Consider the following 136464-nt stretch of genomic DNA (forward strand, 5'->3'; position numbering starts at 1 on the left):
TTACAAAGACGCAGTCCAATGAACAGAACACAAAAGTCCAAAAATGTAAAGCTTTTCAAAATAAATAAACAGAAAATAATTAAAGGGTGAAACGTGAACGTTTGAACCGGAGAATCAACAGGAAGTGACAGAAATGAATGTGATGGTCAGCAGGAACGTGATAAAACATCCATCCTTTAAACTGGAACCCGGAGAGCAAACCGGGACTTCAGAATGTTCTGAAGTGACCCAAAGTCCACCTCCTCACTTTGTTTCCAGAGTCCTCAGCCTCATCTTCATCAGTGAACTCAGTGACCCTCAGAGTGAATCACCTCAGATCGGATCATTTCGATCAAATGTTTTCTGCATCCTTTCACCTTTTTGTATGAGAGACTGACAAATGAGGAATAAATGATGAACAGCCCACCAGCCCACCAGCCCACCAGCCCACCAGCTCACCAGCTCACCGGCCCACCAGCCCACCGATCCACCAGCCCACCAGCTCACCGGCCCACCAGCTCACCAGCCCACCAGCCCACCAGCCCACCAGCTCACCGGCCCACCAGCTCACCAGCCCACCAGCCCACCAGCCCACCAGTCCACCAGCTCACCAGCTCACCGGCCCACCAGCCCACCGATCCACCAGCCCACCAGCTCACCGGCCCACCAGCCCACCAGCTCACCGGTCCACCAGCTCACCAGCCCACCAGTCCACCAGCCCACCAGCTCACCGGTCCACCAGCTCACCAGCCCACTGATCCACCGATCCACAACTCGCATGTTTGTGTTTTCTTGTGATTTTTGTTTGTGCTGTTGCTTCTGATTTGTGCCTGGCGTGAACTTTGCCTTTGTTGTGTTTGTTGCAGGAGGTTTCCAGCTGCTGGCTCTGTTAAACTGAGTGCTGATGAGACCAATTAAAGCAGCAGCTGTAATCAAATTAAGGGCGACATGTCGCTGGTGCGTGCAGCAGCTCAGGCCGCCTGTAAGCGATAGCAGTAATTCAGCCGGCAGACGGCTGCAGCTCCCTGCCGGTTTTGTTGTTCATTGTTTTCGCTGCTCTATTGTTTACTGCTGTCAACGGCAACAATAGTCTGGCCACGCGTCTGACCCCCCCACGGTCTCCACCTACAGCTCTCTGTGGCCCACTAATTATTCATAAATGCACATTTATGCAAATAGCCCTGATAGATTAACCTAATTCACTGCTGTAAACAACTCCTGGGTCAGGATTACATTTTTTAAATTAGACTGGAGTCTGTGTCTGGAAGTCTGGACCATATACTCTTATCTGAGGTCTGACCCCCCCACCACCACCACAGCAGCACCAGCACCAGCACCTCCACCCTCATTTACATTCTGTAATCTCAGCCTTGAAAGTGCAGGAGGCCAAGCCAGACAAACAGTAGCATCCAGGGGAAGCTGCAGTCTGCCTGCTGCCATCAGCGCTAATGGCTAATGATTAAAACCTTAATACAGTATGGAGACTGAGCGTGTCTGGACCGAACGCCGCCGAGCCGTCAGGTGTCACGCTGCCTGAGGCCAACACGTGCCGCTGTGCTCTGTAAGCTACATGATTTATGCTAATTTGAACGTGCGCCCAAATGGACAGTCCTGAGTCACACAGGTTCTCTTTACTACCTGAACGTTAGCTATTTCCTGTCTCCTCTCAAGCTGTGACGAGTGGGTCACAAGGAGGACCAGGGAGGAATATACAAACTGACGGAGACAATTCTGTGTCTGTACACGATGTTTGTTCACGTCTGCTTTCTAATCAGTGCACAGTTTCACCGTCTGGTGCAGACGAAGACACTTTCCCGAGCTGACACCTTCGACCTTTGACTCCGACCCTGAAACCCTCCAGACCCTTCATCCACACCGCCTCCCCCCTTCTCCCTCTCTCTGACCCTAATCCTGACGCCCGCAGGGTCCTGAGGCCCTTTTGAATGGCGTCATGACAGCAGGAAGTGTGTGTTAGAAACGATGAAAGAGTTTCAGCTTTGAATTAACCACAAGCTACCTGCTGCAGTCACACCTGCTCGCCACTCCAGACGAACTCCAGATGAGGTCACACCTCTGATGGAGCAGGCGCGAAATGATCATCTTATTGTAGATAAGAACCTGCAGTATCCTGCTTCACTCATTCAACATGAGCGTCATCCTCTTCCCCACAGGTGCTGGTGGCTCCATGACTGACACTATCTAGCTCTTAGCATAGCATTCGCTGTAATGTTAGCTACCTGGAAGTAATGAAACCGAATCTGCAACAATAAATAAAATGTGTTGTTGTGTTGTTTTAAGACACATATGTCAAACTGGTCCACAGGAGGGCCGGTGTGGCGGCAGGTTTTTGTGCCAACCAACCAAGAGCACACCGTTTGACCAATCAGCTGTCTGAAGACGGAGATCAGTTGATTAAATGAGTCAAGTCTGGTGTGCTGCTGCTTGGTTGGAAAGAAAACCTGCAGCCACAGCGGCCCTCCTGTGGACCGGTTTGACATGCCTGCTTTAAGAGGTAATGCTTTAAAATAAAAGATAATTGTTCATTTAGGATGAACATGAGCGCCCCCCCCCCCCCCCCTCCTGCAGCTGGGCCCCAGAAAGTTTTCCCTCATTATGGACGGCCCTGGTTGGACTGCAGTCGACTTTGTGCAGGTACTGATGTCACTTCCTGAGTGACTGCTGTTACTGTCAGCATGTGCTGAGGTACAAACCGTACTGACTGTAGTCAGCCTCCTCTGAGGTCAGGTCACCAGCCCACCGGCTTCACACCCCCACCCTCCATCTCGCCGCTTTCCATCTCTCCCTCTCTCCTCCATCTGTCACTCCTTTTTCTTTCAGCGCTCTCCCCCTCCCCCTCCTCTTCCTCCTGCGCCTCCTCCTCCCCCAGCCTCCATTCACACTGTGATAATTAGTCAGAAATCACAAGTCAAAAGAAGGAGGGAATTCCACAACAACCTGTGAGGCCTTCATCACCTTCATCAGTCCGCAGTCTTCTTCCCTGCTGTGTGCCATTTACACAGGAGGAAGATCCACAAAACCGCGGTTCATGGTTTGGATTCAAACGGGGCGTCTCCATGATGAACATGGACTTCCTGCTGCGTTTGGGTCCACAGAGCATGCTCAGTACCACCATGTGAGGCAGGTAACACTTTGGACGACACCATCATGCGAGTGTGTTTGTGTGTGTGTGTGTGCATGTGTGCGTGTGTGTCAGGATTAGCACAAACGAGGCTAAGAACAGATTGGAGGAGAAATGAGGAGAGAATCAGACGAAAATCGGTTTAAAACATGTCAAATATTCAATAAATTACAATGAAAGATTTGAACAGTTTGACTGAATGAAGTTCAGTGTGTTGACCCTTTAATAATCACCACTGACGTTATGAACTGCAACAAAGTACGTGTACTCGACTACTGTATGCAGCTCAACGTACTTTATTTGAGTTTTTCCACTTTTACTTCACTGCGCTCATCCTGCAGTTTCAGTTATTTTACTGGTAAACATTTTACATTCAAGATGTCATCAGTTTATCATATGAAGCATTTTTCAACTTGTGTGACATCAGTGTAATAATACAATAAAATACTGCAGTAGTACAACAGGTGGCATTTTATTCTGCATTACCTTTAAGTGATACTTTAAATACAATTTGTTGTAATACTTATGTACTTTTACTTAAGGTTTTCCAACCCAGGACTTTCACTTGTGACAGAATGTTTTTGTATTGCAGTATTTCTACTTTAGGTTCCTTGGGAAGCTGCCACATGTTGAACATGCAGAAACTTCAAACGGTTTTACAGTTTAAGGAAATGTCAGTGTTTCAGGATGTCAGCTGAACATGTTCAGAACAAGTTCTCCTGCTACTCAGGACCACCAGCATCATCACCATCACACCCAGCAGGACTGTCCCTGTTTCCTCGAGACTCGGTCCTCTCAGTAATCCCAGAGCTGCTAATCTGCTGTAAAGTCTGTAGGTGCAGCGTTTTACTGCAGTCTGACAAATCCCCCTCAGACCCAGCACGACTCAGAGGAGGACGAGGACGAGGTGAGGGAGGTCATTTTGTTGATTACTGATGTTAAAAAAACATATGGCTCAGTGTTTTGCTTGCTTGAATAATCCACAAACAAAAAAGAAGTTTTATCAGCGAACTGCACTTTTGTGTTTTTCCTCTGAGCCAGCATGCAGCAGCTGTGACCTCACACTCACTCAACTTTTAAGACCACAATAATAATCATAATCATAATAACACAACACATAATCTCTTCCTTATCTTCATCACTTAACAAAGTGTTGTCAGCTTTGTGTAGTAAAAATACTGCAGTGCTGATAGATAGATAGATAGATAGATAGATAGATAGATAGATAGATAGATAGATAGATAGATATTTATTGATCCTGAGGGAAATTCAAGATTCAAAAATTCAAGCTTCAGGATGATCTCTTTATTTCAGGGGGAGTTTTCTCAAAAAGACAGCCTGCCTGTCTGCTTGCCGGTCTGTCTGTCTGCCTGCCTGCCTGCCTGCCTGTCTGTCTGTCCATCAGCCTACCTGTCTGCCTGCCTGCCTGTCTGCCTGCCTGTCTGTCTGTCTGTCAGACTGTCTGTCTGCTCGTCAGCCTGTCTGTCCATCAACCTGCCTGCCTGCCTGCCTGCCTGTCTGTCTGCAGGCTCCGTGACACGCTGCCTGTCACTAACACCCAAATTAAGCAAATTGCAGCAGAAAGAGAAAAACAATCATTGCTGGAGCGCTCAGATTAGATCAGACAGGTTCTCCTTCATCTCTTCATATTCGCTGCTTATCTCATTGTAGCCTCCAATCCAAGTTAGCAGGGATTATCTCCATTGGAAAGGGCATTAAGAGGCGGATAACCTCAGCTTGGAGGCAGTTAATCTAGCAGCATGTTAATGAGTCTTGTAGTGGATTGCTTAAATTAAAAGCAAATATCAACAGTCATTTGGCTAAAGGAGGCCCCTCGAGCGCCTGGCCTCAATCATAATGCATTAAGTGATTTGAGTCGCCGGGTCGTTGCAGTAATCATGTAATGTGAGTGAAAAACAATAAAATTAACAGGTTATCAGGAAATGAAGGCGCTGAGGGGAGGAAGAGTTTCTGTGAGGATACGAACTGAAGGGTTTAAAGGAAGCAGCAACACTCTGGCTTGAACTCGAGTCAGCACCGTTTTAATGTCTCTTTAACGTGTAGAGGAGTGGAGTATGAAGTAGCACAAAGTGTTCGTACTCGTACATACTCAAGTGCTTGAGTAAATGTATAACTGACTGCACACAAAGCTGTATACAGTGCAGAGTCACTTCCTGCATGTTATTTCCCAGAATCCTTTGTGTGAGTGGACCTTTGACCTTTAAAGTGGGCTGAAATGAAGTGAAAGTTTGATTTGATGAAGTTTGTGTTGAATCAGCTTTGCAGTCACTCCAATCGCAGGGCAGCAGATTGGTTTCACTGCGTTCATTTTAAAGCTCCCCCAGCAGGGGACTCGCATGTCTGCTGGCCAGAGACTCGCCCCACTCGACAGAGACCAGAGACTCGAGACCACAGACTCGTTCCAGCTGACAGAGACCAGAGACTCGTTCCAGCTGACAGAGACTGGAGACTCGCCCCACTCGACAGAGACCAGAGACTCGAGACCACAGACTCGTTCCAGCTGACAGAGACCAGAGACTCGTTCCAGCTGACAGAGACTGGAGACTCGCCCCACTCGACAGAGACCAGAGACTCGAGACCACAGACTCGTTCCAGCTGACAGAGACAAGAGACTCGTTCCAGCTGACAGAGACCAGAGACTCGCCCCACTCGACAGAGACCACAGGCTCGTGCCAGCAGACAGAGACCAGAGACTCGTTCCAGCTGACAGAGACCAGAGACTCGTTCCAGCTGACAGAGACCAGAGACTCGCCCCACTCGACAGAGACCAGAGACTCGAGACCACAGACTCGTTCCAGCTGACAGAGACAAGAGACTTGTTCCAGCTGACAGAGACCAGAGACTCGCCCCACTCGACAGAGACCACAGGCTCGTGCCAGCAGACAGAGACTGGAGACTCGCCCCACTCGACAGAGACCAGAGACTCGCCCCACTCGACAGAGACCACAGACTCGCCCCACTCGACAGAGACCACAGACTCACCCCACTCGACAGAGACCAGAGACTCGTTCCAGCTGACAGAGACCGGAGAGTCGCCCCACTCGACAGAGACCAGAGACTCGTTCCAGCTGACAGAGACCAGAGACTCGTTCCAGCTGACAGAGACCAGAGACTCGCCCCACTCGACAGAGACCAGAGACTCGAGACCACAGACTCGTTCCAGCTGACAGAGACCAGAGACTCGTTCCAGCTGACAGAGACCAGAGACTCGCCCCACTCGACAGAGACCAGAGACTCGAGACCACAGACTCGTTCCAGCTGACAGAGACAAGAGACTCGTTCCAGCTGACAGAGACCAGAGACTCGCCCCACTCGACAGAGACCACAGGCTCGTGCCAGCAGACAGAGACCAGAGACTCGTTCCAGCTGACAGAGACCAGAGACTCGTTCCAGCTGACAGAGACCAGAGACTCGCCCCACTCGACAGAGACCAGAGACTCGAGACCACAGACTCGTTCCAGCTGACAGAGACAAGAGACTTGTTCCAGCTGACAGAGACCAGAGACTCGCCCCACTCGACAGAGACCACAGGCTCGTGCCAGCAGACAGAGACTGGAGACTCGCCCCACTCGACAGAGACCAGAGACTCGCCCCACTCGACAGAGACCACAGACTCGCCCCACTCGACAGAGACCACAGACTCACCCCACTCGACAGAGACCAGAGACTCGTTCCAGCTGACAGAGACCGGAGAGTCGCCCCACTCGACAGAGACCAGAGACTCGTTCCAGCTGACAGAGACCAGAGACTCGTTCCAGCTGACAGAGACCAGAGACTCGCCCCACTCGACAGAGACCAGAGACTCGAGACCACAGACTCGTTCCAGCTGACAGAGACAAGAGACTCGTTCCAGCTGACAGAGACCAGAGACTCGCCCCACTCGACAGAGACCAGAGACTCGTTCCAGCTGACAGAGACCAGAGACTCGTTCCAGCTGACAGAGACCAGAGACTCGCCCCACTCGACAGAGACCACAGACTCGCTCCCTCACAGCTCAGACACCATGTGTCACATCGCCTGTCCTGTCTGCAGCCTCAGTGTGTGAGCTTCTGCAGCTCCAACCTGACAGGTGGACAGGACATCCTGCAGCAGACCAGTCACTACAGCAGGGATCAATTCACCTGTTGTCCTAATCATCCAATCAGGACGTGCTGAGACTTTGACTCCTTTTATCTGTAATGAAAGTGCTTGTGTGTGTGTGTGTGTGTGTGTGTGTGGTGACTCTGTGGACTGTATATGATTAAAGCTGCCTCTATAGGATCCATTAATGTGTCCAAAGTGAGGGCTTAGTGCTGCTCTATGAATTGTTTTCTGTCTCTTATATGAGCTTGTTGAGGAGAAACTGCAGCTGTCAACATCTGGACTGATGCTAAACTCACGCACACATGTGCATTAACACTGTGGCTTTTTATAACTCGCTGCTGTTTGTTGTGGATGAAGTCAAACTGATCAGAGCTCAGATCCAGCCCAACACGTGACCGCTGCTGACATCATGTAAAGCTCCTGTGATGTCATCGTGCAGATCAATAACTTGTCATTGAAACATGTGCTGGATAACCTCCCCCTTCCGTCCACTGATTCACATTCCATTCAGCCAGCTTCGCTTCACTTTCCCTCAGTTCACAGAGCAAAGGCCTCAAGTTTCAAATGCTTTTCAGGTTGTTCAACAGCGACTCCTCTCAGCTCCACTTGACATGACCCTTGACTCAGACTGACTCAGCCCGACTCGACTGGTACTGACTCGACTCGGACTGACTGGACATGTGCATGACCTGACCTGACTCGACTCCGACAGACCTGACTCGACACAACCTGACCTGACTGGACTCAACTCGACGTTCGGGCACTGTGAGCGTCCTGCTCACCTGGAGACGATTACCTTACCGACATCAGAGTGAGAGGTTTTCTCTTCTGGGAAGCTCTTTGAACATGGTGGTAAAACCACATCAGACCTGATGAGACAGGACAGGAGGAAGTGAGACTCGTCGCCACTTCATTGTCAGTGAAGAACACTTGCTGTCCCTGCAGTCTGTGTGCTCACACTGTGGCAGGATTCACAGGACAAAGTCCTGATGTCCTGCGTCCTCTCTGCAGTTTTTCATTTGGACACGGCTGCATTATAACAATCCAATTTTCATTCCTAGCATGGCTCCTTCCTGGATGAGGGCTGAGGGGGATAAGTGAGTAAAACCACTTTGTTTCATTACATAATGTTGGAGGGGAGCTTGCTGCAACAGCAAATATAATAATATTAATGGGATAATTTAATGCAATTTTCTTTATTTGATGCACTCTGACTCCAACGGCTAATCTGAAGGCATTGTTTAAAATAGATTGAAAAATGAAAGAAGTACCAACAGCTAATCCTCCAGGGAGGTCAGCCAGACTGCTGCTAACAAGTACATTTACTCAACTACTAGAGCGGAGTACAAATATCGGAGTACTGTAGATGGTCCTGCGCTGCGGGTCGTAATGCAGCCCGAGGAGGACGTTTCCTGACCTGTCCTGTGTGTCCTCCTTTGTGCTCCTGATAAACTCAGCTGCTCTCTAAGTCAAGACTTTCTGTCTCACAGCCATCAAACCTTTCTAAACTTTTGCATTTATTAATCATTTCAAATCTTCCTGTTCTGCCTTTGATCGTTCCAGACCGGGAAGATTTTTGGAAATGTTTCAAAGCTTTACTTTCCCCTCCAGACAGACTTTGAAAGTCTGACTCAAAGTGTTGTTTAATTCAGGGTTTCTTGTTTAAACTCGTAAAGAACCTGAAGGTAGAAAACAATCCTCCTTCAGCTCTGAAAGTGTCCTGCAGGTTTCTGGTCATTTCTGTGTCTAATGGCTTGTTTTCAGCAGAGTTAAGCCCTCAGAACAAGAACACGCTGAATAATAATAAAAATAATGGATAAAAACACTTTAATCTGCCTCTTAATGTAGCCACAGTTGTCTAATCCAGATCTTATTTGTTCTCTGGCCTGCAGTGTATTTTCCTGCGGGATGAGATGGTGTTTAATCGACTTTGGGAGAATTAGTTATTCCTTATTACCGCCGTGGTTTTTACAGGACTTTCCTGGAAAATCCCATTCAACACACATTTAATTTCATTTCTGTGGCTCAATCATGTTGAGGGCAATGTAAATAATCCAATAACATTAATCATCATTTCTTTTCCTTTTTTCCTCCAAAAATAGACCAGCGGCAGGCGGATTGGACGGGCGGAGACGCCGTCTTTCACTCTCCTTTATTGGTTTTTAGAAGCTCTGATGGTTTTAAAACAAGTCATCATGACTCCAATTACTCAGCAGAGCCAAGAGAACTTTTCTGCTGTTTTAGGTTCTGCATAAAATATTTTCATCAGGAACGAGCTCACACTGTCTGGAACTGTTTTAAACAACTCACAAAGTCAAGATTCACTGCTTTAAAAAGCAAATTGTGACTTACTTTCAACATTTTGATTAACCAAATGATAAATCAGTTTGAGATGGTTGTTTCAACACGTCACAGCTCAACAAACAAAAATGTGAACACATTTAAACGAGCACCGAAGTCAACACGACATCCATGGGACAAAATGTAAAATAAGATAAAATAAATGAGTCAGATTCTCATCTTTTTAATGTGATTTGTCTTAATTTTCTGTCTCAGAGAAGGCTCCCTTTGAGGACATTTTGAGGTGTTTGGCTCTTTCGGCTTTTCCGTGACAGTGCGAACGCTGTGTCCCGTGTGCAGCTGCTGCAGATTGCAGATGAAAATCAGAGCTGATAAGATGCAGAGATGATAAGAAATAAATAAGATGCAGCCTAATAAGGCTCAGAAATAAGGCAGCTCAGTCCAGATGTCCCCGCAGCGTCTTCTAATCCACACTGAAGCTCCGTCTTACGAGATCAAAGTGGAATCTTCTATCAATTATTATCCTAACATACTGAATTATATCCCCAGAAATCCTTCAAATTATTTCCTAATAATCCTCCTGATGTGATCACATGACCCACATAAAGCAGACACATCGCCACAGTCACATGACCTGCTCCTTCATGCTCAGCTCAGCGTTTTCTCATCAACGGCCTGTTGATCTGAAACCTTCAGGCAAAAGAGCGAGACGGCACAACAATTTCATGTCCTTCAGGCCGGGAGACGTCATCTCCCCCCGCCGAGCGACCGAGCAGGTCGATTTCCGGGAAGTTCGGGATGACGTGTGATGGGAAGTTCGGGCGACACGTCGCTGAGCTCTAAGAGGGGTTTAGCTCATTGGTAGAGCATTTGACTGCAGATCAAGAGGTCCCCGCTTCAATTGTCTTTTGGGGGAAGCCGTGATCGGAGGGTCACCGGTTCGATTCCCCCACCGGACAGGCAGGAAAAATTTGGGTGTGGTGGAGTGATTAATGTGAAAAATGATGGTTTTTACAGGACTTTCCCGGGGTTGAGTCCCTTGAGCAAGGCACTCTACCCAGTATGCTCCCCGCGCGCTTGATGCTGCCCACTGCTCCTGTGTGTGTTTCACTGCATGTAATTTGCCGGGTGTTGCATGTGTGTGTTCAACTAAGGATGGGTCAAATGCAGAAGACGAATTCAGTGTGTGTGTGTAAAAATAAATATACTGTCAATAAAGCTGATTCTTCTTCTGAAGAAGGATCCTGTTTGTGTGTTGTGATCCCGTGTGCCACAGTTTTTCACTCATTTTGTCCTTGTCCATTCACACGTTGATGCTTTAGCCCTGATGTGCTGTGCAAACAGTTTGAACTTTGATCAGGTTCACTGAGCAGAAGAAGCAGCAGGCTGAGAACTTCCATCTGCATGTTTTGATGTTCTGTCAGCATATTCTGTGTGTCGATTAACAACTTAGTTGGATTAGTGTCTCAAACTGACGTAATTGTCTCTAAATGTCATTTGTATGTAAATCTGCAGGACGATTAGGATCCACTCAGCTCTGCTTTTGTTCTGTCGACCATCAGTGTGATGAAAATAAAAAGGCAGCAGAAAGATTACAGAACCATTAAGGTCCCTGCTGCGACCCATTAACTGATAAAAAGCTATTAGAGGCTTATAGATTAAATCACATATATGGAGCAGAGTGATGATGAAGGCTCAGCAAGAAGAGGAGGAGGAGGAGGAGGAGATGTCATGTGTAACATAAAAGTCACAGCTTTGATCTCCTCGGATCAATTACTGAATTATCAATACATTTGATCACTTTCTGATCGCTGATTTCTGCAGTAGGAAACAGAAGTGTTTCTGAGCACAACGTGTTTGAATACAATTTAAAGAATAGAATTTAAATGTGCTGGCATCATCTTCGTCCCTGCTAAAACAAAACTTTAGCTAAACTAAAACTATGGCAGCAGGAGGCTGCAGTGCATTCTGGGAGTATTTTTCCAGATAAGCCTGCAGTACATATGTGGCTGTGACGAGATGTTCGACCGAACTTAGCTTGAGCCGCCTTCCCGATTCAGACTAACAAAACACAGTAACAAGCAAAACGTGATATTATTTTAAACTTTATTGGCAGCTGTGTTGCTTCACAGGCTCCTCAGCAGCTTATCGGCTCATTAAAATGAGCTCCAGCTGCAACACCAAACTGATGAACGCGTTGGCTCTTCCTGCTTGATGAGTACTGCCACTTTTGGTACCTTGAGTGTATTTTGTTGCTAGTACTTTTGTACTCTTACTGGAGTATTTTTGCACTGTGGTATTGTTTACTTCAGTAAAAGTCTTCTTCCACTTTTGCTTGTTGAAACAGATTGTTTGAGTGCAACAGTTTGCTCTTCTTCCACCCTGCTGAGCTGATCGATACTGCGAATGAACACACACACACACACACACACACACACACACACACACACACACTAACCATATGGTGTGTCTCTCCAGTGAATGAAGCAGCTTCCTCCCACCAGATTCCCCACACACCCACATCCCACACACCGCAGCGTCTGATTGGCTGCTGCTGCAGGTTAATGAGGTAATGATTGGCAGTGACTTCACAGCAGCTGCTGCTGCCACACACGCACACACACACACAGGAGGGAAAATGTGCTGCTCTGATTGTTATTGATGAGTCTGCAGTCCTGCCAGCGCCCCCTAAAGGCTGCACTGATCAGTGCAGCGGACGTAAACCTGTCAGGCTCGTCCTGAAGGGGGCGCTAGAGGAGAGCTCCTCAGGGTGCATCACAAGGAGAGCAGGAATAAAGCAAACAACACATTACTTTATTATGTTCATTTTACTCTCAAATTTCATAAATCAGGAAAGAAAAATACAAAAGTTGAAAAACGGTTTTGTCTATGCCATGTAATAATTCAAAAACTGGAAGAGAGAAAACTTGGACTGATGTTTTGTTTCATTTAGTTTTTTGATTTTTTTTCTTTATTTCGTTCTTGCTCCATTTTAAACTTTAAATTTTATTTACTTTCCATAAAATAAAATTCATTTGTGCTCTCGTGTTTTCGGCCACGTTACCACTTCCGGTCTCCCTGACGTCATCACAGGGCGCCATGTTGTTCCCTGTTGAGTTTGGCATCAGAGAGTAGAAAACAAGTGACGGAGCAGCTTCTGGCGGGTTCGGTTCGGTACGTCCTCACGCACTTAGCCTGCATGCTAAGCTGTTAGCAGGACAGCCTGTCTCAGCTCGAGTTCAGGTCCCGGTGCAGCTGATCTGATTGCTAGCTCACGGGCGACACGGACACTGTTCCTCACACTTAGCAGACCTGTAGACCAGGAACGCGGATCGTATGTTCAGCCGCTTCGCAGTCTCGCTCACAAACTTCTTCGTGACTGAATTGATGTCATCTGACCAGCAGAAACGATCTTTGGAAATCTTCTTCATAGAAACGGCTGAAGTTTAGGAGATTCGCTTAAACTTTTGTCAGCTGTTCGGGTATCGTGATTTGGTGAAACAGATCTTTTGATTTTATGCCCAGACAGCCGATGAAAGGTTTTAAATGAAGTGAAATACTGTGAAGTTGTTGTTTAGTCAGAGATCTTTTGAGTTTTAGTAATGAAACGGCTGAAATGTCTGTGAGAGTCCTGATCAGACCGTAATGAGACTCTGTGCTGTAGATCCCCACAGGATGAGTCGAGATGAAGAGACCAAAGCTAGCCGGAGTCTTCCTCTCTGTGGGCTGCCTGCTCGCCTACCTGATGTTTGTCAAGTATCACTACAGCACCTCAAACCCCGAAGCCTTCAGACTTCCTCCCTACCGCGGGCCCGTCTCGGACCAGCTCGGAGACGGCAGGCCCTCGTCTGCTGCTGCCGGACGGGACTTCCAGTTCGGCATCATGTTTGATGCTGGGAGCACTGGGACCAGAATCCACATCTTCAGCTTCCAGATGGAGAACAGAGGTCAGATGGGAGCTGTTTACATCCAGCTGCAGTAAACAGCTCTACACCAAACTCCATTCAAATATTGATCAGCTTAATGATAGGTTGGGGCATCCAAGACGTTTCTTGAATCAATAGGTCTTTGTCTTTTCTGTGATCGTTTTTATTGGGCGGTTAACCACAGAGCAGTTTCCTGAGTCCATGACAACATGTGAAGTTGTGTTTGTGCCGAGCTGGGCGAACACTACGTGTTTGTTATCCCAGGAGTGAAGGCTGTCAGCTTCAGCGATCTGTTCAGGGCCACGTGGACCTTAAAGCTGAGGACCACGCGTCTCTGTTAAGCTACTGCGCGGTTAAGGCTGCTTGGCGTCTGTCAGACTCTGTGATCAATACCACAATCGGTTTGACGCTCAGAGTCAGGAACAGCCGGTGGAGCTGCAGACTGGTGGCTGTGGATGGACAACACGCCACATTATTACTTTAAGTGTCCAGAGGGATGTTCTAATTGGCCTTTACTGTGTACACTTTAGATTTGTATTGTCTTACTGAACTCGTGTGACCCACTGTGTGTCCTTGGATGCACCCGCTAGATCCTCTCTAACCTTTCTCGGTCTGTTACAGTAGATACACGCCTCAGTAACAACATCCACGCACGTTTGACATCACATTTCAGGAAGTGCACGTGAACGGTGGTTGGCCTGTTCGCCTCAGAGTTAGCTGGCCAATGACCCTCGGTTGTGAGCGAGTCCAACCTCTGTACTGGGCCGACCCAGACCAAGAAGATAAATGTGAACTGCGACCGGATGTCCGGGCTCCTTCGGACTGAGATCCTGCGAGAGCTCCGTTACTCCGAGCCCAGCGCTGCCACACTTTAGCTGTGACCTAAATAAAGTGTACTTCTGTGAACTGAAGGTCTCTCTGGTCAGTTCTTGGGTTCCAGTTAAAGAACCGGGCTGACAGAGACATCAGACGGGCGTGTTGATGTTTTGTGGACGCTCGCTCAGTGTTACTTCACTGGACCGAGTTAGCGCATGCACTTTTCACCTCCCGTCTGTGGAACAAATCAGCTGAAGTCATATTTCAGATCCAGGAGGCTGGATCAGATATTTGGAAGTTAAACCTTTATAATCGATGCTAAATGGATTCATATGGAGCCTTTCAGATTAAACGGTAAAGGTTTAAACAGCAGGCCTCACTGAATTGCTTTTAGTGTATTTAAAATCCACACGCTGGCCCCAAACATTAATTACCAGATGTGAATCCCGGCAGACGAGAGGAGCTTTCAGCCCGTAAGTCCTGCTCTGCTGCCGAGCTGCCAGAGTCAAAATGGACACAAACTCATTAGTGCGTTTTAGAGGTTTTGGGTTTATTAGGCTTAGAGAAAGTTTCCTGCACAGCTCGGCCAAATGCCTTCGTTATCGCATTTAACCGCTAAGCTAAATCACGCAGGCTGAGTGCTGTTTTGGCTCCTTTGTTAGCATCCGAGCTAACCGGACTAATGGCAGCACCTGTTAGTTATACAGACTGGGATTGTCATTAAGAGCTTAATGACAGCTTAAATGTAGGCACAGGTCCAGGGTCAGTCTGTTAGAAAGATAAAGCAAAATTCAATTAAATGTGCTTGTAAAACACTGAATCTTATTGCCTTTAATCATTTCAGACACGTGGACACACAGACTGTTGTCTTTATTGTCCTTTTAAGTCAAAGATTTATGCTGTTTTGTGTTTGTGCTGTTTCTGCAGAGGCTCCCAAACTGGCCCATGAGACGTTCAGGGCCATCAAACCTGGACTGTCTGCATATGCTGATGATCCAGAGAAGGTACAGATGCTAAAGGACAGCACACATCAGAAAACAGAAGTGAATGTTCCAGTGATGCTTCAATCAGCTTCCTCTGAGTGGAGGACAGCAGCGCACCACCAGGTTTAACGGCTCCTCTTTTCGCGTCCTTTCTGTCTCCTCCGCGTGTTCAGTGTACTGCAGGAATCTCGGAGCTTCTGGAGTTGGCAAAGTCCAGCATCCCTCGGTCCATGTGGTCCGTCACCCCTGTGGTCCTGAAGGCCACCGCCGGCCTCCGCCTGCTGCCTGGAGAGAAGGCCACAGACCTGCTGGACAGGGTGAGACACACGCTCACGATGTCCAGTTTGGACGGAGGGTAGACGTCGAGTCTGAGCTCTTTCCTTTTTGTCCAGGTGAGGGCGCTGTTTCTGGAGTCTCCATTCCTCTCCAGAGACGACAGCGTGTCCATCATGGACGGCACTGATGAAGGTAGGAGGTCTTTAAAGCGGCTGTCATGTGTGTGATGCTTTGTTCATGTGTGTGTAAACCGTCAGCTTGTTTTCAGCTGAAACCACCCAGAAGTCAACACTTTGCTGTTTTCAGTGGATCAGCGTTAAAGCACCACGTCAACCGGCCCAACGCTCCCTTACCGGCTTCCTGTGGACTGTGGAGAGCTCTCGTAAGCTCTCGTGCTGAACAGGAGCCTCATCTCTTTCTACGTTTATTAGATTACGGAGAATCTCCGCATCTCCTCATCGTTTCATCTGTTTAAGCACCTCAAAAGCTTCTCCTGCCTGTTTTTCACTGCACAGAAAATCTCTCTGATTTCCCCAACGCAAACCGCCAATATGGAGGCTTAAACAATATGGAGGATTAGAAGTTAGATGACACCAGAGACAGACCCCCTCTTGTAACAGCCAGCAGCTGAGGTACCATCGTTTGTCCCGTAAACGTACTGCTGTGGTCTGAGGAGGAAACCCGAGGACTCTCTGACCTTAACTGTCTGTAAGATCAGGTGCTGCGTTCAAACGGCGCCTCGCTCAGTGTGTCCTGTCTGTCCGACCGCTCAGGCTCACATCACGAGGGCGGAGGACGCGGGTCTGTGACGGCCTCGCCGCCGTTGTTTCCTGTGTCATTTGACACCATTCAACATCAGGTGACATCGTGTGGGGTCTGTGCTGGAAGGAGGTTGGGGTGACGTAAGGTGGCGTTCAAAAGTCTCCTAAACTTTTATTCTTCATTCTTTCCTCCAAATCCAAAACTCATAAAATGTGGACTGCATTGAATGACACCCAGAAAGCTCAAAATGCGTGTTGTGACCCTTGTGGGCCCTTGAATGTGGCGTGCTGTTTATTCGCCATCCGGTCTTTTTTTAACCTCGCTGCGTCACGGACTGCAGGCAGAAAAGATTTCAGATTTGAAGTTGCTTCATGGCGCTGGTTCACTGAAGCACTTTTCCGTCATGGAGGAATGTTTGACAGGTGAAGACTTCAGAGCGACTTGGTCCAGCTGGATCCAGCTGTGGAGCCAGATGTTTGGAGCCATCACCCAGCCCTCCTGGTCCCGTGGCTCCCGGTCTTGTCCCGGCTGTGAACTTTGTGTGCCTCATCGTGAGCTGCTCTAATGCCTCTGTGCTTGGATTTCTATCATGAAGGCTTCACATGTAGGTTGTGTGTTTGAAACGCTCGCTCTGTATGGACACGACGTTCGCGCACACGTAATCCAATCCTTTTAAAGTAGTTCATACAAGCAATTATGGCCATGTGGGATAATGTCCCACTTAATCTTGAAGGGGGAGGGAGGGAGGCCGATTATCTCCCCCCTCTCAGCGTATTTCTGAGGCTGAAATGTTTTCTCCTTCCCTCTGAGTGGGATCAGCTCGTTACTCCGCTCGCCCATGAATGTCTTTGGATGATTACTGAATTAACGTCTTATCCTGGTCCACTTTCCTCCCGTCAGCGAGGCACTAATGGACAGATTCCTCCTCGGCGGTCCTTTCAGGAGTCTAACCGGCTTGCATCAGCCTTATTATCGCGCAGATATTTTGCCGATCTTGGCCGGGATGCTCATCCCTCTCTGAGATTAGCGTCCGCCTGCGCTGAGTGGAGGCGACTTATTGTTAATGCTGGTCTGTGAGTGGTTAGCGGGGGGGCGCAGGGTGCTAAGTGCCGGCGTTTAGCTTCCCGACCTAAAGCCGAGTCTCTCTCCCTACTTGTTTGTTTTGTTTGAAAATTGCTTCTTAGCGTCTCTGCGTAAGAGTTTTACAGTAAAGCTCCTATGATACAGTTTTTATCAGGCCCCTTAATCACCCACTCCTGCATGCGGACCAGGTCAGGGGTCGCCGGTAAAAGGCACTAATGCATGCGGCTCAGTGCAGATATTCTGCCACGGACTCTAAAGTCCATCCTCAGAGAGCTCGCAACACGCCGCCTCCTCGCCACACCTCCCTGTGCACAGGAAGTGGACGCAGCGTCAGGAAATCAAATCAGTAAACCCAAATAACGTTCAGAAGCTTTCAACGTCACCTGAGTTTCTCTGTGTGACATCAGTGAGGTTCATCACACACACTGTGTGTGTATACAGTGTGTGTGTGTGTATACAGTGTGTGTGTGTGTGTGTGTGTTCATTCTGTTGTGTTTGTTTCCATTCAGGGATTTCAGCCTGGATCACCATCAACTTCCTCACTGGTGAGAAGTCTGTTTGTTTGGATCAGCTGCTCTGCATGAGGTCCACACACACAACACAACGTATAAAACAACACACACACACACACACACACACACACATGAACATAGTAAGAAGACGTGACACACATGACACACAGCGTCACGTCAGACCGCCTCCCATCAGGTGGGTCCTCAAACTCAAACCTGCCTGGCTCGCTGCTCATCGCTCACCTGTGTGACTGTGGGAGCAGGAAGTGTGTGTGTGTGTGTGTGTGTGTGTGTGTATGTAAAACCAGATTAATGTGAACAAGAAATAGTGATTACCTGTTATTGGATTATCCTGCAGATCTCTCTCTGTTTTTCCTAATCTTCCTCTTCCTCTCCCCCCAACTCTCTGTCTCTCCCTCTGTGTCTCTGTGTCTCTGTCTCTCTGTGTCTCTGTCTCTCTGTGTCTCTCCCTCTGTGTCTCTCTGTGTCTCTGTCTCTGTGTCTCTCTGTGTCTCTGTCTCTCTGTGTCTCTCCCTCTGTGTCTCTGTCTCTCTGTGTCTCTGTCTCTGTGTCTCTGTCTCTCTGTGTCTCTCTCTCCCTCTGTGTCTCTCTGTGTCTCTGTCTCTCTGTGTCTCTCCCTCTGTCTCCCTCCAGGTGATCTTCATCGTTCCGGGTCACCCACAGTGGGGATGTTGGATTTGGGGGGCGGATCCACTCAGATCACCTTCAGTCCTCAGGATGAGGTGAGGATAAGCGACATGCACTCTCTCTCTATCTCTCCCTCTGTCTCTCTCTCTGTGTCTGTCTGTCTGTCTGTGTGTCTCTCTGAAGAATGAAGGCGACTGTCAAACTACCAGGGTGGCTCCATCTTAGTCTTTAATCTGTAAATGCCAGCCTAATCCCAAATAAACAGCCTCCCATGAGGAGGGGAGGTGGAGGAGGTGGAGGGTGTGTTTGTGATGTAGGTCAGGCTGTGTGGAGGAGAGGAGAGCAGCTCACTCCATGAGATCTCCCATGAGATCACCGCAGAGATCTCTTCCTCCTCCTCTTTCTTCTTCTGCTGGCTGCAGTGCAGCTCATAAGCCCCTCCCCCTCCATGTTAGCAGATGGGACACGAGCCAGACTGAAAACTCAAAGGACGAATGTAAATAAATTTTTCATAAAGATGGTTTCTGCTGTGTTAGGTAGTTCTTATCACACGTGTACATTTTTCTGATCAGTTTGGTTTTAATTAGATATTTGATGTTATAAAAAGGGGCTGAAACGTCCCGACTGACGGCTGAGTGACATCTTGATATCAGCTCTGATGATTTTGTATTTCTCTGTGCAGAAAACCATCCAGACCTCACCCATCGACTCCATCAGGTCTTTCCAGGTGTTCAACAACACACACACGGTCTACACTCACAGGTATACACACGCTCAGTCCACTCTTTGCAGTGACTCAGTTCCAGCCTATACGACTCACTCATTGATCAGTAACTGATTTCCTGTCTCTGATCTGTGAATCCGTCTGTTCTGTCTGTAGTTATCTGGGTCTCGGTCTGATGTCGGCTCGACTTGCCGTCTTAGGAGGCGTCGACGCCTCGCCCCGTGCGTACTTTTATCCTTCCCTCTTCTTCTTGTTTGTCGGTTATCATCTCAGGCCCCCTCAGATGAATAAGCCACCATCTAATCTGTTCATAACACACAGAGAGATGAATTCCTTCTGCCAGCTGCTGCGATTTAGCTGCTGTCTGTCTGTCTGTCTGTCTGTCTGTCTGTCTGTTACTGACACTATGATAAACTGAACTGCATATCTGAGGTACTTTTACTTTCTACCGTGTACAAATAATATTCTCTTTGCTTGTGTGTGTGTGAGAGCAGTAGGGGGCAGCACAGAGCTCGTCAGCCCCTGCCTGGCTCCGGAGTACTCGGGCAGGTGGGAGCACGCTGATGTTGTCTACACTGTGAGGGGTCAGAAGGCAGGTGAGCTCCGTGTGGGTCAGTTACCCATCATGCAGCGGGAGCGCATAGGAACCTTGCAGCTGTGTGTGTTTCAGGGGAGCCGGCGTACGAGGCGTGTCTGAGCAGAGTGGAGAAGCTCCTGTACAGGAAGGTGCTGAAGGCGTCTGAAGCAGCAGACGTGGACTTCTACGCCTTCTCCTTCTACTACGACCGAGCCGTCGACCTCGGAGTCATCGGTAGGAAGCGAACGCTCCTCGTCCGGCAGCCGCTCTGTCCTCACGTCTCTCATGTCCCTCAGAGTCTCCCGTTGAGTTCGATAGCTCTTTGATTTTATGCTCTGATCTAAAATGGGACATTTGAGATTTGGGCTCAGGGCAGAATTTGATTTTGATGTTTCATTTTTTCTGGTTTATGTGAAGTCGGTCTGCGTGTTGCCGTCTCGACAGACGTAACCAGAGTGCCGATGCTGATGGAAACGGAGAGCGAGAGCTCCTGTTTCCGAGCCTATGTTGAGGCAACAAACGCGTCACTCTGAAAGTGAACCACGTGACGACAGATGAGATAAGCAGGATCTTCCAGTTTTGTACAGACGCCGTTAGAAAGAGATGACTTTGATCGTGTTAGACAGTTGAAGCAGCATACACAGTTTAAATGAACAATGTACAGTAAACATGCACAGCAGCGATGTCTGTTCAAACACCACACACACTCAGTGAAGCACACACAGTTGTATGGCGGCTCCAAACCAGACTGTGACGGCTGAGCTGAAAACTGGATCATCAGCTCGTCTGTCGATTCTGAAAGGAAAATCAAATCAGCGAACGACACACGGACCGTAAAGCTGCGCAGGTTGAATGGGCTCGCTTTAGTAACCACGGCAACATGCTCATGGGTACTGTAGTGTTACAGACACATTTGTCATAAGTGTAGAAAGTAAGTTCATGAGCAGGTGGTGTTGACATGGATGCTGGTGTCCAGGTGAACTCACCTGGACATCAGACAGCACTTCACTAAAGCTACATGACACACAGACCGACGCACCCTCACTGATCTGATCTGAGACCTGCTTTCTGGTTCCAGATGAGCAGAGGGGAGGGGCCATTCTGGTGTCAGATTACATCCTCGCAGCTAAAAGAGGTAAGACGGCGCCATCCGGCTGTGGACACCTGAACTGCACCTCACCTTTTTAAAGCTCTGTGATTGGAAGGCTGAGTGATGAATCAGAATCAGATTTCCTTTATTGATCCCAAAAGGGAAATTGTTTTTCGTACAGACATTGCACTTGCAGTATTCCCGACCAAGAAAGAAAAGTGCAAGATATAAAAATATGATAAACAAAACAAGATAAATATAAATCTAAAATCTAAAAGTACAGGTATTTACATGTGTAAAAGCAATATATACATCGTATATAATCAGTCGGGCAGCATGTTGGTTTATCTGTCCAGTCATATGGTGATGATATGATGACTTCCTGCTTCCTGCTGATGTCTGTGGTGTCGTTCCAGTTTGCAGCAGTCTGTCTGTCAGTCCCCTGCAGAGTCCGTTCTTCTGTCTGGACCTGGTCTACATCTCCGTCCTGTTGCAGGAGCTCGGATTCCCGCCACACAAACAGCTGAAGGTGAGGACCGCCACAGCCTGAGCCACAGTCTGGAACGGGTCAGGTGTCTAATCGGGGTCTGTTCTGTCCCCTCTGTGTGTTGCAGCTGGCCAGGACCATCAACCAGGTGGAAACCAGTTGGGCTCTGGGAGCAACTTTTCACTACATTGAGTCCCTGAAGAGACACTGAAGCTTTTATTGTGAAAAACTTGATGACACAAACATCCTGAATGTTCTGAGGAGGTCCTGGACCTCCTGAAGACCTCATACACCCCAAACCCTGACCTTCACACAGACCTGTCAGTATGATGTCATGTCTGACCGGCCAATCGGACGCTCCGCTGGTCCTCCAGCTTCCCACGCCGCACTTTGCTTCATACTTGAGCTCTGACGGACGAGTAGCGTTTGTTTTTCTGAACAAAGTGACCTCACAGAAACACTCGACCTCAGAAAGCGACAGCAGTGAAGCCTCCAGTCTTCACATCCTTGATTGCTTTCTTCTACTTTGTTAAAAAGGCTTTAAACTTTTTATACAGAATCTATTTGTACTGATATTGAATGTTTGTTTGAGATTTCTGTCGAGGAAAATCCTCAAACGCACCCAGAGAAACACCAGCAGATGTTTGTAAGTGACTCGTCTGAGTCGCTCCTGAGCAGCCAGGTGAAGGCTCAGGTGTCATTCATTCACCTGTTCCCTCCTGCCTTCACTGAGCATCTGTTTCCTCCTGAAGAGAACCAGTTGGTCAGACTCCAGATTCAACCAAATCCAGTTCTAAACGTGTGACCAAAACATCTTTCAGGTCTCATTTACACCCCTACAGATTTCCTTTCAGCCTTTGTAGTCTGAGTGAACGTTTCTGAACTGCCAGTCAAAATAAAGACTGTCGGTCCTTTGAAGTCTGCAGTCGACTCATTTAAGGATGAACGTCGAGACCACATTCAAATTTCAACAACTAAAATGATTTAATAACCGCAGGGGCAAGCCGAAACAGATCAGAAGGTCTGGATACCCTCGTGGACCTCCTTTAAGACAGATCGCAGTGTTGGAAGCAGCTGACGACAAACAATTTGGACACAAAGGTTTTATTCATGTAAACGTTCCCCAATGAAACAAGCTAATTAAACAGGTGAACAAACGCCTGTCGGCCACCTGAAGCCGTTTCACGGCAGCGGCAGCAGAGTCACTTTAAGCCCAGCAGACAATAGCTCTGATAGCTTCAAAGGCAGGCAGTGAGCGAGCTGTGGAAGAACGGGAGGGGGCGGGGTCTATATAACAGGTGGGGTCTGCACGGGGGGCGGGGCCTGTACGAGGGGTGGGGTCTATATAACAGGTGGGGTCTGCACAGGGGGTGGGGCCTGTACGAGGGGCGGGGTCTGTATGAGGGGTGGAGTCTGCACAGGGGGTGGGGCCTATGCGAGGGGCGGGGTCTCAGAGGAAGGCGTCGCACCACTCCCTCAGACACTGAGCGCAGGACCCCGCCTGACGGGAGTTGGCACCACAGGCGTCTTTGAGCCACTCGGTGAACATCTCGGTGTCTTTCTTCAGGAGCAGGAACTGACCGAGCACCACGTAGGCCTGAAAACAGAAACGTGACTCTGTGAACAACACGTCTCAATAGTTTAAAATGTGTACATTCGACTGATTTAATTCAGGTGAGCGAAACTGAAAAGATGTTCGACGGATCAATCGACAGTCAAACCAATCATTTCTCCCTCCGCTGGTCTTCACACGGTGTTTACTGAATAACAGATTTGTTTTAAATCTGTGCTGACATTGACGCTTTGCTAAAAGATTTCGATTTTAACGCTACGATTGTAAACGTTCAGTCGTCGCTGCAGATTTTCATTGCTGGTTTACATTCAGGAGTTTGTTTGGACAGTGACGGGTCGCTGCAGCCTGAAGGGGGCGCTGCGGAGGAGCAGTTTGAAAGGCGTGTTTCGTCCACCTTGTCGAAGCCTTGTTGCTCCAGCTTCTTCCCCAGGATGTCTCCGATCCCAGACAGAGCCGTCACTGGCTTGTCTCCCATCGGCTCGCCGACGAAGTCCCGGTGCTTCTGAGATGTGGTCGACATCCTGCTGGAACACAGTTTGAACCAATCAGTATGCTGCATTGGACTTGTACCTGCAGGTCGTTTGCATGAGTACAGTACTGCAGTAAAATGCTCCACCAGTGGTCACATGACTCATTTTCCAGTGACAGCAGCTCATGACTTTAACTGACTAAATGTTTCTGAATGACTGGTTTTTGTAGGAAGTGACCCTCCATGTTTGGGATTTATTTGGTTTAAATCTACAAAATGGAACAAACACGGCACAGGTGCTGGAGTCTCACAGTGAAACCAGTAGAACCAGTGGAACCAGCAGCTCTAATGGAAGAGAGCTGCAGACTAATACTGGACTTTCAGAAGGAGCTTTCAGAAACAGTTCAGAAGGAGCCTTTACCTGCTGGTCTGGGCCTTCTGAAGGCTTCACGTGCGGGAGCTTCAGGCGGGGTCAGACAGACAGACGGACCCTACACTCAGACACAGTTTAAACTTCATCAGCGAGAGAAACGGAACTCGAGGCGCAGTTTTTAGTACATTAAATACCACGTGACAGTTGGCTGCAGCAGCAGGAAGAGCCTCTGCGCACTTCGACTCACCTGAGCTCAGAAAAAACACGAACCCCACGAGGACCCCGCGAGCAAAAGTTTTCCTTCTTCTCACTGGAGGCGTTTTATTCTGAAACCCGGAAATACCCGTCGAATTGCATGACGCTCGGGACCTGACGTCAGGACGCAGACAGTCAAAGATAGTTTGTTATGAAGATGAGTCACTCAGTTAAAAATGAATGAAATGATCACTGCTGCAGTGGGGAATCGAATTTGAGGGATTCGATTCTGCGTTTTTCTTACTGTGTTGATGTACAGAACTTGGATTAACTTTCATTCCTGCCGCAGCACTCTGAATTAACTCTGTTTTTATGAGATACAATTTTTAACCCTCTTTTCAAATTATTAATGTATTTACTAATCCATGTTGTCACCCCACCCCCCCTCACTAAACCCTCTCTGAGCACAGTCCTCCTCCTCACCAGAGTCCAAATAAGAGACAACATGTAACTCCCCTCCAGTTTAATCACAAGCACAAGTGTTCTTTGTTTACAGGCTTTTATTTGGTACCCAACATGCAGTTGCCACATGTCGATATGCCATTGTATCATCAGTCCGTCAAGCCGTGAGGACTAAACAATTAAAATTCACAAAAACACAAGTAGAGTTAAAACAATACAAAACATTGTCACAGAGAATAACCGTTCAACCACTTAATTTGTAAGTTATTACATTACCGAAATGCAAATGGGCCTTCACGTTACTCACATTCAAATGAGCTAACAAATAAGCATATTCAAACCTTACATACATAACGTAAACAAACACACAATTAGCGTGCATTGTTGGCTCAAGGGGAGGTAGGAAGAAAAGTCTTTCAGTCCTTGTTAACCACATCTTCTGACTGCAGCAATGTGACGACAACGAACATCTTCACTGATGCCAGTAGAGTCTCCTTCTCAAGGTGAGTCCCCCGAGGGCAGGTAGTAATAACCTGACCCCCCGCGGAGACAAACAACATTAGACATGCAGTATGTTATTAATTACAGTCATGTTCATAACAAAGAAATGTTTTTAACCAAACATTAATTGTTGTTTTTAAACTCAAAACTACTTATAAACTAAACTTAAACTGACTCTGACAGCAGTTACACTACAGGAGGTACAATCGTTGACATGCTCGTCTGTGTTGGTTTCACTCAATAATTTTTCTCTCAAAGCAATATGAGCAGCAGTTACTGTACTGTCACATGTTTAGTTCTGGGTTGTGTTCTTGAAATTCGTTCCTCGAGCTTTGTGGTAGATGATGAGCTATATTAGCTCTGGGTTTGCCCCTCAGTCCAGAAACAGATACACGCTGTGCTACTGATGAAGCCTGAGGAAAACACCTGCAGACACAGCTCGTAAAACTCACTGACAAATTAGTTTGAATTACGTTGTACAAACTGAGTGAGAATATACGTCACTTCCGGCCGCCATCTTTGTCAAGTGGTGTGAAAAGCAGCATCAGAGTGAGATGTCTTTCGATCGTTTCGATGTCTTTGTTAGAGATGCCAGAAATGACCCCGCCCCCTTCTCCCAGGCCCCGCCCCCTGTAGCTTCCCAGCTGTCAAAGTTTTCGGAGTGGGCGGGGCTGCGGGTTGTCTTCCTGCTCCACTATCTGCCAGGTGTTCTTCACTCTCTGCAGGGTCATCTTCATCGATCAGTGCGCTCTCCGTCCGCCTTCTCCCGGTTGCTTTTGTGGAAACATGGCGGCGCCTCTGACCGATCAGGAGAAGCGGAAACAGATCAGCGTTCGGGGCATCGCCGGCCTCGGAGATGTGGCGGAAATCAAGCGGAGTTTTAACCGACACCTTCACTTCACCCTGGTGAAGGACCGGAACGTAGCGACTCCCCGGGACTACTACTTCGCCCTGGCACACACAGTCCGGGACCACCTGGTGGGCCGCTGGATCCGCACCCAGCAGTACTACTATGAGAAAGACCCCAAGGTAGAAGAACTCTACTGAAAAAATGTGTCACTTTTAAGTTGACCAGATTATCTTCAAACGTAAAGGTGGTGAGGACATGACCCACTTAGTGCGCGGATGATCAGTCACCAGACATGAAGTCGGCGTTACTTTTTGCTTTGACAACTTAAGAGTGAAAACTTTATCTCTTGCAGCGGAAAGGCTGCTGCGGGTCGTGTGCAGCACTGCAGCTCAGTTATTAAATTCAGTAAAGTATCAAATACAGTAAAGTTTCGTGTATTACTGACATACGGATATTAGCTGAGGATCATATTAATCTTAAAAATATCTTGTTTTGTCAAATGCACGAACTTACTGATCATCAAGGCTACAGGTCTCAGGTCTCAGGTGAGCCTGACTCTGTTCAGTCACCTGCCAGCTTCATGTGCTGTTTGTTTAGTTTGCCTCCATCCTCTCCTTGCAGCATTTGGTCTTGTAAGTAAGTGCACCAGACTCCATTCAAATTTCAACAAATTTTAATATCCCCTGATTATCAACCAAAGTGTGTCATGTATGAAAAGAACCACAACTCTGCATATTTTCTGACTCATTGCTCTTCAGTTCAGCTGAGGAACCATGACTGTTTGGTGTCTTGTAGAACCTGAATGGACATGTAGGTAATCTGTTTCAGATGTTGTTCGGGCTGCGAGGTTCCACACAGAACCATACTGGATGTGTTTTCTGGTCCAATATGAAGTGTGTCACTGTGTCCAGTCATCAGGACAACAGGACTGTTGTCTGTTTGGATGAATCCTTCGATCCTGTGACTGGCTGCTCACAGCTGTACAAAACATCCACACGTTACAGATGTGGCACAGCCGACGCCTGAGGAGGGCGAGCAGGAGGGCCGTGGCTGAAGGTTCAGCTCCGCACAGGAAGAGGATGTTGAAAGGGGAGTCTGAGAAGTGTGGGAAATCAGTTCCCGGAGACACAGAGGCACACAACCACAGCAGGTCACTTTAAAATGACAAACGTAAGATACAGAAACGTTAAAGCAGCGCAGCCTGTGAGGAGGAAGTGATCTTTAGTTTTGCCCCGACTCGTCCTGAGCGTCCACACTCTGTCTCCTGATCAGACCTTCACGTGAACAAAGAGACTTCCTGCCCTGCAGCTTGTTGGTTTGACCTCATGGCCCCGTTAGCCCCTCAGCTCCTCCACGTCTTTGTGTCGCAGCTCATTCAGGTGTTTTCTAAGCTGAGGTTAGGAGGCGCTGCACACGCTGGATCTGATCCGAACTCACCTGAACACATCGGATCGGATCTCATCTCATCTGAGAGCCGTCACAGATGAGTGTCAGTTAATGATGGAGTAATGGTGCTGTTGTGATATTGATCCTGATTGGTTAGTGATCAGAAGACGTGTGCTGAGAGATGACAGGTTTGGAGTTGTGTGTGTGTGTGTTGTAAATGGTCGAGAGCAGACAGACAGGTTGACCGTGTGCTGCTGTCTGTCTGCAGAGGGTTTATTATCTGTCTCTGGAGTTCTACATGGGCAGAACGCTGCAGAACACCATGATCAACCTGGGCCTGCAGAACGCCTGCGATGAGGCTGTCTACCAGGTAACAACACACCTGTCTGTCCACCTGTCTGTCCACCTGCCTGTCCACCTTAACTGTCTGTCTGGTGAAACTGTGTGTGTGTGTGTGTAGCTGGGTTTGGACATGGAGGACCTGGAGGAGATTGAGGAGGATGCTGGTCTGGGAAATGGTGGACTGGGACGACTGGCAGGTCTGCTCTTACTTATTTGTATTTCTGTGATAGTGACACACACACACACACACACACACACACACACACCGTGTCTCTAAACGCATCCCACCTCTGCTGCAGCGTGTTTCCTGGACTCCATGGCGACTCTCGGCCTGGCGGCGTATGGCTACGGTATTCGTTATGAGTTCGGCATCTTCAACCAGAAGATCAGCAACGGATGGCAGGTACACACACATACACACACAGCAGGTGTTCAAGAGGGGTGTGTTTGGTTCACGCGCTGCTCTGCCCCCTCAGGTGGAGGAGGCAGATGATTGGCTGAGGTACGGGAACCCCTGGGAGAAGGCGAGACCCGAGTACATGTTGCCGGTTCACTTCTACGGCCGAGTGGAGACGACGGAGAGTGGTGTGAAGTGGGTCGACACACAGGTGAGAGTACCTGTACGCAGTCATCTGTGTACTTTTACCTCAGTAAAGGACTCTGTAAGATGTGTGTGTGTGTCCGTAGGTGGTGTTGGCGATGCCCTATGACACTCCAGTTCCTGGTTACCATAACAACACTGTGAACACGATGCGGCTGTGGTCGGCTAAAGCTCCGAACGACTTCAAACTGCAGAACTGTACGTCCTCCTCATCATCATCTTCATCACGTGTTTCCTCATGATTTAAACAATGTGCAAACAGAACAGAGCAGTGAAACACACTGCAGCGACTGACAGGACATTAGTGACCCCTGGGGGCAGCTATGAGGAACTACGGCAGGCAGACAGGCAGACAGACAGACAGACAGACAGACAGACAGGCAGACAGACAGGCAGACAGACAGGCAGACAGACAGACAGGCAGACAGACAGGTAGCTGACATGGTTTTAAATAAGAGCAGACAGACGACAGGTGTTTCCTGTCCATCAGATCGTTGTGTTCGTTGTGTTCATGTTAATGTCTGCGGCGTCTTCCTGACTGACTGTGTGTCTCCGTCTGTGTCCACAGTTAATGTTGGTGATTACGTCGAAGCTGTTCTGGACAGAAACCTGGCAGAAAACATCTCCAGAGTCCTCTACCCTAATGACAATGTGAGTACTGCCCTGGGGTACTTGTACTTCACCTGAGTATTTCTGTTACTCCACTGGGGAGCAGATCTTACTCAGTTTATCTGGTGGCTGCAGTTTAGTTTTGAGGAGGGAAGCGACAGAAGCTTTGAGAAACGTTTTGCTTCCTCTTCTGCTGGTAGTTTTTCGAGGGGAAGGAGCTGCGTCTGAAGCAGGAGTACTTCGTGGTCGCAGCCACGCTGCAGGACATCATCCGCAGGTTCAAATCCTCCAAGTTTGGCTGCAGGGACCCCGTGAGGACTTCCTTCGACTCGTTTCCCAACAAGGTGACGACCAAGTGCACTTACCGGAACACTCGAGTGACGTCTTGTGTAGTCGCAGTGGCTCTAAACGCGTCTTCCTCTGGTGGTGCCGCCAGGTGGCCATCCAGCTGAACGACACCCACCCAGCGCTGGCCATCCCCGAGCTGATGAGGATCCTGGTGGACGTGGAGAAGCTAGACTGGGACAAGGTGCGGCCGCAGACTCACGTCTCCGACAGGAAGCGGAGCGGTTTGACCTGCAATGTTGTTCAGTTTTCAGCCCGATTTCCTTCCTGTGAGACGACATGAAAAGCAGAAACATCACGAACGACAGGCTGTCAGCGTCCACAGTGGACGGACAGGAAGTCTAACTCAGTACATGCACTCCAGTACTGTACTTTAATATTTTCTATTTCAGGCCACATTCTGCTGTACTACATTTACTGTGTACTTCACTACTTTCATCTGAGAGCTTCAGTTCACAGACTGAACCAGTCAGGTACTTTTACTGAAGTGAACGATCTGAGTACTTCATATGTGTGTGTCTCCAGGCGTGGGACATCACCTGCCGTACCTGCGCATACACCAACCACACGGTGCTGCCCGAGGCGTTGGAGCGCTGGCCCGTGTTCCTGTTCGAACAGCTGCTGCCTCGACACCTGCTCATCATCTACGACATCAACCAGAGACACCTGGACGTAAGGCTCCGCTGGGTGAATCAAGGTGGACCTTTGTGTATTTGTCTGTGTATAACTAAACATTCTGAAGTATTTTTACTGCGTCTCTCAGAGGGTGGCGGCCATGTTCCCCGGCGACGTCGACCGTCTGCGTCGGATGTCTCTGATCGAGGAGGGAGAGCCGAAGAGGATCAACATGGCTCACCTGTGTGTGGTCGGGTCTCACGCCGTCAACGGAGTCGCTCAGATTCATTCAGACATCGTCAGGACCACCGTGTGAGTGCAGGAGCCAGCCAATCAGAGCCGAGGGTCACGGTATGAACGGGAAGTCGTATGCGCACGTTCACTAACAATCTGAGCGTCTGTTTGCAGCTTTAGAGATTTCCATGAGGTGAATCCTGAGAAGTTTCAGAATAAAACCAACGGCATCACTCCTCGCCGCTGGCTGCTGCTGTGTAACCCCGCCCTCGCTGACATCATCGCTGAGGTAAACCCCCCTGAGGCCATCGACGGCTTAACACGAGTGTGGACTCATTGTGTGGTCGATAATACGTCACAAATACTCATCCGAAGTTTTCCAGTTTTAACACGCAGGTGAAAACCAGTCAAGTTTGATTTGTAGGAACTGACGAGTAATCGATCCAGTCAATGTTTGAGTCCAGTTTGAGTCCAGTTTGAATCCAGTTTGAATCCATTTTGAATCCAGTTTGGGTCCAGTTTGAATCCAGTTTGAATCCAGTTTGAATCCATTTTGAATCCAGTTTGAATCCAGTTTGGGTCCAGTTTGAATCCAGTTTGAATCCAGTTTGAATCCAGTTTGAATCCAGTTTGAATCCAGTTTGAATCCACTTTGAGTCCAGTTTGGGTCCAGTTTGAATCCAGAGTTCAGTCACTGAATTCTTCCTGCAGAGGATCGGAGACGACTTCCTTGCTGACCTGCAGCAGCTGAAGAAAATCCTGCAGTTTGTCGATGACGAGGCCTTCATCAGAGATGTGTCCAGAGTCAAACAGGTACAAACGGACACACCTGTCTCTCTGTCCGTCAGTCTGTCTGTCCCTCTGATCAGTTTCTCTCTCTCTCTGAACAGGAGAACAAGCTGAAGTTCGCCTCCTACCTGCAGCAGCACCACCAGGTGAAGGTGAACCCAGACTCCATCTTTGACGTGCAGGTGAAGAGGATCCACGAGTACAAGAGGCAGCTGCTCACCTGTCTGCACGCCATCACGCTCTACAACCGTAAGATCTGCCGGCTGGTCCTGTCACTCACTTTAACAGTGTTTCTGTACTTTTGCTGAGGTGAGGTTTCAGTGGTTTGATAGCAGTAGCACAGTAGCAGTATACAGTACAGACTGTGGTAACTGTATGACTTACTGTTCATTCAGAACACTTTGAGGATTTTTGTCTTTTTTAAACAGTTCAGAAGTAAATTTAACAACAGCTCAATTCTGTCCCGACTGCGACCTCATGTTTGGTATAAAAATTCATTCAGAAGCTGATCTCACTTTCTAAATGGGACACTTTCTAAACATGGAGCTGGTGGCGCGACTGTGCTGCCCCCTGCTGGTGGATGTGTAAACTGCACTTTGTTCTCAGTTGTTTGTTTGTTTGTTTGTTTGTTTGTTGTCAGGAATCAAACTGGAGCCAAACAGAGAGTTTGTCCCCCGGACGGTGATGATCGGAGGAAAGGTCTCAGTGCTCATGTACAAAGATTTAACTGAGTTTATCAGAGTGAACACGTGACGGCAGCTGAGTGTCTCCTCCTTCTGCTCCTCTTCCTCTTCCTCTTCCTCCTCCTCCTCCTTCTGCTCCTCCTCCTCTTCCTCCTCCTGCAGGCGGCTCCTGGTTACCACATGGCCAAACTCATCATCAAACTGATCACCTCAGTGGGTCATGTGATCAACAATGACCTGGCGGTCGGAGACAAACTGAAGGTGATCTTCCTGGAAAACTACAGAGTGTCTCTGGCTGAGAGAGGTGAGAGGTGGTGGAGGAGGTGGAGGTGGAGGTTTGTTTGACGTTTGTTTGACGTTTGTTTTCCGTACCCAGTGATCCCGGCTGCAGACCTCTCGGAGCAGATCTCCACAGCAGGAACGGAAGCTTCTGGAACGGGAAACATGAAGTTCATGTTGAACGGAGCGCTGACCATCGGCACCATGGACGGAGCCACGGTGGAGATGGCCGAGGAGGCCGGACAGGAAAACCTCTTCATCTTCGGCATGAGAGTGATGGACGTGGATAAGATGGACAGGCAGGGGTGAGGATGTCTGACATCACTTCCAGTCTTCACATGGATACCTGGTGATGCATTTGAGAGCAGTTTGGTTCCTTTAAAATGTCAGAAAAGGTGAAAAATGTCCAACGCTCAGAAAGAAACTGGATGAGCAAAGAAATCTAAACTGTTCTGTGGTCAGTTTGTATCTGAACTCATCAAAGATCATCTGTGAGGCTGGAAGAGGCTTCACTCTGTGCAATCAGAGAGTTTCTGTACTGCAGCAGAGTGAGACATCTATAGAGAATAGATGATCTCCAGTCAGTTTCATCAACTTTAGAGACTCTGATGGCTCCGGGTTGGTTCTGATCATACCAATGAGTGCTAAACATTTGATCGCGTATTGATTTGTAACTGCTTCACACACACAAACTCGTGATGAGGCAGCAGCTTCACAGCGTGTGCGGCTTTATTCGAAATGACAGAAAGTGTTTTGGATGCTTTTCTGTGAAGGTCAGCGTGTCCTTGAATGCATCACAAGGGCCATAGAGAAATCAGCTGAACCCCGCGCTCACTGCACAAAAATGTGGGACGAGCTGACGTCATTTCCTGTTTACCTCCCGCAGCTACAACGCCGCAGAGTTCTACGAGCGTCTGCCGGAGCTGAAACTGGCTGTGGATCAGATCCAGAGCGGCTTCTTCAGTCCCACTCAGCCCCAACTCTTCAGAGACCTGACCGACATGCTGATGACGCACGACAGGTAGAAACCACCTGCTGTCACGTCCGTTTGGCTGCGTCTTCTCTCAGTGTTTACAGGAAGCGTTTCCTCGTCGCTGTTGCAGGTTTAAGGTGTTTGCTGATTTCGAGGCCTACGTCAGGTGTCAGGAGAGAGTCAGCGAGCTGTACAAGGTAACGAAGCACAAAGGAAACGTTCACCAAATGTTCTCCTCATGACAGTCAGACGTCCCAAACAGGCATGAGATGTGTGGCCGTCGTGGTCGTCATTCAGGCTTACGTTCCGACCACCAGTCTGAATTATTTAGAATTCCGGATCGTGTTTTTAGTCAGTTTGGTGGACAGGTGTAATACTTTACAGGACAGGAAGCTATAGGATATTTTCTTTGCTAACGATGTTTCCTGCTTCCCTTCAGAACCCCGGAGAGTGGACCAGGATGGTGATCCGCAACATCGCCGCCTCGGGAAAGTTCTCCAGCGACCGCACCATCTCCCAGTACGCCCGCGAGATCTGGGGAGTCGAACCATCTGACGTGAAGATCCCTCCGCCGAACGAGCCGCCGTTCGAGTCCCGGATCTGAAGAGTTGAACCGCAGCGTCGAGTAGGTGATCGATGTCGACGGCTGGGACGGAGTCTTTGAACACACTCGGTCAGACCAGTTTGTTTGTTAACAATCACTGAAATAATTGCACACTTTTGAGCAAACGGTTTCGCCTTCTGTCCGTGTAGTGTAGTAGTCCGTGATGCTGGACCGAAAAGTTTAGCTTTGACTTTCAGCGAAGATATAAATGGCGATATTCACTTTTACTGCGATGCCTTACACTCAAACCCAGTGAGTTCCACCATTTCTTTAGTTCGACTGACTTGAACTTCAGATGGAGCAAAACTCCAACTGTCCTCCTCCGTTGACTTTACGCCTCGTCGTTTGTTCTGTTGACTTCGGGTGATTGATGCACACTGGATCTCAGTCTACCACTGAGTACACAGCAGAGAAGTACTTCCCATTGACTGGCAGTACTTTCCTACCTTGAAATGTCCCTTAACTTCCTTTGACTTTCAGCAGAACTAAAAATGAATTCCTTTGACTTGCTGTTTATTTACCTTTTCATTTTATTCCGACTTTCAGATGAAGATCGTTTTGGCTCCACTGTGAATGAGGCACGGCTCCATTGTTATTGATGTCCATTAAATTTGGGTTTTGTTACACAGCAGAACAGCTGATGGCCGGCGTCCAGTTGTTTTTCTTGAGGGCTTCCAGTTTGAAGTTACAACTGGGATGCTGAGGTGAACACAACCAAAAGGCCTCGGTGTGACATGACGGGTGTCTTATGGGTAATGTAGTCCACTGAGACTCTTGTCTGTCTGAGTGTCCCGCGTGTCTCACAGCACTCGTCTGGTGCTGAAAATGAACTTTAGTTGCGTAACATGAAGTCTCGTATTTCTACACTCGGTCACTTTCTGTTTGAGTTTTTCTCAAAACAAACAAACCAAACTCAGCTACATAAAACAAGAAATATTTAATTCATAATTCAAGTCATGACAGGCCTTAAAACTGAGGAGACATTTTTAAAAACAAACCAGTCACACATGATCCAGAAAAGCAAAACCGCAAAAAATGAGCTCACACAGAATCAAGCCGACAGCTCGTAACGCCATAAAAGCAGAGATGTTTCTCGTCCAGTCTGGTTTGAGCGCCGTCTTCCTCTTCGCTCTACAGTACGTAAAAACACTCGGCCAACATCAGGCCGAAGACCCGCTGAAGCCGCGTTGGTGACGGGGAATGTGGAAAGAAAAAGGAATGACGTGTTGGCGTCCAGTTCATGCGACAATCTTCAGAAAACAGTGCGTGTGCGTGTGTGTGTGTGCGCGACACTGAGCGTGTTTTCAGCCTGACTCGTCCATCTGTTGATGAGCCGCGCCGAGGAAATCACTGCAACGACAGCAACACAACAACAAGAGACGAGTCAGTGGAGCTCAGGCGAACTCAGCGACACATGACTGGAAACATGACTTCCTGTAACGTCTGACCCACTGACTCGTGGGTAATGCGGTCCCTTCAGCGATGAGAACATTAAGCTCCAGCTGACTGACAGGAGGTTCGCTTTCCTTTGAACCTCCATGTTTGAGCCGTGACTCGCAGCAGAGCTCTGAGCTTCTGTGCTTTTTGCTCTTACCTGAGGATGTTTGGCAGCTCTGGGCTCCTGTAGATGAACTTGTGCTTGTAGGCCAGAGAGGAGGGGAAGGGAACAAACTGAACCTTGTGCCCGCTGAGGCTCTTTGACTGGGAGGCCATGTTGTAGAGCTGCAGGAGGAGGAGGAGGAGGAGTTTTAATCCGTCTTATGACAGCAAACCCACTTTTATGGATCGATAGACGGAAATACTTTATAGATCCCCTTGTGTCATGGCAGCATCAACAGGAACAGAAGAAAAATATCTCGGTTAAGTTTGTCGAGTTTTACCTTCTTGCCCAGATGGAAAGGGACGACGCCGTCGTCCTCTGCGTGGAGGATCAGCACGGGACAGGAGATGTGGTTCACACTGGGCAGACACAAACACAGGGCTCAGCGTTACGTTCAGGGACCTCAGACACGACTGCTGCCTCACAAACAGCACGCTGAGTCACTGCGGGTTCAGACGTCAGCAGCCGTAACGAGGATGCCAACGGTCCTCGGATCAGGGTGCCGTGGACTTCGTCCTGAACCCGAGCCGCTCAGAGGCCGCTAATCAGCCGGCCAACTCTTGTTTCAACATTTAAATTCCCACCAGCTTTACAGAAAACACTCTTTGGTGCTCGACGGCTGTAAAGTGGCTTTGTTCTCTGCAAAGAAGGTTTTTCTGCTAAAGGTTCCAGAGCGTCTACAAAATCTTTCTGACTTCTTGACAAATTTTCATTTTCACAGTGTGACTGAGATCTAAAAAACGCTCTGGTTTCTCAGTGAGAACGATACGAAGAGGTTCCTGAGGTCTTTAAAAAAAGCTGAAACGTTCAGAGGTCAAAGGTCGCCGCCACGGGTTACGTACTTCTCATCGCTGGCAAAGCGGATATTGTTGGCTGTGATGGCGTCCAGGAAGAACCAGTCGAAGCCGGGCAGGTATCTGTACACCTGAAGCAAACGCATACACACGCACACACACACACAGTGAGTCCAGGCCACCACACCTCCACCTGCTGCGTGTGTGGAGCGTGTGTGTTACCATGGAGAATGGGTGACTCTTGGCCTCCTCTCTGATGTTGGTGAACGGCGACTCTAAGATCAGAGCGTCTGGAGGACTTCCTGAACAAGAAGGAGCAAGCAAACACCAACAATCATATCAGACAGTGAACACATCACGTCAACGTGGACAAGCAGGCAGAATGAGGCCGCTTCACTGCAGCTGATCTCAGACCTGCTCGCTGGGGATTGGACAGATTTATGGCCAGAGAGTCAACAGGTCGTTCAGGTAATCACTCAATCACAAGTCTGAGGGTCAATACGTACAGTGACACACACCTCTGTGTGTGTGTGTGTGTGTGTGCGTGTGCGAGTCACACCTTTGTCACACAGCCGTCTGACCAGGTTGGTGGCAACTCTGAAAAACAAAACAGATGAAATGAAAAGCTCACTGAAACTGTGTTTACATGTGTGTGTGTTTACGTGTGTGTGAGTGTGTGTGTGTGCGTGTGCGTGCGCGTGCGCGTTACCCTGTCCCCAGAGAGTGTCCCCAGATATAAAGTGGTGTTTTGGCATCCAGACGCTGTTTCAGCCAATCATACATGAAGAGAGCATCTGATGTCATCCCACCCTCTGATGGCGAGCCGTCCGAGTCCCCCCAGCCTGCACACACACACACACACACACACACACACACACACGTGTGTACTGACAGCACTGACGGCGACAGCTCTGTCGGTTCGTGACTGAAGCGTCTTCTCACCTCTGTAATCAAACGTGACCACATGGTAACCGACTGAACTGAGGACCTGAAGGAGGACAGACAGGAGGGTTCAGTCAGCTGCCCCCTGGTGGTCAGAGGGAGTACAGCTGTAACACACACATTCACGCTTCAGTAACCAGAACACGGTGCAAATACAGGATTCTGAAATGAGTACTTCAGTGGTAGTACTTTCAGTACTCAGTTAAAACCTGCAGGACTTTTCCTCGTCACTCGTGTCGCTGATCTGAATCTGCACGTTAAAGCCGTCCGACACGTCAAGTGAAGTCAAAAGTTCAACTTGAACCTGACGTGTGGTGAGGCTGAAGTACAGAGTAGGAGAAAACAGAAATACTTTGAGGTATTTGTACAGTACTTGAGTACAGGATTACCTTGTACAGCTGAACTCTGTGGTCTCCTCCTCTGCAGAGAAACAAACCGGTCAAAGGTCAAACAGGACCGTGACAGACTGACAGGCTTGTGTGTGTGTGTGTGTGTGTGTGTGGTCACCTGGTCCCTGCATTTCCATGGAGATAGAGGATGACGGGGTGGGCGGAGCTAAGCATGGAGTCATACCAGTCGCCTCGTTTCCCCTGAGCTTCTCTCCACATCAGAGCAGGAACTGTGTGCCTGACACACAAACTCGTTACCCATGATGCACCTGTGGCACCACACCTTCACGAAACACCTGAATGATCGTTGCTGTCACGCTAAGCCGCATCGACATCCGCACAACATGGTGACACCAAACATATTTACTGATACGTTATGAATATTTTCAAAATAAAAGTACTGTGTGTGGTTGAACAGGACTGAAACGTTTCAGGACAGATTTGAAAAACCTGCACAGGTGAGCAGCTTTCTGCTCTGTCCTTCCTTCCTTCAGCAGTTTGTTGAAGTCTCTAAATGAGCCAATCAGCAAGCAGAAGCTCCAGCTGTCAGTAACAGACAGTAAGAAGAGCAGGACTCCACCTGACCTCCACTGAAGCTGAAATACTAACCAAGTACAAGTACCTCAAGGAACCTGAGTGAACACGTTCGTGTGTGCGCGCGTGTGTGTTACCAGACTCCGATCTTCTGTCCGGTCTCGGGCTCCAGGTAGAAGTTGTGTGTGTGGTTGAGTCCCTGGTCCAGGGGTCTCTTCAGGTCGATGAAGTAGGGCATCCTCACTGCGGGTCAGAGGTCAGAGGTCACATGACTGCTGACAAGACACTCTTGTTACACCAGCTGTCCGTCACAGCGTGTCCCTGCCCACTTCCTGTCTCGGGTGTCACAGCAGTAACATCAGCCTGTCTGACCTTTGACCCCACTGATACTGAAGTACTCTCTCTGCTGTACTACTGCGTACAGTATACTGCGAGAGCAGGACCTCAGCAGTCCAAACCTCAAACGGGACGAAAGAAGACGTCCGACCGTTTCTGTCTGCTCACCGAAGTTGAGGAAGACGAGTTTGGCCTGGATGGACGGACACAGTTTGATGATGAAGGGGACGGAGACGTAGACGACCAGCAGCCACATCGCGACCCTCCTCAGCTTCCCCGCCAGACCCAACCTGAGGAGGACAGACCACAGAGACACTGACAGGCTGTGTGTGATACTGGAACCCACACATTCACTGGGTTCACACACTCACACGCTGACAGACAGTGTGTGTGTGTGTGTGTGTATGTGTGTGTGTGCGTGCGTGTGTGTGTGTGTGTGCGTGTTGTGTGTAAAGTGAGCTGGAGAAGCTGCTGTGCGTGTGGATGTTAATTATTCACAGTGAAGCTCGTCTGGTCCTCCAGCTGAACGCAGACGAGCTTCTTGTTACCGACGGCCGAATGTTTTTGTTCCTGCGTTCGTTTACGTCGTCGTCGTCTTCGTGTGTCGGTGCTGCTCTGACTATCGGTAAACTTCAGCAGGATTCTTCAGTGGTCAAAGTACTCAGAGATATGATACACTGCAGTGTAAAAAACTACTCAGTTTGAGTACAGTTGAGTATTGCGTACTAACAGCAGTACATTTGAAGTACTGATACCAACAGGAAGTGAGAAAATCTCTCACCATGACTGAGGGGAACATCTGGCTCTGTTTGTGTCACAGTTTGTGCTGTGAACAAGCTGATGACTGTCATGTCAACAAACAAACAAACAAACAAAGTGTTGCGTTCACTGTCAGGAAAAAAAACACAACACCAGAAGATCCTCTGTGACAAACATTAAAATCAAAAGGGCTCATCTCCTGGAGGACAGGAAGAGACCTGCTCCGGCCCCGCTGTTTTGTCTTTCAACTTCCTGTCTACAAAGGAAGTGGGAATGCGTCACGTAGTTTGACATCTGCTGCTTGCGATCAGCTTCAGCCGTGAGTGAGCGACCTCAACCTGCAGTAACTAACTTTGTGCTCAGCAGTGAACACAACATGAACTCCGAGCTGATGCGTTGGACACATTTGGACGAGATCTTTCAGATGGAGTCAGGTCCAAGATTCACTGTCTCCCAGCTCCGTCTCCATTTGGCACTGGATCTTTGTGTGGAAACAAGCGCGGACTGTGCGGGTCAGAGACAGTCAGTAAACTCCTCAGGATGAAGACACGGGACGTCCTCGTTGTTTCTCCGTGAGGCCGCCTCATCGCCTCTGCTGCGTGTCCTTCAGACCTGATCCTGACCCGGCAGGAAGCTGAGGAACTTCAGGGAGATTAATCCTCTGCAACACACACACATCACGTGTGTGTGTGTGTTGTGGCTGGTGGTGCGTTCAGGTGCAGGAAGCTCGGCAGCAGCTGACGGCGAGCTTGCAGTATTATTAGCTGATGTCACACTGCATGCTGCAACCTGAAGGTCACACAGAGGTGAAGCCACCGCAGAGAGGTGTGTGTGTGTGTGTGTGTGTGTGTGAGAGAGGGGGGACTACACGACACACCAAACTCCTTCAGTCACACGTAACTGACAGCGAGGGCTGCAGCCAGCTGGATGAAGCAAGTATGGCAGACGTGAACCTTCAGACCTGCAGGTGTGAAAAGGCCCTCGTGTGTCCGGGCTTTCAGACTGGACTGCAGCTTCTTCTCCAGTCGTCACCTCAGCCAGGCGACTTCACGACAGACTCGGAGGACGACTGAGTAACTGACCAAACAACACAACAGCTCAGCACACGTACTGCAGTAACCTGCGTACAGATACACAACACAGACGTCGGAAACACGCCGCGTCATGACTACAGCCGGACGACTGCAGTCAAACAAATGACTGGGATTTCTGGAAAACCAAAACCCGATGAAGCGACTGAAAAGTCCTAAAACGTTGAGATGTTTCACTCGGCTCGAGCTGTGGCAACTCTGGAATGCAAGCAGATTTATCAAGTACTGCATTTAAGTACACATGTGAAGTAGCTGTACTGTGCTGATAAGAAGAAAAGCAGCATTTCACAAGCTGTGACTTTTAGACGCTGACTCAGACGAGCGGACAGCAGACTTCTGCTTTGACTGAAGAAGTGACGACAGGAGTCAAACCCGTGACCTGAAGCACACAGCCGCATCAGCAGTGAGGTCACTTCCTGTCCAGGCTCAAATACTGCAGACCTGAATATCAGACTGTCAGCTGCGAAGTTGCTCTTATTTAGTTTTACTTTTTTGTCTCTTTAAAGGAGGTCAGAGGTGGACGAAGTACTCAGATGTTTACTTAAGTAAAAGTACATTCTGTCAAACTGTGTATGAAAGACTTCCAGACTGAAAACAATTTCAGGAAGGTGAAGCTGAAGCCACAAACTCATAAATGAAAGTATATTTCTATTTTGTCTTTTGTTGTTTAATGTCTTTATGTATGAACATCCGGATGATTTCCTGCTTTGTGTGCAGGTTGAGTTTGCTGGTTGGGTGAACGAGGACGTGTCGGTGTGTCCTCATTCAGCAGGCTGAGCTGCCTGACCTTCTGTTGGCCTGGAAGCTAATATGCTACAAGCTAATGAGGATTAGACAGAAGCCGAGTGAAGCCAACAGCAGAACTCTGCGTGTCCAAACAAATACAATGGGATCAATTTACAAACCAGACTGAGAGGCAGCCTAAAACGTCCATTTTCTACTGCACTGAAGAAGAAGTGAGACAGAACTACGGCAAGTAAAGTGGGTCAAAGCTGAAGCAGGAAATGAGTGTGCAGGAGTTGGTGAATTTGCTTAAACTGTTAAAGTCCTGTCTGATCACCTGACCTCTGCTGTAACCTCCACAGACTCCGGGGTCATCAGCAACAAAATAAAAGAATAAAACACCTGAACAGGAAGGAGGCGCTGAGCTACCAAAATAAGAGTCTGGTAGGTCAGATGAACTCGAGTATCACAGGTTTGTTTCTCACAGAATCTACACTACATACGCTCCATACTACATACAAATACTACATACTAATTTTCACAGTACACTGTTGTAGTAGTTAGCATTCACAAATTTTAACGTGCTAACTGTAAACAATACGACAAGATGTGAAAATACTGTTGCCTTGAATTTCCCTTGGGATCAATAAAGTATCTATCTATCTGTCTATCTATCTATCTCAACAGTGAAAATCCTGCTGGTTCTTCTCCAGTATCTGTAAGTCACAGCTGGTTAGCATAGCTTAGCATAAAGGTAACAACCGCCAGTTTGTGTCATCTGGACAAAACCTGACGTGTGCACCAGTTTACTGGGCCACTTGCCACATTACTGAGACTCTTTTCATATCGTTTTGTTTTGAGAGCATAAGACTAAAAATCAGAATTCGCGCACGCCGAGATGAGCATGAATCTGTCAGGGCCCCCTGGTGGACAAACTCTGTCATGAACGCTCTGTTTGGCTGTACAGTGAGGTAAGACAGTCTTTAGACCTGTCTGAGTCTCTCTGTGACCTCCAGCAGGGCCAACAGATCCTGTCAGCTGGTGTCTCTGAGTCGATCTGAGGGCGCTCTGCAGCTTCCAGGCCAACCAGCTCAATAAACCCAGTGAAACCAGCCAGACCAGTCCGCTGGAGTGTGGCAAACGTGACGTTTAAATCAACCTTCACAAACCTCCAGCTTCTATCAGGTTGTTGTGGTGGAGCAGTTTGATGAGAAAATGTTTAAAAACTATCAATATGTTTTATAATAAAATGATCTCAAATAAATGTATGTAAATATAATTACATTTCTGTATGTATTTATTTAATAATTAATCGTAAACTGCTGCTTTTTAATCACTTCCACCACTTAATCGTTTCTTATTTTATGTCAGAATCAGAATCAGCTTTATTTGCCAAGTATGTGTGACCATACAAGGAATTTGACTCCGGATTTTTCTCTGTCCTGTGCACCATACAAAATACAAAATAGCAATAATAATAATAAAATAAAATGTCCATATCCATGTCCATAAAAGGGGAGAAATTGTCTTCAAAGACAGACAGACTGGAAGTCCAGGAGACCACACACCTGTCCCCCTCCCGGTCCCGGTCTTACCTCCTGAACGGTTTCCCCATACTCTCCTCCACTCCCGGGCCCTGCCGGCCGCCCGCTGCGGGCCCCGCTGCTCCCCTGCCGGGACGCTGCTTCAGGTCCGGGTCGCTGTCCAGCAGGGTGTTGGTGGTCCCGCTGTCATGCTCCGCAGTCAGCGAGTTATTCCGCTTTCGCATCACTGGAAACGTTCAAAAACAACAGTTAAACAGAAGACCGCCGGCTGAATGACGCGCCGTTTACTGCGGGCCTGTCGGCGGGGAGGAGGCCGTTAGCTATACGGGCGATGGAGCGGTGACAGCCGGTGAGGACGGAGCTGAGTCCCCGCTCGAGCTCTCTGACTGCACTGAGATCCGCAGAGAGCCCCTGATTAGCACCGAGCTACCGCAGCCAATCAGAGGACAGAAACACAACCACGTGGTCTAACTGTGCTGCGTCCAAGGCCCTGGGGAGCGCCGGAGCAACGACTACCTAAATAAAACTAGCACATGGTGCCTTCACGGGAGACTCGTAAACGTACTTTACAAACAGGCTTTGAACTCTCACGAGCAGGCGTTTTTTAAGGATAAATAACAACAAAATTGAACTAAGAACAGTGAGAATAATATAACTTGTGTTAAATAATCTGTGGACAATTGATTAACCGTTTATCGGTCCTCTGTTTTCCCCAGTGCAGCAGACCAGCAGATCATTTTACTCATACTAACTAAACTAAATGTGACTAAATGAAAGTCTTGGATTCAAAGCTCAGTGCGGTTCAGTTTCAAAGGCTTCTCAATGGAAGGAAGTGAAAGCAACATGTCAGTGGTTTCTAGCTCTTTCAACATTCAAGTATCGACTTTTAAACTTGGCTCGTTTTGTTCTGGCTCCTGTACAGCCTTCGGTATGCGTATCTATGAATACTTATCGGTGCTGGTGTCGAAACACAAACGCCCCAAAAATAGATATTTACCATTTCAGAGACACATTCTCTTTCCAAGTAATTTGAATGCAGCACTAGACGCAGCGACGAAGTAAGCAATGAAGCTAATCTGCTTAAACGATTAGATAAACTATAATATTCCACTTTTCTACAGTTTTATACCAGCACATAAGGTCGGTACATTCGAGTCGTATCAGCCCCTGGAGGATCGTCAGTGAAAGCAGTCTGACGGGTTTAAATTTAACCTGCTGCTGCGGAGGCTGCGCTGCTTGCTAACCGGAAGTCAGACCGTTGGTATCACTAAAACGGTGATGTTACAGCGATGAACTACGCGTTTCCAATGAAAACTATCAGAATAATTAAAATACACTTCCCCACCTCTCAGTCTGGTGGATATAAAAGGCTCCACGGCATAACTACCTCAAATAAAAAAGTTAAAAGTATTCGGGGCGACAGCTCGTTTCGCCGGTTGGATGTTTGTCCCAACGCGGCCGCCGGAGTGTCACGTGATCATAATACGTCGCTCCGATTTTACCGCGAAATTGAAGCGACCTGCAAAGCAAAGAGTGTGGAGTTTTTCCGGGGTAAGAGGTTTATTTCGTTTTTTCCCCGTCGTGTTAGTCCTTTAAGGGTGTCGGGATGTTTTGTGAGAAAGCCATCGAGTTAATCAGAGAACTCCACCGCATGAGCGACGGACAGCTGCCCGCTTTTAACGTGAGTAGCCCAAACGTTGTCTGTTGTTGGGAAGCAGTGTAACCGCCAGTGAGTCGAGCAGTCAGTTGTTCTGTCTCGTTCGCAGGAGGATGGACTCCGGCAGGTTCTGCAGGAGATGGAGGCGCTTTATGAACAGAACCAGAGCGACGTGTGAGTCCTGACAAGTTGAAAACCCTGCGCAGTGTTTAGATATTTTCAGGACGCGAGCTGAAAACTAAATCTGTCGCAGTTTGTTCATTTAACCACATTTCATGTGCCTTTCTGGTGTCTGATTTTAATGAAGTAACCTGGAGTTTAACCCTCCGTACAAGAAGAAATAAAACTTTCAGTTTGTCTGTACTTTAATGACTTTAATGCTGTCTGTCTCTCCCTCCCTGTCTGTCTCACTCTCTCTTTGTCTGTCACTCTCTCTCCCTCTCCATCTGTCTGTCTCTCCCTCCCCGCCTCCCTGTCTCCCTCCCTCTCTCTCTCTGTCTGTCTCTCCCTCCCCGCCTCCCTCTCTGTCTGCCTGTTTCTCTCTCCCTGTCTGTCTGTCCTCTCTGTCTGGCTGTCTCCCCTCCCCGTCTCCCTCTCTCTCTCCCCTCCCCGTCTCCCTCTCTGTCTGTCTGTCTCTCTCCCCTCCCCGTCTCCCTCTCTCTCTGTCTGTCTGTCTCTCTCCCCTCCCGTCTCCCTCTCTGTCTGTCTCTCTCTCTCTCTCTCTCTCTCTCTCCCTCCCCCTCCCCGCCTCCCTCTCTGTCTGTCTGTTTCTCTCTCCCTGTCTGTCTGTCCTCTCTGTCTGGCTGTCTCCCCTCCCCGTCTCCCTCTCTCTCTGTCTGTCTGTCTCTCTCTCTCTCTCTCTCCCCTCCCGTCTCCCTCTCTGTCTGTCTGTCTCTCTCCCCTCCCCGTCTCCCTCTCTCTCTGTCTGTCTGTCTCTCTCCCCTCCCCGTCTCCCTCTCTCCCTCCCTGTCTGTCTCTCTCCCCTCCCCGTCTCCCTCTCTCCCTCCCTGTCTGTCTGTCTCTCAGTAACGAGGCGAAGTCTGGAGGTCGATCTGACTTGATTCCCTCCATTAAGCTGCGTCACTGCTGCCTGCTGAGGAACCAGCGCTGTGTCATCGCCTACCTGTAACCACCTGACACCTTGACGTCATGTGACTCAGGCATGTTGCTTCATTGGTTCACTACAGATGAAATGTTCTCGTCCTGTCAGGTACGACCGCCTGCTGAGGATCAGAGCTCTGCGCTGGGAATATGGCAGCGTGCTGCCCGCCAACATCCGCTTCCACCTGTGTGCAGAGGAGGTGAGTGTGACATCACTTCCTGTTGAATCAGTGGTCAGTCCGACATGACGTCACAGGTGTGACACACACCTGTAGTTCACTTCATTTCCTGTTCACGCACACATCATCAGGAGGTCTTTGATGTCCCTGCTGAGTGTGTTTGTCACGAAGAGCTGATGGAGATGCAGAGTTTTGGTCCTGACGTGTGACGCGTGTGTGTGACGCGTGTGTGTGACGCGTGTGTGTGACGCGTGTGTGACGCGTGTGTGTGACGCGTGCGTGTGACGCGTGCGTGTGACGCGTGTGTGTGAGCAGGTGCAGTGGTTCGGACAGTATAAGAAGTCTCTTGCCTCCTTCATGCGCTCTTTGGGTGGAGGCGACGGTCTGGACGTCACTCAGGACATGAAGCCTCCGAAGAGTCTTTACATCGAGGTGAGCCTCTATGAGTACACATGAATCACCTGTCTCTGAGGTACTTGTACTCGAGTATTTTCTCCTCCTGAGACATCAGTCGCAGTACCGTGTCATCCTTCCTGTGAAAACCTTCGATGGCTGCAGCTTCACTTCTGAATGTGTTTGTAATCATGTGGAGGTTCAGACTGACGGAGGATTTTGTGTTTAACTTTGATCACATGACGCTGACATCATCACGCCGTCCAGGTGAGGTGTTTAAAGGACCACGGCGAGTTCGAGATCGACGACGGGACTGTGATCCTGCTGAAGAAGAACAGTCAGGTCAGAACAGGAAGTTGCTTCTTCCTCTAGTCCTCTTGCAGGACCCCGCTCTGTTGTTTGTTTGAATTTCTTTGTTACATCCTGTCCGTCTGTACTCATTTCTGTCAACATATTGAGTTGATCGTGCTGAATCATCCAAGCTGCTCGTTAGTCTCACAGGAAGTGGTCATATTAATGTCAGTCTCTGTCCACAGCACTTCCTGCCGCGGTGGAAATGTGAGCAGCTGATTCGTCAGGGCGTTCTGGAGCACGTCATGTCCTGATGTCATCATGTCCCACAGCTGATTCATCTGCTCACTAATCAGGAAAGCTCAAAAGTCCTGTTGCCCCTGAACACAACAGTTTATAATATACAGTAAATAAAACTTTTTTTAAAAAAAAAAAAATGTTTTGGCTCCTTTGGGGAGCATCCATCTGTATTTTCAAAAATCAGATTCAGGTTTGGATCAATTCTGAGGATGAGACATTCAGACCCGATCAGAAAAATCAGCTGAAGACAGGAAACGACTGCGTTAATCTAAAGCTTATAAAACAAGGTCTGCAAAGTAACTCAAGGTAAACGTAATTAAACAATCTCAGTTACTACGCTGCCTTCAGGTTCCGCCAGTCGAGTCAACCAAATTTTTTAGCCAACGAGGTAAAACACAGAGGAGCTTTTCAGCAGCTGCACTCGGTTCAGTTCTGCTGGTTTGACTTCAAATGAGAACCAAACATGAGGATAAAAACATAATTTAATGTGGTTTTCATGTCACATTATCGTACATGGAGGTCTGTCTGTCTGTCCGCCCGTCCCACCCACAAATAGGTGTGATTTGGTTTGTTGTATTTGAACGGAAGCCGAGCGGAGGAAGAGGTCTCACTCTGAGGGAAAAACTACAGACAAGAAACTGAACAAGATCAAGAGAGCAGAGAAACAGACTCGACCTTCACAAAATAAAAGTCTCACATTAAAAATCAGATGTATAAAACAAAGGAAGATAATATCCTCATGGCTGAAATACTTCACACTGGTGGGGTGTGTGTGTGTGTGTACTGGTCAGACTGGATTTCCTTAAGTTTTCTAGAAGTTCAGTTTGTGTAAAGCAGCTTCATGGAGGACAGCAAACATTCACCTGTTGAGGAGAAGCCATTACAGGTGATGACTCATGTAAAAGGCCCCACCCACACACACACCTTTACCTGTGAGTCAAACCTCACATCGACCTGCTCACAATCCAAGCTCCCACCACTGACAAAAAACTCACAATTATTTAAAAGTAATTTGGTGGAAATAAGAACATACTTTGTTTTGCCACTTTAAAATAAATGATAACAAGAAACTGCAGAGGCCCCAGAGACTCAAAGGACTAAACACATATATTTAGTGCACACAAATTACAAAATAATTAAAAAAGTGAGGACATCATAATTTTCATTTGTAATGCAGGATGTAAGTGTGGTAGCAGCCAACCCAGAGCTCAGGCTGACTGCAATAAACTGCCTGCGCTCTGAATGGCCGATCAGTCAGACTCCGTCCTGCTTTTACTCTGAAGGGCTGCAAGTCCACACGTGAAGTCTGCCGTAAATTTTTGTTTCTAATCTCTTTGTTCAGACTGGTTAAATTAGTCGACTTCTCCGAGTGCAGCTAACACCTTCCTCCTGCTAGCTGTCAGTCTAAGCTCGTCTCAACAAGTGCTGAAGCTGCTTTAGTGAAACCGGTCTCGGACCACCAACGGTTCTCGATCAGCAGCTACGTGGCAAACGACACTTGGACGATCTCCCTCAGCAGCTTGTTGAGCGCGTTGACTTTCTCCTCCAACAAGAAGTTCTTCTTCTCTGCTTTTTTCTGCCGCTGCTCAGTGACCTGCAGAGCCTTCATCAGCTCAGAGTTCTCCACGTAGAGATCCTTCAACAACATGCTGGACTTTGTGTTCTTCGCCAGCTGCATACGAGACAGAGTCAACATGTCACGCTACAGCAAGACTGTGGCCAAAAGCACATGGACAGCAAGTGGACAAGGACTGACCTGTTCTTTGAGCTGCTGGACTTTCTCCTGCAGGACCATCCGGACTCCCTTCAGTTTGGTCTCCAGCTCCTCCATCCTCTGCTGCAGGGAAGACATCGCCTTCTCGTACTGATCCTGAACACAACAAACACACACTCAGACACCGACATGTTCGAGCTGTAAATCAATCAGCACGTCCTCCTCTTCAGTCTGCGGAGTAGAACGTCTCCTCTGTGGATTATTTAAGATTTATGGTGGTTTAAAAACAGCTGCAAACCAAAACAGTCACAGTTTTGTGCTTTTAAAAATGCAGTGAAAAAAGTCATCACGTGCGACAAATAAGCGACGTTTAACACTCCACAGTGAAGTGAATCCAAGTCTGCCAGTGTGGAGCTGAGATGTTAAGCTGTTAGCATGTTGCTAACAGTCTCTGCTGCTGTGACCTTAGACCTTGATGTGTTCACCTGCTTCGTGCTGATCTGGGAGCTGCTCTGCTGAGCCTGAAGTCTCAGCATCTCCTCCAGCTGCTGACTCCTCCTTTGCTCCTCCACCAGGTGGGCCTGCAGGAGCTCCACCTGCTGCCTGCAGCTGTCGCCCGACTGCTCCTGCAGCTCCTGCAGCTGCCTGACGTGCTGCGCCTGAACCAGACTGAGGGTGGTGTCAGCCCGAGCCGCCTGCACACCAGGAGTTTTATTATAAAGCTCTGATTTCAGCGCTCAGTATGACATGGTGCTGTTGGCTGTAGGCCTCACCTGGTCCCGAGCCTGCGTCCGCGCCACCTCCATCTCGTTCAGTTTGGCCTTCAGGCTCTGCTGCTCCTGGGTCAGCTTCTGGACCTCCACACTCTGGACCTGCAGCTCTGACAGCTGAAAAACATCAACAGCTTCATCAGTCAGACGAACCCTCAGTGATCTGGGATCACATTCAAGCCGTTTAGCGGCTGGTGTCTGGTACCTTGTGTTGGAGCTCCTGGTTCTGGACTCTCAGTTTGTGCGTCCTCTCCTGCACAGTCAGGGAAGTCTGCTCCTCCTGCTCCTCCAGAGCCTGATGGAGCTCCTCTTTGTCCCTCATCAGCTTTCTGACGCTGGTCTCCAACTGGTCCACCTGACAAAACCACCACCACATTTAACGGACATGTCTCATCTGATGTCAGGCAGAAGACCCACATCTGGTTTCAGCACTGACCTTTTTCTGAGCGTCCTGCAGCTCCTTCTGCAGGTCGGTCACTTCCTGGGCGTGGCCGAGTTTCTCCTGATTGATGGCGTGGAGATGAGAGCGAAGCAGCTCGGCCTCCGACTCCAGAGAGGGCAGCGACTGCTGAAGCTTCTCCACCTGACGGAGACAAAGACCACAGTGAGGAAAGTGTCTGAACGTGCTGTGGTTTCATCTCGTTACAGTCTGGGCGGTGACCTTTTCATTTCGGTCATCTGCCTCTCTCAGCAGTTTGGTCTTGTCCTCCTCTAAGCACTGCAGCTTCAGAGTCGCAGTGCTGAGCTCCGCCTCCAGCTCCGACAGACGACCCAGCTGAGGAAGAAAAATCCTTTCATTCGTGTGCTGTAAACAGACTCGCGATCACACGGAGCTCAGCGCTGAAGGTCAGTCTCGACTTATTAAACTTTTCAGTCATACATTAAAGACAACTGTTGAGGAGTGTGTGTCCTGCAATGACACCTGAGCCGGTCCACTGATGAAGGGAGCTGACTGAGTTGGCACACACACACACACACACACATCAAACCCCTTTTCAGGCGAGTAGCTCCAGGAGGAAAATCCCTGTTCCCTGTCCATCAGGACCATCACACCAATGATGAGGTACCTTCTCCTTGTAGGAGCTGAGCTCCCTCTCAAGCTGCTGCCTCTCCTGCGCCCAGGCCGCCTGCTGCTGTAGCTTCTCCATCTCCTGCCGCAGCGCTGCATCCTGCAGCTGCCGCACCTGAAGCCACAACAGCTACGATTCAGACTGACGACTGGATTCTTTCTGTGAAATGTGACGGAGGAGAGGAGAGGAAAGAGAGGAAAGGGAAGGAAGAAGCAGTGCCTCTTTGCTCACCAACGCTCCCTCCTCCTCCTGCTCCTTGGAGACCATCGCCAGGCGCTCCTGCAGCATCCGGACCGACTCCTGGTCTCCGTGGAGACGGGCGCTAATCTCGGCGTTGTCGTTGCTGAGCTGCAGGTTCCTGCTGCTAAGATCCAGGACCTCCTCACGATACCTGGAGTTCTGCAGACACACGGAGAAAGTGGAGGAGTTCAGCAGTCTGCCTCAGAGTTCACGTCAGCAGCTCAGACAGCTTCTCACCTCTTTGTGCAGCCTTTCCTCCTCCTCTCTGCTCCTCTCACGTTCTCTGTCCATCTCCTCCAGTTTCCTCCTGACAGAAGGAGCAGCAGAACTCGGGTTTACGAGCTTGTTGGAGGAAGTCCCTGTGTGTTAGGACCACAGCTTTTCTGTGGTTCTCTCACCTCTTCTTGGAGACGTCGTCCTCCAGGCTGCGCACCTCCTGCTGCAGGACGCTCAGTCGCTCCTGCAAAGCTCCATTCTCCGATCGAACCTCCTCCAGCTGAGTCCTGCAGCCAACAAAGCGACACGAGTGACAAACAGGCTGCGCCTCCGAGCGCGGCTTCAGATCGCCGGCTGACGTTACGATGAAATGATGTGAAGAAGCTGCTGTGCCGACTCAAACGATTCATTAGGAAGCTGATAACTCAAGTGTTTAATTAGGGAATGTGAAGATCAGGCCTCAGTCTGCTTCAAGCAAAGTGTCCACTGGATCGTCTAACTGTGTCAGCTTTGTGTTTCAGCTCCTCAGCTTTAATCACTATGGTTCATCACTGACCAACATTCTGCTTCTGAAACAAACTGTGATCACTGGGCTGCTGCACAATTTCTTTTAGGAACATTTCAACTCTTTAAGGTTTCAAGCACAAATTTTATAAGAACAGAAGTGAATCTTCATCTGGAAATTCAAAACAATTCTTTCTGTGTCACATGTTATTAAAGCAAACTGAGACCTTCAGTGTGAAGATTCTGACAGAAAATTAATCTTCATCATCACAACATGAACACAGAAGCAAACACTCGAGACGGCTGTGATGACGGACAGCATGACACAGAAACGTGGAGTTATTCACCGCAATCAGTCTGTCATGCGTTTGTCATTCGGTTAGAGATGAGGTGAAGAGTTAAAGCATTTCAGCCAATCAGATTGAAGATTCAGTCTGCAGCAGTGCATTGTGGGTATTTCATTCAGTTTCTACCTGTGCAAAGAGTGAATGTCTCAGTCAGATGATGGATGTAATTAGTCATTCAAATAGTGTAAAGCAGGACGGCAGATGGAGATTAGTCATTCGGACCAGGTTCTGGTTCTCTGAGTCCGTCTCATGCTCCACAAACCTGTGTGGACTGGCTGGGTCCATCACCTCCTCCAGGGCCAGGACCAGCTTCTCCAGCTCCATCAGCTGCTGCGTCATCCTCCTCTTCTCCTGTTCAAACTGCTCCTCTGCCATCCTCAGCTGCTTCTGGGAGTCCTGCAGGTCCTGCTGCAGGTGGAGGACCTGCTGTCTGGCCAGGGCCAGCTCGCTGTCCTTCGCTTCCAGCCAGCTGGTAAGCTGTTGAACTTCACCGTGATGCTTATCAGATGAGGCCTTGGCTTGACGCAAGACATCAGCGCCGTCCGCCACCTCGGCCCGGAGCCGGTCCACCTCGCTGGTTTTGGTGTTAAGTTGCCTCCTGAGGCCCAGGACCAGGTCTGCAGTCTCGTTGAGCTGGGAGCTGATTTCCTTCAGATGTTCTCTGAGTGTGGAGATCTCTTCTTCCATCTCTACGATCTGGGTGGAGAGCTGGTCAGCCAGCCGGGTGTAGCTTCCATTCTCCCGGCTCAGACGACAGACCTCCTCCTTCTCCTCCGTCAGACTGGCCTGGAGCTGCGAGGTCATGGTCTGCTCTTGCTTCAGAGCCTCCTGCAGAGCCCCCTCAGCGCTCTTCCTCCGGTCCAACTCCTCAGAGACGGCGTCCAGTTCCAGCTGCAGGGTGTCCACAGCCATGGCCTGGTCCTTCAGGTCCTGGATTAGCCTGTCTCGGTCCGTCTTCAACAAGTCCAACTCAGCAGTCTGTTTGGAGAGACACTCAGCTTTGTTCCTCACAACGTCCTGCAGACTCTCCAGTTCTGACCTCAGGGCACCGACAGTCTGCTCTCTGGCTCGAAGCTGGGCTTGCTGCTGGACGAAGGCATCGGAGAGGCGGCTGCAGTTATCGGCAACCACCTCCCTGTCCTGCAGGACGCTGTTGGAGGCAGCCTGGAGATGTCCCAGCTCCTCTTTCAGCTGGGTCACCTGAAGCAGGAGTTGTTCCTCCTCGGTCTTCACCAGCTGCAGCTTCTCCTCCACAGAGCTCTTCTCTGAGGCGAGGTGTTTATTCAAAACCTCATGAGACTCCAGGAAGGTGATGCTCTCCTTCAGCTGAGTGCAGGCCTCCTCCAGCCTGGCCTCTAGCTCAGAGCAGCGCCCCTGAGAAGCTTTAAGATCATCCTCTAACTGACCACAGCGCTCTCTGAACTCCTCTAACCTGGCCTCCGATTGGTTGATTTGGAGATGGGAGTTCTGGATGACCTCCTGTAAGCTGGAGATCTGCTCCTTCAGCTGACAGACCTCCTGCTTGTGCTGCTCCTCCACCCTACTCTTCTCTGAGGAGAACTGACTGCAGATCCTCACTTGTTCCTCCCTGGCTCTCTCCTCCTGCTCTGACTGGGCAAGTCGGTTCTCCCAGAAGCCTCTCTGCTCCTGCAGCCGCTGGCGCTCCCGGTGGAGTTGGTGGAGGAGGCGGCGCTGAGCCTCGGCGTGCTGTAGCTTCATCTGGGAAAGCTGCTGCTCTGCTTCCTCCCTGCTCACAGCGTTCACAGCAGGATGCAGCTAACTTACACAGTGTGAGTAAATATAAACAACCGGTGTCTTCATGTGACTTCCCGTCACATGACGAAAACTGACGAAACACCAGAATCATCCACCTGGATGTTTTACTGGATGTTTATTTTTCATGTTTCTGTGACGTGACTGATCTGAAATGCACAGAAGCCACTTACACGGCCTTGTGAGAACATCAGCGATGCCTCTTGGGTTAAGACACAACATACCTGAGATCTGTGGCCTTAACTTAGGGAGGAACTAAAACACTGAGGAAACAACAAACAGTGGGCTGACACACTCGTGCACACGCTGTACGACTGAGACGAGGCTAAAGAATTCTGGGAAAAAGGGAGCTGTGAGGTCACCACCCACCTGACCAGCATCACTTCCTGGTCCATCCTCAGCTTCAGCTCGACCTCCAGCTGATCCTTCTCAGCACTCAGCCTCTGGACCAGGTTACCGATTTCTCTGGCAAAGTTCTGCTCGAGCTCCGCCCGCTCCCGTTGCATCCTGGGAAAACACAAACACATTAACACGGTCCAGGACGAACCACATACCAGAAACACAGAAGCCCCAGTCGACGTACAGCATGGCGCTGTTATTGAAGTGTCTGCAGCCCTTCCTGTCACCTCTGACAGGAAGGGCTGCCTGAGAGGCGAAACTCAGGGAGACAAAAACAGGGTTTTGAGAAGTGAGGTACACGTTATCATCATATCAGCAAACCCTGATGTGTTTGGTCTGTTGCCTTCCTCACCTGCGCTCCTGCTCGTTGCTCCACCCTCCTCCATGTTGGATCTGAGCCTGCAGTTTGTCCAGCGTCTCCTTCAGCTGCTTCACCTGCTGCTCCGCCTGAGCTTTTTGCTCCTCCAGCTCGCTGATCTCCAGCTGGCAGACAAACACAGGAAAGATGTGACTGACAGCACAAAAGCATCGACACGATTCAGATCGACATCCCGCCTGATCCGTCTGTACCTTGAAGGCCTGAGAGATGTCTTTACGCTCCACCTCCATGCTGTGTCTCATCAGCTCCAGGCTGCGCTCGTAGTAGTTCACCTGGAGAAGGAGGAGGAGGAGTTTACTCAATTAGATCGGTGTCAAATGAAAGCTTTAATGCGTGGTCTGTGCGTTACCTGCGTCTCGAGCTGGATGTGCAGCTGCTGCAGCTCCTGGCTGTGTTTCTGCTTCAGCTGCTCCAGAGCCAGTTCAGTCTGAATGCTGACAGCAGGACCGGAGACGCCGTCCAGCGTGGACAGCGCTGAGGCAGGGGGAGGTGCTGGTCAGACACTTTTACATGACGCATTTGCTTCAGCCTTATTTTTCCCATTAGATTTTCAAACGTAACATACAGACACGTTGCTGTAAGTCAGCTCATGGTGTCAGACTGCTGGACGCAGCTTCACAGACATTATAAACATGGAGCTTCCAGTGTTTCTGTAACACGACTTTAAATTGTCTTTTGTTGTTTGATTCTTCTAAAACCAAAACACTGAGTTATCACACTGTTTTTCACATCCACATCATTAAATAATGAAACCAGCAGTGAGGTGAAGCATCAGCGTGTGGTCTCCAACAGAGCACAGAGGTGATCAGCATCTGTCCTGGAGCTGGTCAGTCTGGACTCAGAGACCAACAGAGAACTCCGTCTGAGAGGCTTTTATTTTGAAAGCTCTGCATGGCCTCCACACGACAGCTTCTCACTACGACCAGCGTGTGAGTGTGTGTGTTTCTCACCAGTTTTATCTGCTGCCTGCAGTTTCTTCCTGTCCAGAGGAGATGAGCTGGGCTTCACGTCCGACTCGTCTGAGCAAAACACACAAACACACCGTAAACACACTTTAACCCACAGGCGCAGTGCGAACGTGAACGCAGCATTGCTGAAATAACAACATGAAGCAAAAGCGTTGAGGAAACTGAGGAAGCCAGATCAAAAAAGAGATTTTCTGACAGAAACCTGACAAATGAGACTCACTGTGAGACATGATGAGACTGTAAACAGACAGAAACACCCTGCAGGAGGCACGTACGTGTGCGTGTGTGTGTGTGTGTGTGTGTGTGTGTGTGTGGTAGTGGGCGTGTCCAGCAGAACAGATCCAACCTGCTCAGCAGGTCCTGATCTCCTGTTCACATCACTGCAGAGTTTCAGCAGTGACTCATTTGCTGTTTTCACCTTATTTTCTAAATCTTTTTCCAGCTGCTGATTGCAGGGCGGGTCGGGTGGGGGTCCACACCTCCCTCTCCACCCGGCCAATCCAGAGGACATGTGTAATCTCTCCAAAGTGTTGGCACTGGAACAACCAACACGTCTCTGCCGGATCCTAATCCTGCCTGGAGGACAAACTCTACAGCTCCTGCACTGTGCTGATGAAAAGCAGGTGAAGTGGCTCCACCTGGTGTCAGGAACAGGTCACTGCACTCACACGTTACACTCAGAACAAAGTGGTGCTGCGTACCAGTTTAAGACCCCGACCAGCTCCAGTCCTCATCAAGGAGAAACAAACGGTGGACACACAACAAACTTGTTGAGGTGGAATTAAAATCTCTTTCGTAAAAACACGAGCCAGAGTTTCAGTCATTGCAGTACTCTGAAGGGTTTTGTTGCATTACTGCAGATTCAGCTGCAGCAGGTGTACTGTCCAACACGTGTGTGATGTCCAACATGTGTGTGATGTCATGTGTTACCGGAGTCTGATTCGCCGCTGACTGAGTGTTGTTCGGTCCAGCTCAGAGTGGCGGCAGGTCCTGTTGACCGTCTGGACTTCCTGTCGCACCTCTGACCCTTCAGCAGCTCCAACTCTGAGCTCAGCTCATCATTTCTGTCCCGCAGCTCCTGAACACAACACACACACATCAAGCTGCATGTGGACACGCAAACCAACACATAAACAAACAAAACGCACCAACATCTACATCTCCATGGCAACTAGTGCAGGAAACTTTACATCACTTCTATGACTGCAGCACACTGCAGCGTCCTACAGTCCACACCACAGTATGTACTAGTACAGCAGTATACACTCTGTGTACTACAACAGTACACAGTATGTCCTCCAGATTCCCATGTGGTCTGGAGTCGGTACACAAATGAACAACTACCAGAAAGTGACAGATCAGCTCACACTCCAACAGTGTTAAACCGATCCTCAGGTGTCCCCAGCTCATCTCACCTTAATTTTCTGCTGAGCCAACACGAGACGTTCAGGTGCACAAACAAAAACAGACAACAGACAGGTTGTGCTCTCGCGTTAGTGTTGCTTCACTTTACGAAAAGAAAGTTTCACTCTAAGTTGGAAAACATCTGGACAGACGGATCGACAACAACATGAAGACATTTAATCACAGTTCAGCTCTTTGATGAGGCAGCAGTCAAAGTGAATGTGTGAACACACACACACACACACACACACACACGGCGTCCGTCTCTTACCCGGCACTGCAGCTCGCACTCTCCCACCATCTCGGAGAACCTCTCCTCATGACTCAGACCAGCAGCTGCCGGGTCCAAACCGCCAAACTGTCAGTCACACACACACACACACACACGCAAGCTCGTCAATATCGTCATTGATCAACTGATCAAACATCATCTTCATCAGCAGGAGCAAAGAAGACGAGATGAGAAACGAAACGAAGTCACACAGGAAACTTTCATCTTTAATTCATCAGCTACAAGGAGACGAGACACCTAACACCACCGAGTGTGTGTGTGTGTGTGTGTGAGTGTGAGTGTGTGTGTGTGTGTGTGTGTGTGTGCGTGTGACCTTGTCCTGCAGCAGCTGGTCCAGGTCTCTGTGCAGTCTGTTCACTGAGCTTTCAGCTTCAGTCAGCTTCTGCTTCAAAACGCTCAGCTCCTCCTCCAGACGAGTGTTTTCCTGAACACACACACGCGCACACACACACACACACACACACACACACACTCAGCTCAGAGAAGCAGTCTGTGACGATGCTGCTCATCCCAGAGGTTATTCGCAGACTACTGAGGCAGGTGTTGCAGGGCTGCGCAGGTGAGTGAGGCGTACACACCTGCGTGGCACTGCTAAGCTCCTCCTGCAGCTGCGTCTCCTGCGCTCGCAGTTGCCGCAGCTCGCCCTGCAGCGTGCTGCGCTCTCTCTCCGCCTGCTGCAGATGAGTCTCGCTTTCCTGCTCCAACTGACTGCGCAGAGCCGTCAGCCTATCACGGAACTCCTGCTCCAGGTCCCTGTCAATCACAGAGCAGCTTGTCAACACCACAGACAGACTTACTCTTCATGTCGCTGTAACAACTCCACGATGAGTATCTGGTTTTACTCCCAGCAGGACGGACGGCTGTGAAGCTCCCACTTTGGTCTTATGGACAAGCTGCAGTTATCAATAAACATGATGCCAACAGGACACTAACACTTCTTAACAATTATATTTATTAACAATGAAATAAAGACACTAACATCTCAGTCATTTCTCTACAGAAGCCAACAGATTCATCTTTCATCACCGGTAAGCCTGACCTGATCCTGCTCTGGTTGAGCGTCTCCATGTTGGCGTGACGGTCGTCCACCTCTCTGACCAGTTGCAGGTTCCTCTGATCAGCCAGATCCAGGTCTGCCTTCGCCTTGTCCCGCTGTCTGCAGGCCTGCTCCGCCACCAGCCTGATCACACACACACACACACACACAGTCATCACTGCTGGACCGCCTATCCGCGTGTCAGACCTGTCAGCGATGGCGGCTGATTGGTCATCACGCTGGACTCTTTGTTCTCATGTCCACTTCAGTCACTTTACTGCACACACAGCTCCCCTCCAGCAGGGGGAGCTCTTCTGGCTAGAAACACTGTACACAATGTGGCCAAAAGTATGAGGACAGGCTCAGCTCAGCTACTACATATGGGTGAAATGGTCAACTGTCCACATACATTTGACCACACAGTGACAGCAAACTGAACCTGAAACTAATCTATCACTGTTCCAAATGGACACCAGCGTGACGGCTCGGCTCAGCAGCACCTCGGCTGTGGTCGTATGAATGGTCGTGTCAAGTTGATCTGAGGCGGACTCGACCTCTGACCCAGCAGCTGCTAACGGGCTGATGGTCAGTGAGTTCAGGTCAACAGACCAGAGTGTGGCCTCACTGGAGACCTCAAACATCAGGCAAAGTAAAGTGTGTTCTGGTTTCACTCTGACATGCTTCAGCGCGTTTCCAGAACAAGTTTGACCGGATGCTGGACTCTGAACTTTTCACTTCATTTTCCACCTCTGTGTGCAGGTGTGAATCTGAGAGCTGACAGAAGTGAGGAAAACCTACTGCAGGTGTTGGATCTCGTTCTTGTAGGAGATGAGCGCCGCCTGGTGGATTCCGTTCCCGCCGACCAGCAGCTCGTTGTCCAGAGCCAGAGTCAGGTCTGCCAGACTGAGTCGCTCCTCCAGAGAGAAGTCCAGAGTCTGCAGGAGAAACCACAAAACGGTGGTTTTCGTCTCTGATCTCTGTCTGACCTGGTCCAGATCTAACCGTCTGCGACTTGATCCTGCTGCTCATTCAGCCGTGAACACAGCAGTCTGCTCAGAGGCAGCAACACAAAGAAAGCTGGTAAAAACAGCTCGAGTGTACAAAACCAACATGTTTTACTGGGCTGAAGTCCCCTTTAACACCCGATGATAACCAAGTTAGAGTAAATGATGTTAACTATCTAAATGTTTCTCTAATGTTGACAACTGGTAGCATGCTAACGTTTAGCAAACTAACAGGCTAAACTGGCTTCTTATTCATTTATTTCTTTTTCTCAGAATGTTTAGTTTTTTAATATTGTATTTGTCTTAGCCTATATATTCTATTCTTAGCCTATATCTTCTATTTTTTCTTAGCTTATATTTCTATTTTTTTATTCAACTTTTCATTTCTTTTATAGCCTACCTATTGCTCCCAGGACCTGAGTCCTAATTTCATACCATAAGCATGTAAACGTGAGCTGGTATGACAATAAAAGTTCCTTGAGGCTAAAGATCAGCATGTCACACCCTGCTTGTACACGTTAACTGACTAATGTACACAGTGTGTGTACTGACAGCATGTTAACATGTTACCTGTTCAAAGGAAATAAAGAGGAACGAGGAGGAGCTGCAGCAGAAAACCACAGAGCTGATCAGGTGGTTTGGCTGCAGCTCATCAGGTTCATCGTGTCAATAAGAGGAGGAAGAAACAGTCAGAGAGGACGGGTGTGTGACGCAGGGCTCACCTGTATGTGGTCACCTGACAGAAATCTGCTTCCAGCCTGAGGTCGCATCAGCTGCTTCAATTCCACTGAGTGTAAACCGAGTCTAAACAAACGCGGTTCATCTGGACATCCACCTGGCCCCACCCAGATGGATGTCCAGATGCAAGTAAAGTTTTTACCTTTGAAAAGCTCTCAACAACATTTAACACTTTGAAACTGTTTTAACATCAGCTCGTCGCGTTCCCGTCTCAGGTCAAACTTATTCATAAAGAACGTCCTCAAATGTGTGAATATGATGGCTCGTGTACGCTGACCGGAGTTACAGTCTTAGCCCACACCCGGTCCTGGTCTGCACTGACCTGCAGGATGTCCCGGCTGTTCCTGATGCCCTCCTCGGTCCACAGAGCGATGACCCGCTCGGGGCTGCTGCATCCTGAGCCGTCGTCCAGCCGGCTGAGGACCCTCTGACCCACCGTGGCCGTCAGCAGGGAGGGCGAGGTGGAGCGAGCCGAGCGCCCCTCTGACGCTGCCTGAGACTGCATTGGACCAGAGGTAAAGACGAAGAAGTTGGACGCTCAAACACAGCAGCAATGAACAGAATTCTCAGGGTCCACATAAACGGCTGTTGTTGCAGCGTGACGGGCGAACGTTAATCTGGATCAGCCTCCTTTCACTCAGAGCCACGTGGGCCTGGGACAAACACCCCAGAAACACCAGCTCAGGACCGGATGGAAAAAAAATCATTTGTTCATGTTTGTGTACGGAAATGATATTCGTTCCTGCAAACGAAACGCCGCTCAGGTCACATGATTGGACACGTTTTAGATGTGACGTCACACAGGAGGGACGCTGGAGGCCAATCAGAGCTCGGGTGCTGAGACTTCTTAGTTTCTGCTGGTTTCTGCATTAATCTGACAGGACAGCATCATTTCCTGCTTCTCTGTCCCTCCTCCCCAGGTGAGGTTCCCACCTGTCCCACTCACACGCCTGGACAGTCACCCTGTCGGTGTACGTCTACACCAGACCTTTTCCCCAGTCAGCGGCTTCCTGCTCACCCGTCTGTCCCTCACAGGCTGCTTTCAGATCACAGCGTTTACCTGTGTGTAGCAGGAGGTCCTGGCGTAAGCAGCCTTCCTGTCCGTCTTCACCCACGTTAACAAACCACAGCCCGAGATCAGGCCTGACGTGCAGTACATGATGACTTCTGTCTGTCTGAATCACCTGCTACCTGTGCTGCTCCTCTTCCTCCCACCTGATTAGACTGACGACTGTCAGCTGCAGCAGAGCCTCCTGATTGGAGGTACAGCTTGTTGGGGGAAAGGCTGTGCTGCATTCAGGTACTCCTCATAAACTTTGGAACTCTCTGTAGTGGAAAACTAACTACTAACTACTACTGTTGAACTACAGTTCAGTTTTAAATACGAAGAGAAAGAAACTGGCATCAGGCAGGTAGAAGTTTGACTGAGTTTTACTGTTGGAGGGAAGAGAATTTAAAGACCATATTTGGTTTTGAAAGTTTTGGCCATGTTGATATCAACAAGAATTCACATTACGTACATTATGTGTGTGCAGCAGTGAGCGTCTGACCCTGTGCGCCGTCCTCTGCAGGTCAGCTAGTCGTAGGGGGGTGGAGCAGGAGACAGGGGCGGAGCCACACAGAACCTTGTGGACGTCAGCCTCCGCCCTGCCGAGCAGCAGGTGCAGCTCCTGTTTGAGTGTTGACGGCCGTTACTGATCAGAATAAAACTGTGTGAAACATCATCATGCGGCGGTCTGTTCGGCGGCAGGTGGAGGGGGCTCACCTCTGGTGTCAGCACGTCTCCACCTCCTGTAATAACTCCCAGCTCCACCTCCTCCTGCTGAGGACCTGCAGGACACACCCATGAAAACACCCAATCAGACATAAGCCACCACAGAGCTCGTCGTGACACAGTCACTGAGAGAAATAGACGGATGGACGGATGGATGGATGGATGGATATACTTTATTGATCCCAGGCTGGAAAACGTGGACTGACAAGCGTTTTAACACAGGAAGTAACAACGAAATTATCAACTGAGTCGGGGTTCTTATGTCCTGGGGACCACCGTCATCCCACTAAAGACACTCTCCAGTTGCATTATGGGTAATAAATCTCCACTGCTGCCTCTTTAAATCTGACTCTCACAAGATGCCTTCTTTTCTAAATGAACCCGAGTTCTGTTTAACTGTGTGAAACTCTGCTTTCAACAGTACCTTTAGACTGAAAGTCTGACTCGGTGTTCTCCTTCTGACTTCCTGCCTCCTCATCAGACTTCAGGCTCTGCAGAGAAAACACAGAGGTCAGCCTGTGTGTGTGTGTGTGTGTGTGTGTGTGCAGTGATGCCAGCAAACCAAACAGTGATCAGAAGGAATTTTTGAGCGGTCATTGCTTCTGCTTGACTGAACATATTGTGTGTGTGTGTGTGTTCAGTGTATTGGCCCCAGTTGTCACGCTAAAGAGCTTAGCATGTAAACCTCCCGTGTGTTGGGCCATGTGGGAAAGTGAAGCCTGTTTGTCTTAGAGACATGAATGTAAAAGAAAAACTTCATGTCCTGAACAGACAGCCTGTCACAGCAAACACACTGCTCATCAGCAGTACTGATCAACAGTAAAAGTACTAACACCACTGTGACAAGTAAAATGTTACTACAGTAAAAGGAAAATGCATTTGAAGTACTTAGAGTACTTGTTGCAGTACAGTGGGCCCTGTGCATGTTATCCTGTTCTATCTGACCTCAGATCAGCTGACTGTGACTCCTGCTTTAATGAAACAGCAGGACTTTACAGTCGGAGTGGATTTTGAGTGTGTGTGTGTGTTGTCATAAAGCTCACAGGAAACACACAGAACATGACCTGTGCTGTTCAATGTCCCCATTTTCTGGCTCTTACCCTGAACGTCTCACGAGTAAGACTCACCACTCTTCAACTTCCATGAACCGGTCTGTGACATCACAGCTCTACAGCACAACATGTTTACAAACCTCTGCTCATCCCATCAGTTTGTACAGCTTCATTTCTCCTCACAGCACTGACGTGAGGCCGTGGTCTGTCCCTTCATCCTGTCCCGACAGCCGACAGCCCGACAGACAGACAGACAGACAGACAGACCGACAGGATCTGCACGTCTTTAAGCCCGTTATGTAAGTGAGTGAATGTGAAGAAACTCCTGGAGCAGATTGAAACCACAGTGACGGCTGGGTGAGAGACACTCCCACGCAGCACAGACAGACAGGCAGACAGACAGACAGACACACCCACAGACAGCCAAGTAACATAAAAACTCTTGCATATTTTAAAGAGAAAGAGTCGGAACCAGCGGCAGGGAAAAGAGCTTAAACGCAGCTGCGGCAGCCAGCAGCTCAGAAGCTTCTTTCACACAAAACCAAACCGTCCCAGAGAAACAGAGTGATGCATCTCTGATCTGCAGCCAGACCAGCCCTCAGCGTCTGCCAGCAGCCACATTCCTCACAATCCCACTTCCTGAAAAACCTCCAACGCCCCCGAAACCACCAAACCTCCCCCAGCCGGCCCCTCCCTCTCTCCCCCCTCAGGTATTCACAGACGTCTGGATATCTGAGACGAACCCATCAGCACAGAAACACACAATGAGCTTCACTCACACAGAGAGACGTGTGTGTGTGTGTGTGTGAGTGTGTGTGTTATCATTATCCATTAGCAGAGGTCAAAACGCTCTGACTCCTTTCTCTCCAGCAGGAGTGATGAGGAGCTCAAAGTTCAGAAGTGACGCAAGGTTTTAGACGACTTAACAGGACTTCATGAATCCCTCAGTCTGAGGACAGCGTCCTTCCTCAAATGTCTCAGCTAGTGATGTGTAAATCTGTTGCTAGGAAACAGATGTAGCTCTCAAGAGCAGCTGCCATGTAAACAGGAAGTCACTGGAGCGTCACCAGCTAATCAAAGTCACCACAAAGTCAAAATCAATCCAATTAAAACAAACTTTTTCTTTCAACAACTGCAGGAGAGAAAAGAGAGAGCAAGGAGACACAGCCAGCACCTGAACGTCAGACGTTTCTCGTCTTTCACGGGACGGACGGGGATGAAAAGAAGATGTGAGGAGGACCGTCTCACCTCAACACTCTCCAGAGACGTTGACCGTCTCAGTTTGGCCCTGCGGACGCCGACCGGTGACGAGTCTGTGGCTTCTGCTCTGGACGGCGGCGAGTCCTCCGAGTCGCAGGTCAACGCGGCGTCGGGTTTGCTGTCGGGACGTGAGCGACGGCCGTATCGCTTCGCTCCCTTCACAAACTTTGGCTTCACCTCCTCTGGAACAACTGCAGAGACATCAAGGCGACACGCGGGAGGTTGGACGTCGGTCAGTGAAGCTGCAGAGTCACAACCAAGAAGCAAATTAAAGGCTGCAGCCTGAATGCGTCACACAGGAATCCTCTGCAGCTGACGGAGCCCTGAACGCAGCACTCACACCCCGACACACTCAGGGAACCTCGGTGAACTGAGCGTGCTGGAACAATGAATCAGTTGGTGGAGCTCTGTCACTTGCTCACTTTGGATGAAGGTCTGCACCTTTCAGTGCCAGCTTTTCTGCTCTTCTGCTCACTGAGACACTTCAGTCTCTAATGCACAGGAGTCTGACACAACAGCATGTCCCTGAACGCACCAGCAGGACACTTTAAAACTCTCAAAGACTCTCAAATCAACATGACTGACACCTTGATGGCAACGGCTGCTCGTCCTCCAGCATCATGTGATCACACTGAGCTGAACCTGAACTGTGACCTTCTACTGCTGCTGAGAAGGTGGAGCAAATAGCACACACACACACACACACACACTCACAGAAATAGCTTCAGTGCGACAGGGTAATGAGCACTCACCCTCCACCATGAAAGCTGCTCTGCCACCACACCCACCAGCATCCACCACTCAGACGTACTGCGTCACAGCCCAGCCAGCGTACTCATAATATACTCATACAGTAATCATAATAATTTCATACAGTACTGGTGCAGTACTCATTATGTACAGCTTCACTGTGAATAGGATAAAAGGTCTTCTTCTATGTTTTGACTCTTGTCACTCTTGTCAACAAACCCGTCAGTGTCTCAGTCCCGTCTGACTTCCTGTCTGTGGCTCATTGGTTCCTGCTGAAATCAACAGCTGCTCTGTTTATCAAACAGACAGGAGGAAACAGTTTGTCTGGGACTATTTTCGGTGGGCACACGTGGCAGCAGGAGGATGCGTACAGCGTGTGTGGGTGTGGCTTGCTGATGTCACAGACGGAAGACGCGTCTCACCTGGCTCCAGGTAGCTGCTGTCGTCCTCTGATGTGCTGAAGTCCAGAGAGCGAGACAGGACGGCCACGAAGCCCTCTTTAAACTCCTCAAAGTTCACCTGAGGTTAAAGACTGCTCAGTTACACACATACCTGGCTCTGCTACTTTCACAGACGTACACGATCTGAGTACTTTTACCCTGGCGTAAGTGCGTCCTCCCAGCAGCGTGTCCAGCAGCAGCGGCAGGTGGGCGTCCAGCTGCAGCTTCCTGCAGAGCGCCGTCAGCTCCTCTCGGTCCAGGAAGCCGGTGGCCGTCGTGTCGCAGCTGTCGAACTCGGCCTTCAGCTGGGAGACGTAGTGGCTTTGCTCCGCCTCCTCCATCCCAACACATCACGCTTACGGCAGCAGCTCACCTGAAGGGAGGAATCACAGGACATCAGGTAAAACTTTCCATCTCAACCACAGCCTTCGGGCACCGATCCTCCTCCGTGCTTCTTCTTGACCAATCAGGGTTAACTTCCTGAGATGGTGGAAATATGTGAACCAGCGGAGAAACAAACTGATGAAGAGGGATTAAACACACAGAGTGACAGTCAAACAGCTGATCACAGATCAGCCTTACATAATCACTAATCTGCCTGCCTGCTGTTTAACCATCACCATCATCACCGTCATCATCGTCATCATCACGAGCCAAGCAGGAACAGGTGTCACCCTCCCACACTGTTACCAGGCCAAGTCTTCCTGGATCGACAAATACACACGTTATTGATCCCAGGGGAAATCCATCCATCCATCCATTTTCTACACCGCTTATCCGTCAGGGTCGCGGCGAGGCTGGAGCCTATCCCAGCTGACTACGGGCGAGAGGCGGGGTTCACCCTGGACTGGTCACCAGTCAATCGCAGGGCCAACACACAAAGACAGACAACCACACACTCTCACACTCACACCTAGGGGGCAATTTAGAGTAGCCAATTAACCTAATGTGCATGTTTTTGGTATTGTGGGAGGAAGCCGGAGAACCCGGAGAAAACCAACGCAGGCACAGGGAGAACATGCAAACTCCACACAGAAGGGCCCAGACCGGGATTCGAACCTGGAACCCTCTTGCTATGAGGCGACAGTGCTAACCACTGCACCACCGTGCAACAACAAACTGATTCCTGAGACAGAACGAGACATCTGGAGACAGTCTGCAGTCTGGGGAGCCCTGATCTCCACTTTCCATTGTCTTCTGACGTGTTTTAGACCGAATGATCGATTAACTAACACAGCGTACTGAGAGCAGTCACACACAACTAACACATTACAGTACTGCGATGAAGTAAAACAGACACCATGAGTACTGTTACTGTTGACAAGTATGCCGATACGTCCGGACTTTTACTCAAGTAAAATGCGAGTACGGGCCTTTTACTTGTGATGCAGTACTTCTACGCCGTGGTAGTACTGCTTTTGTTTCAGTAAAACACCTAAACACTTCTTCCACTAAGACTGAAGTAGAGCTACATAAAGTAGCAAATACTTCAAAGTGCAGTAGCTACCTGAGCTGCACAGTAACACCACAGTAAAAGTACGCCGTTAGCGACTGATGACGTCTCCGCTGAGTCTCGCGAGCCGATGAAGCTTCACCATGGGAACGGACCCGCGAGCGGCACGAACAAAAGGCTCGCGGCCAACTGACCGCAACTCTAAAAAAAAATAATAATAATAAAAACAAAAAACAGAACGTCCCGCAAAAAAAGTGCGTTTGAGTGCGTTTCAGACCAGCACGCAGCCGCTCCGCCACGAACGGAAACTTTAGCCTGTCCGGTAACGGTAACTAACTGACAGTGAGGTGGGTTAAGTTGGCTAACGGCAGGTTTCTCACCGCGGGAAAAGTTCACCTCCGCATCCGGTCCTCTCCGCTAAAACTTCACGTTTCCTCCATGAACGTGCGCCGCAGCTCCGGACGGTCCGCCGTTAAACGCCAACATGAGCCCAGAGTAACGGGGCACCGACGGACAACAACAGCCCGAAACCACCGGGAACATGCAGACAGAGACTTCCGGTCAAGCGTTTCACAATAAAGGGCACACATCACACATCGATAGTTCAGGACTTTTTATTCAATTATTCATTTCTGTCTGGCTTTCTGTTCAACACGGGTCAATAATTTTATAATACGAATTTTTTTAAAAGAACTGTGTACCTGCTCCAGTTAATTGATCATAGCACGACATATATTACATTAATGGATTTTTAAAGGACTGTTCTGGTTAGATTGAAAGAAATAAAACAACTAAAATTTGTTTTACTCAATGAAGAATCAAACAATCAACAACACAAGCACATACCGTGTGTTTTAAATACGGTATTCTCTGCGAGCAACAGACAACAGAAATAATAAAGAGTGAATATATAAATTAAAAGCTGTTGTTGCTTTTATATATATGGTGATACTCAACATTTCATACCAACGTCTTTCTAGCATCGTGTGCGCCTGAGGAACGTTCACAAGAATGAACAGGAAAATAATTTAAAAAATAAAAAAGTCTCTTTTTTCTGACATTCTGACTTTCTCTGTCCCTTTTAGTGTAGTTAGTGCACTAAGCCTTCAATCACACTGTGATAAATAATCAATACCGACCGGAAACAATTTGAAGTTTAATAAAAACTTAATGACATTTTTTATTTTTCTCTTATATTTGATGTACTGTGAACACTTATTTTCACACGTATTGACAATTCAGTGTGTTTTATTGTAATGGTGCATATTTGACCAAAATGTTACATTTTAGTAAGAGTCCAGCATTTCCTTTAAATCGTGAAGGCAGCGCGCCCCGCGGATTGGCGGAGAACTCGTGTCGTCAGTGCGGCTTTCAGAGGCGGAAACCTCTGCTGTGATTCAGCTGAGGACTTCGGAGACAATTCAGAGGTTCCGCGTACCAGGTGCTTTTACCTGCGACAGGTGAGTCAACTTGTTCGTGTTGTTGGTTTTTCACCGTTAAACTGCCTTCACGTGATGAGAAATTAGCTCAGAGCCGTGCAGCTAGTCTGGTTGTAGGGCTGTGTCTGTGATACGACACGACAACCGCCCCGTCTCAGGTCAGTGGTTTGCAGTCGGTGGCCCTTCTCTCATTGGCTAAGTGTTGAAAGGTCCGCGACAACCGGGGTGAAAGTTAGACAATCTGATCATAACAGTTGAGTGGGGCGCCGCCGTGATGACGGACTCGCTGCTGAGCATGCGCAGAAGTCCTTAACCTGAAGCAACAGGAGGCCGAGTGGACGCGTGATGTTCAGGGGAAACCGTTAATTTCAACAGACTGTGTGGAAACACTCCAGTAAAAGTACTCACAGTGCGGTAAACCGTTAACTGATCTGGTAGTGCTGCGTTCACGAGCTTGTTTGGATGTTTGAGTTCATCTTTTCCTTTAAGTGTTGAGAATTTCCTCAGCACGTGAAGTTTGTCACATTCAGCATCAACACGAACACCAACTGAAGGCTGGTTGAGTGCAGTAAAAATATTCACCCCTGAGACGGAGTGCAGTACAAGTATAAGACTGTACAAAATGAAAATGTGTTTTGTTCTTACGTGCGTTTCGGACGTGTCCACGAGTGGACCCGCGCGTCCGCCTGCGCTGTGATGCTCTGTGATGCTCTGTGGTGCTCTGTGGTGCTCTGTGATGCAGTGGTCTGTCTGTGTGTCTTCACAGCGATGGGCGCTCAGGCCTCGTCTGTGGACGGCGTCCATGTTGTCGTTGTTGGCGGCGGCTTCGGCGGCGTCTCGGCGGCTCAGCAGCTCAAATCTCGGGGACTCAGTTTCACTCTGATCGACATGAGAGACGCTTTCCATCACAACGTGGCAGCGCTGAGGGCGTCCGTCCAGCCCGGTACCGGTCCTGACCCTCTCTGGGCTCCTGTTTTTCTTTTTCAAATTTATTCTGATTCTTCTGGTATTTCTCTGCGTTTTTATAGACCTGTAATCATCATCAGTATTGTTATTAAACAGCAGATGAAACCTGTTAAATACACTAAAACACTAACATTACTAAAAATGGAGAAACGTCTGACGTGTTTTGTTCTGTAGCCAATAAGAACAGCCCTGACAGGCATGGTCGTGATCCCCTTGACCTATGACCCCCTCGCAGGCTTCGCTCGGAGGACCTTCATCCCATACGCCGACACGTTTGGAGACAGTTTTGTTCAGGGCCGAGTGGAGCGAGTGGACCCCGACAGGCAGATGGTCGTCCTGGAGGGGGGGAGGGTGAGGATACGCCACGTTTGTCAAATGATCAGTGCAACATTTAAAAACATGTCGTTAATGATGTCGTCTGTGCCGCAGGAGATCCAGTACTCCCACCTCATCCTGTGCACTGGGACTGATGGGACGTTCCCAGGGAAGTTCAACACTGTGGCGTCGTATCAGAGCGCCGTCCAGGCATACGAGGACTTCGTCAAGCAGGTACGATAACAGGACGAATACTGAGAGGTCCGCAGAGAGCCGCTTCATCACATCCACTCCAGCTCTGTGTGTGTGTGTGTGTGTGTGTGTGTGTGTGTGTGTGTGTGTGTGTGTGTGTGTGTGTGTGCGCGCGTGCGTGCGTGCGTGTGTGTGTGCGTGTCAGGTCCAGGCTGCAGGCTCTGTGCTGGTGGTGGGAGGAGGGTCGACCGGTGTGGAGATGGCTGCTGAGATCAAGACGGAATATCCAGACAAGAAGGTGACAACAGGCTGAACTCGGATCACATGTGAGAGTCTCTGTCAGCTGCGGTCTGTCGGGGCACGCAGACCTCAGACCTCATGTGCACCCTGGTCTTTCTCATGTTCAGGTGGTGCTGGTCCACTCCAGAATCGGGCTGGCTGACCCGGAGCTGCTGCCCAGTGTCAGACAGCAGGCCAAAGAGGTCCTGCTGGGGAAAGGGGTGACGCTGCTGCTGGGTATGAAGGCCTACCTGCAGACAGGTGTTTGGTTCGGACCGGCTTCTGTCAGGGTTCGTTAAACGACTGTGTGTTTTAGGTCACAAAGTGTCCAACCTGTCGGAGCTGCAGCTGAACGTGACCTGCGAGAACACGGTGGTCACCACCGATAAAGGAGACACACTGACCACAGATCTGATCATCTGCTGCACCGGACTCAAGGTCAACTCTGCAGCCTACGCCTCCAGCTTCTGTGAGCGAGCACACACACACACACACACACACCTGTAACTTGTCTTCATCTCCTCAGTTCATGTGAGCCTGTGGTTCTGGTTCTGCCTCCTCTCAGCTCTCATTAATCATGGAGTGCAATTTGTCGTTGTGGCCACTAGATGTCAGCGTTTCTTTATTTGTTTGGTTCATCATGAACCGTCTCACCTGGTCCTGATCCCCTAAGTTTTCCTCCAGCACTGACATCAGGACAAACCTCTGAATCGAGTATCAGCATGTGAATCAGATGTCGTTGGCTGTCTGGCCTGTCGGTGGACATGGGTGATTGGTTGTTGTGTGTTTTCTCTGTAAGCGTCCTCAGTTCAGGAGGTCAAAGGTTGAGTGAACTGATCTTCAAATCAGATTTGATCAGTAACTGATCCATGATCTGTCTGTGCTGACAGCCGGCTCTCTGGCTGACAACGGAGCTCTGAAGGTCAACGATCACCTGCAGGTCGAGGGTTTCTCAAATGTCTTCGCCGTGGGCGATTGTGCCAATGTCAACGAGCCCAAGATGGCGTATCACGCTGGACTTCACGCTGCCGTCGCTGTTAGCAACATTGCCAATAGTCTGAGCGGGAAGGAGCTGACCTCATATTGCACAGGTACACACACACACACCTTGTCTGGTTTCCTGTGTGTGTTGCTGATTGACTGACAGCCTTACTGGTTGCTAGGTAACGTCACCATGCTGCTGGCGATGGGTCGTGACGACGGCGTGGGGCAGTTTAACGGGTTCAAGTTGCCCCGCTGCCTCGTTACTCTGGGGAAAAGTCGAGATCTGCTGCTGTGGAAGAGCTGGAGGGAGATGCAGCAGAAACAGCCCTGATGAACACAGGAAACGCCGACTCATCTGACATCGCGACGCTAAGTTTGCAAACTGGCGATGTTGGATGAGGTTTTAAATGGTCACAGCAGCCTCCTCGTTGGCTTCAGGAAGCAGAACAGCATCGAGGAAGTTCAGATAAGAATAACGATACAGAAACACACGCCGAAGACATTTTAGAGTGAAGATACATTGAATGGGGAAGTTAACGATAAAGTATCAACACACAAGGTAGATGAATGCAGAAGCAAATGGAGACAAATCTAAAAATCTAAATCTAATCTAAAAAATGTGTCACATTTTGGAAATGAATTCATTCATTCATTCGCCGAGTCATGTGATTTGTGCCATGTTGGGATTAGGACCGGATGTTGAGGTGCAGGAATCACCTGTCCAGCGTCACATACCTGTTGGTGATGTCACACCGAGCGGAGCTGCGAGGAAATTACTCGGCAATTTTTTATCTGCTCGCTGCACGATTTGCCATTTTGTCGTTTCTGACCGTAAATGAAGTTTTTGGATTTCCAAGAGGAGTTTCATCACTTCCTGTTCTCCAATAAAACATCATAATGCGAAGGTTTTATCAAGTTGCAGCTTTAAAATAAATAAATTAAATAAAATCAACTCAAATGATGAAATGAGGCACAAATGTATAAACGGCGTCTTTATTCGATTTTTTCCAGCTCAAAACTTCACCATCTCACACACACACACACTAAAATAATAATAATAATAATAATAATAATAATAATAATAACGAAGAGGATCGACGGCTGCAGAAACAAACAGTTGTGCAACTAAAACAAACTTCAAACGGTCTCTGGTGGAAAATAAACTCCGAAATATTCCCCACGTGATGCGAGTTCTGAAATGAGTTCAGTGAAGGTGAGACAACACGAGTGTTCGAGACTTTCCGGCTACCGACTGGCTGCCATCATATGTCAAATAAATAAATCAATAAATAAAAACATTTTTCATTTCAGAAGAACAGATTTTTTTAAAGTAAACATCTTAAAATACAAAGTGTGAACAAACTGAACCTCTGAAGACTGAGAACTCAAACAGTTTAGACGGTTTCTAATCTAAACGGATTTTAGTTTGTGTTTGTACACTGAGGCGTCTCCTGATTGGTCCAGCACTTCCTCCAGCTCACAGGTTTTGAGCTCACCTCAGCAAGGCTCCCGTCTGTGCTGCGTTCAGGTGTAGCTATGGGAACGGGCTGCGTCGAGGTGAAACCAGTTCAACCCGCACGAGCAGGACGGGACTGAAAGAAACGCGGTCCTGCTGGACGCCACGTGCGACACAAACACAAAACGCCATCTGGATGAAGATTCAGTCATCCTCACGTCGACGATTCGAGCGGACGAGAAATTGTTCAAAGGCACACGTTGTTGTCAGTAACTTTGTTCTACAGGTCGAACGTCGACGTGACCTCCTGGGATGAAGAGACGTTTAGGGAAACGTGGACACCGTCAGGACTTTGAAAGCAGCCGGTGCTTTGTTTCGCAGGTCTGCTCTATGAACTACTTGTTCACCTGGCGTTCAGGTGCATTGAGGTCGTCTCCGTTCATCCCCAGGAAGTCACCACCAACCCGTTAAATAAAGTCTTGGCCGGGAGTTGAACCGTCCATCTGAGCCGAGACAAACCTTCAGTCCCGATTCAGAGGATTTTCCTTCTTGTGATTTCAGACTCTTCAGGCACGAAGAACATTTAAAGTTTAGTTGTTGAACATTAGCAGCTTCAGTATCAGTAAGAGGAAGACAAATCTCCCATGATGCCCCCGGTGGAGCCTCACACCGCCTCTACTCCGACTTGGTGCTCTTGGCAGTGCCGTGGCGGCGCAGGTACGTCTGGTAGAAGAAGTTGGAGAAGAGCAGCAGGTAGCTGAGGTACATGAGCGCCGCCCAGGTGATGTTGTCGAGGCGGGACGGACAGTCTCCGTGCTGCATCCAGCGGTACACCAGACCGCTCACCGCCAGCCCCATGCCCATCTGAACGATCTGAGCGCTGGTGATGAGCACCGCGAAGGGCCGCGGCACGCGCAGGCCGGCGGCACGAGCAGAGTAGTAGCTGTACATGAGAGCGTGGACGGCGTAGTTCATGGTCATGAACCAGCCGCCGCCGGCCACCATGTCTTTGTAGGAGTACCAGGAGTAGAGCAGCACGGTGATGTGGTGGTACCAGTGCAGGAAGAGCAGCTTCTGCTTCCTCAGCACGATGAAGGCCGTGTCGCCTGCCAGACACAAAGCAGGGTTTAGGGAGGAAAACATTCCAGATAGAAACTGATCGATTGGTTCTCTGCTGCGTTCACAAACATTTAACAGCACTGGAAAACAGAGCTACGCTGCGGTTCCTGAGACCGAACTGACCGAGCTCCGGAGCTTTGCTCAGGACGAAGGCGTACGCCCAGAACTTGCTGATGGGTCCGCTGTAGAAGCTCTGGTCACAGACGGACTGCCTGAAGCCGCTGCTGCTCAGGATGTGAAACATGTAGCTGCCGGTTCGAATCGCACCGATGATGCTGCAGACAAAAACACAGAAGAAGAAACGGTCAGCGAACACACCTGATGGGCTGACATCCAGAACGTGACCAGCTCGTGGAGGGTGATGCAGACACAAGGCCTCTCGGGGGGTTCAGTCACGCTGCTGACTGGACCAATCAGGTTGAAGCTCTGCTGGGAAGAACGTGAGCTCAACATGTGTGTCCATGAAACACTCGAGTCCTGAAATTAGTTTTATTTTGCTGCACTTAACGTGTTCAGTTTTTGAGCTGAACACACGTTAAGTGACATTTTACGCGCCCTTTGCTGGTCAAATCGAGTGTTTCGTCAGCTGTTTACAGTGAACGGGACCGGGCGCTTCGCCACGCCACGGGTTAAATACAACCTGTACACAACTGCACTAACTCATATTTGGCGATGGGATACTGCTACCACCTGATATTACTTTAAATACTCGTGACCACAGGATCAGAGCTTCATATTTCAGCAGCTCTTCATTGTTCACAGGAGGGCGACAGGTGAACCGACACCTCCTCACGCACCTGAGGTGCAATTATCTTCACGTGGATCAAACCTCTCCTCGGGAGAAATCGCAGACAACGCAGCGTGCTGTTGGTTACCATGGAGACATTTAACAGTCACCGTTTCCAAGTAAACCACTCAGTCAGAGTGGACATTTGAGACTGAAGACGAGTTTCATTTACTTGATTTTGACAGACAAAATGACAGAGCGGAGTTCAAATAAGACTTGCTGTGGTTCAAGTAACAACGAGCGCTCCTTGAACTCACCTTCAAACACCAGGAGCTGGTGACCACAGTGACAGACAGACAGGTGTGTTCTTACCTGAAGAGCGCCAGGCTGAGTGACCAGAGCACGAGTGGTCGTCGCAGGTTCATTTTGGGGCGGGGCTTCATGTAGTGCTGCCCTCCGAACACCAGGGCGGCGTACAAAGCGCTGAACATGAAAGACTTGCTCCTGCAGGAGGAAACACACCTGAGGTTCACATATCAACACTTAAAGGTAACTAAACACCGAAACCATTTTTTTCCATTAAAAAAAAAAAATCAATCTAAAAATATATTTAGTCATGTTACCGATTGATTCAGGTCCAAATCTTGACATTCTAGTGGAAAGTATTAGAGTTTACACTTTGCGTTATAAATATGCACAACGTCTGCCCCCTACAGGGTGCAAACAGCTATTACAACTGAATCCTGCGAGTGGCTGAGCTGGAGGCAGGTGACGTCGTCATCCCCCCAACAAAACGGAGGTCTTGACACGAGTTAAAAAGCAGTTCAAGTGGATTACGTGGATCTGGATGTTGTGACTGACTGGTTTCATTGTAGTGTTAGATACTTTGGTGTGTTCACAGTATTTAGTAGGTTAGCCATTTCACACAGTTGTTAGGTAGCAGGTTAGCTTCAGCTCGAAGTTTAACGTCGTGTGTTTTACTTTCAGTATTCATTAGCTGGTGGTCGACGCTGTTGCTTTCGGATTGCCGCCGCACCACCTCCACCCACCTCCACCCAGCCCAAGGTGATGCTTTCACATTCTAGACGCATCTTTTGAATTGGATGGATAGTAGAAATTAATAAGAAGAAGAATCACTTTATTGACAGTATATATATTTTTACACACACACACACACTGAATTGGTCTTCTACATTTGACCCATCCTTAGTTGAACACACACATGCAACACCCGGCAAATTACATGCAGTGAAACACACACAGGAGCAGTGGGCAGCATCAAGCGCCCGGGGAGCATATTGAGGGGTTAAGTGCCTTGCTCAAGGGCACATCAGCCGGCTAATGGGGGGGCGTTTTATCGCATTAATCACTCCACCACACCCAAATTTTTCCTGCCCGTCCGGTGGGGGAATCGAACCGGTGTGGTGCCCTCAGATCACAAGCCGCCTCTCCAACGAGTGTAGCTACTCTTTAAAAAGTATAAGTTCACCCTACATATTTTAGCCATATTTAGTGGAGTTACTGATCATTTCAGAGTCAAATCTTGACATTTTAGCGCAAAGTATTTGAATTGTACATTTTGTGTAATAAATATGCACAGCAGCTGCCCTCTACAGGTTGAAACTTGCCATTGCAACTGAATTTCGTGAGTGGCCCATCTCGGAGGCAGCCTTCAGCAACATTAACATCTTAAAATACGTTTAGCTTTTTAATGTGATTAACATCTAAAATCCTTACGGAAATGCTAATGTTAGGTCGAATTTAAAACGATCTTTTTAAAATCCCTGACATTTCATAGAACAGATTAAATCAGGGAAAGTCTGCAGATAGTCAGGAATTAAAACAATCAGTTGCGGCTTCAGGTTTTTTCTGCAGTTCAAATGTGAAAAGAAGCAAGTGAAAAATTGTGATTCAAACTGATTGTCAGGCCGTTAACGAAACACACTAAATTTTAATAACGAGAAGAATAAAAATGTATTATTGTGGTAAGTATACAAAAAACGCAGTGTCACTTTGAACCTGCACTTCAGTTTGTGGTACATATTTTAACATTTCATCATCTCTGGAGCGGAATCTTTTCCCTGAAATAACCGGTTCTGAACGAGTGCAGTCCGCACAGTGTGACGTCACCGTGCAGGTGAGTCACCGCGCGGCCGGAACACACCTACAGCCAAGTTTACATAAGCCTCTGGCAGTTTCTCAGATTCCTTTCAGCTCGCTGTAATCCCGAGTCAGTTTAAGTTTATCGTGTTCTGCGTTTGCCACAAATCTGTGCCGCTCCGTCGTGGAGAGAAGGCGTCACCAAATCCCCTTAAGTAATTAGGACGTTTAAACTTCTCTCTTATGTGTTAATTCAGAAGAGAGAGACGGTTTTTTATTTTCTGAACACGTAGTACCAGCTTGTCTGGTCGGCGTAAACAAAATACAATGCATCGATGTCCGTGTCAAAAAACCCCGAGGACGGCGTCTCCGAGTCCTCCGCCCAGTCTGTGCGCACTGCGGTCTCTGTGGTATCGAGCGAACCGGTTCAAGTGAATGTATGTTGAATGGGTGGCGTTCAGTGTGCTGGGTGTGTGCCGAAACAAGGACTGGACCCTAATGAACACGAAACCGCCCCCAGACATAATTTAAACACACGGAAGCTTTTGGCGGTAATTCAGAATTTAAAAAGTGACGGATATTTGAATGGAATTCTGAACGTCGCGTCCTCATTAAATAGACGTCAGTCTATCGGTCTATCGACTGTTTGGCCAAACTGCAGCCCTCAGCGCGAGTCGCATAAACGCTTAGTGACGTTTAAAACCAGTTTGTTGGCTCACCAGTTGGCCTGCATCCACTCGATGGCTCCCCTCTCGTCAAAGCGCCGCTCGAAGCCGAACTCGGACAGCGGCAGGTGGGACCCGGTCTCATTCATCAGCATGGCCATGTGTGAGCACGTTCAGAGCAACAACAGTCCTCCTCCAGCGTCTGTCCGCTCACCTGTTTCTCTCCCATTTAAAGCCTGTTGGTCGGGGGGTGGAGGGGAGGGGCGGGGCTTCGAGGAGACACCTGTCGGCTCTGCGTTCCACTGGCCTTCGCCGTGTTGTCCTGTTGTCTGTTAACCGTACGGCTTTGCTGGGCCACAGAAGACAAACAGTGCCTTGTAAACAAAAGGTTCAAATGGAAACAGTCCACAGGAAGGTGCGCTCTAAACACCTCCTGCGTCCTTTCAGCTCCTAACATAAAGAAAAACAAAATAATAAAGACAGAATTTCAAACAGACTGGAGATCTATGAAACCACAACCAGAAAAAAGGCTAAATGCATGTACAGAAAAGACTGAAAAAAAACAGGTAAAAGAATAAAAAACTGCATTTCAAACAGGAACACAACATTAAAGAACTCGGCGTGATATGTTGTGAGGTTACTGCGAGACCGACAGACCGACAGATAGACAGACAGACCGACAGACGGACAGATAGACGGACAGACAGACAGACAGACAGACAGATAGACAGACAGATAGACGGACAGATAGACGGACAGACGGACAGACCGACAGACGGACAGACAGACAGACGGACAGATAGATACACAGACCGACAGACGGACAGACAGACAGACAGACAGACAGACAGATAGACGGACAGATAGACAGACAGACGGACAGACAGACAGACAGACAGACAGATAGATACACAGACAGACGGACAGACAGACAGACAGACAGACACTCTACTGGTCCCGACTCCAATTCAAGCATGAAACATGCTAAAACGTGCTATAAAGATGAATGTGCAGTAAGCAGGACTGGTGATACTACGAAACCACGTGGTGACGACTTCCCGGCACTGAGCCCCTCAGCTCATCACCGCAGACACCAGCTGATAGACGGAAACATTTAGTTCAGATCAAAGACAACTGAGAACAGCGTCAGAGCGTCGGCTACTGCACTGAAGTACTGATACCACACTGTGAAGATACTCTGTCCTGTAAGTAAAGGTATTTCAGCACAGTCCGTGAAATGTACTTACGGTGTTGTCCCGTGCTGTCTGACCTCAGATCAGCTGGCTGTTGGAGCTCATCGTGACCAAAGCTGGTGATTCATCCACTTCATTTGGTTTGTCAAGCTGGTGAAACTGGTGAGACATGTGGTCCCGATGAGCCACCTTCATTTGCAAAGTAACTGAAGTAAAAGTACAACATGAACCTCTGAGGCGCAGTAGAGGAGAAGCAGGAGACTTCAGTAAAGTACAAGTACCTTGAGTTTGGGCTCTCTACAGTACCTGAATAAATGTGCTTTGCACCTCTGAAGGTAAACTACACCTTTTGCTCATTCAGGTGGAGCTCAGCGTCTCCTCACCGTCTGGCTGATGCGCACAGAGAGACTCAGGTTTCATGTCTGTCCTCGTGTCTGTCCTCATGGACACGAGACAAGCTCATAACAATCCGGATGTGTAACCGCTGAGGCCGTGCACGTTCCGGGCTGCTTGTTCCTGTATCAGTACACAGTACTGATACTTTTACCTCGGCAAAGCATCTGAGTACATCTTCCACCTGTGCTGAGTCCTTCGGGAGAGAAGACTCCAAAGCGAGACACGCGGGGTGAAGTCAGAGGTGAGACGCTGCTGCCACCTGCTGTTTGTGAGCCGACACTGCACCTTAAAACTAAACAAAACTAAAGTAAAACAGCTTTATTAATCGATTATGCTCTTCATTGGTTATTTAGTCATTTTCTCGTGTAATATGTACACTACAGTAAACGTCTTGTGCAGGTTGTGCTGTGTATTCATGGTGTGTAAACGTGTCAGCTGGCACTGTGAGAGAAATAAAACGAGCTTTGTAAAGTCAAAATATTTTGATATATTATTCTTAATGCTGTGAGAATTAAGATAATTTTAGAATTAGAGTCATCATTTTCCAGGAAGAAAATGTAACATTACTTTATGAGAAAAAGATGTTACTTTAAAGAAAAAGCATAATTCAAAGTGCAACTTAAAATTTGTGTGAAAATAGTAAAATTTCAAGAAATTCTTTTTCGCAGTAACCTTAACCCAAGCGTGGCTAATTATTTTTAGTGGAGCCTTCAGCAATAACATATAATATTAAAAATACAATAATAATTATATGACAAAATGTCACATTCCAAGAATAAACTGCATTAACTGTAATGTGATGAGGACACGTTAGGGAGGTTTAATTTCACAGGAAAACTCACAGAATTTCCTGTACGTTTTTGTGTGACACCCTGTGGTGGGCTGCTGTCATCCGGAAGTGAAACTGGTCAGTGGCAACAGGAAGTTTCCTTGAAATAGCACTCTGAATTCAAAGAACAAACTTGATGATATATTTACTAATTATATTCATTTTGTTTACATTTATCTTGATTTATTTATTCGTTTATTTATTAATTCATTTATTATGTTCGTCTGACCATATATTATTGAGTGATTGGCTTAAAGACAAATTGATTTAATGAATGAATGTAACTTTGCCCAGTTGCCCGGACACTGCTTTTATTGCGAAATCGGTTCGATCTCGCTGTTACCATAGTGTCTCGTATATGGAGGCACTCGAAAACATTCGACCGCGTCTTCGAACTGCAGGCTGACTTGACCGCAGTGTTTGAGAACCGTAAAATTACAACTTTGTCAGTGAAATGTCGCGACATTTTCCTGTAAAATAAACTTCATTTCATAATATTACAAGCTGCCAGTGACAAAGTTTTATTTATTAAATTTTTAAGGTTAAAGTGACTCTTGTCCTTTGATCTGAACATAACGACACAGAGTCGGTCCTGTTGTGTCTGCTGCTCCGTCCTATCTGACGTCTCCTTACGTCGCCGTTACGTCACCTGGACGATGCGGAACTTGAAGTCACCGTGGAGAACGTAAACTAATGTCAACCAGCCGCCTAAAAATTTAGGAAAAAAGCGTCGGAAGAGAAAGAAAGATAAGCGGGAAGAGAGTGAGCAGTAAACACGGCGGACAGTTCGTCTCCAGCTGCACTTTCACCGCTGCCGGCATGGAACGTAACTTAGCTAGCCGTTACTCTGTCACCTCCCCGTAACATCTGCCCGGTCTGTGGCCGTCGGCTTGCTCCGCACCGACACCCTTACTGTTAAATGGATCCACCGACTGACTCGGAGTCCATGTCGGTGCTGCGGTGGTGTTGCATGGGTCGATAGAAAGCTCCGAACCGAGCTACACCCGAATCCCTCCTTAAGGTAAGTGAACGACACGCGAGTCTCCTTTGAAAAATGTCTACTTTCAAAGGTTCTTTTGATATTAACCAAATTCTAAAAACACACAAATACAACCGGTGGCCTTTTCCGATTACCTAGCATTTCTTTATTATTTCGGCGTTCATTTGACGGCAGCAAACAGCTGGTTTATCAGTAACATTTGCACTTTTACAGCCCTTCATCTGTTAATGTTGATCTTTTCCAATTTACGGTCTACCCTGCTGAGCGATGGCCAACGGCAGTGCGACTCTCTTGGAAAAGTGGATATTTCAGCGAAAACAGTGCTACTCGGTCCGCTATGTACCTGCCGTACTGAAAACATATGTCCTGTGATTCGTGATCGCCTTTGAGCTACCCCTGAGATGTTTTATAGCGTGGAGAAAAAGCAAGGGAAGCGTTAAACTGACATTTTTTGAAAGGAGTTCAGGTGTTCCAGCGTGTTCTGAGAAGAGCAGCTATCGCAGCGTGGAAAAGCAGCAGAAACGGGTGATTTAGTCAAACACACCCGCTTCCTTACTCTTAAATAAAGTGCGTATGAGCACATTCTATGTTTGTGTTTTTGTTCATGTATCAAATTGCAGAGATAATTGATGAAATGGCGTGAAGTGAACCGAGTCCTCTGTGTCTATCAGCCCGGATCAGAGTCAGGATCAGAGTCAGGATCAGAGTCAGGATCAGAGTCAGGATCAGAGTCCGGATCAGAGTCAGGATCAGGGATGTGGAAGGTCGACAAGACGTAGAAAACAAGCGCTGACATGACTGGAGTTTGATTAAAAGTCATTTTGTTCAAGCTGAGATTAAAGGTCACGTTTAAGAGAATCGACACTGACACGCTGGTCAGTATGTATTTTTTTATCTATCTATCTCTATATAAATATATTGACAATGAAGGTTTGAGAATAAACTTTTTAAAAGCTCACAGATGACAGATGCTCATGATGGATCATCGGGCCTAAGCTGACGTCCTCACATTACTATTTATTTTATTTATTGCTAATATTTCAGTTGATGGGTAACCATTTGATTAGATGATTAGTTCTAAATTGAAATAATTCATTAGACAAAACCCACAAAGAGCGAATTTCTCTGTGGTTTTGAACTGATAGCCAAAGAAAACATTTGAAGATGTCACCTTGAAAGAGTTTCACTAAAGTGATGTGTGTCGCATTAAACATCAGGAAATCAAAAACAGAAAGGCTGAGTTGTTAAAGGATCAGTACAACAGCTTTCAGCAAACCAACAGGAGGAAACGGGACTATTTTGAGCAGCGGATGAATCCACATTTGGTGCTCTAGTGAGTATTAATGTGGGGTCTTGATTTGTAAGAATAGCGTGCGGGGAAAATTAAATGTGGAGTTTAAGCATCCCGTCAGTCGGAAGTTTGGGGCTGATTAAAAGACTGAAATATAAAAAGTGTAATTTGTCTGGAAGCTGAGATGACAGATACAATATGGTTTACTTTAAATACTAAATGCATACTGACCGAAGGAGAGAGAGGGGAGTCAGTGAGTGAAATGGAAAATGAAGTTCATTTAAAAATGATTCCTCTCCCAGATTCAGATTTGATCAGACCGGAGGAGTTTTAACTGGACATTTCAGAATCGGACATGCAAACGTTTGCTGGCTTTAAACGATTTCTGCTGTGTGTGTGTTTCATTTCCTTTGCTGAACGTGTCCTGCGACATCATGTGTCTAAGTGAGTCTGTCAGGAAGGAGTCATGAAGTAAAGTATTCATTCATCATACACGTTTTGTTCCTGGTATGTACCGAATTTAATAAGAGAAGAAGAAGAAGAAGAAGGGATATTTACGTCACTTTACGTCACTTTAATTCAATCTGATCTTCTCTCCTCTCAGACTTCCTGTTGGCATCCATCCTGTGTGACTCCGCCTCCAGTAACTGAGGTACTGCAACACACACACACACACACAGAAGCTCACACTCTCGCAGGTGATTGGTTCAGCATGCAGACAGATTGATGTTTGTTGTCCTGGACTGAAGAGTGTGTGCGTGTGTGTGTCTGTGTGTCAAGGAATCAAGGAACTTTATTGTCATACCAGCTCACATTCACATGTTTATGGTATGAAATTAGGACTCAGGTCCCGGGACCAGTAAGTAGACTATAAAGATATAAAGTACAAGGTAAACAAAAAGTTGAATAAAATAGAAATATAAGCTAAATAAAAAACAGAATGTAAAAAGAATATAAAGCAGTCTGACAGCTTCGGGGAAGAAGCTGTTCCTGAGCCTGGTGGTCTTGCTCCGGATGCTCCTCAGCCGCCTGCCTGAGGGGAGGGGTTGGAAAAGTCTGTGTGCAGGATGGATGGAGTCCTTCATGATGCGGAGGGCCCTCCCCCTGCATCGTGCTGTGTAGAGGTCTGAGGTGGTGGGGAGGCTGCCCCCCATGGCCCTCTGTGCAGCCTTTACCACCCTCTGCAGAGCCTTCCTCTCAGCAGCGGTGCAGTTGCTGTGCCACACAGTGATGCAGGTGCAGAGGACGCTCTCCCAAGCCCAGCTCGCCGCAGCTTCCTGAGGAAGTAGAGACGCTGGTGGGCCTTCCTGACCAGCCGGGAAGTGTTGGTGTTTCAGGTGAGGTCCTCGGTTAGGTGCACAGCCAGGTACCTGTAGCTGGAGACCACTTCCACAGCTACTCCTCTGATGTGCAGGGGAGGGGTGGGGCACCTGTCCTTCCTGAAGTCCACCACCATCTCTTTGGTCTTCGTCACATTGATGCAGAGGTTGTTTTCTCTGTACCAGGTGTTCCTCCTCCTCCTCCTCCTCTCTGTGTGTGTGTGCTCTGTGGGGTTCAGAGGTTTTTTGGTTACTTTAAAGGACCCCACACTCTGTTCATTTTAGTGTGTCTCCGTTTGTTGGTGCATAACAATAAAAGCAACAAAAGGAAGAAGCGGGTGGTTGATCCAAAATGAAACGCGTCCCTAACGACATAACAACCCGATCTGATGGTTTTCCTCGTCGCCAGAGTTTCTGGGGATTCACAGGAACGCAGCACCAAACTCGTCAAGAGAAACATCGAGTTTCACCGGCAACTTTTTAAACAGACCTTTTCAAATGGAGAAGAAGAAACACAAGAAACTGGTGCAAACACACAAACTACAGACAGTGAACTCACCACAGACACTTGACTGACATACAGGTGTACTGGAGTGCGTTGTGACATCACTGTTGGGGTGTGTCTTTTAAAGAGTATCTCTACTGCATATCTTCCTTTAAAGCAGCCCTGAACAGGTCTGACCCGGTTGACTGAACCTCCGACCCCCCCACACCCCTGCACCTCCGCCCACTAATAAACTGTTTGCTGCCCTGCCATCTGTCAGAGCTGCTCTTCATTGGCTGAGTGAGCCAGGTCTGCAGGCAGCGGACGCAGAGATTGGCTGGCAGGATGCCGAGAAGAAGGGGCGGGATGTCTGCTGGGTGATAGGGATCGGAAGTGGAGGAGGAGGAAGAGGAGGAGCCGGAGGAGGAGAAGCTGAGTCGAATCCGTAAATCCACGATGAGCCGGCTCTGCTGCAGACAACAAGTGTTCAGAGGGAGACAGATACGGCGAGCTTACTGTGAGACAGAGAGGGGAGGTTACCACGGCAACTCAAGAGTCATAGCTGCAGCGAGCGGCGAGGACACCAGGAGGACACACAGGTAAGGTTACAGCTGCTGCATGTGTCTGCATGTGTGTGTGTGTGTGTGGATTGAGCAGTGCATGCTGGGAGGGGGGAGGAGGGCGTGTTGGGGGAATCCTATTAGCAGAGTCCAGGAAAAGTAGGGCTAACTGTGTGCTTATCAGTCAGAGACTCGCACCACCTGCAGAGTATTTTCAGTTTATCAGTGTTTTCATATTTTTGGACTGTAAATAAAGTTTAGTTGAATCGGTTGAAGTGAGACCATCTGCAGACTTGGGTTACGTGGCTGTAAGCTGTGAACAGAGTTCAGTCAGGTGAAACTCACTTCTTCTTCTGACAGTTTCAGGCTGTGAGAAGACTCTGTTAGTGCTGAAAGACGTGCTGATGCACCTTTAACTGACACGAAAGCCTCAGCAGCAGCTTCGTCATCTCCACATTGTTCACATTGTTTGTGTTGACGTTAAATATGAAGATCCACAAACAAGAGAGCGCAAACAAGTGATTTCTGCTTCATCTCAGGTTTATCCATGCAGTACGTGACCTGCAGTGAGACTAGCGGCCGTCCTGTTGCAGGACTCAGTCTAAAATACTGCGTGTGCATCATGAATACATCCTGACCGGTCGCGCTCTCTGATTGGTTAGAGTGCACAGGTGATGTTTCATGTTGTGACTTGGAGTTAAAGCTGATGGTATAAACGTTGGGAAACTTGTCATCAACCCCTCAGACATCCCAGAGGACGCTCTGATTGGTCCACAGCTGGAGTGATGTGTGGCTGCTGATCAGGTTAAAGTGAAGCTACGTCATCTGGTTTTAAGTCAGACTTCAGTTTCAGCGCAAACCATCGGAGTCGTTGTTGGTGTCGTAGAATCTGAGCCACACAGGAAGTCGCTGGGCTGGTGTCTCGTCTGACATGGAGTTTAACGTTCAGCTTTAGATAAATAAACTCAATAAACTGTCATCACTTCCTGTGTGTTTTCACTTTTTACAGACATAAACTGGTGTTTTCCAGCCTCTCTGACACGGTGGTGTCAGAAAACATCAGTACACTTCAGAATTACTATATTATGGTCTTTTAATTCGTTGTTTACATGCAAAAATATGTGGCATTTTTTACCTAAAGAATATTGCAGACATCTTTATGTTATTTTAATTTTCTGATGCAGGCAGTCGTTAGTTCCTTTCCTTATATTGTGTTCTTTAATGTACTGTGACAGTTTTCTAGATTTAATGAATTTGCAGTACATCACAGTATTTTGAATCATAACGCCTCCTGTTGCACACTGAGAGGGTAAAGGAAGCCTTGAGGAGCATCTGCTGAGTTCTTGTTGAGGGTGCAGTCCAGCTGTAAAACGTGCAGCCGTTGACTTTCTCGCATCTCGCATCACGTGGTCTGTTGTGCAGGTTGTCAGATTAAAGTCAGGATTGTGGCCTCGTGTCTCCCTGCACTCCAGTGTCATTTCTGTCAGTTCTGTCTGTTGTTGGTGGACTGAGATGCAGACGTGATGTGGTCTTACAGCAGCTGCTGTCAGGCCTCCACAGTTCTTCTCTGTTAAACCCCCACTGAGGCGGGTTAGCGTGCAGTTCGCCTCCACCTTACACCATACAGGCCTCAGTAAGCGTCCAAGCAGCGGCAGCAGTGAGAACTGTAGAATGACAATAAGTCGCCTCCTCGTTTGACAACTTGAGCTGCACCACCGCCCGGACTCCATGTGCTTGGACTGGTTTATGTTGTGTCATGTCCCACGGAGAAGCTCAGTTCTGGTGTGGCCACTTCTCATAAGGATCTCAGTAAAATCTCGGTGCCTTCCCTGAGCCGTCAGAGATCAGGACTCTGTTTTATCTAGAACAGCCTTCAGTCTGTGTGTGCGTGTGTTGGATTTCCTGCAGCCTCTGGTGTTTTCATGTGACTTCAGGCTCTCCTCATGATCTTAACCAGATGGAACTCAACAAAGGAACTCAGATGGAATCTGTAGACACAAAACATACAGTAAGATTATATCACAAGAACTCAAATTTCATTCTGCTTACTCACCATGCAAAATGAAAATCAAGGAAGAGAGTTTGACTGAAAAGTTTTTGTTGGTGCAGGTCAGACAGCACGTAAGAGGGTGGTTCTCACTTCAGCAGCAACTCCAAGCTGCTTTTCCTCATCTATTAATAGCCGAATCAAACTCACATGTGTGACTTGGCGTCTGCTGGCCCACGTTCTTGCTGCCGTGTTGGAGGATGGCCAAAGACGTGAATGGACATGTAATTACAGAGTCGTCTGACCTTTTGAGACGATAAGGACACACTCTGAGGGCTCTTACAGGCTGAGACAGCAGCAGACTTTTCACTTACAGATTTACTTAAAACTTTGTTTACGGATGAGTGATAAATCCCAAACTGAAGTGTGTTAGGAAGGTGTTTTTCAGTGGACTTCAGTGCTCCCTGTGCACTTAGACTCCCTGAGCCTGCAGAACTCTGCTGGAGTGTTGAATAGTTTTCTTTCAGAAGATATTCAGTGATCTGGTGTTTGGATAAGGAGGGAGGAGAGCACCACGTAGGACGTTGCTCCAAAGTCTCTCACAGGCGTTGAGTTTGTGGGACCTCTAGAACCTCCTCGAGGGCCATCAGATCATCTTTCCAAGTGTATGTTGTAGGCTGATACTAGTGATTTGAATTGAAATCTTGGACTGTTCAGGTTATCTCTTAACATTCCCAAAACTAAATTTTGAATTTCCTTGAAACCAAAACAGATTTAATGGACAGATTTGTCCATAGTTAACCTGCTTTGTCACTTCCAATGCTGCAGTCCACGGAGTTTCACTTGCCCTCTGCCTCTGAGCCTAAAACATGAGAAGTCTTTGATTTTTGATTGTAGCAGTGAACCGCTTTGTGCGAGGACATGAGTTGACCTACACAGCAGTGTTGGAGTCAAACTTGATCATCAGGCTTGAGTTTTTTGGCTAGCAGGGTGGAAAACCTCCTTTAGTCACACTGAGAAAATAACAATGACGTTTGTTGAGCTTAGGAGACGTAGATTTTATTATCAGTAACTATTGGCGATATGTGGAACCATTTTGGTAGAAGAAGGACTGGTTTCCTTTTAACGTTAACAGTTAGTGATGCTACAACTGGTTAAAACAATGACCTGGGCCCGGGAAAAAGGTTAAGATGTTAGTTCAACATTAGTTTGGGGCCTTTTACCTTCAACCTGTAACTCATTAGCTACAGCAGCTTGCTTAGTTTATCTTTCAAGTCCTGTATGAAAGCACACAAGGCTAACCTGTATGTGTCTGAATGCATGTACAGTACATATGAGAAAGAGTTTCCCATTGAATGACATGAATGTTTCTATCTATTGCCAACTGATTTTTGGTTTGTTATGTTTTTGATGCTGGGAAGATTGTGTGTCATGAAAATGGGCTCGGGGGATCCTGATGAAAGTTAAGTTTAGAGTAAAAATTTTAGGACTGACTGCCATCCTGACTGCAGTGATAAGATGCTTATGAATGTGTGCAAATGTTGATATTAACTTTGTCTCACTGTCTGCTTCCTGATGCAGGTTGAAGAGAGGATGAGCAGATGGAGGACAGACCTGGTAGTCCAGTTCTACCTCTGACCCTCTTCAAACAGTTTGGCACTTTACTGGATACAATGAGGTCAAGGGATCATTTGCACAAATAACCAAGATCCACAGAAAAAGAAAGGACTTTTAGGTGACTAAAGTGCCAACATGTCTCAGGCAGGTAAAGTGCTCCACCTGTATGTTGAGGTGAGGTCTGTTGCTGAGGAGGAGGGGAAGACGTTGGGAAGAAGAGATGATGGGACTGGTCACCTGATGCTTCAGTGCCCAGATGTCCTCCCTCACTCTCAGAGAAGCTCCCCCCGTTCCAGCCCCAACCGCACTCCGGATCTTTCTCCAGTCTCTCAGCACCAAACTGGGGCTGGAAGGCACAGCATATCCCCCCCAAAGTCCTCCTCCAGGCACTCGGTCAGCTTCCAACTCCAAACCCCTGACACTACCGGCTCTCCTACCCATGTTCATCGACAGGATGTTTTGTATGACAGTTTTGGTCAACTACTCCAGGTCCTTGTGCCTCAGACTACCAGTTCGGCCCAGCATGGCTCACTGGGACAAACCCATTGTTCTGACATGGATCCCTGCCACGGAAGAGTGCTAATCTCGTCACCTTCCACTTCCTCTGGGAGGCTGACTGTACCTGCCACACCCACCAGCACCCGCGGGCCCTGTGATCCAGGGGTTGAGGAGGGGAAGACATCTTTGGTGACCTTTGGCTACATAGAGAAAGCAAATGTTCACAGCATGGGGGGCCGCCGTACCTCTGTGTGCCAAAGTGAGTTAGACAACCCCCTTTACAGAAGAGAGGGACAGGACCTGCCTGCCCATCTCCAAAAGAGGCTGAGCGACCCGGTGTGGTACAATGGTCAGCCAGGGCAAGGCAATCCTTACCCCAGTCACTCCTTCCTGTCTCAACATCACTCCCCACGAGGCTCGTCCTATACACAAAGGGCTACCCTGGGTGCAGTTGCCCGAGATGCCACCTACAGGGCCTTGGAAGAGTTTGGATCCCCAGCACTCAGGCACAGATTTGCTGCTCATAGCCCAGAGAACTGCAGTCCAACCCTGCCACGGCACTATCAGTCTCCTCGCTGCCGGTCCTGGTCAGGATCCCCTGTCCTTCCCCGCAGTACCTTCACTCTACCATCCAAAGTCCAGCTCCGGGAGCTGGATGGGGCAGTCTGCCGTAGTTCAGTGAATGGACTACCCAGAAGTCCTGCCTCTGACCACCTGTGTGCCCACACTGGGTACTCCTCCCACTCAGTGGCCCCATCCTCAACTCTTCACTGCCGTGGCCTGACCCAGAGTCAACAGAAGCCATGGGTGGGGGACGAGAGCTCCAGGTTATCAAGCAGATTTCATCCACCTTTACCTGCGGGAAGACCCACAGACATCCAGCATCAGATCCCCACTAGCATGTGCCCTACCGGCAACCACTCCAGGACTGGCTTCCAAGTTTGTGGAAACCCTCAAAACAGTGTTAGGAGTAACTATAGTGCTAACATCACCAACACCAGTCATAATGCTATACACAATATACACTACAGTGCTAATGATGCCAGCAAGAAATCCTCACGCTGCAGTAGCAGAGCCAGTGATGCAGCCAGCCCTACCAATGACAGGAGAAGCATCTCCCCTTCCTCAAATGCTCAATTGGCTTCGAAGTTAGCTGTTGAAGCTGCCAAACTGTCCAATATTTTTGCAGACAGACGGACTCCGTCTCCAACACCTTCTCAAGTGGAGTCACTGAGGTCAGACAGTCCCAAGATAGGAGGGGCATTCTTAAGAGAATCTGACCCTTATGCCACTCGTCGTGGGCAAAGCTCCCCTGAGCAGAATCACAGGTGGAAAACAGACAAACCAATACCGCAAAGCAGACCAGGAAGCATCTCACCTGTCTTATCTCAGAAAGGCTTATGTTCACCAGCGTCCCCAGGTTTGCCAGCTAGGTTGCACTGTGCAGCCACCTCCCAGTCACCATTCTTGGACACACAGCAGCAACGAGGTCCATTTCCCACTAAAGACTTGTCTAACTTGCATCGCTACCAGTCACCTCAGTACACTGGAGTACACTGTACACAGTACAAATCACCTGGAGTGGAGCAAAGCCAGCGTGATCATCTCTTTGATAGCTCACCTAGGGACAGGCCTGAAGTCTTCAAAACACTTCTCTCCAACCAAAACATAGAGGCACTGCCCGTGAGCTGGCCATCCTGGCCCCAGGGGAGGAGGGAGGCTGTTCCACTACAGCTCGCAGACAAACTCTGTGAAGGAAGCTACCGACAGTCAAACTCTGGAGTTTACACTCCAAGCAAAGAGGAATGTCTCAGGAAGGTTGGAGGAGACAAAGGAATACAAATGTCAGTGCAGGGCTACCAGATGCCAGTTATAAGTGTGTCCAGCGGTCAGAGAGAGGAGGTTCAGGACCACAGTGGGGCTGCTGGGACATCCTCTCAAAGCTCCAGCGGGGTAACGGGCAGCATGGGAGATGGGTCCCAGCTGGATAGAAACGACAGTCTGTCCCCCGAAACCTCAAGCCAGTCCAGCCACGGTACAGCGGACCCTGGCTCAGGGATTCAGGTCGGCTCGGTGGGAGGGTGATGAGCGTTTGGTTGTATATTAAAGAATAACTGAGCGTGAGGAAGTAATCAAGTGTGTGTTGTGTAGGTGGGATTAGGTTGCGTGTCTGTCTTTCAAACATCATGTCATCATAACATACTGTCACATTTACCTCAATAACAATGAATAAACACCCGTCCATGAGTTAGTTTCTGTTGCTCAGTGTGATTTAGTATTTAACAGCTGAAGTTCCCATGAGGCTTTGGAGTATGTTGTTTAATGCTGACAAACCAAGTTTTCCCTGGAACATCAAAGTAATGCAAACTAGTTAAGAGTTTCTCTTGGAGTTTAGTTTGTTAACAGGAGTTCAGAGGAGGTTGTAAACGTACGTGCAAACACTCTGCTGTGATTGTGTAGCATCACAGTGAACAGAGCTGTACAGTAGAAACACATACACATTTCATACATACGTACATTATGTCTTTTCTCGTGCAGTCAGACGGCGGCTCAGCGACAACTCCGTCTTTGCGATCACAGAAGATCGCTCAAGCCAAGTGGGACTTCCTGTTCGGTGGGCAGACGGAGGAAAGCCGCTGCAGTGAAGGTACTGTTGGCGCTGCTGCACTTTGTTCTCTGCGCTTTTACATAATTTTTTTTATTTTGGTAACAAATAGGAAATAGAATGATTAGGAGCAAGAAAATCCTAATAAAAGATAGTAACTTCAGTCTTATTTTCACTTTTTTCTTGAGTTCTGAATTGACAGATCAGCTAGTTTATTAAACCAATCATTAACTGACACGGCCTGATGAAAACACGTCTCCATCACCTTCCACTTGTTCATTTACGCTGGAGGTTAACCCCACTGTTGATAAAAGAGGATGTTGTTGCAGGCTTGGTGTAGTTTTAGTGTTTTTATGTCCAGTGGGCGCTACCATCACCTGGAGTCCAACATGTTGGTTGTTTCAAACATTTATCCTTTACTTCTAACTACTAGCAACAGTTTCTCACACGTGTTCAGTGGCAGCAGGTTGTGTTCAGGTGCTCCGGCTGACTCAGGTCGGGTGTCACTGCTTCAGCCTGAAACTCCTGCACAGAGCACAGTTCAACGCCTTCACTCTGTGGATACTGCAGTACTGTCAGTAGGAGCAGCAGTAGTGAGAGTGTTATTTTCAGCAGTGGTTTGTGTTTACATTCGTTCTACCTTCCAGCAGATTAAAGGGCCGTTCTGTCATTTCTCCTGTCAGTGAAGTAAACAGGCGGCTTCAGGAGCTTCGTTTAAGCCAATTAGTGGAAGCTTAACATCAACTAGAACAGATCTTATGCAACTCTACTCACAAGCGTTACTACACACCACTACTCACTTCCTGTCCTCTGTTTAGCATCTATTTGTAGTTTGTATCTGTATGAAGACAAGTTCAAAATATAACTGAAATACATCAATAAGTGGTGCTGTAAAAAACAAAAGTTTTGCTTCGTTACCACCAATACCTTGATGATTTGGTTATATATACAGTATGTATATACATATACATATATGTGTGTGTGTGTGTGTGTGTGTGTGTGTATATATACACACACACACACACATATATATATCATCTGCAAACAGCTTTGATGCATGGTCTATACTTTGTGAAAGAGGTTCTAGCTGTTGTACACCTGATAATGTGATGTTTAGACCTTCGCTTCTTTTTTCCTGCAGGCGCTACGTCCACGACGCCTCCGGCCAGCATCTCTCCCAGCCCCACCCCTCCCTCCTCCCTTCATCTAAAACCAGCCAATCAGAGGAGGGGACGGGACGGTGAGGGTCAGAAGTTGTCGCATCACGAAGTGCAGCAGGTCGAAGTGGAACTGGTGACCCTCAAGACCGGCATCATTCGCCAAACCATCAAATACTCCGAAACGGATCTAGACGCTGTACCTCTGCGGTGCTACAGGGAGACCGACCTGGACGAGGTGACCTAAATTCATCCAATCAGATTTGGTCTGCTTCATCTCACCTGGAATTTGAATGCTGATGTGTGATACGCGTTGGTTATTGTTGTAGGTGATGCGGGCGGAGGCGGAGGCAGCTGAGGAGGCGGAGGCAGACTCGGCCTTTGGGAGCAACCGCAGCGTCCTGGGAAACTCCAGCCTCAGCCCCATTGATGCTTCCCCAAAACCCCGTACAGGTGGAGGGAAGGAGGATGAAGAGGAGGAAGACGAGGATGAAGAGGAGGAGGAGGACGAGGAGGAGGAAGGAGTGGTGAGCTGGGCCAGTGTGCGAATGCTGGGAGACAGACAGAGACAGAGAGCCACCAAGGAGGAGGATGAGGTGTTCAGTCTGCTGCTGAAGGGGTGAGAGATCACACTCATTTTAAGGGATTATCGTGAATCAGCCAATCACATTAAAGCAGAAGTCTGACAATGCGTGATGTGTGTGGACATGAGGGGAAATGATGTTTTCAGAGCGTCACTCTGAATCGAATCACGTCGGTGTATTCACATTCCATCAGAGGCTGGATAAAATGGACGTAGTGATGTCACCTCAGGGTTTTTGATGAGCAGGAAGTGGGCCTCAGTGTGGGCCGTTTCAGCTGTCTTACCTCAGCAGCGCCTGACTCCGCCTAAGAGGCGGAGCTCGGGTGGAGCTGAGGCAAGCAGAATGATGCCTGGCTGCTGACAGCCCGCTGACAGCTTGCTTTTTCACTTATTCTGTCTTATTCTCACACTCTTGTTATGCAAAGCTTTAAGCCTTGATATAATGTAAACAGTTGAGTATAATTCACCACAGCAGTCATCGACACCCAAACTGTGTTTTGCTTCAGGCATGTTGATTCCTGCTGCCTTCAGTTTTTAGTCCGGCAGGAGGTTCATCACCAGCTTGTTTTCAGTTTTTGGAAAACCACTGAGTCTCATTAGTGTAAACGTGTGGTCACGTTGACTACGTAGAAGGGGCTACCTGTAAGGCCTTATTCTCATGATCTCACTCTGTATCCTGTATCCTGGGGTGCTGAGCCCACACACTTTAAGCCCTTTTGTACCCAACTTCCTGTTGGGTTGTAGAGCAGATTCAGTTCAGTAGTTCAGGAACACCAGAGTCTGCACCAGAGTTCAGTGTTTGTTTACCTTTCAGGCCACTGGAGGCGTCATCGAACACACATGGTGGCCTCAAGTCTCCGATCTCCCTCGGCAGTCCCCGTCGACCCTCCGACGGCAACCTCGACTCCTTCAGCCGGCATTTTGAAAGCATCATGGAGTCCCACCGGGCCAAAGGCACATCATACAGCAGCTTAGACAGCGTCGACCTTCTTACCTCTGGATCCACATCTGTGTTCACCTTTGACCTGCCCACCCTGACCCCAGAGATCCAGGTAGGAGAACGAAGCTGAAGGCTAGAATCGTATGGATGCGTGACTGCAGGAGGTGATGCTCATGTGCTTGTGTGTTCAGAGTCAGATCTGTGAGAGCGCCAAGCAGATTATTGAGCTGAGTTTCGCCCCGCTGGCCCATCCGGACCCTTCTGCCCCCTCAGAGTCTCGCTCCGAAATCACCCTCAGTGGGCTCAGAGGCGGCTCCAAAGACGACTGCAGCCCTCCGGTTCGATCCAGGTCTGAGAAAGAGTCGTGTCGTCGCTTCAACCACAAAGAGTGCTTCCGCAAGGCGAGCTCGGCCCCCTCACTCCACAGCAGCCACAGGTGAGTCTGATCCAGATTGAGGACAGGAAGTGTTTGCTCTGGTTTCTCAAGTTCACTGTGTGGCCTTCATCACCATTAACCTTCTCCATGTAGAAATACCAGAACTCCCTTCTCAGTTCCTCTCCTTAGTTCTGTGTTTGTCATGTGTACCAAGAGAGCCCGGACCCTCTGGGGCCCGAAGGCTCCCGGTGGCCTGTGTGGTAGCGCTGTGGTGATTTGAGGCACAACCTCTGCTGCTAAGGCTGCTAAGATATAAAAATACGGCATTTAAATTAATTTTCATCAGTTTAAACGACGGGGGAAATGCACTGAAACACATTCGTTACGTGACGATACTCTGGGGACTGAGCGGAAGTTTTTTGTTAGGAAACATTAAAAAGAGAAAATGTCAAATAAACTTTTCTTGGGGTATTTAAGGTTATATTAGGATATTAGTTTAACACGGCAAAACATTTTTAGCCCTTCTGTTTCACTTGGCCTGATTATTCTGAGTGGTGCAACATAATAATAGTTTATTTGAGTACAGTGAGCCTTTGTTGAAGTATTATTACGTCTCCTTAATGCCACCTAATTAATATTTCAGTTAATATTGCAGTGACACAGAGGATATTCTCAAACAACAACAAATTGACAGCAGGTTGTCTGAATTCTCGTTGGTTTCTTGACAGTGAACGTCTGCTTGACTGCAGTTTGTCTTTGTTTCGTCAGATTGATGAAGATCGTTTTCAGGTGTGTCCGAATACAATACTCGCGTGCTTGGCTGGCTGCAGTCTTCCTCTTGTCCATACTGTCTGTGCAGTGATTCCTAAAGCCAAGAATTAATGTAGAATGTGTTGTAAACACAAACACTCCAGTATGTCAGGACTGAAACTTGCTGCAGTGACGCTAATCAGCCACATGGTGGCAGCAGAGTGTCACGTTGGAGTCATGTATGTCTTTGTAAGGGCGAAGCGTGAGGACATTTTGATGACTTTCTAAATGCTGAAAGAGCTGAGGAACTCATTTTGTCCCTGAAGGCCTCAGACGTGTTGAAGTGTCGGCGGGTGAGGAGGAACTGGATTTGTTGAAGCCGCTTGTGTTCAAACTGAAACTCGTTTGGCTTTTTCATGCTTTGAGCAGACACAGCTTTTCAACATCAGAAGCCCTCGAAACCTGTTTAAAACCACAGCATTTAATTCAGTTGGGAGACGTTTTGTGACTGGAAGTCATCTGTGCTGAGAAACGTTCTTCAGATATTTTTAACCATAAACTGGTCACTTCTGTGGCTGTCAGCATGTTTATGTGAGCAGAGAATTTTATGAGCGTTTCGCCCATCCAGGCAACACATACGCTCCTTGAGTATGAAGGGTGGGGTTTGTATGTTTCAGGCTAAGAGAGGCAGTCAGGACGGCAGGAAAACACAGATGTTAATCTCATCAGTTCAATTCAAAGTGAATCTTTCGCATTCAGCCTGTGGCTCCTGCAAATGCTTGAACATTCAAGGAAAGAAAATTAAGGCCTTGAAAGTTTTTGAAAACAGACCTAAGTAGGCAGTTGAAGTGTTTGGATTTTTAGATTTGTTGTCATCAGGTCAACGCAGCGTTGGTGTGCTCATGTTAGCTGTGTGTGATGAACACACTCCTCTCTCAAGCTTCAAACTGCAGAGCATAGTTACGCACGTAACCAGGTGTCTATGAATCGATCAGCCCAAACTCTCCACACTGCTGATGGCTGAGACCCAGACCAGAGTGATCACGATGTTGACGGATGTGGAGTTACGTCACCCTGTTGTTGTAAGGTCACCAAATGTAATCCGCTCAGTCTGTCGATTTAATATAACGCCATTAGTTTTTAACGGAGCCTCAGACGATTACAGAAGTACTCACTGGTACAGCGAAGCGACTGCATGATTCACCAGCTCAGCTCAGCGGATTCAGGTTTTAGTCATATTTCACTCTTAGTGGTTTGTCATGGAGGAGCGACTGTTTAGTTCCTGGTTCCAGGCTTAGGACGACATGTTTCCTGTCATGGTGTTCGTGTCATCGGTCTTCTTCTCAGTCCCTTTGGTGACCAGTCTTGGTTCCACATCCTCTCGTGGTCAGCTTCCAGCTCGACACGATGGTTGCTTTTGACCAAACCATACCACATGGCGTGAGTCTGCTGAAAGATCAGGACAGCGAGCAGCTTTTAGATCTGCGACAGCTTGAAGCGGTGATGGAGGGTTTGCTTCAGCTATGCTCTGCTGCACTGCTATTACAGACACTGTAAAGTCTGTATTTAACAAGGGGTCAGCATCTTGTTATTCACCCCACATCTTTATGTCAGTTCACCTCAGAAAACGTTTGTTTAAAGCTGGAGAGGGAGAGAGACTCCATATTGTTTCAGCCTGAAACAGTCAGAGAGGATTAGCATCGTGCACATTAGCATTCAACCACTCCATGAAGGTCACACTTTGTTTATGAGGGAATCTGCTGCATCAAAACCAAACGTCGCAATAAGAGCAAGAACACGTGCAAACATTTGTCTGAGATAAAACAACCAATCAAAATATTAACAAAGACAAACAGCGCTACAGCGCTAACCTCGGTGTTAAATAGTATATTGTGTTTCCTGTGGCTGCTTTGCAATAAAAACCCCAGAGTTTGTCCAGTTCATTTGTTTTCACGTGAAGCAGCAGCAGCAGGAAATGTTAGCATTAGCATTAGCTTCATCCAGCTGTGATACAGCTGTAGGAGAGTGAACAGGGATGCTGATATCGGCAACACTGGGTTACAGGCTGCATTGTTTCCTGTCGGTCCCTCATGTGTGGGGATGGCGGACTTTGCCGCTACCAATAAAAGCTACCATGTAAGATAATTACTGAAAGACTGAGGACATTAAAAGGTTTTAGCAATGAGGATGAGATGAGAATCTTAAAGGTTACAGCTTTAACCCGTGGTTAACTTGAATTCAGGGTTTTTCCCCACTGTTAGCTTGAGCACAGAATACATTTGATCCCCTGGTTTAGCCCACGATCAGCTTTATCTGCAGGATGGCTTTCTCCCACAGTTAAGCTCCGTAACATCCCAGGCTTAATCGAGATCTTGTTTGATCCTTGACGTAGCCTTAGCTGGAGCTAATCTTTAGCTCCAGCTCGTGGTTAGCTGCAGCCCCGTCTGTACTGTACTGTCGGTACAGTGTGGTCTGCAGGGCATAAGAATAGCTTTCAGATGAACACGGAACAGCTCAGTCATGTTGTTCAGGGGCTAAGAAAACGTTTTCCTGTTTTCTTGTTCAAGTTTTTGACTTCTCAGCACTTTCACGTATTCAAGGAATGAAATGAAAACATCTAAAGTGCTGCTGGGAGGTTTCTGTGTTTCAGTCTGGAGGACTTCACTGTTTTCCTTTGGCCTCGGTCCACTCCCTCCGCTGGGTGTGGACGCTGAGAATTCAAATTCAAACACAAACTTTATTGTTTCCAGTTGAAAACAAACCTGACCACAGTAAAAGTTTCCAGAAGGCAAAGCAAAGAATTCAAGATCACACCCAAACAGCTTCTTCATCATCATCCTCTAATCCACATACTGAGTCTCTCTCTCTCTCTCTCTCTCTCTCTCTCTCTCTCTCTCTCTCTCTCTCTCTCTCTCACACACACACACACACACACACTTTTCACTTTTATCAGCCTATAGAGGGAAATTCCAGATGGATTCATTCAGCCAGCATTTCAGAGATGGGATGGAAAGAAAGACCTCCCACTCTTGTCAGACAGCTAGAGACACTCCCTGAACACAGCAAACTCTCAAAGCTGCTCCTCCTCCTCCTCCTCTTCCTCTCAGTGTGGATCTTTTCCATCTGCTGTCTATGTGCTGTGACCTCTGACCTCTGACCTCTGACCTGCTTTGTGCCCGACCGCTGGTGGTGCTGCTGCTGGTTTAAAAGTAGTTGAAGCGTGTAGACGTTCCTGTTGTACTACTAGTATGCTTTTATACTAGTAGTATACAATGTAACATACACAAATACATTCACAGTAATAAATGACCTTTTTGGCATTTTTGTAAAAAGAATTTTTGCAAAATTCTTTTGTAATCTGCACATCAACAAAAACAAGCAGAGAGCACAGACCAGTAAGACCTTAAAACTGAATGAGAGCTCAAATACAGGAAAAGTTTGAAAAGATGAGAAAGATGAAAAGATGACTTTGTTAGAGTTTTTTTCACAGCGAATTGAACTGAAGTAACGTATCACAAGATGTGAAAAAAGACAAAACCTTCCAGGAAGGTCGATGGACTGAAAGGAAGGTAAGAGGAGACAAAGAGAGGAAGAGGGGAAGGAGAGGACAGCAGGAGGAGGAGGGGGAGGGGCGTCCCGGGCCAAACGGGGAGGAAACAAATACCTCCTCCCCCCACAGCTGATGGACGAGAGGGGAGGGAGGAGAACCGACTGTGACGAGAAAGAGAGAGAAAGTTGTGCAGTGAAGTTAGTGAGAGAAAAGCCGGCGTTGGGGTTTGAAAAGTGTGGAAGAAGCCGAGAGGAGGAGGACAAGGAGGACGCAGCCGACAGCGGAGAGGAGGAAAACCAAACCAGATGAAGGAGGAGGACTGAAAACAGACGGATTAGAGACGAGACGCTGCTGCTGCTGCCGCCGAAGGAAAACACACAGACAGTCAGACGGCGAGCTGGAAACAGATGATGATGTCGTGTTGTTATGATGTCATCAGATTAACGTTTGGGTGATGTCACTCTGTTTACCCTGGTAACGGATATCGATGTGCATGTCGCGGCTGTTTGGCCGCTGACATCACAGGCTGTGGGAGTGGGCGGGACCACGCCAACATGGCCAGATACCTGCTGTGCTGGGGGGGCGGGGCTCTGGAGGACAGGTACCTGTACGCCCCGCCCTACCCGGCCGTGTACAGGTGAGTGTGTGTTCGGGATCTTCAGGATGACAGTTTAACCATACTGAGCTGCAGTTTGAGGTCTGTCAGTGGGGGGCGCTGCAGCAGCCGCCGAGCATGATGCAGCTATGCAGGGAGCAGCAGGCGCCGGGGCTCGTGGGTAATGTTTGGAGCCTTCAGCATACCAAAGTGAAGGGAAACACCTGAGCATTAACTTTTGGTTTGGTTTGCTGTGCAGGAGGCTCCGGTGGTTCGCTGCTCAGTGAGATGACGTCTCAGTTCTCACACTGAACCCGTCTGAGTCTGCTTTTGGACTGATGCTCTTCAGGTTTCACATCTGAACTGAGTGTTTCTTCTGTCTCTTTCAGCCTGCTGCGTCTCGTCTTCACTGTCAACCAGTGGAGAAAAGTACATTTACTCAAGTGCTGTGCTTAAATACCAGTCTGAGATACTTAAACTTTACTTGACTGTTTCTACAGTGTGGTGTGGGTACTTTTACTGAAGTAAGGCCTTCCTCCATCATCCTCAGAGTGGACGGACAAACACTCATGCAGTTATTTGACCCTTGTGGCTTCCTGTATGTCATCATCTTCCAGCTGAAATGAGGATTTCAGCAGAGCAGAGCTGAGGCCTTGATGTGTTCAGGGAGGAGTCTGTCTCTGACAGGACAGCACTGACTGGAGTCCGCTGATGCTCGGACGTACCGTGTCCCTCAGGTTGACCTGTGGACCCCCCCGGTGTCCTCCTGGGTTCGGTTCAGTTTGCACCGGTGGGTCTGACTCAGCGGTTAGACGCTCTGCTCGCAGGCTTCGCTCTGCATCACTTCAAACAGAATCCGTGATGAACCTTCCTGTGTTTCAGCGAGTCCACAGCTTTCTGCTGAATGAGAGTCCCTGCAGGCGGATCATCTCCTCTGCAGCGTCGAGGATGTTTGCTGTTTTTAGGTTTTCTACTGAGCATCCATAATAGATCAAGCACTTGTTTCGGTCCTGAGTGCAACACGTCGACTCTTCTGCTTTCTCACTTAACACGACACTGGAGATCAAAGTCGTAATGATGAATCAGTTATGTGAGATGTGTATTTTTACTGTGAAATCAGGTGTGTTTCGGCAGATTTAGACTATAAATTCTCAAGCATTCAAACACTCGACTGATGACTCAGAAGCAAAATGATGTTGCAGAGGTGGAAATCCTCTCGGTGTGGACGGATGGACCAACGGATGGACAGACACGTGGTTGCATGGATGGTTGGCAGTTGATTAAAGCTGATTAAACTACAGGGAGCAGCTGCTTTAAGCAGGAGGCTAAAGGCTACCGTGTTCAGGTGGAACCGATGGGCTCGGAGCTGAGAGCCACAGACAGGAAGTCTGGCAGCGCTGACACAGATTGAGATGTTGTTGGTTTGAGTGCGAACATGAGATTCATTGACACAAACACAGTGTGATGCGTTAGAAGTGCTGGTGGTTTCTGACTGGATGACTGAAAGCTTTCTGTATTTGTTCCTGTTTCCTGTCGTTTGCTTCACTCTTTTGGTCTCCTTCTCTTCTCTGTTCCCCGCCTCTGCCGGTGAGACGGTCGGTGGACCCAGCTGATCTCAGCTCAGAGACAGGGGCTGGCTTAAGGATCTGGTTCGTACCTGAATGTTGGTCAGTGTTGGTGCCACTGTGGACATCTTCAGTTTGGGTGTTTTGGACGCTGGCAGAAATCTACTCGACTTTTCTGCTAAATTCAACTAATTATTGCTGTTCACCATACTATTATCCAACATGACTGACACAAAATCCTTCCTACCTGTCTCAAGAAGAGCTACTTTTCCTTCAAATGGGTTTGATTTTTAGTTACTGTCTCACTCCTAGAATGGAGTCGAAATGGCTGTCAAAGGGCTGAGACACAGAAACCGGCTGCATGGCATCTCTTGGTGCAGACAGAAGAAGGAGAAGTCAAGCCACAGGTGTGCTGAACCTGGAACACGACTGCTGTGTCCGCTACCTTTGACCTCTGTCATGTTTTCAACAAGTCATTCATCTGGGCTGGAGTCAGGGCGTGGTTAGCAGACACAGCTAGCAGCAGCCATAAAGGTCACTGACCTTATCTCCGGTTCTTTAATCTGCAGAGGTACGGCTTGATTAGCAGCTGTGTATCCATCCGCCCTGCGCTTTGGCTGTCGAGTCACTTTACAGGAAGAAATAGTCTCACATCTTGTAGTTTCTCATTTTCTTTGGAAAAAGTTTTTACTATCCAAAGCAACATCACGGTCACAGATTAACTCGTGGTTATTTTCCCAGGGCCTCTGAATGTTTCAGAGGATGTTTTAATCAATCTGCACTGAGGGTTTGCCTGTATTTTTCTCTGTGTTTGGTGCATTAATCTTAAAAGTGGGACATGATCAGATGTAGTTTTATTTACATGGAATAAAAGAAGCAGCAGATGATGTGAAATAACCATCTGTCCGTCCTTGTACTGGGCTGATGGGTCAGTGGAAGTGGTCGCTGCAGTCAGAGATGGTTCGGCCCTCGGTGGCTGCTGGGTAAAAAACAAAATAAGAAAACAAGAATTTCCTGGCGTCCTGTGGAGTGAAGTTGCCTGGCTGCTGGTGAGGAGGTTATTTCTGTCCTGGATGAATGGGTTGTGTTGGTGGAGGAAAGACTCAGCGACAGAAACATCCGGACTCACATTCCCTCGCTTCTCCCTCATGAGGAAATACTACGAACACACCAGGCTGGCTTCCATTCTGCCTAGAAAGGTCTGCAGAGCTGCGTTCGGTCAATAAAATCCACTGCGTTTGTCCCCAGGATCGAACTGGCCTGCTGCTCCAGTTGAGCGATCCAAACATCTGACTGCTTGAACACCTGGACAGGTGGGAAGAGAAGATGAAGATGTCCGTGTGTGGTGTCGCTGGTCCTCGGTTGGTTGGTTCTCACTCCTGGTCCTTTAGTCTGGTGCTGTCTCCGGACCGCCTGGAGTCAGCAGACCCTGAAGAAGAGCAGCATGGGCCCTTTTTCACAGTGGAACACATCAGTGTCGGTGTGACGAGCAGGCCAGAAGTCTTCACTTCCTCACGCCGAGTTTCATGACTTGATGAGATGCTGACCGATGGGGGCGCATTAACAATCCGGTTTGTTGTCATGTTAACAAGCCTGCGGCAGGACCAGAGCTGCTGGCAGGAATGGAAATCAAACTGCAAACTACAGAGGACAATCAAACGAGGGGAGAGCTCGGATATGACCCCCATGACATCACTGTGACATCACCAGGGTTATTTCCTCCTCCAGAAGTCCTTAAACTGAGCTTCGTACCTGAGCGAGCCCGAGCCGCTGAGGGGAAGCTGAGTTCATTAAGGGAAGTCAATGGAGACCACACGGTGGTTCAGCCACTTCCCACTTTCACAACTCTGACTTCCCCGTGAAGCCTCCAGTTGCTTTTTACTGTTCAGATAGTTGGCTTGTGTGAAGAGAGGCTGCGATGAAGGACGGCTGATGGAGGACGGACTCGTTTCACCGACAGCAGAGAGGTGCGTTACATTAAAACTAATTCTGCTCGGCGAGGCCAAGTGAGAGTAAATGAAAGTGCGGCAGGTGTAAATAGACTGCAGTCTGCGAGGTTGTTTAAGGAAATAAAACCACACCATGTGAACGACCAATGAGTGAAAAGTGCCAAACTGCAGCCTGCCTGCAGCTGGTGTTCGTTTATCAGTCAGACAGAGGAGGAGAAAACCGCCGACATCAGTGTGGATGCTAACAAAACAACTGCAGTTCAGGTGTTCTGGAGGAACTGAAGCGATGGAACATCATCACAAGCTCAACTTTATTTCCATAGCAGCGTGAGGGAAAATGAATTGAAATTGTGCTGGTTTGAAAGTGAAAACTATTTCCTGCTGACTTTAACTGCATCCATAATAAAAGTGAATGTGTGAAATAACGTGAATGAAATCTGATCAGTCTGATCAGCTGCAGCGTCCAATCAATACCTTACAGTATATCCAGTAAGCAGGGCCTGTCAGCGAAAGGCCTCCGTGAATCGGACCTGCAGCGCTTCAGGTTCAGGAAAAGAAGAATCCCAGCACTTGTTAAGTTTGCATCATGAGAAGTCCTGCTGTACTCAGCTGCAGCCACTTCCTGTTTGCACTGTAACCGTAGAAACAGTCAGTGTTACTGATGACAAATCACACTCGCGGCGCTCCTCTGTCGTTATTTCTTCTTCCTGTGACCTCTGACCCTCCCAGGTCACACATAAACACTGAGGGTGTGAGCACAAAGACCAGAGCTGCTCCTGTGGGGGCTCAGCCCTTCATGGTTCTGAATCTATTTGGATCAGTAGCTCATGAAAAAGAAAAAGATTTCGTATCATATGTTTAAATTTAAATGTGGATAAGCAAGAAAGTACAAACAGAAAGACGAGTGGAGCTGAAGTCCAAACCGCAGGGACATGGCCGCACTGAGAGGTGAACGGTCACGGGTCGGTCCTGATACCGAGCGGGACCCTAGCAGCTCGGCTCGTCGGGCTGTCAAGCTAGCTTTCACTGATAAACTCCAATATCACGGGTCAACAGCAGGTTTTCTCCTCCCCTGTACAGATGGACGTGTGTCGCCTCAGCTGAGACGCCATGTCCTCCTCATTCAGAGCTGAAATGTTCGCGTCTGTTTGAGATCCTGTTAATTCGTTTTGTTTCAGCTGAACCAAAGGGGACCTGAAAGTCCTCAAAGTGTGTATGTGTGTGTTGCCAGGGAGCGTCCGACGAACCGCCCCCCCGAGCTGCTGTACCCGCAGGCTGACGTGGCGGAGCGTTTGGCGCTCGGCGGCAGCGACGAGGCGCTGGCCAACGGTACGAAGGCCGACTTGCAGGCGGCCAAGCGTCTGGCCAAACGGCTCTACAACCTGGACGGTTTCAGGAAGTCTGACGTGGCTCGACACCTGAGCAAGAAGTGAGTGTGTGTTCCTGTCCTCGTGTTCAGGACGTCCGGTTCAGCAGCCGCTGGTTGTCTTCACTCTGCTGTGTCTCTGTCTCTGCAGCAATGAGTTCAGTCAGATGGTCGCAGAGGAATATCTCAGTAACTTCGACTTCACCGGCCTGACCATCGACCAGGCTCTCAGGTCAGTCCTGTCCTCGTTCTGCTCCTTATTGCTTTCTAATCCAAATCAAACTTTATTAACCTCGCAGGTCTACAGGACAAAGGACGAAAAGCCCAACAACTGCTGCTCTGATCAAAAGTCCAAAAGAAAAAGTGAAGGAGGGAACTACAGCTCCCACCATCCAGCAGCCAATCACAGAGCTTCCTGACAGCGTGGCAATTAGGTGTCAGACATCGCTGAAGAGGTTCGTTAACCGACATTTTGTCTCCTCAGGAAGTTTCTGAGTAAGTTTGCTCTGATGGGAGAAACTCAGGAGAGAGAGAGAGTCCTCGCTCAGTTTTCCAGGAGGTACCGACAGAACAACCCAGAGAGTGAGACCACTGAAGGTACCTGTCTCACTGTATGTCTGTATGTCTGTCTGACTGACTGTCTGTATGTCTGACTGTCTCACTGTATGTCTGTATGTCTGACTGACTGACTGTCTGTATGTCTGTCTGTCTCTCTGTCTGTCTGACTGACTGACTGACTGTCTGTATGTCTGACTGTCTCACTGTCTGTATGTCTGACTGTCTCACTGTATGTCTGTATGTCTGACTGACTGACTGTCTGTATGTCTGTCTGTCTCTCTGTCTGTCTGACTGACTGACTGACTGACTGTCTGTCTTGTCTTTTCTTGTCTGTCTGTCAGCAGTATCCTAACTTTAACAGTGCTCTTACCTCTGTCTGTCTGTCTGTCTGTCCGTCTGTCTGTCTGTCAGACAGCATCCACACTCTGACGTGTGCCGTCATGTTGCTCAACACGGACCTTCATGGAAACGTGAGTCTCCTTTGATGTGGTCTCACTGTCATCTGAACTGGACCTGAAGCTGACTGATGCAGTAAAAATATTCATCTCTGAGATGTACTGCAGTATAGTACTTGAGTAAATGTACTGAGTTACAGAGGAGTGTACGACAGGTCTGTGAGAGGAGCTGCCACAAGATTAGAAAATGTCATTAAATATCTGAAGTTCCTGGTGGGGAAAAACTTCTATCCCAGTGAATTGTGGGAAATGTAGGATTTAAGTCAGGATGCCTCAGGATTCAGTTCTGTCTCAAACTGGGTCTTGTTTGTTCCTCAACTTTACTGAAATACAACTCATTAACTGTGTGTGTGTGTGTGTGTGTGTGTGTGTGTGTGTGTGTGTGTGTGTGCGTGTGTGTGTGTGTGTAGAATGTGGGGAAGAGGATGTCCTGCAATCAGTTCATCTCCAACTTGGAAGGTCTAAACAATGGAAAAGACTTCCCCAAAGATCTGCTGAAGGTATGACAGACACACACACACACTCACTCACACACACACTCAGACTCACACACACACACACACACACACACACACACTCAGACTCACACACACACACACACACACACTGGGCTCCTTGGCTTGTGACTGTCAGAGCAGAAACAGGGGAGATTAACATTAATTTCAGCTCTTTATGACCGCCGGACTGAACAAGACTGTGTGTGTGTGTGTGTGTGTGTGTGTGAGTGTGAGTGTGAGTGTGTGTGTGTATGTGTGTGTGTGAGTCTGAGTGTGTGTGTGCGCGTGTGTGTGTGTTGTGTGTTTCTCCCACTCTTTTGTTTCTATCTCAGTTTTTCCATCTCAGCCTCTAAGCGTTTAACATGAATCTGCATCACCTCTTCACCTCCATCATCATCATCATCATCATCATCATGTCTCTGTGTGTGTGGTCTCATGGCTGCTGGTGAAGCAGTGTGTGTGTGTGTGTGTGTGTGTGTGTGTGTGGTCTCATGGCTGCTGGTGAAGCAGTGTGTGTGTGTGTGTGTGTGTGTGTGTGTGTGTGGTCTCATGGCTGCTGGTGAAGCAGTGTGTGTGTGGGCAGCAGCTCTGACTGACTGAAGACTGAATGCAGAATGTTGATGAGTGAAAAACATGAATTATACTCCGTCTGTTGTGTGCACATTTTCAGTTTGCTCATCTGAGGATGGAAGGAGGAAACACTTTTTTCAGAATTTTAAATAAAAATCTCAAAATATTGCAACATTTTTAAATGCTCATCTGATGAGTAAAAGGTTTTGTGTGGATAAAAGCGGACGATGAGGAGGCCGTTAATGCAGAAACAGACACGTCTGGTTTCCATCAGGATTTCTGCTGTTTGACCGGAGCTCTTTAAAGACTGAGGCTGCTTCTCAAACTCCAGGATGCTTCCTTGGTAGGACGGGTCCTTCAGAGTCTCTCGCAGACCAGGACCAGGCCAGCGCGTCAGAAAGGTCCCGCTGTTGCTGCGTGTTGTGCCGTCTGTGATGCCGTCTTGCCGCTCTCGTTTGCCACTTTTAAAAAGCCCAGCAGAGCGACAGGTGGTGGTGATAAAGATCTGCATGATGGCTGTTTGCCAAGACTGAGAAGAAGAAACATGCGCAAAGGATTGTGGGTACTCTTGGCTGGCATCTGATGAATCTCTTTGTGGGACTCAGTCCTGGACATCTGGACAGGCCTTCAGCGGCTTTCAGTCCTTGAAATTCAGTTTGAGGATCCTTCTTTGACTTTGAGACTCATAAAGTCTTCTTGTTACGCTGACTTCTTCTGTCGTGGTTTAATGGGACCGACTGGAGAATCGACTCCACCTGCTGGTCAGTGAGCTCATCCACACAGCAGGACCCACGAGAATCTCTTTCATTTTCATTCCCGATTCTTCTTCTTCTTCTTCTTCTTCATCGTCGTCTTCCTGTGTTTGGCTGACTTGATTTTGTTGTAATAAGTCATTCTTAGTGTGTCTGTGGTTGGTTGTTGGTCACATTTCAAATCCTGCTTCCTTTCCCTGCGTGTAGACTCTACTTCCTCTTCACTTCCTGCGTCAAATAAACGACAGACAACCAATCAGAACACATTTACAACACATCAGAGATCCCAGCTCAACATCAGCATCTTCAGATCTGATCAGCTGACGGGGATGTGAACCCAAACTTCCGCTCGTCTCATCTCTAATGGGCTTTGAGGAGAGCAGAGGTATTTTAGGAGGACTATGGTGACAGGAAGTTCATTAAAAGGCGGTTTTGACACGGACAGAGTGAATGTTTGCGTGGCAGACTTTGTGCAGAGGAGGACACATGCTGTCCTCTCAGCGCTACCCGTCGCTGTGCTCCAGTCAAACAGCACAGATGGTGAACCGCGCCTCCACAGGCTGCGACTTCCTGCTTCAAATCAGAGCTAAAAAAGTCAACGAGGAGCTCCTGCTCACATGAGGAGGAGCAGGAGGACGAGGACGAGGAGATCGGCTCCTCCTCCTGTTCGCATGTGGAGGAGCAGGAGGACGAGGACGAGGAGATCGGCTCCTCCTCCTGTTCGCATGTGGAGGAGCAGGAGGACGAGGACGAGGAGATCGGCTCCTCCTCCTGTTCGCATGTGGAGGAGCAGGAGGACGAGGACAAGGAGCTCCTGCTCACATGTGGAGGAGCAGGAGGACGAGGACAAGGAGCTCCTGCACACATGAGGAGGAGCAGGAGGACGAGGAGATCGGCTCCTCCTCCTGTTCGCATGTGGAGGAGCAGGAGGACGAGGACAAGGAGCTCCTGCACACATGAGGAGGAGCAGGAGGACGAGGACGAGGAGATCGGCTCCTCCTCCTGTTCGCATGTGGAGGAGCAGGAGGACGAGGACAAGGAGCTCCTGCTCACATGTGGAGGAGCAGGAGGACGAGGACAAGGAGCTCCTGCACACATGAGGAGGAGCAGGAGGACGAGGAGATCGGCTCCTCCTCCTGTTCGCATGTGGAGGAGCAGGAGGACGAGGACAAGGAGCTCCTGCACACATGAGGACGAGGAGATCGGCTCCTCCTCCTGTTCGCATGTGGAGGAGCAGGAGGACGAGGACAAGGAGCTCCTGCACACATGAGGAGGAGCAGGAGGACGAGGACGAGGAGATCGGCTCCTCCTCCTGTTCGCATGTGGAGGAGCAGGAGGACGAGGACAAGGAGCTCCTGCACACATGAGGACGAGGAGATCGGCTCCTCCTCCTGTTCGCATGTGGAGGAGCAGGAGGACGAGGAGATCGGCTCCTCCTTTGCTGATTGCTTTGTTTTATATCAGCTAATTGAATATTTCAAAAATACATTAAACACCAAAATAAAAAATCTGTGTTAAATAAGCTGAATATTAAAACATGGAGACATTTTAAATCCAAAATTAAAGTAGGAATAAACTAAAACTGATTTTCTGGAACTTGAACATGTTGAACATATTAAATACAGAACACGTGAATCACGTCAACATGTTTCTCTCAGAGTAGAGCATCTTTGCTGTGAAATCTGTGCTTTGACATAAAGTGCAGCGTCATATATTCACATGATCACAGAATTGCTGAGTCACTGTTGTGTTTGTCATGTTTTCAGTGGATTTTTGGTTGTTTTTCTCTCAGCTACATTTACATTCAGCTCTGTGAATCCTCCTTGATTGACAGCTCCGAGGAGAGCAGGGGGGCGGGCCGAAGCGCCCGTCCCTGCGCTCTCATTGGCTGCTGCCGCTGAGAGAAAATGCGCATTGAGAGAGCGAGGGCAAAAAGAGAGAGAGAGAGAGAGAGAGAGAGAGAGGAGGGAGGGAGAGCAACACTCCTCAACAGTTCAGAGTCTCAGCACAGAGAGGAGGAGAAGAAGAAACAGAAGAGGAGGCGGAGGGAGCTCACCTGACGGAGGGATTCTCCTGCAGGACGAAGACGACACCAAGCGAAGGAGGACAAGAGAAGAAGAGGAGTGGGAGTGAAGTTGGAGGACGAAGAGGTCTCATGAGAGGAGGAGGAAAAGGACATCCTCTCCCTCTCTTTCTGTCTTTTTCCCCATAGTGCAACAGGAGAAACTCTCCTGTTGTCCTCTCCTCCCTATCAGCTCATCCCCCTTTCCCTTCTGCCCCTCCGTCACCCCTCCATCTCCAGTCGGGGCCAGTTGTGGCGTCTCAGGAGGAAGCTGACGTCACTTTTGGGGTGCTCGCTCTCTCTCTCCGTCTGTCTGCATGTGTGGGTGTGCTCGCTCGCCCCAGCCCTCCTCTTCTTCTTTTTTCTGGTGAATGTTTTGGTTGAGAGGGCGAGCTGCTGATGCGTTTCCTCCGTCACGCAGCTTTATTTGCAGTCCAGGGATTCTCCTCCGCCGCCGCCGCCGCCGCTGCCGCCGCCGCATCGGAGGCTGTGTTCAACAGACTTTTAGGAGGCTGAAGAAGACGAAGACGGAGCTTTGGTTTGGATATTTTTGGGCTGAATGTTTGAGCTGATGAATTACACATCACTGCTTCGACATTGTTGAGGGATTAAACACACACACACACACACACACACACTGTTTGTGATGTGTGTGTGTGTGTGTGTGTGTGTCGTTTCATGAGACAGAAAGTTGAAGCTGAAGACAAATTTAAAGTTATTAATTAATTTGCTGTAACATAATCTGATTCTGATTCTGTGACAGATTTTGACTTGAGCTCCAACAGTCATTTGATTTATTCATTTTTGAAAGAATTTCTACAATAATCTTTACCTTCTTGACTGTTTGCCAATTGATTTTTACTTTTCGTTGTGATAACCAAATGTATTAATTGCAGCCCTTGTTGTAACTGCAGTTCACTCTTTGTGTCAGCTGAATCAGCAGAACAGGATGTGCGCTGCCCAACTTTCAGTCTCGGCAGCAGACTGAGTGACGTTCACCTGTGACACCTGAGTGATCCGCCGGCTGTCAGCCTGCAGGTTCATGAGCCGGATGAGAAGCTGCTGTGTCTTTATGCCTGATGAATAGAGTGGATCCATAATGCAGCAGGCTGAGCTCCACTGAGGACGCCATCGATCGCGCCTGTCATAAGCAGCTGCCAGCGGACTTCACGTTCTACTTTGCACGTCCAGACGTCATCTGATGGGTTTGCTGAACATAAAAACGTCTTCACAGCTGAATCTGAAGTCCAAATTGGCAAAGTGGAGTCAGATTTTTGTGTTTGTACTTTCATATGAAGCTGATACTTCGGTGAGAAGACTGGACTGAGCAGTTCCTGTGAACATCGAGTTATTTGGAGGTGATCTGGAAGTCGTCCTCTCCTTTACAAGTCACATCTGTGTGGCTTTTTTAATTTCATCTTCTCTCTTCGTTGTCTTTGGATTCCTCCTCCTCTTCTTCTTCTTCTTCCTCGCTCGTCAGAAGAATTTCTTCATTTCAAGTTTTTCCTCTCTCCCTGGATCACAAAGACCAAGTTCAGACCGAATCAGATACAAACCCTCCTGTGAACTCTTAACTCAGCACGATGATTGGCGTCAACAGCATCCACTCGTCGGGACGCATGCGGTCGCGGTCGCTCTGCTCGGTCCGGAGCGGGCGAGATTCGAGGGACACCGACCCGTTCAGGTATCCCAGAACCCCCCGCTCCCGCTCCCTGAAGCCGCTGGCCTTCCCTGACCTGCTGGGAAAAACCCAGGACGGACAGCAGCACCGGCAGAGCCGCAAGAAGAAGGTAGAGCCAGAAGTACACGCTCTGAGTTGTAGATTTAAGACCTGCTTTCTTTTTTATTCACGTTTCATGTAGTGGCCGCAAGGGGGCGCTAGAACAAAAACAGGCTGGGCGGGGTTCTGTTAAATTCAGTCACCACTCTGATCAAAATACTTCAGCTGGTTTTTATTGCTGTCACTTAAACTCAACACAATAAAAAATTCTCGATGAGATCAGTGTTCTTCATCTCATGATCTGATTTTGATTCTGATCATTTTCTCATATTGATTATGATCAAACCGCCTCACTGTGAAACATCTGTCTTATTCTGACAGTGTAAATGTCCAGTGTATACCATCACCCTCCTCTGTGGTGGCCACTAAGATGGACGTGACAGCGTGACAGTCCTTCTCTGGGGTCAGTGATTGGTTTGTCCGTTCAGTGGCGGCGCAACATGGCGGACTCTGTGGAGGAGGAGCCGCTCGCTCTGTAGCTGTCAACCAAAGCAAGCCTGCGTCTTTGTGTGAATACTTTGAAAAGCAGGACCCTTTCCTGGGTGTCGTCCCCTCCGTCCCCCGCACTGAACTGGTCTGATTTGTTTAGCAGTTAAAATGCGAAAAATCTCCTGAGAAGAATTTGAGAAGCTGAACTTCAGTCCTTAATCAAATAAATCAGTCGTGAATCAAATATAAATCAGGGTTAACAAAAAGCCAGTACCCTCCCCCGCTCTCCCTTCAGCCCCCCCTCTTTCGTGACTCACTTCCTGAACAACATTAAGACAAACAGGTCTGATTGTGTTTGTTTTATACCTGCAGACAAAAGCTGAAACTCGTCTGTTACTGTCAGCTGTTTGAAGGAAACTCAAAAAGGAAGTCCAAGGATCCCACACACACACACACATACAGTCATGTTTCCATCAGACTCACCCTCACCAGAGCTGTTCCCATTACATGAGCCTGAACCTTAAACTGAACCTCTTTATCCTAAAATCTAGTGGTTTACCTTATGGGGACAGGCTTTTGTCCCCATAAGGCAGGTGAGTCCCCACTGTGTGAGTAAACAGTTGTATGTCCTCACAGTGTGAGTAACGCACACCCATACACACCTCTGACAGTACTGTGTGTGTGTGTTGTGTCTCTGCAGACTCTGTACAGCTCCATCAGGAACGAGAAGCTCCAGTGGACCATGTAAGTTTCCTCCTCCAGTATGAACCATCAACCGCCTTCCACTGGTTTAAACACACAGGGCGTACAAACATCTGAAGTGTGTGTTTAAGCTCTGTCTGCATGTTTCTGTGTGTGTGTGTGTGTGTGTGTGTGTGTCCCTGCTGCCCTGACTCTCTTATTTAAGCCTCTGTTGCCACGGTAACTGTTCCCTGCTTTCTTCCCTCGCTGTAATTACAGGTCAGCATCCCAACGCCCATGCCTGACTGTGGACACACACTCTCGGCTGTGTTTCTGTTTGCATTTTAATCTTCTGCAGCTTTCGTGATGGTAGATGAAGATGACAGGAAAGTTAAAATGAGAATTAAAATAGGAGTTCAGGAGCAGCCGATGTGATGATGGCGAATGATAATGACCTCCTGTCGGTTAGCCGCGTTGGTTTTTCCACATCCTGTCGGGATGCTCGTACACTTCGGGACTCTGTGGTCCTGAAAAGCATTTGAAAGATAAAACTCAGCAAGGCAGAAGCGACTTTGTAAAGCCCGTTGGTACTCCTTCATGATTTCAAGTTCAGGTTAACCTAATTGTCATTCTCTGCATGCGAGGTGTTAGAGTAGAACGAAATGTCGTTTCGTACGTCCCAAGATGGACATCAGTGCAACACATGCAGTCACAGACATCAGCACATAACATAAAACACCGTGAATCAACAAGTGCATTAATTATACATTTGAAGTGCTCAGGGCAGTGCTTTCATGGCTCTGACAGGTGGCGCTCTCCAGTCAAAAAAGAGCGTGAGGGTGGAAATGAGTTGAGTGAAGCTGAGATGATGATAAAATCAAACTGTGACACATTAAATGAAATGTGGACAGTTTAACCGATTCCTTCTGTCTTCTGAAGTGATGAGGAGGAGTTGAGGAAGTCCATGTCGGAGCTGACTGACGTTCGAACAGACTCCGCCTCCCACACCATGAAACGACTGGGCAGTGGAGGAAACCCGCTGGTGGGCGTCGCCCAGCAGGCCGACGGCGAGCTCTATAAGAGCGGCTTCCTGGTCCGCAAAGTACACGCCGACCCCGACGGAAAGAGAAGTACGTCGCTCTGTTTATTCCTTCATATAACCCTCATGTTTCATTGACCTTGCTGTTCGTACATATAAATAAACCTCAAATGAACCAACTGTCCAATGGTCACTGGTTCAGATTTGTTAGCTCTCAGGACTGGACAGACTGGACACTGGGTTGGTTTTGTGGCTGAAGTGGTTCAGGTGTCTTCTGGACAGGAACTGCTTTGTCTCGGTTGGTCTAAGCAGCCCGTTGTGATGTGTGGAGTTCCTCAGGGCTTAGTCCTCGGTCCTCTTCTGTTAACGCTGAGCCACGTTACATTAGGAGCGTGAGGAAGTTACATTCACCAAATATCAATCATACACTGCAGCTGAGCTTTCTGAGACCACCGAAATCAAATCAGGTTATTAAGAACTTTTTCTGAAAGTCACCGTTGACCCATTAAAATCCTGTAAAGTAGCTTTTCTTTAGCTGTTAAAGCAGTCCAGGGTCAACTTTAGGATCATGTCTCGGTTTCATAGTAAAAATAGGATGAAAGTGTATGACGATGTATAATATCCCATGATGCTTTGTTTTTCCCAGCTCCACGGGGTAAGAGGGGGTGGAAGTCTTTCTACGCCATGCTGAAGGGTCTGGTGCTGTACCTGCAGAAGGTAATCGTCTGCAGCCCTGCTGTTTGCCGTGCATTCCCGTGTCTGTTTCTGACTGTCCCAGATTGGGCGTATATGAGAGGAAACCATGTGGGTCAGGCGGAGACATCACACACACACAATCGATCTGTTTTCCTATTTTTAAACACACTTTGGTGAATTCAGGGCATCTGCTTGGAGTGTGACTCTGCAGTCAGACCTCTGGTGTGTCTGTACAGACGCTTTGGTCCCACCGTGAGAATCTCAGAATGTGTAAAGGAGGTTTGGTGTGCTGATGTTTGAGTCAGCGACTTCCTCTCTGTTTATATGTACATTAAATGTCATGCTTTGCATCTAAAACAGGTGAGGTGCAGGTGCTCGCCGCCGGTTTCTGGTTTCAACAGAAATGTTTTTTCATTTCACATCATAACAACATATTTATTTTTGTGTGTTACCTTGTACTGAAGCAGTGGCATTTAAACTTCTGTAACTTCTCTAAACAATCTGACACTCATGAAACTTTCTGTTACTACACAAAGTTAAACTCAAATCACTTTAAACGTCCTGCAGAGGCAAAAACCAGCCGCAAAGGAACAAACCGCTGTTTGTCCGATCTGTGATGGATGAGTGTGCAAAGCGGCGCCGACGCTCGCCGGACTCGTTTAAATGTGATAGGCTGACGCGGTGCTGCTCTGTGATTGGCTGACAGGATGAGTACCGTGCGGAGCGAGAGCTGACGGAGGAGGATGTGAAGAACTCCGTGTCCATCCATCACTCTCTGGCCATGAGAGCAGCCGACTACAGCAAGAGACCCAACGTGTTCTACCTGAGGACGGCGGACTGGAGGGTCTTCCTGTTCCAGGCTCCGTAAGAGTCTCTGCTTCTGTGTTTGTTTGTTCCTCTTGTCTGTTCTTTTCTTCTCTCCATGTTGGATGTTTTCAATAATTCTTTGCTGCCACATGCAGCGGTTTGTCTGTTGGCCCTCAGAGGTCAACATCCAATCAGAGTCACCCGCTGATTGACCTCATGGCTAAAGTGCAAACAGGAAGTGTTAATAACCAATCAGCAGCTGACTCGTCTTCATGGCAACAGTGTAACTGCTGTTCACCGAACACAAAGCATCCTGGGAAATGTCTTGGCGGAGAGTAACGTTTCTTTACATCAGTAACAGCCGCCCTGAACGCTTTAACACGTTCACGATCATCGTCATGGTGATATTTAACAGCCGCTTACTTCACGGAGCGTCTGGTCAGCAGATCAGCAGAGTGATGGAGACGAGCAGACTGTGCTGATTGGACAGATGGCTTCCTGTTGCCTCGGTGATGTGCTGTAAATAATGCAAAGAGAGTCAGAGCGGCCATCTTTAATGAAGTCCTGTGTTTTCGTGGGGAGGGAGGAGGAACTCACAGGTTTCCTCAAGTCCTCGGGACGATTCAGAGCTGAGAAAAACGATCAGTGTGAGTGTTACTGTCTCTCATCTTTTTGCTGCAGGAATGCAGAACAGATGCAGTCGTGGATCACCCGCATCAACGTGGTGGCGGCCATGTTTTCAGCGCCGCCGTTCCCAGCGGCGATCGGCTCCCAGAAGAGATTTAGCCGTCCTCTGCTGCCGGGATCCAACACCAAACTGTCCCAGGTACAAAAGTGAAACCAGTAGAGCTGCGTTCTAATAAGGACATGTCAGAGTCTTTGTCTTTCATATCAGGAAGGTTCAGTTTTGTCCTCTGTCCCGACAGGACGAGCAGGTCAAATCCCACGAGAGCCGCTTCAGGGCGGTTTCCTCCGAGCTGGCCGACCTCACTGCCTCCACGCCGGACCGTAAGGTGAAAGGTCGCGAGCTGGAGGAGCAGAAACTGCGACAGGAGTACCTGGAGTTCGAGGTGAGACCTGAGAGGACCCCCATATGGACTCTGTAGCCCCGAACCCTGAACCCTAACCTACAGCAGGATCTCACCGGACCCCTCAGACAGTCCCGTGACCGAGTCAGGACCAGAACCAGATTTTCCTTTTACTGTAGCAGTGCTCCAATACTTGACCTCCTAACATTAACCAAACAGAAGTTGCGTTTCACATCCACATTCACGTCATCCAATGAGAAAAGCAGGAAAATCCAGAAAAGAGTCACATGTCACTCAATTCTCAGGGTCCAGGCAGGTGACTCACCTCGACATTCGAGTTCAGGTTCAGAACAGAACTGAGCGCACGTTGTTATAATAAAATAATATTTTTGTCATATTTCCTACAGTTTTTATTGTATCTTAAAGTCACTTTTTGTCAAGAAACTTTATTGAAACTTCTGTCTGCTGTGACGCCACTGATCCGACCTGACGTCTCGTGTCTCCGTCCTCCTTTAGAAAACCCGATACGGTACATACGCCATGCTGCTTCGGGCCAAACTGTCGAGTGGAGACGAGGACCTGTCGGCCTTCGAGTCGCGGCTGTTTGACGATGGCGGCCTGCAGAGGGCGCACTCCAGCCCCACGCTGCCTCAAGACAACGCCAGCAAGGAGAAAACCCGCGGATCCAAGACATCAAAGAGCTTAAAGGTCACATCCTCTTCGTCTTCGACCTCCAAGACCAGCGGCAGCGCCAGAGAGGGAAGCAAGAAGAACGGCGGCGGAAACGACCAGCGACTGGAGCTGCAGAAGCAGAGCAGCAAACAGGAAGAGGCGCCATAAGTTCAGGTTTCACATGAGGTGTGTGAGGAGTCGGACATGCGGCGTCACGGGCGGCGGGCTGACATCCTTTAAACCTTTTCTGTTAAAGAACAGTCAGATTCTGATTCTGGTCTGATTCCTCCAGAGTCGAGCTGAGGCGTTCAAGTGCTCATCGTGGAGGGGGACGACTGAACGAACGAGTGGAGCGTTTTTTTGTTGTTGTTTTTTTTTTCAACGAGTTGAAACGTTCAGGAAACACTAATAATGTTTGAAAAGTGTCATGTGAGGACCACGAGTCATTTCAAACACAGCTGATGACTTTCAGAGTAAAAGCTTTATTTCCTGTCAGACCTGTCATTTCACGGACTCTCTGGAAGCTTTTTTTGTTAAAGTGATGGAGACAAAATGTCTCCCGCTGGATCAGAACACAAACAGTTTGTTGTGGTTGTTTCCTCGGAGCGACAAACGCTGACCTCCCGCTCGGCCGTCGCTCTGCCTCTCCTAGCAACTAACGGGGGAGCAGGTTGCCATGCCGACCGCATATGACGGGCAGAGAGCGTGGGACTGTTGCCATGCCAACCGAGTGAAGGGGAGAAGCGAGGATGTGGGGGGTTTAGACTCTGGAGTCAGGACTCCCCCGGCCAAACAAACAAACAGATAAACTGACAGAGGAACACGATGCCTCCTCCCCCGCACTTCACAGTGTGTGTGTGTGTTACAGCAGAGGAAAAGAAGTACTGCGAGTACACAGTAATACTGTGTTAGCACTTGTGTGCTTGCAGGAGTGTAAATACAAGCCGAACATGCTGCAGTTTGTTTTATTCATGTTGTTTTCCTCACTGACGTATGGAGGAACATTAGTGACTGAAATCTACTGAGCGATCGGTCTGCAGGCCGAGCACATCGTCCCGCCGCCGGTGCACGGCAACACGTCTCTTTGCCGCCTCAGAGTTAACCCAGGTGGAAGCACAACTTCCTCTTTCTGCTCCAGAAGTGAGAAAACCTCATCCAGAATCCCAGAGACATTTATAACATCAGTCCTGTGGTTAGTTCGCTTCCTGTGAGATCATAGCTGCAGAGGGAAGTGACATCATGACTTTGGCTCTCTATACTGCTGTAAAGGTTCTGCTTAATATCAAACAGACCAACAAAAAAAATGTTAACTCGACAAAATGAAGAACAGCAGCTGTGTCAACAAGAATTCAGCTCATTTTAAGATATCAGAATAAATTAAATGAACAGAAACGATTAAATAAGATAATTCTGTTATCAGAAACAGTAATAAGGAAGGACTATGGAGACATTACATTCCTGAAAGAAAAGGCAGCAGACTGGGCAGCTGGCTGTGTCTGGGAGTCCTTAAAATAATTATTCTTGTGTGGGAAAAGTATAGCAAGGCGAAAGTAGGAAAGAGCAACAATTGCTGTGGACGGTTTGTTTTGTGTTTGCTCCGTAGTTTCGTCACTAATGAACCTCCATAATTTTACTGTGCTGGAGAAATGTTTGAATCCGTCCACTTTGTCTGACCAACGCGACCGGGATGAAACGCATCAGAGGTTTCTTCTCTGCATTAATTTCATGTATTTTGCTGGAATGATCAGAAGCTGTGAGTTTAAATCGTCTAATGTGATGAAATGACGTTTTCTCCCGTTTTTTACCTCCAGTGGGGACGTGTCTCTGATCACAGGCTTCACTTCAGCCATCTTGTTCAAGTAGAAATAAGACAAATGGAAAGTGAAGCCCTGAAAGAGAGCAGACAGGAAGTCTTCCACTCGCAGTTACCTCCTGCTGCCACTTGGGGTCACCAGAGTGTCAAGTTCTCAAACAGTTGAGCTGTAAATGAAGCACAGAAGCAAAGTGGAAGGACCTGCCTCGTTTCTCTGACAGGCTTCCCAGAACATCCAGAACACTCAGTTCAGTATCAGTGGTGGGAGAAGTACTCAGAGGTAAAAGTACTAATACCACCGTGTATAAATACTCTCTTACAAGTGTTGCATTTTAAGTATTATTTAAGTAAAAGAACAAAAGTATGAGCATCACATTTTACTAGTTCCAAAGTGAAAGTAGTCATAATGTAGAAAGACACATCCCATAATAATAGTACTACTATTTGTACTTAGTAAATGTACTTAGTTACATTCCACTGCTGTGAAACCAAATTAGAAGACTTTGATTTTCTCTCTTTTTTTAGTTTTGGGACTATTTGAAAAAAGACAGCAGTCTGTCAGGTCACGTGACTGTGACGAACCAGTTGAATCTGTTGGCTCATTTCAGCTCTCGTAACCAGACGAGCTCAGCGTGTCGAGACGCAGTCACGGCGCTGACGGCCGGTCGACAGTCATGTGACCAACAGCTGATGCAGCCACATGTCTACAACATCAATGTTTCATACGTTTTAGCAAGTTAATTAATCTGTTTCATGGTCCCCAGCTCAGTCTGTGGTCTTTTGGCGGTCCTGGGCTTCCGTACTGCGACGCCACCTGATCTAAAACCAGTCATGTTTGATTCCCTGGCTGTGATGTGACACTGTGGCCGTATTCAACGCTGACCGGTTTACGTGTGAAGAAAACAGATGTACTGACAGGAAAAGCTCACCAGGTGGCAGCAGAGAGGAGCTGTTTGTTGGCACTTCTTCAGCTGAAAACCAGTTGAAACGCAGTCGCCTGCTCCATTTCTTTGTTCTTCTGAAACAAAACGGTTTGGATTTCTGATGTCTGACGGGTTTGTGATCAGGAACACAAACAGCTGGAGCCTTTAATCTGTGTGTCCACATTCCCTAAAAACACTGAAGAAAACTTGAAGGTTTGATCCCTGATTTTAGGACTTTTGGTTTCCAGTTAGGAACAGCAAAGAGAAGTCGCTCAGTGAGCTTCTGGACACAAATCAGAGATCTGTGAACACACGCTGATGCTGCTGGTTCTGCTGGTTCTGCTGGACTGATCATCCTGTGCAGCGGATCCCTGCAGAACAGGAAACTCTGAGCTCTCAGAGGAGGGGACATGTTGAATGAATCTGGTTTGTCTTTCTCTTTGGTCCACATGAGGACCAGTCAGCCATCTTGTCCTCTCTGTCGCTCAGCAGCTGAACAGACTGTAAAGACACTTTAGAAACACCACAGAGGACCAGAGATTTCAGAGGTGCTGACAGAACGGAGAGTCCACAGTGAACTCAAGTGATGTGTCAAAGTGTTTGGCGTCCCGTTCAGAAGACATTTGTCTCCGGACTCATTTCAGTCTCAGGCCCGTCTCTCACCACACTGCGCCCATCGGGCCCTGCAGGAGGACGAGGCTGCGGGGAAAGACGTCGGTCCGCCTCAGAAGGTCTTTGGTCTGTGAAGAGCTTGAAGCTGATTGGTGTACTTACATACTCAGCTCTGATTGGATGACTGAGCGGACGTACTCTGATGAGCAGGAGCTCATCTCCCAGCCAGCGAGTGTCTTTGAGCCTTCGTGTTTTCCGAGGTTTGGTTCACAGTCGAGGGCGTCTCCCATGTCCAACATGTGAGTCTGCGTCAGATGGACGATGGACAATTATGCAACACCTTCATGTTTGTAGTTGACTGTCCTTAGCTTGTTTCCCATTGAATTCCACGAGTACCTTTGAAATCATTACTGGACTCTGATGAGCTCTGTGGTTTGTCTGACGGCACTGAGGTGAAGATCATGTCTGACCTAATCCGTCCTTGGGCCTCCCCTCTTCATCCTCCACCAGACGTGGACGAGCTGGTGGATGCAGGAGGACAGCAGGGTTCAGGCTGTTTGACCGCCGCCGGGTCCTGTTTAGTCCCTCAGATATCCAGTAACACGTGTGCACTGTGCGATGTAAAGCAGTATAGGACCGCTTTGAGCTCTCTGTGTGTCTGAACCGTGTACATAAACGTTCACATCGAGAAGCCATATTGTAGTTGGGCTGAAGGCCTGGCTAGCGCTCGCGGCGTTTTAGGGCACTTTGGTTTTTAGCGTGACAGCAGATGTTAAACCTCCTCAGAGGGGCTGAATCCTCTTTATTTATTCTGTCCGTCGTCGTCCGCTGAGCGACGACAGAAGCTGACTTCTTTACTTTCGGCTTGGCTGCGGTCTGAATGTCGGCCGGCGGCTCACCGATCGATGGCTGTACATACTGTCCACGTCCTGTGAGGTTTTGGTTGTAGTGAAACAAGTCGATTTGAAGGCTTAGAGGCAAAAATAAAAACATTTTGAAAACAAAATCAAAGAGTCATGTTTATTCATAGTTTCCGAGGCCTCAACAGTGCAGCATTTCTATCTGGTTAAGTGCTGATTAAATATTTAATTTCCAGGCTGTGAGGGAGAGAAAACATGAATACACAGTATTAGTACAAACAGCCTCTACTGGAGCGTAAAGTTACTGCAGAAAGCACCGCACACGTTTTCTGAACATAACGGAGACAGAAGGACAATTAATCCTCACTGATAAACCACAACATGACACAATCATGTAGCACCGCTAAGCGCTAACTGCTAACCGCTAACTGCTAACCGCTAACTGCTAACCGCTAAGCGCTTCTGATGTACCCTAAAACTAAAGTTTGTTTTTCAAGAGACAACGTTTAAAAAATGTAAACTCATATATTCCAGACTCATACATTCCAAACTTTATGAAAACCTCACCACTTCGCTACCTTTTGATCTTTTAGTTTTGATGTTAAAAGTCCAAACTCATGCAGTAACTTCAGTCTTAATTTTGACTAAACATTTTTGTTAAACAGTAACATTTTTCTTATTATGTCATAAGAAGTTAAATCTGTCAGAATGTTGAATTCTATTGTTTTAATTTGATCATTTTGACTGAAGTATGTTGACTTTGTAGTGAAACTTTCACTGACGTTATTTTCTATCGTGTCATAACATTTAAAATCTGTTCCTTCGTGGCCTCGTCTCACTGACTGACTGACTGACTGACGGTCAACCTGCCCTGACGACGCCTGCTGCCACAGGTGAGACGTGCTGCGCTCCACACCTGACGAAAAAGCAGATCAGCTCTCATCAGATGTCAGCACAACTCAGATTTCCAGCCAACGTCAATCCTCAAACGCGTCTCAGCTCCGCTTTCACTGTCTTAAATCAGTAATACAATATTGGACTGATGGTCGTAAAATTGTGTCGCTGGTGTCGTCACACAAGCCACAGAAAGACACACACTCCGCTTTACAAAGAACAAAGAAAAGCAAAATATAAATTAATCAAAACTCTAAAAAGTTGAAAACTGAAGAGAGAAATTTAATAAGATAAAAAGGAACAAACTGCCGTCAGGTCTTTGACAGCCGATCAAAGATCACAGATTTTATGGCTAAAACTCTTTTATGGGACTCGCCCGTGAATTTACAGTCTCGCTGTCCGTCTGGTACGCAGCTCTCGTCTCTCCTGCAACATTAGAGTCCGACTCGGCTGGAGAGGAGTTCTGATGTTTGAATCCCAGTCCAGTCCTGCAGGGTCCTGCGGAGTCCTGCAGGATCAGACGGCTGAAGCTGCTCATGTGGGAGTTTACTTCCAGCTTGTCACTGATTGGCCACAGGAGGCTCCTCGTCCTCCATTGGTTGGCTGCCGAAGCCGCTGTCGACCGTGGTGTCTGATTGGACAGAAAAACGTGAATAAGGTGAGAGTGCACGTGGCTGCAGTTTGAATCTGAACTTCTGAGCTGTATTTAAACATCATGTTTAAACTGTGTGTGTGTGCGTTACCTGTGCTGTGCTTGTCGTCTCGTAGCTCGGTGTTTCTCAGCAGTCGGACTCCTTCTGTCAGACCAAGAGACTGGAGAGCGTCCACCAGGCCTTGGACTGGACCTCCACCCAGCTGGACAAAGAGATGAGAGACATGAGAGACATGAGAGACATGAGAGACATGAGAGACGCTGTCGAGTCCCACTGAGGCTTTTGTTCGTGCGGCCATCGTTACCTTGTAGTGCTGCAGCAGGTGATGGCAGGGCGTCGGACTGTCCAAGTACAGGTGAGTCAGCGTCATCATCCCCAGCTTCTCCGCCAGTTTCCTCCAGGGAACGTCCCCGACACTCAACACGTCCACCAGCCGGGACAGAGTGTCCTCGTCCAGCCCCGAAGCCTCCACCTCTGCATCACCCACACAGACGTGACAGTTACAGACATTTGATTTACTGATTGTTTGTCCCTGAGGTCTGATCATCAGCTACCAACCCTAACTGACAACCTGTCTGTCTTCACTGTCTTCCTGTTAGCTTCGGTTTGACCTGCACACTCAGAGGACACCTGCCTCCTGACCTGATGACATGATGGACCTGCACAGCGAGACACAAACCTTCGGTGCTGCTCGGCTTCATCTTCTTGCAGCCGGGACGTCTCGGCCGTCTGGAGTTCAACAGGTTCCTCACCTGAGGGGGAGACGGGAGGAAAACAGAACATTTGAGCCGAAGCTTCATTTGTCTTTCACTGGCTGCTGTTTGTCCAATCAGAAAACCGAGATGTGGAGAGTCAGCTCTGCGAGGGAGAAGCGGCTGCGCCTGACCTGATGGTGGCGCTAGATGAAAGTCACCAAATAACATCAGCAGGTTTCATCTTTGTGTTTGGACTGATTTGCTAGCATCTTTTATGTCTTGTATTTTATTTTGAAGGGATAACTCAGCTACCTTTTGGCATTTGGCGAGGTCCAGAGGGGTGTGTCCTCCTGCAGGTCTCTTGCGAGGGTTGATTGGCTGTGAGGCGGCCTCTCGCTCTCTGACCTCCTCGCCGACTGGTTCATCTTCGTCGTGCTCTTCGTCTGAAGAGCTGAGGAAGAGCGGCTCATCGTTCTCCATGTTCTTGTCAGCACCTGAACAACAGCCTTCATTCAGTCACTCAGGTACGTTCGTGTCTTTGTTTTACTGTCGTTCACCAGAAATATGAAAACACACATTTTAAAGTTGTCATTTAGTTTCACGAATCTAAATCGAAGAGTCGGCCCGAATCTCATACAGACATCTTTTTTCACTGACATGACTGACGCGACTCCACTTCCTCCCACTGTACCAAAGTGAAACCAAAACATCCTGGACACAAGTGCCGCCATCTTGTCCCGGTGATGTCGTTTGGAGTCTTCCCGGACCATTAAATAACGAAATAAGACCGATCAGAAAAACGATCACACAAACTTCAGCGTGATAAGTACGACCTAAAATGACTTAAACCGTCTTTGAGAAAACTTCATTTGATGTGTACTTTGAGTTTTTAGTTTGGCTCGTGTCCCATCTGCTAACATGCAGGGGGAGGAGCTTATGAGCTGTACTGCAGCCAGCCACCAGGGGGCAGCCACATGTTTTGGCTTCACTTCAGGGGAGCTCTCACGTCGTCCGTCTTTACATCCAGTCAAACATTACGAAGGTGAGTTTCACCTGCAGCGATCAGCATGGAGCAGAGAGTCGGAGAGCCCAGACTGGCTGCCAGGTGGAGGGGAGTGTTTCCTCCAAAGGTGACGGCGTTCACATCCGCCTTCAGCTGCAAACAACACCAACAGGGTGAAACACTGTGAGTGAGTGTGTGTGTGTGAGAGTGTGTGTGTGTGTGAGAGTGAGTGTGTGAGTGTGTGTGAGAGTGTGTGTGTGAGTGTGTGTGAGTGAGTGTGTGTGAGAGTGTGTGTGTGTGTGTGAGTGTGTGTGAGTGAGTGTGTGTGAGAGTGTGTGTGAGTGTGTGTGTGTGTGTGTGAGAGTGAGTGTGTGAGTGTGTGAGAGTGTGTGTGTGAGTGTGTGTGAGTGAGTGTGTGTGAGAGAGTGTGTGTGAGTGAGTGTGTGTGTGTGTGTGAGTGTGTGTGAGTGAGTGTGTGTGAGAGTGAGTGAGTGTGTGTGTGTGTGTGCGTGTGAGAGTGTGTGAATGTGTGTGTGAGTGTGTGTGAGTGAGTGTGTGTGAGAGTGTGTGTGTGTGTGTGAGTGTGTGTGTGTGTGAGAGTGAGTGTGTGTGTGTGTGCGTGCGTGTGAGAGTGTGTGAGAGTGAGTGTGTGTGTGTGTGCGTGCGTGTGAGAGTGTGTGAGAGTGAGTGTGTGTGTGAGAGTGTGTGTGAGAGTGTGTGTGAGAGTGTGTGTACCTCTGTGATGAGCGTGCAGGCCACTTTGAACAGGTTTTCTCGGACAGCCAGGTGGAGGGCAGTATTTCCACTCTTCTGCTCAGGTGCGTTTATTTTAGCTCCGCCCTCAACCAGCAGACGGAGGCAGCGCTCGCCGTCCTTCTTCACCGCCAGGTGGAGCGGATGAAGACCTGAGACAGAAGAAAACAGGTGAAGTTAGCACCTGAATTCGGATCACGCTGAGTCGATGCTGATGTTACTGTCATTTCTCGTCTCACCGTGGTAGTCGCGGGTGTTGACCAGGTGGGCGTGGCGCTCTCCCAGGTGAGCCAGCAGGGGGCGGAGTGTGGTGCTGTCTCCAGCCAGTGCTGCCAGATGGATGGGACTTCGGCCATCTTTGTCCACCAGGCTGGGGTCTGCCCCCGCCCTCAGCAGCACCTCCACCACCTTCACCTGTCGGGTGATGACCGCCAGGTGGAGGGGAGTCTGCAGACAACAGGAGGTCAAGGAGTCAGCGGTCACGCATGAGGGTTGGTCTTAGAGGGTACCTGGGACTGAGGGATTCACTCTGGTTGCCATAGTGACCTGTTTAGCTGCAGAGCTAAGTGAAGCTAAGCTAAGTGAAGGTTAAGAGATGAGCTTCACTGAGGTGCTGTAAGAAGTAGTGACTAACACACTGCTGTGTTCAGAGATGCTAACCGCTAACTGTAATGAGCTGTGTGTGTTTGCGAGAAGCTAACGACCTGTCACAGGTGGCTCACCGAGAGGAGTCGACCGGGCGTTAGCGAGCTCTCAGGTGTGCTTAGCATTGTTAAACAGGTTAGCGGGAGGTTAACCACCTACCTGTTGCAGGTGGTTGGTGGTGTTCAGGATGCTTTGCTGCTGGCTGCTGAGCAGAGTGTGGATCAGCTGCTGGATCACACCTGTCTGTTGATGGATGATGGCCAGGTGCAAAGGACTGTGGGAGCAAAGTCAACATCAGACCTCTGATAAAATGACCCGCACTTGTGGTGTCTCAGTCAGCTTGTAGGAGAACAAAGTAAAAAAGTGAAGTTAAAAAACTCACGTGTCTCCGTTGCCGTCCTGGACACCACAAAGGTGTCTCTGGATTGCCAGAAGGACCCGGGCGTCCCCAGTGCTGCAGTACTGCAGCAGGGCAGCAGCCGTCTGTCTGGCGCTCTGAGAGGCTCTGCTGTGCAGGGCGGCAGCTGGAAGCACAGAGCAGACCGACCACGAACAGGGTCACGTGACCAGGACACAAAACACACACAGGACACAAGGAGGGACCTTTGAAGGTCCCGTGTCCTCTGGTAACACATGACAGGATGTCCCAATGTGTTGATTTTCCCTCATGTAGCGTCTCACCGATCTGAAGCAGCTGCTGCTGTAGTGGTGAGCCCGTCTGTCCTCCCGTCTGTCCAGCGCCTGTCTGAGGGGTGGAGCCTGACATCTGAGCCCCTCCCCCTCCACTGAAGCCTGTGAAGGCTCCTGTGAAGTAAACTCCTGCTCCTGCTCCTCCTGCTCCATTCATCTGCTGGTTGAACTGGAATCCTGCAGAGGGAAACAACGTGAGCTCCCAGTTTGCCCAGTCGGCTGTGGTGAACAGCTGGACTTGAACACAACGTTTAGATTAAAATCCAAACCTCCTCCTCCAGCTCCTCCAAATCCCCCTGCTCCTCCGCCTCGTCCTCCTCCTCCTCCTCCTCCTCCCCCCCTCCAGGGCTCATAGTGAGGTAGCGGCTTCTGCTTCTTCCTCAGCACCTCCTCTTTGTCTGAAACAGAGTAGGAGAGGACAGGATGTGTTGGAGGGAGACTTAAACCTTCGTCATTCTGGCTCTTCTTCAAGGTGCAGCCCAAAGAACATCCGAGTGGGTCGGTGAGGGCCGAAACTCTGTGGATGCCGACTGTTTTCCCCTGAGGGAAGCCCAAAGCTGTGAGCTTAAAGCCTAAAGAACAACATCCGTCACAGGTGACGGAGGTGGCGGCTCACCTTGGACCTGTGGGATGTAGGTGAACTGTTTGGGGTCGCTGCTGTCGCCGGCCTTCTTCCTCTTCAGCTGCAGGAAGACGGTGACGGGCCGCTCGATCTCTGCGCTGTGATAGGGCGGCGTTTTGAACACGATGGCGTACTGACGAGAGAGACGAGAGGACAAAGGTGAATCCTCAGCGTCAGGTTACTGCTCGTTTGCCTTCACTCCGGTTTCAGGTCTCAGTGTTTTACACTGACTGCACAGCCAAAGTGATCTGCTCCATCCAGCCTCACGTCGGTTCAGGTCTGAAACTGCTTCTGTGTTCCAGAGTCCAGTCAGAGTGGAGGAAATCCCCGCTGACAGACGACTCTTTGCTTTTGTGTACTGTGGTTTTGTTGCTTTCCTGATGTAGCCGACACACACACACACACACACACACACACACACACACACACACAGTCTGTACCTGTTTGTGAACGTCAGTTGGCGAGAAGTCTCCGAACGCCTCCCAGCCTCCCTCGTCGTCTTCCTCATAAAATCGGATCTCAATGTCATCTGTGATGTACAACACAGATGCATGATGGGACGTTTCTCCAGTTTCACAGACAGTGAGGTAATTCTCAATAAAAATATAAATACAGCGTATCAAACATAAAGTCACTACCTGCTTGGTGAGCCACTTCACACATTTACTCCATACACAAAACAAGTCCAAATGTTCTCACCTTTCTGGACTTTGTCACAGAGCAGGAAGATCTCGTCCCCTCCGAGGACGGAGCCACACGTCTTATCCATCCGGGAGATCTTCAGGTTGGAGGCGTTGGGCGATTCTGCAGCACAAACACAAGCAGGATCACTGGGGGTTCGTCGCGTGAGAGATCCGAGTCGGCAGGTGGAGGAGGGTCGCTCCATCACCGAGTCGGGCGGGAAACATTTGAGTGTGATTAATGAGATTAGCCGGCTGATGTGCCCTCGAGCAAAGCACTTAACCCCTGTGTGTGTTCCACTGCATGTTGCATGTGTGTGTGTTTCAGTGATGCGTTAAATGCAGAGAAGTCATTTCCCAGCTTGGGATTAATAAAGTAAATAAAATAAATTGGTGGCGTGTGGACTCACTGCTGTCGTAGATGGGGTTGGAGACGACGGGCTTCAGCGCTCTGGTGAAGCCTCCGTTGCTGTCCTGCAGGTAAGCGGTGAACTTTAACCTGACGATGTTCAGGTCCATCGACTTCCCGAGCTCCTTGGCCTCCTTCAGGATGGAGTTTTCCTCTGAGTCTGAGGGAGGGCAGACATGTTAGCGTGGAAGCCTCAGGCTGTTCACAATCACTTTACAAACGAAGTCCTTTAGTGTCTGACTAATCAGACTCCTTTGTCTGTCCCGACAGACATTTACAGGACAGACGCCACAAACGTAATCCCCTGTTCACACGGCTGCCCTCTGGGAGGCGCCGTCGGTCCATTAAGGCCCGAACCTCCAGACTCACGAGTCTGTGTCCAAGTGCCACAGAAGAGCTGAACTCTGGCGGGACATCTCACTTTAAACCTTTTTTCTCTCATGTGTTTTATCTTTTATCTGGAGTGGCATTTGACTTTGACACGAGGACATTGGGATGTTTGAGCACAGACGGACAGACGGACAGGTGAGAGGAGGTTACCTGTCAGGTGGTAGTGAGCTCCTTCCTGTCTCCTCCTCTCCTCTCTCAGCCTCCTGCTCAGGACCTCCACCACACCTTTCTTGGTCACATGGAGGATCCCCAGGTTACTGAAGCTACAGGAAGTGACATCAGCAGTCAGCATGCAGAACAGAAATGGTCTCAGAGCACGATGGACAGCTGAGCGCACGTGTCCACACGTCTCCCGCGTGTCCACACGTCTCCTGCGTGTCCACGTTATTCCTAACATCTTTTATTCCCTTTTTGTTCCCAGTTTTACTTTATTTCCTCACATAAACACTTTTTCAACATAAAAAACTATTTTACAAAAGTCTCGGGATTCCGTTTGATGTATTTTGTGTATTTTGTGTATTTTGTGTATTTTAGGATCATGTTTGTCCTTCTTAAGCAGCTGCCAAACAAGATTTTTCAGTCATTCAGCAGTTTGCTCTTGTGCTCCCTTGTGGTGTTTTGTAAAGTTTAAATTCAGTCGCTGAGTCCCGTCTTTAATGAAACCCTCCTTTGTTTGAAGTACTTGTACTGCCTTCTGTACTTTACTTTAATTCCTCCATCAGTGAATTCTGCTCTCAGTGAGATGTTACTCAAAAGGAGAATCCTGACTTCCTCTTTGGAGTTTTTCAGCTCAGCTGGAATAAAATCTTTTCTGTCGTCTGAGTGTTTGTGTTTGTTGTTTGTCGTGATGACGGACGAGCCTGTCTGATGTTGTGGTTAAGATGCAGCGATGTGATTGGATACTGACGAGGCGGTGAGGTCGTTGGGGCCCACGTCGAGCGTGCAGGTGCCGTTCTCAGTGCAGTGACGTCCCACGAGGCTGTGAGCGTGGACCCGAGGAGGATCGGAGTGGGTCACCAGCTGGACCTCCACCCGGGCCTGACCCACGTAGTTATTGATCTGAGACGGACAGGAAACGGAGAGGCACTCAGATCCCTTTACTGCAGTAAAAGCACTAATACCACACCACCAACAAGTACTGAAAAGGTTTCTGAAGGAAAAGTATACAGAATAGTCATAAAAATGTACTAAAAGTACTGAGTGCAGTAAAGTGTAGTCCTGTCATATCTGATCTGTGATCAGCTGGCTGTGACTCCTGCATTAACGTAACAGCAGGTTGGAGTTCAGAAACTGGTCCCTGCAGTCGGGACCTGAACCTCCCTCCTGTAACCGCTGCAGAAGGTGCGTTAGGAGCTGAACGAAGCAGAGGCTGCAGACACGTTGCTGAAGCGTTGTCACGGTGTTCTGACGTTACCCACCTTCACTGTCGGGTAGGTTCTCCTGTTCTTCTCGCTGGAGGCCCCCGGGAGCCCGCCATGGGACGGACCCTCACACTCGTAACGGAAGCGAAAGCCCCTCTGAGGACACACAGACACACACTCTGTCATTGGAGCAGGCTGAAGGTGTTCTCAGGTTCTTCCAGCAGAACATCTGAGCAGCAGCTGCAGGAACGCGCCGGTTGAGCTAACTCGGTTCTTCTTTTCTCTTCATAACAGAAGTGACTGATTTGCATACAGTCAGCGAGTGTGTCTGCAGTCACGTGACCTTTAGCTGCAGAAACTCCCTGACTTCCTACAGGCAGCCCGTTTGTGCTCGTGTACTCAGTCCCGTGTTGTCGTATGACTGTTGGGAAAACCCGGACTGAGGAAAGTGGATCAGCCCGACGAGGGAAAACACCACTGACACGAGTCTGTAAAGGTGAGCACACCTTTTGTTTTACGATCACACACTGACATTGGATTCCTTCACCTCTTGAACACACACTCACATCAGGTCGCACGTCGTGGCTCGAACTCATTCAGTTCGAATCCAGTCTGACGTTTTCTTATGTTTTCATTCCTTACAGCCAGCAGAGACACGGACACGAGAGCTGCTTCGCTTCGTTTAAACTGCTGTGAAGGCTGCCGGCCAAACTCCCATGTGGACTAAACCAGGACACCCTAACAAGTAGAGTCCGGTTCCAAGTGGACTGAAAGCTGAGCAAACCAAGAACAACTTCCATTTGAAGAATAAACTCTGTCAGTGCATAGAGTGAATAACAGGGGACCTAATGTCCAAAAGCACATAGTTCAAGACCTCATTCGTTGTTCCTAAAGTCTTCAAACTCGCTTCATAAGAACACATTTTCACATGTTTGACCCTTTAACTTCACAGCACTGACTGACTTCCTCTCTGGTTGCCCAACTGATCCACAAACTTCCTGTGCAGATGAAAGTCACTCTGGTGCTCAGGAGAAGAAGAAAGGGACAGGAAGTGCAGTATCAGTCTCACCTGTTTGGGCTCCTCGATTATCTGAATGTACGGGCCGTGAGCTGAAACACAGATAAAAGTTTAGTTAATGACACACACAGAAAGCTACCAGCGTTCACAATGACTGACGCTTTCTGGATTTCACCCTCCACTTTCACTGGTTCACCAGCAACAGGACTTTTACACCAAGTCAAAAGGTAGACTGAGGTGTTTTCCCCATTCATAACTTCTAGAAAGTGCAGCTCTAACTTCTGAAGAAGCGTTCATTTACAGTTTGCGGACAAACAAGGACTCTGTTTTGGTGAGAATGAACACTAAAACGTTCCAGCCAGATCGCTGTTGAGAATTCCAGCTGTTTACCGACCGTGAACTGCATCGTCCCGAGTCTGACGCACTTCTTCTGTCTGTCTGTCTGTCTGTATTAAAGGCCCAAAGCTTCTAGAAATGTGGACTCAGGTTCTGCTCTGTTCCCTGAGGACTGCGTGGCAGCCGGGAGGCTCTGGAGATGATAATTAGGTCTGTTCCTCAGGTGGGACGAGCACCAGGAGAAGCTTAAAGCCCGTGTTTCTCAAACAAGAGGTTCTCACTGGAGGTTCTCCACTGGCTGTTCCAATTTTAGGTTCCACACGCTAAAGGGGAGTTCTTGAAAGACTGCATCCATGTGAAGAAAAAGCTTTCTGCAAATGAAATGTTCTAAAAAGTTTACAGCAAAGTTCCCGGGTTCTCGCTAGAAATGTTCTGCTGATGGCTTTCTGTAAATTCTGAGCTCCTGTTTGTAACCACTCAGAGCTCATCGACAGCCGACTGGAAGTTCGGTCTGACGAAAGCCACAATCAAATATTTTGGGAGGAATGCTGAGTCATGTGTGTCTGGACTTCAGACTGACGAATATCAGACAACATCTAGACAATATTTTGGAATCTAACTGGAATTTGATTTTTCTGTGCTAAACGTTTGATTGCTTGTCCCTTCCCAAGCGCCCGTCTGCGTACCTGTCTCAGGTATGTAGGGTTCAGTCTTTATGTCCACCGGAGGAATGTAGTCGTACTGCATCAGATTCATCTGCAGCTGCGGAGGAAGAAAAAACATTTTCAAAATCTAAAAGTGTTCACTTTGTAAATGCACCTCACGATCAATGAGTCAATCAGTTAAACAATCGGTCTCTGATTGATTCTATGAACGACTTCATCTGTAAAAACCCCCACACACGACGCGGTTCCACAGAGTCGGAGGTAAAATCCTGCCGAACTGAAGCAGTTTTCACATTTCAGAGAACTTTGATCCTCAGCACTGGAAAATCTTTGGTGAAAAACTTTGGTGTAATTATGTTAAGAATTAATATAAATATAACTGAAAAGAATGTGGAATTGACTGGGTTTCCTGTGGTTTTCCATCAGCTTTTGTAAAACTAAAGTTTGAGAACGTTTGGAAAAGTGAGCAGTGAAGCTGGAAGAAGATTAAAAGCTTTTGTCAGCATGTGAGCCCAGATTCAAAGCAGGAAACTCAAAAAGCCCACACTGCGACTGACAGTGAAGTAACACATGCAAATCAGTTCTGATCACCATTAGACAGATGACTTATGAAGAAAATGGGAAGTTTCTGCTATTTGTAGAGCTTTCAGTAAAGGACCATCGCAGGCTTGGTTTCAAGTCAACACAAACGTCATGTGGGCTGACGTGTTGTCTCACAGAGCTTTTCTACAGAAGTCTTCACAGGCTGACAAACAACCGCAGGCTTTTCTGTTCTGATTTAGTCCCACAGACTTCGGCTTCAGGCGGCAGCTTGAATCAGAGCAGCACAGCAGAGACAGAAAACGGACGAGCTTCAGCACACGACCACACGTTAAAGCCGTCATCAACACAACAACCAGCTGACGCGTCCGCATTCTTCTTCTTCATTCATGAATTTCCCCCGGGATCAATAAAGTATCTATTGATCTATCTGTCTATTCAGTACTCCAGTGAACTGATCATCTACGTCGTCCATCTCGCCGTGTTTGACCCTCACTGGAGCCCGTACACAGGAAACGCCGCAGGCTTCAAACAGTGGCTGACAGCGTGAATGAACAGGAAAGGACTCACCTCGCTGTCGTAGACGTTCATGAACTGAGGTTCAGTCATCCTGCAGCAGAGACAGACAAACAAACAAACAAACAAACAAACAGTCAGAGGCTTTAAAAGAGTCGACACACACAGGAAGTGTGTGTGTGTGTGTGTGCGTGTTTCTAATAATCTCTGCACATTATCTGACCTGAGTCACTTTAAATCCCCTCGTCTGTCACAGCTGAAGTGTAAAAGTCCCAACTCGACAACCAGGAAACAACACGTAAACAAAGTGAACGACAGAAGAAAATCTGCAGTAGTTTCACTTTCACATGACAAACGAGAGCCTCGAACACAACACCTCACCCTCCCTCCCTCGCTGTCTGTGTCTGTGTCGTTTCACCCCCTCCCTCCCTCCCCTCTCGCTCAGCTTTCAGTCACTTCCTGGAAGTGGCTGCGGGGAGGAAAACCCCCAGAATTCCAGCTCTGCAGCGAGGGGGGCGGGGCTACTGCAGACATGTCGCTCTGCTGCCGAGTGTGAGGACAAAACCTTTACTGTGAAGGGAACCAGGAAGGTGTCCTTTAAGAACCAGAGAGAAAGAAGGACAGAAAGAATCCTCCTGACCTTCTTGTTTAACTCACTCATTTGTTTTCTTGCTTTTCCTTCCGGTGAACGTGAATCTGCAGCGAGCTGAGGCCGAATCTCCCATTTAGTTTCACAGTTAACCATTTAATCCGCAGAGTCTCAGTAAATTACGAAAAATTCATCACAGCTTCCCAAAGCTCACAGTGACGTCCTCAAATCTTCAGCCAGCAAAGACAAATTAACCACAAAGAAAAGCAGTAAATCCAGACATTTCAGAGGCTGGAAGCAGCAGATGTTTGACGGAAACGAATCCTTGATTATCAAAATGGTTCATTCGATCACTTTGAGAACTTTCCCACTGCAGAATTAATAAAGATTTCTCATAAGATAGACAGATTTAGTTAGACTTTAGACATTCATGCTCCTCTAATGCCTAATGACTCTGCTGCTCCTCTGACGTTTCATCATCACGTCCACATTTTAATGGTCGACGTTCACATCAGCCTCAGCTGGACTTGTGCTCACTGATGATTAGCTTAGATGATTAGCTCGCGTGCTAACAAACTAAACTAGCATGGTAAACATTACACCTGCTAAACATGAGCATGTTAGCATTCTGGCCCTCATTACTGAGGTCTTTGAAGGCAGCGTCACAGTAGCGGAGTCTACCGAAGATAAATCGAACCTTTTGTGAATCCTACTGACACAGAAGTCATTTGATTCCTGATTATTCTTAACGTGACCACATTCAGTAAATGTTTAGGTCTGATTTGGCTCGTGGTGGCTGAGCACTGACTTCTTATTGCTGGCTTCAAGAGCAGTTTTCTCAGTTTCATCTTAGTCTGACTGGAGGTGATACTGTGGTGTAAATGTGTGTGTCGTCTGCGTACGTAAAATATCGTGTTGTTCGAGTACGATGATGACAACTGAAGGCGGATTATTTCTGGCATTTTCAAGACTACACGACAAATTGCTTAACTCAGTTACATTAAGAATACTGTTAAACAAAACCCAAAGATGGAGTTAAGGTAACACACAAACCTCAAGACAGGCAGAGAACAAACTGCAGTAGAATTAAAGGACAAACCCGTGAATAAAACCAGCTGACACACACCTGACGTTTCATGTTCAGAACTCCAGCTTCTCTTAACTTCCTCTTCACTCTTCTTTCTGTGTTTTTGGTGGGTTTTTTTAGTCCGTCAGTTTGACTTCCTGTCTCTCCTTCAGCTCGACAACGTCAGAAAAACCCGCTTCACTGCAGGATCTGACTCAAATCTGATCTGAATCGTCCTGTTCTCCTGACTTCAGTCGGCAGAGGGACGCCCCCCTCAACAACAGCAGCCAATCAGGTCGCAGCAGGAACAGCCCTCATTAACATAAAGCCACAGCAGGTAGACTAAGAGAGAAAACCCGAGGGGAAAGTTTGTGTTCGGGGTATTTCTGTGTGAGCTTCAACCACTGCAGGAATCCACTGAGGTGATTTCACTTTTCTGTTTCTCTGAAACAGTTCAGCCTCGTGTTTCTATTAACCTGATGCCCGACTGATGAAATGGCTCTTCATCTTAATGTCAACCAAGTCAGTCTTTTTACAAACAACAGGGGTGGAAACCTGATCTCACTCAGAGGTTCAAGTATATTTTCAGGACAGATCAGATAGATCTCAGAGTCCTGGACACACCAGAAGGAACTCTGAAAAGAAGAGGTTAATCACTGTCAAAAACACAACTTCATAACTTTATTCGCTGCTTACTCAATAAACTAAGACCCAGTTTCATCAAAACTGGTGAACAAAGTCTGCTTCCTGTCCCCTGTGGGGGTCCAGTGGTCTGCAGTCTGCTCTCAGTGGTCCTGAACGGCGGACGCTCTGCACTGGGAAGAGGAAGCGGGCCCAGTATCATCGGGACAACGTGCTCAAGTGTCAGAAATAAAGCAAGCAGCAGGACAGCCAGACATCCAGTCCTCTCAGGAGAGAGGACTGGACCCGATCCAGGGCCGTCACTGCGTGGTTAATGAGGCCGGGGGCACAGACCCCCCTTTTCACTCTGAACTCTACAGTCCTGCTGCTCCAAAACTCAGAAAGGCATTTTCTTTGGCAAAGAGACGCCAATCAAGTCCAGCTTGTCTCTAAAGCCTGTCTGATGGACAGAGGACTCATCGGAGTCCAAAGTGACGGCTGTCTCCGATAGACGACACGTTTTCTAATCGATGAGCGACTGCGTGCGCACACACACTGAAATACCATCAAACAGCTGTTGGCCCTTCTCAAACGGATCAGCCGCGATCCAACACAAGCTTCAATGGACGAGATCTGAACAAAGACCTGTCCCTCAGTCCTCAGTCTGTCCTCATGTGTCTGCGTGTCTTTACTGTGTCTCCTTTAAGTCTTTGTGATCTCTTGGCGTCGCCTGTCTTTCAGTCTTCTCTTTTACGCCTCAGCAGACACACCAGACAGTCTGAAGCTGAGGCGCTGAGAAAACCTGACGCCAGGCAGGACACCGAACGTCACACCGAGGGAGCCCGCAAGCCAGTCAACACGGACGTAAACGATTTGTCAGGAGAGAAATGGACTGGACACGTTTGTTCAGCATCACGGACACAAACTTGTTTACAAAAAAGCTGTGACATCACTGAAGCCAAATAACAAGAGCAGTCACATGATCAGAGAGATCTGATCCCAAGATTACACTACATGGCCAGAAATATGTGGACACCCAATAATGTGCTGCTTTACAGCCTCCAGTCTTCTGGTTTTAGTCTTCTTTGACCAGAGTCACGATGAGCACCATCAGATCCTGCCTCCATCACAGTCATCCCAGCACAACAAACCACACGGCAGCCTACCTGAGAGCTCCGGCCATGACTCGGCAGAAACACTGACAGTGATGAAGGTGATGAAGACGACGCTGATGAAGGTGCAGCTCCCTGCACGAGGAGGTTGATCTGTTTGTCGTCCTTCTGGGATTTTCCTGCAGAGGCCAAATCAGGAGTTAATCACCACCGTGTGTGTGTGTGTGTGTGTGTGTGTGTGTGTGTGTGCGTGTGTGTGTGTGTGTGTGTGTGTGTGCGTGTGTGTGTGTTAGAGTCATATCTAAATGGGGAATTTCCACTCGTTCTCCACTGTGATTATTCGGGGACAATCCTCAATTTCCAGCAGCAGCAACTGAACAAACAACAAACTGCTGCTCCCGTTAAAGGAACAGTCCAACATTTCCCTGCTTGTTAGCCTAGCTTAGCACAAAGCCTGGACGCAGAGGGGAGCGTTAGCCTCGCACCCGAGGCGCCTTCAAACAGCACAGCTAAAGCTGTTGTGAAGTTTTCGGTCACATGTCACGGTCTTCATCACTGGATGGACTTTGCGGTCATCAACAGGAAGTGAACTTACATCATGTCCGTCACCTTGACGACGAAAATCATGAGACGCAGCTGAAAGCTTCTTATAAAGCTGGGAGGAAAAGTCTTCAGTTTGGATTCTCTTTATTCTGAATTACTGTTTTAAAGGTCAAACATTTTAAAATATTGATTACTGGTCTCATTTTGATGGAAATGAGGTCTGTTTTCAGAGCTCACAGAAAGAAAGAAACCAGTCGAGCTGATCAAGCTGAGAGTCCGGACGGGAGAAACCAGGTCGGGTTCAGTCGGTGAGGACATGGAGTCAGTGTCCTCCTGTCTCATCTTCTGCCCGCCTGTCCTCCGGCAGCAAAACACGCTTTACATCCACTCATTCAGAATAAACACAAGAAAAGCAGAGTGCCACAAATCAGCTGCTGATCACTTCGATCGATACTAAAGATCCGAGTTGATCCATGAGGTTCAAGGAAAAAACCAAGTTCACTTCTTCTCTTCTGTCTCCGAGGACAAACCGAGTCGCTTCTTTTCAGTTAGCTTAATCTGAAAACGTCTGAACGGACACCTGACCGTGTCATAGATCAGTTATTGATCAGTTATCAGTTACCGAGCAGCAGCAGATTCTCTCTTCAGATCTGAGTTGAAATAAAAACTTAAAGGTGAGTTTTACCTGTCGGCTCTGTCCCTCTGTCAGTCCGTCTGGCTCCCGAAAACCACAAAACGCCCAACTGGACTGTACGTCAGAACAGCAGCAATAACCCTGAGGCAACTTCCTGTTTGTGGATTTCAAAATAAAATCAAATGCTGTTTTGTTTGTTTTTTGTTTTTTCTTTAAATGAAATTAGTTATCAAATGTATTTTCCCTTCATTTCGCTCCTTTTAAAATGAAAACATTTCATTAAATTTTCAAATGTTGACAGGCTTATTTAACAGTGTTAGTGTTTAAATTGTCTTTTACGATTTCATTAAATATTAGTATTTATTTTGCATAACAAATCAAAAACTGCTCTCTATTTAGTTTTGGACTGTTCGCAAATAAACACATTTGATCTTTTGTTTAACTAGTCCAAATTAATTTTATTATTTATGCGCTCTTATATTTTTTCTCTTTTAAAAATTTCCATAGGCTCATAGGGTTAACGGGTCCATGATATAATAATAATAATAATAATAATAACTTAAAATACACAATATATTAAGTATAGGCCTACAGTATATAAATCATACACAGTATATTACCTGAAAAAAAATCAAGTGATAGAAATGATCTTGTAGCTTTTAATTTTGAAGCTAATTTACATCAATTTTGTTTCTGTTTTCAAGTTTTTTATTTAACTGCTGTTGAATACGATAAAAACACTTTTATTTTAAAGGTCAATTCTCCTAACCGGAAGTACTTTCCCCGCAGCCCTCCACGAGCCTGACGCATGTCAGTCCTGTCGTCATAGAAACCTGTCAATCAGAACTGGAAAGCCCCGGAGCTGGAGGGGAATTCCGGCGCCACGTGGCAAATACAGCGAGCTGATTGGTGGACGGAGCAGGAGAGCCCCGCCCATCGGAGAGGCCCTGAAGTTCTAAACCAACACGAACACGTTCATTAATGCTGAAACCGTCGGACGCTTCATTCTAACAGAACGACCTTCATTATGAGATCATCAGTTTGAGATAAAATCTTATAAAACCAGCCTGATTTGATGCTCAGTCCTGATCAGAGAAGTAAATGATAAAATGATGAAATAATGACCCAAACAGAAACAACATCAGATACCGAGGCAACATTTTTATTTCCGTGACGTGACTTTAACTTTGCAGTGTGTGAAGCGTCACGAAGCTTCTTTCACCAAAGAACACAAAACACACTCGACGTTTTTGGACTTTATTTCGCTGCAACATTTGATTTGGACAAAAGGTGAATTAAGTCCCTGACAGGATCCCAAAGCCATTTGAGTCAGAGCTCACACACACTCACACACTCACACACACGCGTCGGCTTTGACCACGTCTCAGGTGTCGGTGCGTCACCTCTGCGGCTTCACGTCTACTTGGTGTCCACCAG

General features: G+C 48.3%; 11 protein-coding genes across 33 annotated transcripts in view; 5 read left to right on the top strand and 6 right to left on the bottom strand.

Moving 5' to 3' along the window:
• The first annotated feature begins 12564 nt into the window (after positions 1–12564).
• entpd6 (ectonucleoside triphosphate diphosphohydrolase 6) lies at positions 12565–22325 on the top strand. 6 transcript variants are annotated; one of them, XM_046401060.1, is made up of 14 exons: positions 12565–12697; positions 13188–13470; positions 15193–15269; positions 15422–15565; positions 15641–15716; positions 17879–17914; positions 18536–18624; positions 19212–19291; positions 19410–19474; positions 19748–19849; positions 19924–20064; positions 20909–20965; positions 21337–21449; positions 21535–22325. In XM_046401060.1, exons 2-14 carry the CDS (start codon positions 13209–13211, stop codon positions 21616–21618), a joined length of 1326 nt encoding a protein of 441 aa, XP_046257016.1. In that variant the 5' UTR covers positions 12565–12697; positions 13188–13208; the 3' UTR covers positions 21619–22325. The 6 variants fall into 6 exon arrangements, with proteins under 6 accessions (XP_046257016.1, XP_046257017.1, XP_046257018.1 ...); XM_046401063.1 differs by lacking the exon at positions 12565–12697 and adding an exon at positions 14123–14619 and having other exon boundaries at positions 13335–13470; XM_046401061.1 differs by lacking the exon at positions 17879–17914.
• Positions 22326–22495: 170 nt separating this feature from the next.
• On the bottom strand, positions 22496–24149 carry LOC124065582 (barrier-to-autointegration factor-like). Of its 2 annotated transcripts, none has more exons than XM_046401067.1 (4): positions 24070–24149; positions 23871–23940; positions 23375–23501; positions 22496–23004 (listed from the first exon to the last, which is right to left on the bottom strand). In XM_046401067.1, the coding sequence occupies exons 3-4, from the start codon at positions 23498–23500 to the stop codon at positions 22858–22860; spliced, it is 273 nt and encodes a 90-aa protein (XP_046257023.1). In that variant the 5' UTR covers position 23501; positions 23871–23940; positions 24070–24149; the 3' UTR covers positions 22496–22857. The 2 variants fall into 2 exon arrangements, with proteins under 2 accessions (XP_046257023.1, XP_046257024.1); XM_046401068.1 differs by having other exon boundaries at positions 23375–23504; positions 24070–24139.
• Positions 24150–25641: 1492 nt separating this feature from the next.
• Positions 25642–41774, top strand: pygb (phosphorylase, glycogen; brain). 9 transcript variants are annotated; one of them, XR_006844449.1, is made up of 23 exons: positions 25642–26009; positions 27485–27586; positions 27677–27755; positions 27858–27961; positions 28035–28166; positions 28246–28357; positions 28728–28810; positions 28969–29112; positions 29205–29297; positions 29639–29785; positions 29877–30040; positions 30137–30251; positions 30674–30775; positions 30853–31000; positions 31392–31450; positions 31597–31738; positions 31811–32018; positions 32600–32734; positions 32817–32883; positions 33126–33359; positions 40453–40716; positions 40821–40930; positions 41146–41774. XR_006844449.1 is itself a non-coding variant. In XM_046401077.1 (21 exons), exons 1-20 carry the CDS (start codon positions 25767–25769, stop codon positions 33288–33290), a joined length of 2544 nt encoding a protein of 847 aa, XP_046257033.1. In that variant the 5' UTR covers positions 25642–25766; the 3' UTR covers positions 33291–33311; positions 33837–33921. The 9 variants fall into 9 exon arrangements, 2 of the variants coding, with proteins under 2 accessions (XP_046257033.1, XP_046257032.1); XR_006844450.1 differs by having other exon boundaries at positions 33126–33311; XR_006844451.1 differs by having other exon boundaries at positions 41475–41771.
• On the bottom strand, positions 34209–43480 carry abhd12 (abhydrolase domain containing 12, lysophospholipase). Of its 2 annotated transcripts, none has more exons than XM_046401079.1 (14): positions 43348–43480; positions 42054–42228; positions 38054–38175; positions 37687–37792; positions 37134–37253; positions 37016–37046; positions 36627–36672; positions 36394–36526; positions 36244–36281; positions 35907–35986; positions 35733–35815; positions 35171–35249; positions 34885–35012; positions 34209–34640 (listed from the first exon to the last, which is right to left on the bottom strand). In XM_046401079.1, exons 2-14 carry the CDS (start codon positions 42224–42226, stop codon positions 34595–34597), a joined length of 1185 nt encoding a protein of 394 aa, XP_046257035.1. In that variant the 5' UTR covers positions 42227–42228; positions 43348–43480; the 3' UTR covers positions 34209–34594. The 2 variants fall into 2 exon arrangements, with proteins under 2 accessions (XP_046257035.1, XP_046257034.1); XM_046401078.1 differs by lacking the exon at positions 43348–43480 and adding an exon at positions 43000–43329.
• On the top strand, positions 43397–46045 carry gins1 (GINS complex subunit 1 (Psf1 homolog)). Its single transcript, XM_046401085.1, has 7 exons — positions 43397–43683; positions 43769–43833; positions 44686–44784; positions 44870–44960; positions 45255–45371; positions 45600–45674; positions 45869–46045. Exons 1-7 carry the CDS (start codon positions 43609–43611, stop codon positions 45935–45937), a joined length of 591 nt encoding a protein of 196 aa, XP_046257041.1. The 5' UTR covers positions 43397–43608; the 3' UTR covers positions 45938–46045.
• Positions 46046–46387: 342 nt separating this feature from the next.
• Positions 46388–66056, bottom strand: ninl (ninein-like). 2 transcript variants are annotated; one of them, XM_046401086.1, is made up of 31 exons: positions 65903–66056; positions 64212–64426; positions 64036–64132; positions 62852–63054; positions 60976–61042; positions 60543–60607; positions 60298–60447; positions 59100–59276; positions 57834–57970; positions 57039–57179; positions 56578–56752; positions 56313–56423; positions 55979–56065; positions 55234–55381; positions 54286–54354; positions 53685–53809; positions 53527–53607; positions 53309–53439; positions 52927–53064; positions 51047–52531; positions 50116–50220; positions 49955–50024; positions 49709–49876; positions 49475–49591; positions 49069–49182; positions 48844–48990; positions 48613–48762; positions 48411–48524; positions 48123–48332; positions 47680–47793; positions 46388–47595 (listed from the first exon to the last, which is right to left on the bottom strand). In XM_046401086.1, the coding sequence occupies exons 2-31, from the start codon at positions 64392–64394 to the stop codon at positions 47404–47406; spliced, it is 5271 nt and encodes a 1756-aa protein (XP_046257042.1). In that variant the 5' UTR covers positions 64395–64426; positions 65903–66056; the 3' UTR covers positions 46388–47403. The 2 variants fall into 2 exon arrangements, with proteins under 2 accessions (XP_046257042.1, XP_046257043.1); XM_046401087.1 differs by lacking the exon at positions 51047–52531 and having other exon boundaries at positions 65903–66055.
• A 772-nt stretch (positions 66057–66828) lies between these two features.
• Positions 66829–71341, top strand: aifm2 (apoptosis inducing factor mitochondria associated 2). Of its 3 annotated transcripts, none has more exons than XM_046401080.1 (9): positions 66829–66966; positions 67712–67888; positions 68147–68262; positions 68341–68460; positions 68624–68716; positions 68826–68934; positions 69014–69166; positions 69588–69788; positions 69861–71341. In XM_046401080.1, the coding sequence occupies exons 2-9, from the start codon at positions 67714–67716 to the stop codon at positions 70010–70012; spliced, it is 1119 nt and encodes a 372-aa protein (XP_046257036.1). In that variant the 5' UTR covers positions 66829–66966; positions 67712–67713; the 3' UTR covers positions 70013–71341. The 3 variants fall into 3 exon arrangements, with proteins under 3 accessions (XP_046257036.1, XP_046257038.1, XP_046257037.1); XM_046401082.1 differs by lacking the exon at positions 66829–66966 and adding an exon at positions 66993–67103; XM_046401081.1 differs by lacking the exon at positions 66829–66966 and adding an exon at positions 67139–67345.
• Positions 70659–75967, bottom strand: elovl6l (ELOVL family member 6, elongation of long chain fatty acids like). The gene is made up of 4 exons (XM_046401083.1): positions 75803–75967; positions 73356–73487; positions 72380–72531; positions 70659–72243 (listed from the first exon to the last, which is right to left on the bottom strand). The coding sequence occupies exons 1-4, from the start codon at positions 75907–75909 to the stop codon at positions 71813–71815; spliced, it is 822 nt and encodes a 273-aa protein (XP_046257039.1). The 5' UTR covers positions 75910–75967; the 3' UTR covers positions 70659–71812.
• A 5965-nt stretch (positions 75968–81932) lies between these two features.
• LOC124065584 lies at positions 81933–116024 on the top strand. 2 transcript variants are annotated; one of them, XM_046401069.1, is made up of 19 exons: positions 81933–82859; positions 86389–88986; positions 89461–89569; positions 90669–90922; positions 91014–91303; positions 92082–92319; positions 92399–92643; positions 102224–102421; positions 102510–102590; positions 102843–102955; positions 103328–103386; positions 103782–103871; positions 110162–110205; positions 111082–111272; positions 111828–111898; positions 112584–112741; positions 113366–113510; positions 113611–113754; positions 114229–116024. In XM_046401069.1, exons 2-19 carry the CDS (start codon positions 86560–86562, stop codon positions 114550–114552), a joined length of 5181 nt encoding a protein of 1726 aa, XP_046257025.1. In that variant the 5' UTR covers positions 81933–82859; positions 86389–86559; the 3' UTR covers positions 114553–116024. The 2 variants fall into 2 exon arrangements, with proteins under 2 accessions (XP_046257025.1, XP_046257026.1); XM_046401070.1 differs by lacking the exon at positions 81933–82859 and having other exon boundaries at positions 83982–88986; positions 114229–114570; positions 114677–116024.
• Positions 116025–118738: 2714 nt separating this feature from the next.
• Positions 118739–135195, bottom strand: nfkb2 (nuclear factor of kappa light polypeptide gene enhancer in B-cells 2 (p49/p100)). 4 transcript variants are annotated; one of them, XM_046401071.1, is made up of 24 exons: positions 135079–135195; positions 133905–134029; positions 130517–130556; positions 129428–129503; positions 128457–128497; positions 127445–127543; positions 126934–127085; positions 126177–126289; positions 125638–125796; positions 125247–125351; positions 124988–125076; positions 124542–124680; positions 124195–124323; positions 123917–124102; positions 123618–123759; positions 123395–123509; positions 122830–123037; positions 122573–122742; positions 121888–121990; positions 121147–121328; positions 120819–120891; positions 120444–120613; positions 120230–120341; positions 118739–120117 (listed from the first exon to the last, which is right to left on the bottom strand). In XM_046401071.1, exons 2-24 carry the CDS (start codon positions 133919–133921, stop codon positions 120047–120049), a joined length of 2691 nt encoding a protein of 896 aa, XP_046257027.1. In that variant the 5' UTR covers positions 133922–134029; positions 135079–135195; the 3' UTR covers positions 118739–120046. The 4 variants fall into 4 exon arrangements, with proteins under 4 accessions (XP_046257027.1, XP_046257031.1, XP_046257028.1 ...); XM_046401075.1 differs by lacking the exon at positions 127445–127543; XM_046401072.1 differs by lacking the exons at positions 133905–134029; positions 135079–135195 and adding an exon at positions 132178–133336.
• Positions 135196–136270: 1075 nt separating this feature from the next.
• The window catches only part of glud1a (glutamate dehydrogenase 1a), a 16845-nt gene continuing 16651 nt past the window's right edge, over positions 136271–136464 (bottom strand). Inside the window, exon 13 of the mRNA XM_046401394.1 lies at positions 136271–136464. This exon is cut by the window's right edge and continues 1465 nt beyond it. The gene's annotated coding sequence lies outside the window, so the exon portion shown is untranslated.

Source organism: Scatophagus argus, chromosome 10 (assembly GCF_020382885.2).
Source record: "Scatophagus argus isolate fScaArg1 chromosome 10, fScaArg1.pri, whole genome shotgun sequence".
Lineage (NCBI taxonomy): Eukaryota > Metazoa > Chordata > Actinopteri > Scatophagidae > Scatophagus > Scatophagus argus.

Coding starts and splice junctions, on each gene's coding strand:
- nfkb2 (XM_046401071.1), bottom strand. Junction 128,498..129,427: donor ACCCTACATACCTGAGACAG/GTACGCAGACGG, acceptor TCTGTGTTTCAG/CTCACGGCCCGTACATTCAG. Junction 120,892..121,146: donor ACCTCGCCAAATGCCAAAAG/GTAGCTGAGTTA, acceptor TCTCCCCCTCAG/GTGAGGAACCTGTTGAACTC.
- aifm2 (XM_046401080.1), top strand. CDS start 67,714: ATGGGCGCTCAGGCCTCGTCTGTGGACGGCGTCCATGTTGTCGTTGTT. Junction 68,935..69,013: donor AGGGGTGACGCTGCTGCTGG/GTATGAAGGCCT, acceptor TGTGTGTTTTAG/GTCACAAAGTGTCCAACCTG. Junction 69,167..69,587: donor AGCCTACGCCTCCAGCTTCT/GTGAGCGAGCAC, acceptor CTGTGCTGACAG/CCGGCTCTCTGGCTGACAAC.
- abhd12 (XM_046401079.1), bottom strand. CDS start 42,226: ATGCGAAAGCGGAATAACTCGCTGACTGCGGAGCATGACAGCGGGACC. Junction 38,176..42,053: donor ATGGGGAAACCGTTCAGGAG/GTAAGACCGGGA, acceptor TGTCCTCCTCAG/GTTGGGTCTGGCGGGGAAGC. Junction 35,987..36,243: donor CAGACGGCTGTGTGACAAAG/GTGTGACTCGCA, acceptor CTTCTTGTTCAG/GAAGTCCTCCAGACGCTCTG.
- LOC124065582 (XM_046401067.1), bottom strand. CDS start 23,500: ATGTCGACCACATCTCAGAAGCACCGGGACTTCGTCGGCGAGCCGATG. Junction 23,005..23,374: donor AGCAACAAGGCTTCGACAAG/GTGGACGAAACA, acceptor TTCTGTTTTCAG/GCCTACGTGGTGCTCGGTCA.
- entpd6 (XM_046401060.1), top strand. CDS start 13,209: ATGAAGAGACCAAAGCTAGCCGGAGTCTTCCTCTCTGTGGGCTGCCTG. Junction 13,471..15,192: donor CTTCCAGATGGAGAACAGAG/GTCAGATGGGAG, acceptor CTGTTTCTGCAG/AGGCTCCCAAACTGGCCCAT. Junction 19,475..19,747: donor AGGCGTCGACGCCTCGCCCC/GTGCGTACTTTT, acceptor GTGTGAGAGCAG/TAGGGGGCAGCACAGAGCTC.
- LOC124065584 (XM_046401069.1), top strand. CDS start 86,560: ATGTCTCAGGCAGGTAAAGTGCTCCACCTGTATGTTGAGGTGAGGTCT. Junction 111,273..111,827: donor CGACCCCGACGGAAAGAGAA/GTACGTCGCTCT, acceptor TGTTTTTCCCAG/CTCCACGGGGTAAGAGGGGG. Junction 112,742..113,365: donor GTCTTCCTGTTCCAGGCTCC/GTAAGAGTCTCT, acceptor TTTTTGCTGCAG/GAATGCAGAACAGATGCAGT.
- elovl6l (XM_046401083.1), bottom strand. CDS start 75,909: ATGGCCATGCTGATGAATGAGACCGGGTCCCACCTGCCGCTGTCCGAG. Junction 73,488..75,802: donor GAGTGGATGCAGGCCAACTG/GTGAGCCAACAA, acceptor TTCCTCCTGCAG/GAGCAAGTCTTTCATGTTCA. Junction 72,532..73,355: donor CTCAGCCTGGCGCTCTTCAG/GTAAGAACACAC, acceptor TTTTGTCTGCAG/CATCATCGGTGCGATTCGAA.
- gins1 (XM_046401085.1), top strand. CDS start 43,609: ATGTTTTGTGAGAAAGCCATCGAGTTAATCAGAGAACTCCACCGCATG. Junction 43,684..43,768: donor GACAGCTGCCCGCTTTTAAC/GTGAGTAGCCCA, acceptor TCTCGTTCGCAG/GAGGATGGACTCCGGCAGGT. Junction 43,834..44,685: donor GAACAGAACCAGAGCGACGT/GTGAGTCCTGAC, acceptor TCTGTCTCTCAG/TAACGAGGCGAAGTCTGGAG.
- pygb (XM_046401076.1), top strand. CDS start 25,767: ATGGCGGCGCCTCTGACCGATCAGGAGAAGCGGAAACAGATCAGCGTT. Junction 27,962..28,034: donor AGATCAGCAACGGATGGCAG/GTACACACACAT, acceptor CTGCCCCCTCAG/GTGGAGGAGGCAGATGATTG. Junction 32,735..32,816: donor ATGCTGATGACGCACGACAG/GTAGAAACCACC, acceptor TCGCTGTTGCAG/GTTTAAGGTGTTTGCTGATT.
- ninl (XM_046401086.1), bottom strand. CDS start 64,394: ATGGAGGAGGCGGAGCAAAGCCACTACGTCTCCCAGCTGAAGGCCGAG. Junction 60,608..60,975: donor GTCAGACTTTCAGTCTAAAG/GTACTGTTGAAA, acceptor TGTGTCCTGCAG/GTCCTCAGCAGGAGGAGGTG. Junction 53,440..53,526: donor ACATCTCTCAGGCCTTCAAG/GTACAGACGGAT, acceptor TTTGTCTGCCAG/CTGGAGATCAGCGAGCTGGA.